The sequence below is a fragment of the Dama dama genome, chromosome 31, assembly GCF_033118175.1.
Source record: "Dama dama isolate Ldn47 chromosome 31, ASM3311817v1, whole genome shotgun sequence".
Lineage (NCBI taxonomy): Eukaryota > Metazoa > Chordata > Mammalia > Artiodactyla > Cervidae > Dama > Dama dama.
Window position 1 is genome coordinate 19,148,029 of NC_083711.1, and position 144,179 is coordinate 19,292,207.

General features: G+C 36.5%; 1 pseudogene; it reads left to right on the top strand.

Moving 5' to 3' along the window:
• Nucleotides 1-38,331: 38,331 nt before the first annotated feature.
• Nucleotides 38,332-77,650, top strand: LOC133049970 (ATP-binding cassette sub-family F member 2-like; annotated as a pseudogene).
• Nucleotides 77,651-144,179: the final 66,529 nt, after the last annotated feature.

Here is a 144,179-nt window from a genome sequence, read left to right on the forward strand (position 1 = left end):
TTGTTTAACTTATATGCAGAGTACATCATGAGAAATGCTGGGCTGGATGGAGCACAAGCTGGAATCAAGATTGCCAGGAGAAATATTAATTAACCTCAGGTATGCAGATGACATCATCTTATGGCAGAAAGCGAAGAAGAACTAAAGAGCCTCTTGATGAAAGTGAAAGAGAAGAGTGAAAAAGTTGGCTTAAAGCTCAACATTCAGAAAATTAAGGTCATGGCATCTGGTCCCATCACTTCATGGCAAGTAGATGGGAAAACAGTGGAAACAGTGGCTGACTTTATTTTTTGGGCTCCAAAATCACTGCAGATGGTGACTGCAGCCATGAACTTAAAAGATGCTTACTCTTTGGAAGAAGAGCTCTGACCAATCTAGAAAGCATATTAAAAAGCAGAAACATTACTTTGCCAACAAAGGTCTGTCTAGTTAAGGCTATGGTTTTTCCATTTTTCATGTATGGATGTGAGAGTTGGACTATAAAGAAAGCTGAGGGTTGAAGAATTGATGCTTTTGAACTGTGGTGTTGGAGAAGACTCTTGAGAGTCACTGCAATGAGATCCAACCATCCTAAAGGAAATCCAGTCCATCCTAAAGGAAATCAGTCCTGAATATTCATTGGAAGGACTGATATTGAAGCTGAAACTCCAATCTTTTGGTCACCTGATGCGAAGAATTGACTCATTTGAAATGACCCTGATGCTGGGAAAGATTGAAGGAGGAAAGAGCAGGGGAAAACAAAGAATGAGGTGGTTTGGTGTCATCACCGACTGAATGGACGTGAGTTTGAGTAAACTCTGGGAGTTGGTGATGGACAGGGAGGCCTGGCGTGCTGCAGTCTATGAGGTCGCAAAGAGTCGGATACGACTGAGAGATTGAACTGAACTTACTGTGTTTTCTGGTAAGAATTATATTCTAGGTAACTTTGCAAAATATTAGACCTTGCAGTCACAAGTACCATTTGTTTTTGTTGTTTTAATATGGTTAACCCATTATAGCACAGCGGGATTTAGTTATGGTTTCTCAAAACTATACATCATTTCCCTTGAACTTGATCTGTACACTGCTTAGCCCATTATCATGTGCAGAGTGCTTCTAAAGCCATTTTCAAACACTTGCACTCCTTCAACCACTCTGCCTTGCATTCTAAAGTGTAAAATTTGTGTTTGCAAGAACAATCTGAAGTATGAAAAGTATCAAAAACATCAGTGTACTAATATAAGCGTATATTCATCTATTTTATATGGAATTTAACTCCTGGAGCAAAGGCACGGTTTAGCTTAGAGGTTTTTCCATTTCATGACTGAAACACTTCAAAAATCTACTCTTTTGGAATATTACTTGCTATCATTTTATGGACTAAATGGAATGAGTTGATCTCAACATCCATGGTTTAAGTGTTCTCATCACAAGCTAGCAATGAGATCAGAGTAATTGACTCCTTAGAGATGAGTGCTTTGCAATGAGTTGTGTCTGTTTTCATACTCCCACAAAACTTGGATAGTGTCTTATTAACAGAACAAAGTTCAAAACACATTTTTCTGTAATGCAACTGTTGGATATAATCTTAATATGTAGGGGCTAGTGTGTCTTTAGCTTAGCATTAAAAAGTCTTGTGGTTATTGTTTCTTTCCTTTTTTTCAGTTATTGGTTTTTAATTTGTAAACCTTATAATGTTTTGATCATTTGGATTTATTGTTAGGACCACGGGTATCTCAGTAAAATAAAATATATTCTTGACTAGGTTTTTCTTTTGTGTGTGTTGTTATCTGACAACTCGCTGTGATTGGCTAATATAATGTAAGATTTATGAGAACACTGTTAATATTTAGTAAGATTCACTCTCAGTTCATTTTAACTATCGATATTCTAAAAAATAGTCCTCACAAGGTACATGGATATTCTCATTCTTATTAACATTTTAATATACTTAGCTAACAATTGAGAATTTTTTTCCTTCTTATTAGTGGGACTCATGCTGCTAAAAATGTTCATGATTTTAAAAAAAAGAAAGAAAAACAATGCTCATGAGGATTAAGTTTAAGAAACTCTGTGCTAAGTTCCAGCTTTCATGTCTCTTAATTATTTTGATAGTGTTTAAGATTATATTATTTAACTTAAAAATATTTAGCAGAAATCACAATCCTACTCATCTGTAATAAAAATTAGTCATATTGCTTGAGCTACTTATAATTAACTCCAAGACTTTGGGGGTGGGGCGGGAAGCAGCTGTGCCAGTTATTATTTACAAGTCTTCTCTCCCTTTTGTATCCACTCATGAAGCTGCAAATGCTTTTTAGTACCGTGTATGTGAAGTCAGTATTTAGGAAGATGACCTGGTAATACCAATAGTAATGGTTGAGCCTGTGATACTAACAGTATAAGTAGATAATAAAAATTCAGGGAGTTTTAAGTGCTACATAAAGTACACTCTAATCCTGGCATTTACATGACACATAAATAGTCTATTTCCTTTTAAATTACATCAAAGTTGTCACTCAGGTTTCATTAAGATTGATAATAACAAGAATAAACTGCAAAATCTCCCATTTTTATTATATATCTTTCTTTAAGTAAATCACATTCTTCAAGATTTGGTTTTTAGGATTCAATTTAGGGTACCATTGTAATGAAAGAAATAGAAGAATGTTAAAGCCCTGGGCCTGTTTAAGCAGAAGTTCCCTTTAAACAAAATCAATTTATTTTAACTTCTTATAACCACTCATAAACAGACTTGCACGTGATAATTGCACATTTCTGGAAGTAAAACACAACAGCATACAGCTCATGGCTTAGTGGAGAAGATAAACAAACCAAAAACTGAAATCAGACCTGATACTTGTCAAAATTTAAGGGAGAAAGATCCCTGTAACTGAGTCTCGATACCTAAATACATTTAAAAGAAAACAAAAAGTTATCTTTCAGTGACTTTCATATCCATTTCTATGAACCTATAAAGTTAACAGTCCTTTAACTTCTGTTTGTCTTTGCTAAAAATTATTCTAACCATATATGGTTGTAAAATGGTTTTAGAATTATAAATATGTGAATGAAAACAAATTGATAAATTTTTTAGATTGTCAAAGAGGTCAAACTCATTAATTATGATAGTTCTCTGTAATAGGCATTTCTTGCATGTTTATCCTTTCATCATTTTAATTCCTTGTATTTTTTTGTATATTTGAAAACTTAATTTGATTTGGAAGCAGATTGTATTTATTCCCTTTATTATTTTTATTATCATATACATATTTAAGAAAAAAATGAAGGAGCAAAAAGAATTTTGTGTGACATTGAGGGTTATGTCCACCCTTATTCAATTATATTCTCTTTCTCTCATTACTCTGAAAGGGAATAATTACAATCATGTGCTGAGGTTATATCATTCCAATGAATATCTTTGTTATTTCCTACATATACATTATTGTCAAATACTATGTAATTCTATTTTGTACATTTTAAACTATAAATTCATATGATTATCATTCTGCAACTGACTTTCTCATTTATCTTGTTTTATAGTACTCCAGTCCTAATCTGTTCTTCTAAGTTAGCATGTATTTATATTGTTTTCTACTTTCAATATTATGCAAAACTCTTAAATTATTATTAGTGGAATTACTTTGGATATATATGCAAATGCTTTTCGAGGTACATATCTAGGATTACCCTTACTGTGTTACAAAGTCAGCTATACATTCTAAATTATATGTGTGTTGTTTTATTTAGAATTCCAAGTGTATTTTCATTGTACTGCTGGTTGGGGTAACTAACATGCCAGATACCAAAGTATATTCCCTTTTTTTTTTTAAATGAAATCATAGATTTTTCTCTAAACACAGATTTGTTATTCCAGTAGTTTCCTAAGAAGCCTAGGCAATAATCTCAATTTTGATTTATTTAAATCATTGCTAATTATTTTATAAAATAATATGTATTTTAATTGTTTCATTTTACTTTATGCCATTGTTATAACTCTGTACCTATTTCTAAAAAGATAGATATTACTATGTAAAGCTAAAATATTTCTTAAAAAATATTTTATCCCTTCTAGTAGATATTCTGAGAATTATTTTTCCTAGTTTTCCAGAAGAATTTCATTGGTGTGGTGTGATTTACCACATTCTCTATTTAAAACAAATAAATTCAAAATTATAGAAACAGTATCATATTTGCATACCCCTGTAATGTTCTGCTACTTTTCTCCTTAATTGTTGGTCAATTGTCCTTATCCCACACTATTTTTCCTTTAACCAGCTATGTTAATCATATAAGACTGCAAGTTTTAACAGCAAGCTAACCTGCACAGGGACACTTTGAAACAATGACATATTTAAAAATCTGTAACTCTCCATATAGTATTATTCCAGAGCACTGTATAAGTCACTCTTAAAATTTTAATTACAGAACTACTTAATAAATACACACTTTCATCACAGAGAATAACTATTTTTCCAATGTGTAATCCCTGAGTTTTTCTCTAAGGAGGGTGACAAGTGGGAAAAGGAGGCACTATGTTCCTCAAGTGTAGTTCTGTTTAATAAAAGCAGGATATATATGCCAACAACATTTCTCAAATGTATAATGCTAGTGGTATTTTAGTTAATGATACACTTTTAACAACTCTGCCAACACAGGTTTTGGCAGTGTTAATTTTCTTGATGTTGAGAATTTCACCATCTTCAGTATCACTGTAAGTACTTGATTATAAAATTGGGGAAGACTATTTGAGCCTATGGATTAAATGCCATTTTAGTATCAGCTGCCACCATAAAAATATACTTACCATCATGAGATAATGTAAAGAGTATGCAATAGATCAAAAAAAAAATCTATAAATAAATGAAAGTCACTATTTTCAGAGAGAGAGGGATAAATTTAAATTTGAAGTTTCATTTAGATGTGAAAAAAATAAAAAAGAGCATTATTTACTACTCAGTTTTACAAAGATTATGTCATTAGTTTCTACAGTCGCTGACCAATAATGCACCTAGAGAAGACTTCAGATTGAAAAACTGGATGAAGCATTCTGTGCTTTAGGTAAACAGATCTGTTACATAATTAGATGTATATCTCAGGGAGAATTATAATGTGCTCAGATTCTTGCATCTTCCCCTACATGGAAAATGACTGAAGTCATTTTAACCTGACATATATATTCTTTGTGAAGAGCAGTAATCTTTTATCAAGAGTATATGCCTCACTGTGTGTATTCACTAGCTAAAAATCACATATAAACTGACTTCCCCTCTATCCCTTTAGAGCAGCTTCCTCAGAGCTAAGTGAGCAGCTGTTTCCCAGGCTATAGTCCTCAGCAAGATCCTGAATAAAACTTCAATTTACAGCTCTTATGCTGTGCATTTTTCAGGTTGACATAGATGTCTGTGGGATGCAAAAAATTATTATGACAACAAAATATAGGTAGAAGTTGAATAGAGTTTTGACTGAAAAACTACACAGAGAAATATCATTAGCTGGGAATCTGCACAGAAATAATGTCACATCAGGTGAGATATTACATTTGAAATAGTGCTATCAAGAAACTTTCTGCTTAGCAATTTCTGAGATTTTGCAGTGACTATTATATGGTGCTCCCCAACATAATTAATTATCCAAACTCTCTGGTAACAATTTAGCCATAGAAGAATTTGCATTTTAAGAAGAAAAATAATTGTATCCTATGAGTATACTTACTTCCCTCTCTTTCCTTCTGCATCCCTCATGTCCGTATTTCTTCCTGACTAGGTTTGAATTCTGGAAGGGCTTAATTTATACAAATAGATGTTAGATAATCATGTGCATAACTTAAATTTGACTTTATATTCTATGAATAAAGTTATTTTTAGCTGAAGAATACATAGTGGTCTACTGGGAAGATTTTTTCAGAAGAATCTGAAAAGTTTTCCAGTGAAAAATATTTTATTTTTGGCCTTCCTTCCAACATAAAATTAGAAATATTCAACTCTCAGGGTATAAAACATCCTAAACTGTTCTCTGAGATTATTTTATCTACCACAATTTCCTTGCTAGAGGAAATAATATATATTTTTTCCCTTCCTGAAAGTGAAAGATAATAAATTATATGCTGAATTTTGAAAAAGGATATTGTCACCTCCAATACTTAACTATATCAATAAAATACAAATTCAATAATTTACATAAATAAATAAAATTTTGTGTCTTTTAAATGAAGTAAGTTAATTTATATAGAAGCAATATTGGATTTAAACTATAATTAGCTTCAAAGGGAATATTTATAAGTATTAGAGCTTCTTAACATATTCTGTAAATCTCTTATCTCAAAGACACAGGAAATAGAAATGTTTACCAGCTTCTTCAGGAATTTTTTGAACCATATTTTAAAATACAATTTGGCTATGCTAACTTCATTGCTTACAGTTATTTTAAAATAAAATTCAAGCAAATTTTACTGACTCATTGAGCATTTGTTCTGATTAGAACTAAGTGGTGGAAAGAATTACCATGTTGTCTACTGGGAAATGTAAGTTTGTATTCTAACAGAAAGGGAGAAATAAAGCATGAGTGTAAAGATCTAGGAAAGTGGTCTTGGGATCAGAGTAGAAAGCTGGTTAAAGAATGGGGAGGTTTCCATGTTCAAGTGGATGTGACTTCTAACAAAATAATAACAAACAATAACATTCTCTAAAGGAATAGAATCATTTTATTTATTTAGGATATAATTGTTTCTCTAGTTTTAAGATTTTTCAAATTATAATCTCAGTGAGAGTTTTGCACTGGGAGGCTCCAAAACATGATGTCTGAAAATGAGGCACCATTCTGCTGAGTAAAAATAAAGTATCAGATCTTAAATTCTTTTTCTGTAAATTTCAATTCTTGTTGCCTTAATACAATAAGGACTATTTTGGGGGTTTTGTTTTGTTTTTGTTGTTGTTTTTAATTCATAAAAAGTCCAAAGTTGGTGTGGGGATCCTTCAGGCAACTGTCATCTACTACAGGGAAATTTAGAAATCCAACATAGAAAGGTTGCATCACACTGTAGGTACATTAGCAAGTGAAGGCTTTCCTGGACAATATATACAAAACATACACACACACACAGACACACCCGCTAGAGAATCTCACATCAGCAGTTTGGTTCTTCAGAATGAAAGTGATGAGTGTTACTTGCACTTGGAGCTGTTTGTCTAAAACCAGCTAAGTAATCCTTGCAGGCACAGGGAAGTCAGCATGTGAGACCGTGTGGTGTTAGAAGGAAGAGGAGACTTGGGTCTGGATGAGCTTTAGAGAGTGTCTGATACACTGAACATACAGTAAGGTCAGGCATATGGTTAAAAATAAAGACTCAATATCCAGCTGAGGTTATGATGCTCATCTAAGACTATAAGTTTAAGATTCTAAGACACCATGGCCTTTAGATTTTGCATCATGATAAAACAATAAGAAGTTCAAGAAAAAAAATACTGAAGAATAAATGTCATTCCCTTTCATAAATGAACATCATTTATGAAAGTAATGTTTCAGATGATTATGTAAATTCACCACACTCATACACTCATAAACTTATCTTTGTTGTTCAGTCCCACAGTCATGTCTGACTCTTTGCGACCCCATGGACTGGAGCACGCCAGGCTTCCCTGTCCTTCACCATATTCCAGAGCATGCTCAAACTCATGTCCATTGAGTGGGTGATGCCATCCAACCATCTCGTCCTCTGTCATCCCCTTCTCCTCCTGCCTTCAATCTTTCTCAGCATCAGGGTCTTTTCAAGTGAGTCAACTCTTTGCATCAGGTGGCCAGAGTATTGAAGCTTCAGCTTCAGCATCAGTCCTTCCAAGTGAGAACTACAAATGATACTAATAAAAAACTGATAGTAATAATAAAAGGTACTAATAAGATATAGTTGTTCAAAATAATGTAACAGAATGTCAAGGTTACTTATATACTCAGCATATTACTCTTTGTAAAATATGTAACATACTTTTTTTATTATAAAACTTATGATATGTAAAGATGTAAGCTATTTGTTGTCTCTGTCTCTCTGTTAGCATGACATTGGTGATACTGTATTTCTCTAAGTTCTCATGGAATCCATGCATTTCTCATGGATTCTTTTTTTTTTTTTTCATAAATTTCTTTTCCTTTGACACCCTCACTATACTGAATGTGGCCCTTTTCAGAATTTAAGCATATGTTTAACTTTTCTTATGCAATCTTTAAATTTGTGGTTACTTAGGACATTTGTCCTATTTTTGGCAGTGAAACTTCTGGAAGGGAACAACTACATTGCACTCCTCAATCCCTCATCTCACTTTCCCTTCTCAACCCTGATAATCTGATATTGCCCCACTGCCTCTCTGATCCTGCTGTTAGCCACTTAACCTGGAATGCAGTTAGACACTCCTTGGTTAGTCTAAAGAGGATATACTGTTCCTGGTTGCTATGTAGAGTTGTGGTCCTCTAAAACTCATTTGTTGAAGACCTAACCTCTACTATCTCAGAATGCAACCTCATTTGTAATAGGGTCATTATTTATGTCCCACTTACAAATAAGGTAATTTGTTTCATTAAATATGCTAAAGCCTTTGACTGTGGTTCACAAAAAACTGCAGGAAATTCTTAGAGATGGGAGTACTAGACTATTTTACCTGACTTTTGAGAAACATGTATGTAGGTCAAGAAGCAACAGTCAGAACTGGACATGTAACAACTGACTGGTTCAGAATCAGGAAAGGAGTATGACAAGGCTGTATATTGTCACCCTGTTTATTAAATTTATATGTAGAGTACACAGAAATGCTGGGATATGTTAGACCATAAGGAAGTCCGAGTGCCAAAGAACTGATGCTTTTGAACTGTGGTGCTGCAGAAGACTCTTGAGAGCTGCTTGGACTGCAAGGAGATCAAATCCGTCAATCCTAAAGGATATCAACCCTGAATATTCATCGGAAGTACGGATGCTAAAGCTGAAGCTCCAATAATTTTGGCACCTGATGAAAAGAGCTGATTCACTGTAAGACATACTGATGCTGAGAATGATTGAAGGCAAAAGGAGAAAGGGGCAGCGGAGGATGAGATGATTACATGGCATCACCAACTCAACGGATATGAATTTGAGAAAACCCTGGGAGATAGTGGTGGAGGGAGGAGCCCGGCATGCTTCAGTCCATGGGGTTGCTAAGAGTCAGACAGGACTTAATAACTGAGTAACAACAATAACAATGTTGTTTATGTAGCTTGTTAAGATGAGGTCAACTATTAGGACCCAATGTGACTTATATCTCTATAAAAAGGGGAAAATTAGACACAGATCCACACACATAGGGACTCTAAAGAAACAAGGGAGAAGGCGGCCATCTATACGCTAAGGGAAATGCCTTTAGCAGATCTTTTTCTCATGGCTTTCGGAAGGAACCGGCCCTCCAGACAGAACGCCTTGAGCTGGACTGCTAGCTTCCAAACTATGCAGTAATAAAAACCATTTATAAATAAATGGTTTTTATAAATAAATGGTTTTTATTATTGCATCACAACCACATCATTAGGTTGTGGTGCTTTTATTTTGCAGTCTTGATTTTATCCAACTTGTGTCATGTTTATTTATATCAAACCTGACCACTTCTTCTTGAATTCTCCCTTCATTTGTCTTCCATGATACTTTTCCTTCCTCTTCTTCCTTTTACAAATACCAAATCAGTAGTGTTTATTGGGGAATTGCACCATTCCTTTGGTTTTAAAAGCATATTTCAGGTAATGAAATGGGAATGCCAAACTATATATTTCCACCAATATCTGTGCCCTGAGTTATAAAAGCAGTGGATATTCTCATTTAACAAATCTGTAGACACTTCTGATTCCAAACTAAACCAATGCCTTCTCCTCTTGGATTCCTTATTCTTAGTTCCCTAAACTGCATATATTGGCATCACCTCCAAACACTTGAGTGTATGTAACACACCTGAGGACCTTCTTTCCCTCATTTTTAGGCCTGGTAACCCAATAAGCTTTTGATTCTGCTTCTTTCCTTCCATCCCTTCTCCTAATGTATAGGGAAGGATGCCATTATCACTCACATGATTTCTATACTTTCCCAAATGATCTGTCTATACTTTGATATAATCTCTTCTAATTCATCCTCCTCATGCATGCAGAGTACTATATACACTCTTCTCAAAATTGTTAGCATGTTGCCAGATTTGTTTTGTTATTCTCTCTCCTTCCTGGATCTCTCCCTACCCTCCCTCTCCATATATTCATATTATTTGTTATAACATATGTTAGCAGACTGCATACATCATGCACCATTATCCGTTAGTGCTTCACTGTATTTCTTAAGGAGGGTATTGTCTATAGTACAATTTTAAAATCCAGCAAATGTATGTTCAATTTAATATTAGCATCCAATCATCTGTAGTCATATTTTTCAATACATTATTCATCTCAATCATGTTCTTTATAGTACTTGTTTTTCACTTTACTGAATTTATAGGCTTACCTGGTAGCTCAGATGGTAAAGAATCTGCATATAACTCAGGAGATCCAGGCTCAGTCTCTGGGCAGGAAGATCCCCTGGAGAAGAGAATGGCTACCCACTCCCATATTCTTGCCTGGAGAATCCCATGGGCAGAGGAGCCTGGCAGGCTACTGTCCATGACATTGCAAAGAGTCGAACCTGACTGAACAACTAACATTTTCACTTCACGTTCATTTCTTACTGCATTTAGCTGTCATTCATTTGGGTTTAGTCACTAAGTTGTGTTCAACTCTTTGTGACCCCATGGACAGTAGCCCACCAGGCTCCTCTGTCCATGGAATTTTCCAGGCAAGAATACTGGAGTGGGTTGCCATTTCTTTCTCCAAGGTATCTTCTTAGTCTCTTATAATCTGGAAATTTTTTTCAACCTTTCTTTGACATGCATACTATTGACATTTTGAAAACTATACCCTAGTCATTTTATTGCTTTTTCTTAATTTTGGATTTTCTGAGATTTCTTATGATAAAATTCAGGTTAATTTTCCTAAAATACTACTGAAATGAAACTGTGTTCTTTTCAGAGTAATACATCCAGAGTATATGATTCCATCAGTCATATTATTTGTCATATTAATTATCATCATGTAGCTAAAGGGTTGTTTGGTTCCTCAGATCTGTAGTTATTGGATTGGCCAAAAAGCGTGTTTGGGTTTATCATCTTTCAAACAAACCCAAACATACTCTTTGGCCAACTCAATACTACTTTTTTAAAAATCCTTATAAGTAGCAATGTTAGGGGAGATTTTGGATAATAATATTCTAATACTAAATATACTTTGATTTCTATGTTGAATGTTCATTGATGATTTTTCCTGAATCATATTTTACTCATAAAGTTCAACATTTTAAATGGCATCTAAGACCTTGAAAGATTTATCTCTTCCTTATTTCCTCATTTCATTCTCTTGCCATCTCTCCTTCTATTTATTTATCTATATGGTTTTTGGAGACATTGGCTATATTTTGCCTACTACTTTAAGCTATTCACAATTTTTTTTATTATATATGTGTTTTTGTGTATGTATGTGAAATATATTCTACCACAGCTGATGTTCATTCATTCCATTATCCCCTCATCAAAAGCACAAGGGGTGTTTATAAGACACAAAATGTTCTTGTAGTTCATGTAAAGTCTCTTAATATACTAACTGGGAGAAATTCACTATTAAAACAACTCTACTATATTTATATTTCTTCATGTGCTGGTTATCTGTTTTCTGACTTAAGATAATAAAATCTTAATGACAGAGTATCTTCCACCTTCTGCTAAGTAGTCTTCCACACACAGCTTTTCTTCAAGGTCTGATGTATGTTCCTGGAATGCACATTTAATTGAATAATATAGTATAAAAATATAATTAAAGCTATAAATATGCAGGAGCAAAATAGACTAATATTTCACTGGGCCAATAAAATGAACCATTGCATGACATGCTGTATTATCTCAGCCAATACCTTGTCCCATTAACGATAATGGAGACTTGTCTGCCAATTTGAACTTCAACAATATTCAACATTATCTGTTAGTTCTTTTTACTCCCCATTATGGTGGCTGGAGTTTTTACTTGTTTATATTTTGGGCTGCAACTGAATCTATTTTTAGTTAAATTTCTAATCCTTTATAAATGTTAAAAAACTATTTTTAAACATATGTGGTGCTTTAATGTATAAGTATATTTATATTTAAATGTATAAGTAAATGTACATTTAAATATATGTGATAGATCAGTCCTGGGTGTTCACTGGAAAGACTGATGCTGGAGCTGAAACTCCAGTACTTTGGCCACCTCATGCGAAGAGTTGACTCATTGGAAAAGACCCTGATTATGGGAGGGATTGGGGGCAGAGGATGAGATGGATGGATGGCATCACCGACTCGAAGGGCATGAGTTTGAGTAAACTCCAGGAGTTGGTGATGGACAGGGAGGCCTGGCATGCTGCAATTCATGGGGTCACAAAGAGTCAGACACGACTGAGCGACTGAACTGAACTGCACTGATATATATTTATATAAGTATAATGCATACTATATACATATATATTTAAATGTATAAGTATGCTTAATGTATAAGTAAATTATATTTAAAGAAAACAGAACATTTATTTATTTAGTTGAGATTTCTGATTTTGACTACATAGAGAAAAAGTGAAACAATTTGTTTCTGAGCATAAAATATTGACAACTATTTTCTTTGATGGAAAACTGTCTGCAAAAATCAGGACAGACCAGCTCAGTGCTTCCAATTCTTATCAGATGTTCAGAGAGTTTGAGGTGCTGAAAGCACCTCAAGAGAGAAAAAGCCAATACAGAGCTTGAAAAGCAATTTGAACTTGTTCTGAAGCCATAGCTTGCAATCTGAAGTGTTTTAGTTGATAACTATTTTATATTCTGCCTTGCTCATATCTTGCTTTGTCAAAACTGCTGAAATTTTTGAAGTTTTTAGAAAACACATTCCCTATATTTTGCAAAAAGTATTTTGCAGTCAGCATTTAGTCAGAATTTACTACTCAAATCAAGTAACTCCCACTTAAAGGACACATAGGTAGAAGGAAAGATAACTATCTACTTCTCACTGAGGAAACCAAAGTTATGATGCACATTGTCTTGTTGCATAAGAACACTATGAACTGTTTCCACATCTAAAATCTGAAGGATGGAAATGTGCTTATAAACTTCTGATGTATACATTTACAAAGAGAAAAAACAGAGTACATCTTGATGAAAAAGTTACTCAATATTTATTGATTTTATCAATATTATGTATGTTGAACATTGGAAAATTATAAAAAACTATTTTCTATGATGCTTTGCAGACAAAATTGACTTGTATATTTTATTTTTAATTACATTTTATTTACTCCTTAGTGACTTGCTTTTTGTCAGTTAATATTATGTCTCGAAGGATTTTTGTTTTTCATCTGTCTACACATAGCTGCACATTATTTCATTAATGATGACTTTAAGGTTTTTTTTCCAATTACTTTATTAGTTGGAGGCTAATTACTTTACAATATTGTAGTGGTTTTAGCAATACATTGACATGAATCAGCCATGGATTTACATGTGTTCCCCATCCCGATCCCCCCTCCCACCTCCCTCCCCATCCCATCCCTCTGGGTCTTCCCAGTGCACCAGCCCTGAGCACTTGTCTCATGCATCCAACCTGGGCTGGTGGTCTGTTTCACCCTTGATAGTACACTTGTTTCGATGCTGTTCTCTCAGATCATCCCACCCTCACCTTATCCCATAGAGTCCAAAAGTCTGTTCTATACATCTGTGTCTACTAATGCATATATATGGAATTTAGAAAGACAGTAACAATTTTAAGGTTTTAATAAATTAATGGCCATATGTTTGGGCTTCCGAGGTGGCACAGCAGGAAAGAATGCACATACCAATTCAGGAGAGGCAGGAGACTCAAGTTCAATCCCTGGTTTTGGAAGATACCCTGGAGGAGGAAATGGTAACTCACGCCAGCACTCTTGCCTAGAAATCTGACAGGACAGAGGAGCCTGGCAGTCTATAGCCCATGGGGTTGCAAAGAATCAGACATGACTAAGCTACTGAGCACACATACATACTGTTTCCCCAATATGAACAACATTTATTTCTCACTTTTCAGAAGGCTGGGAAGTCTGATATCATGGAGCTAGCAGATTAGGTATCTGGTGAAGTAATGTTTCTGGGCTATAGAGTGCTGAATTCTGTGTCTTCACATGGTAAAAACAACAAGCTACCTATATGGGGCCTCTTTCATAAGGGCACTAATTCCTCATAACCTAAGCACTTCCAGAATGTCTTACTTCCTAAGATCATCATCTTGGACATTAAATTTTCAGCATATGAAATTTGGGGATACATAAACATTCATACTTTAGCATTTATAATTCTTATTTGAAACTTCTATTTACATTTTTGCTATTTTTATCAATAGGTTATAAGTCTTTCTTATAAATTATTTGTAGTTTTTCACATTAAAGAGTAAATTATGTTATCTATGGCATAAATATTTTTTCCTAGTGAGGCTTGAGTTTCTGAATGTTTTTCTGAAGAGGACGATATCTGATATATTAGGAAAACTATACTTTGAGACACCATCTTGTATGGCTCAGATGGTAAAGAATTTGCCTGCAATGCAGGTGACCCAGGTTCGATCCCTGGGTCAGGAAGATCCCCTGCAGAGGGAATGGAAACCCACTCCAGTATTCTTGCCTGGAGAATTCTATGGACGGAGAAGCCTGGCAGGCTACAGTCCATGGGGTCACAAAGAATTGGACAGGACTGAGCACCTAACACTTTTACTTTCACTTTGAGACATATAATTCTTACAGATGTCTTATTTACTGAAAACAAACTCAAATAATGCATATAGTGTACAGCATGTTAGAACATGTTAAACTGGGAAATATTCCATTGGGGCAGCTTTTCACAAATTTCCTCTTTCCTCATTCCATAAGATTTTGTCTCAAAGTTAGGTGTATTAGGTCTTAGTAAATTGCTGTCTTATAATTTTTCTTTGACTTTATTTTAATGCTCTCTTTTTATAGATAAATTGTTGGGACTCTGTTGTTGTTCAGTAGCTCATTAATGTCTGACTCTTTGCGACCCCATGGACTGCAACATTCCCCTGACATCTGTTCTTCGCCATCTTCTGGAGCTTGCTCAAACTCATGTCCATTGAGTCAGTGATGCCATCCACCCATCTCATTCTCTGTCGTCCCCTTCTCCTCCCACCTTCAATCTTTCCCAGCATCAGGGTCTTTTCCAATGAGTCAGCTCTTCACATCACGTGAACAAAGCATTGGAGCTTCAGAATCAGTCCTTCCAATGAATATTAAGGGTTCTATAATCTTATATTAAAAGTTGGACAGCTTTTCAGTTTTCATTTCTGTTACTAGTTTTCTATTGCTATACAGAAAATTACTACAATACTCTGGTCACCTGATGTGAATAGCTGACTCATTGGAAAAGGCCCTAATGCTTGGAAAGCTTGAGGGCAAGAGGAGAATGGGATTACAGAGAATGAGATGGTTGAATGGCATCACCAATTCAATAGACATGAGTTCGAGCAAACACTGGGAGACAATGAAGGACAGGGAAGCCTGGCATGCTACAGTCCATGTGGTCACAAAAAGACAAAACTTAGTGACTGAACAACAACAATGACAGCAAATTTGGTGGCTTAAAACAATACACACTTATCAACTCTGTAGACCAGGAATCTAAACACATGTTGCCTGAGTCCTCTTCTTAACATCTAACCAGGCTGAAATCAAGGGGTTGGCTAGGTCCACCTTCTTGTCTGAGGCACCTCTTTCTGAATAGCTAATTATTGGCAGAAAACTGAGGTAGTTAGCTGCTAGAAGCCATGAGCAATTACTTACAGCAAGGCTCCCTCCAAAATATGACATCTTGCTTCTATCAGAAGAAATTCTGCAGCTGCTTCCAACCTCTTCAACTTTTGTCATTTAATTACTTACCTGCTTAAGTCCGTCTCACACAAAATAATCTCTCTTTGATTAACTAAAAGTCAATTGCTCAGAGAACATATCTACATTTGCAAAAACCCTTCACCTTTGCGATATAACACAATAGTAACCTGTTTAAAAAAAAAAAAAAAAAAAAAGCCCCACCCACTCAAGGTGAGCAATTATATGAAAGAATGCAAACCAGAGGGTGGAATCTAGAATCTTGGGGCTGTCTTAGAATTCTGCTTACCTCAATTTAGAACATTACACAGAGCTTTAAAATCGGATTTTCTTTGCAAGGAGGGGAAGCTAGGTTTTTGGTTGGGGAAAATTTTTATCTTTCCATTTATTCCCCTCTGAGATTTTTTTTCAGATTTATCCCAGGCACTATTTCACAAATTTTGAATCTTCTTCTTATATGTCTTGCCCTACCCATTCCATCAGCTTCAGCAGCCTCTTGAGCTCAGCAAGGTGCCACATTTATTTCTCTGCTTCCAGTTCCAAAGAGTGTCCAGGAAGAATGCCAGGTTTATTGAGGAGCACCCTCGGAGTTCATCTCATGTCATTATTTTGCCAAAGGATACAGTCCAGCAAAGCTGTTCAATCACTAAAAATAGTTGCCTCATATGTTTTATCCAAATTTGCAGTTGACTTTTTCTTACCAAAATAAATCTGGTACAGATTTCTGTATCATGGCTAGATGAGGAATTCCCTATGGCAAATGTAGTCAGAGAAAAACAAATTTTAATTGAAATATTCGATGAGCTCTCTGAAGTGATATAAGTTGATATCATAATTGGAATGAAATATATTATTGATGACTGATTTTCCATGACTCTGAGGAGTCCTAAATCTTGTTTAGGGATTAGGAAAATTAATGGTATTTTAGAATCTCCCAACAGGTGGACATTAATTAGAATGATAATTTCCCGAAGGATTTAGGGGACTCTGTGCTTCCTCTGGTGTGAAAATAACAAGTGAATACATTTGGGTGAGAATCAAGTCATGGTGGTGGTGGTTTAGTTGTTAAGTCATGTCTGACTCTTGCAACTCCATTAACTAGACTGTAGCCTGCCAGATCCCCCTGTTCATGGGATTTTCCAAAGAAGAATACTGGAGTGGGTTGCCATTTCTTTCTCTAGGGGATCGTCCTGGTTCAGGAATAGAACCCAGGTCTCCTGCATTACAAGCAGATTCTCTAATAACTGAGCTACAAGGGAGACCCCATCAAGTCATGGGGAGAAGATTACACTTTCCACACGGTCTGTAGGGCTTCACTAGCCACTAACTGAGGACAAAAGAGGAGATGAACACTTGGTGGGCTGGCGTGCTGGTTAAGAATCTGATACAGAGACTTGAAGAATTAATCAAACATGGACTTGGAAGCAAACCACCTAAAATGAGAAAACATAATTTTTTATGTCCCACAATTCTTTATATTCAAGTTTTGTCTGGAACACCCATGAAATTCTGTTGAATATATACATAAAATATATCCACAAGTTCTTGCTTTCATTTGTTCAAAACTTCCCTTATTATTTATTTTTCTTTAACAACACCTGGAATTAGATTACAAGCTACTCTCTCCTTTGCATTGGGCTTCCAACTGAAATTATTTTAGTTCATATTCATTTACACTTTATCAACCATTGGAGACTCCTTTATAATTTTATTTCTTGTGAATTTATCTCAAAATGATGCAATCTATTGATATTTTCTACTGATTGAAGACAAAGCTTTAGGACAAATGGTCAGATGAATCCCCTAACAGCCAACAGGGGACACTTTTGCCATTATTTTCAGGGACATGTTTAGTTTCAAATACATGTGCATGTATGGTGTGTTGATACTTCTTGTCCTGAAGGAAAGAGTGTGCATCCAATATTAAATATACTTAAGAGTTGTGTTCTAGTATAAAAGTTTATGAAGATTTTAGCAGGAAAAAAGCTTTTTAGTGAAATTTGCATTAAAGGAAAGACATAAAATGGAAGAAAGCACAGTAACAGTTGAACTGGGGCCAGAGTGCTCAGAAACACCACAATCCTGATCCTAATAACTTCTGTCCCCTGTGATCTCAGAAAAGTTTGAAAAGCAGAAGAAGCATAGATAAGACAGTAGCCCAATCTTAGAAAGTGTGTTTTATAATCTTGATACAACCCTCCTCAACTGTGTGATCTTGGCAAACTGATGGACCTCTGTGGCATTTAATTTCTTCATTAGTCAAATAAATTAGTGGAAAAAATATATCAATAGAAGTTTCTGCATTAAAACCTAGCTATGACATTGATCAAAGGATGATCTACGTGTAATTAGTCCCCCAAAATAGAAATATTTATGACTTTCATGATTAATTAGTTTTTGTAATTGGAAATGATAAAATACCTAAAGGAAATACAGCCACAGTTCATTGTCAAGACACTGTAGAAACAATAAGACAATTCTTTCTATAGTGCAGAACAATTTAAATGTGCACATTGAACCCTATGACATTCTATAATCATAAAAATAAATGATTGGATTTATACAGGTAAATGGTCAATAACTATAATATATAAAAACTGAATTATTTCCCGAAAAAATTCCCAGTCTAAATTCATAATGGCCTATTACAGGAAAAAACATTTCAATCTTCATATGATCTATAATTTGACATTTAAACTCTAGGTCTTCTCTTTTTCTCAAGTTCATTATGAAGGGTTAAAATAATAACAAAATAAGCTAAAATCTACCACTATTAATGAACCATGACTTTTTATAAGAAGCAATGGATATGACTTCAGTCTAATTATATGATGCAGGAATAACTAGGAGACTCTCTTTGAATAAAAATGTTCAAAATGCCTCCTAGAAGACTGAAGGTGGCTGTAACCCTATTTTCGGTTTTGAAAGTTTGAAGACTTTTACATTTTTGAAACTATATATATATATATATATATATATATAGCTATAACTATCATTTATGTATCTATTATCTATATATACATCTAACTAACAAGCAATCTTTCTAAATTACTCTCTCCAGGGAGAAATAACTATATATTTTTTAGTGTCATTCTCATCATCATAGTAATGATGGGTTGCTCTAGCTAGAAATGTATCCCATTCTTAAGTGAATGGAATACACACTATTTTAAGAGGAACATAAAATCTTGATCTTTTAGACACTGTTGAAAAAAAAGGCAGTTGGAGAAAATGAGATGCACTAAAGTAGGAAAATATGGGACCCAGGAAATTGTCAACTGGCTGTCAGGGAACAAAACTAGGAGATTTAAGGATGCCTCAAACAAATCTCAGGTGTCTTATCCAATGCCTCCTCAGACTCAACTTGATATTTTCTCTTAATTTTCAAAATGATGAGGTTTTACACATTGCAAAAAAAAAAAAAAAATGTTTCTTTATCTTTTTTATTTGGTCCCATAAAACTCATATTCCTAGCCGTATTCATTCATTCAAACATACAAATATGTAGTGAGCACCATATAAGCCACACACTATTTTAGGTGATGCTGGCAGAGCAATGAGCAAAACCTATAAAGTTCCCTGCCTTTGTGGAATTTATGTTCTGGCACATTCTTAGGTATCATTGCTTAAGTATGGCTGCTGAATGGGACCCTTCTCTTAGGCTGAGGAAAGCAAATATGTCTCCTTTATCTTCTGTGCTTCATGCCTACTGCATCCCATTCAATTGTGATAGACTCAATTGCTCCATGCCTAGTGAAAATTCTGCCTATTTTAGATTATATTTATTTTCATTGTTTGAGACATACTAACTGTTTCCATTGACACTGAAAACCTATTTTGCGACATACTTCAGACTTGCAATATGCAATAGCTCTTGTTCTACAACATGGGGGCTGCATTTCTAAGTAAAGTTGTTTTGCCTTGCTGTTGCTGTTTTTCTTTTCCTTTTTTCAACCATCCTGAAAACAGTTTCCCTTTCTATTTTCTTTAATATGAAATAATACAACTGAACTCTGTTATGAAATATTTAAACAGAAATATATGACTTTTTCAAGACATGTGCCAAGAGGCTTCTGATACACATGGAGCTTCCTAATACACTACAAGTCACATCACTTAATAGGCCTTCAAAAATCACTTTTTTTTTTTTCCTTTCAAACATCATTTTAGTAAAAAGCTTGGTACTTAAATCCTAATTTAAACTGGATTAAATCATAAAATGTCCTTGTTTAGAAAATTCCTATTTGGAGCCCTGAAATACTCAGAGGTAAAGAGAGTCTCTCCAGTATTTAAGCTACAGACCACGCTGCAGCTACAGGGTGTATAAATATCCTGAAGTCTCTCAGCTTTGTGATGAGTTGGAAAGTTTTGGCAGCAAAGAAATACCTGTTTGCCAGCACTGAGGTCCTCTAGTGTGTGCCCTGCTCCTGATTTCTTGCCATATAGCCAATTCCCAGTTGCTGGGGTAATCATCAAGTACAATACAAGATCAAAAGAAGTATGTCCTTAGGTTGATATTTTTCCATTTTTCCACCCAGCAGCTAAATAAACATTCATCAATTTTCTCACAGTGGGCTGACTTCTAATTTTGAAGAAATGATTATAGAGACTTCTTTGAACCCACTAGAAAGGGAATATGTAGGTCCAGGTTACACAGTGATTAGTACTTTATGGAAACCCTTCTGAGATTTCTCCCAGAAAAAAAAAAAAAAGGAAGAAAAGAAAATACTACTAATGAACCCCACTGTGCTAGTCTGTCACTGGTGGTGTGAACACACACTACAGTTCTATGGCATTCCAGCAGTCTATGTGACCCTGAGTTTGATCTTAGGATGTCAATTAAATCATCCTTCATGTGTTCAAACTGATTGCTCAAAGCTTGTATTCATTCCTCTAAAAATAACCATCCAATATTAAGCATATGAGTAACAGTAATGAAGGGCCTTCCCTGGTGACTCAGTGGTAAAGAACCTGCCTGCCAGGGCGAGAGACATAGATTTGATCTTGGGTCGGGAAGATCCCCTGAAGAAGGAAATGGCAACCCACTCCGGTATTCTTGCCTGGGAAATCCCATGGACAGAAGAACCTGGTGGGCTGCAGTCCATGGGGTTGTAAAAGAATGGGATATGACTGAGTGACTAACCAACAATAGTAATGTAAGTTCTGCAGCATGTACACTCATTTATGAGCACATACAATATTTTAACATTTTTTCCATATACAATGAATTTAAGTAGTTCCAATATATAAAATAGTTTACTTATCTTCACATAGGGCCTTCAATATTTTTATCACTATATTTAAGTTATGAATTTTGTTGGTATATGTTTGCTTCTTCTGATAGATCCATCAGGCTTTCAAAGACATAAAATGTATCTTGGACATCTCTAACCCAAGAAAGCAACACCAATATACAGCTTATGGAAAATATTAATTAGTGTCTTTAAAAATCAGGAAAAATTAGTTACTAGATATACTTTGCATATAGGATGATCTATTTCCATTCTTACTAAGTTATGTGCTTATAATAATTTTTGCATTTTACTATTAATGCATTACTTATACCTATTTACTTTACCATGGTTTTATATTTTAAAACAAAGTGGCTTCTATTTTTTCGTGGTGATATTGCTGAGCCACAAAACCATTCACAAAAATATACATTAGATATATACAGTATTTTACATCCCTAAGATGAGCTGGGGCCCTGGTTCAAAAAAGGTTTTCCTCCCTAAAAATTGACTGTGGCTGTTGTATAAAAGTCAACTGAACACAATAATATGTGAGAGGCAATTACAGACTAATGTGTTCATTTGCATTTAGGAAGATCTGTTCTAATACCTAATGAGTGAACCAACCATTTTTCAATATCCGTTATCATTTCATATTTACAACTTCAAGTCTCAGTTCAATTCAATTCACTTGAGGCGTTCATTCCTATCCTACTCTTTGCAACCACATGGACTGCAGCACGCCAGGCTTCCCTGTCCATCACTGACCACTGACTCCCAGAGCTTGCTCAAACTCACGTCCATTGAGTCGGTGGTACCATGAGAAAATCTCATCCTCTGTCGTCCCCTTCTCCTCCTGCTTTCAATCACTCTCAGCATCAAGGTCTTTCCCAGTGAGTCAGTTCTTCATATCAGGTGGCCAAAGGATTGGAGTTTCAGCTTTAGAATCAGTCCTTCCAATGAAGCCCTTCCCTCATAGTCAGCAAAAGAGTCTGAAATGCAGTACTTGGATGCAGTCTCAAAAATGACAGAATGAACTCTGTTTATTTCCAAGGCAAATAATTCAATATCATAGTAATAAAAGTCTTTGACCCAACTAGTAATGCTGAAGAAGCTGAAGTTGATCAGTTCTAGGAAGACCTACAAGAACTTCTAGAACTAACACCAAAAAATATTTCTTTTTCCTTATACAGGATTGGAATGGAAAAGTAGGAAGTCAAGAGATACCTGGAGTAAAAGGCAAATTTGGCCTTCGAGGAACAAAATGAAGCATGAAAGTGGCTAACAAGATGTTTGCCAAGAGAAGGCACTGTTTATAGCAAAACCCTCTTCCAGCAGCACAAGAGAAGCCTCTACACATGGACATCACCAGATGGTCAAAACCAAAATCAGACTGATTATATTCTTTGCAGCCAAAGATGGAGAAGTCCTATAGAGTCAGCAAAAACAAGACCACAAGACTGGGAGCTGACAGTGGCTCAGATCATGAACTCCTTATTGACAAATTCAGACTTAAATTGAAAAAAGTAGGGAAAACAATTAGACCACTAGGTATGACCTAAACCAAATCCTTTAAGATTATACAGTGGAAGTAACAAATATATTCAAGGGATTATATTTGATAGACAAAGTGCCTGAAGAATGATGGACAGAGGTTCATGACATTGTATAGGAGGCAGAGAACAAGAGGACCCCAAAGAAAAAGAAATGTGAAAAGTTTAAATGGTTGTCTGCTGCTGCTGCATCGCTTCAGTTGTGTCCGACTCTGTGCAACCCCATAGATGGTAGCCCACCAGGCTCCACTGTCCCTGGGATTCTCCAGTCAAGAACACTGGAGTGGGTTGCCATTTCCTTCTCCAGTGGTTCTCTATGGAGGCCTTAAAAGTAGCTGGGAGTAGAAGAGAAGCTAAAGACAAAGGAGAAAAGGAGAGATAGACCCATCTGAATGCAGAGTTCCAAAGAATAACAAGGAGAAACAAGAAAGTCGTCCTCAGTGATCAATGAAAAGAAATAAAGGAAAACAACAGAATGGGAAAGACTAGAGATCTCTTCAAGCAAATTAGAGATACCAAGGAATCATATCATGCAAAGATGGGCACAATAAAGGACAGAAATGGTATGGACCTTACAGAAGCAGAAGATATTTAGAAGAGGAAGCAAGAATACAAAGAAGAACTTTACAAAAAAGATCTTCATGACCCAGATAACCACAATGGTCTGATCACTCACCTAGAGCCAGACATCTTGGTATGAGTAATCAAGTGGGCCTTAGGAAGCATCAGTACCAATAGAGTTAGTGGAGGTGATGGAATTCCAGTTGACCTATTTCAAATCCTAAAAGATAATGCTGTTACAGTGCTGCAATCAATAGGCAAGTAAATTGAGAAAGTCAACAGTGGTCACAGGTCTGAAAAAGGTCAGTTTTCATTCCAATCCCAAAGAAAGGCAATGCCAAAGGAAGTTCAAACTACCGCACAATTGCACTCATTCTCACACGCTAAGATGTAATGCTCAAAATTCTCCAAGTTAGCCTTCAGCAGTATGTGAACCATGAACTTCCAGATGCAAACTGGATTTAGAAAAGGCAAAGGAACCAGAGGTCAAATAGCCAACATCCGTTGGATCATTGAAATAGCAAGAGAGTTCCAAAAAATATCTACTTCTGCTTTATTGACTATGCCAAAGCTTTGATTGTGTGGATCACAACAATCTGTGGAAGATTCTTTGAGAGATGGGAATACTAGGTGACCTAACCTGCCTCCTGAGAAATCTCAGTGCAGGTCGAGAAACAACAGTTAGAACTGGACATGAAACAATAGTCAGGTTCCAAAAGAGGAAAGAATTAGCCTGCTTATTTCACTTATATGCAGTGTATATCATGCAAAATGCAGGGCTGGCTGAACCACAAGCTTGAAACAAGATTGTTGGGAGAAATATAAATAACCTCAGATATGTAGATGACACCACCCTTATGGCAGAAAGTGAAGAACTTAAGAGCTTCTTGATGAAAGTGAAAGAGGAGAGTGAAAAAGTTGGCTTAAAACTCAACATATATAGGACGAAGATCATGGCATCTGGTCCCATCACTCCATGGCAAATGGATGGGGAAACAGTGGAAACAGTGGCAGACTTTATTTGTTTGGCCTCCAAAATCACTGCAGATGGTGATTGCAGCCATGAAATAAAAAGTCATTTACTCCTTGAAGGAAAATTTTTGACCAACATAGACAGCATATTAAAAAGCAGAAACATTACTTTGCCGACAAAGGTCCATCTAGTCAAAGCTTTGGTTTTTCCAGTGGTCATGTATGGATGTGAGAGTTTGACTATAAAGAAAGCTGAGCTCAAAAGAATTGATGCTTTTGAACTGCAGTGTTGGAGAAAACTCTTGAGAGTCCCATGGACTGCAAGGAGATCCAACCAGTCCATCCTAACAGGAATCAGTCCTGAATATTCATTGGAAGGACTGATGTTGGAGCTGAAACTCCAGTAACTTGGCCACCTGGTGTGAAGAACTGACTCATTGGAAAAGCCCCTGATGCTGGGAAAGATTGAATGCAGGAGGAGAAGGGCATGACCAGGACGAGATGTTTGGATGTCATCACCAACTCAATGGACATGAGTTTGAGCAAGCTCTGGGAGTTACTGATGGATGGGGAAGCCTGGAGTGCTGCAGTTCATGTGGTCACAAAGAGTTGGACACAACTGAGTGACTGAACTGAACTTCCACTGAATAGTTAAGAGTGATTTCCTTTACGATTGACTGGTTTAATCTGCTTGCAGTCCAAGGGACTCTCAATAGTCTTCTCCAACACCATACTTCAAAAACATCAATTTTTCAATGATCAGTTTTCTTTATGGTCCAAATTTCACATCCATACATGATTATCAGAAAAACCATAGCTTTGACTAGACAGACCTTTGTTGGCAAAATAATGTCTCTGCTTTTTAATATGCTATCTAATTTGGTCATAGCTTTTGTTCCAAGGAGCAAGTGTCTTTTAATTTTATGGCTGCAGTTACCATCTACCATCATTTTGTGCTGAGTCTCTCAGTCACGTCCGACTCTTTGCAACCCCATAAACTGCCATATGCCAGGCTCCTCTGTCCATGGGGATTCTCCAGGCAAGTATACTAGAGTTGGTTGTCATGCCCTCCTCCAGGGCATCTTATCAACCCAGGGATTGAAGTCAGGTCTCCAGCATTGCAGGCAAATTCTTTATCAACTGAGCCACCAGGGAAGCAGCGATTTTGGAGACCAAGAAAATAAGTCTGTCACACTTTCCATTGTTTCCCCATCTATTTGCCATGAAGTGATGGGACTGGAAGATTGGAGAAATAGCTCCAGAAATAATGAAGAGATGGAGCCAAAGCAAAACAAGTGCATTTGTGGATGTGACTGGTGATGGATTTAAAGTCCGATGCTGTAAAAAATTATATTGTATAGGAACAATGAATGTTAGGCCCATGAATCAAGGTAAACTGGAAATGTTCAAACAGGAAATGGCAAGAATAATATCAACATTTTAGGAATCAGTATACTCAAATGGATCATCCTACATACAAAACTATTACACTGAAAGATCAACTCCCCAGGTCGGTAGGTGCCCAATATACAACCGGAGAAGAGTGGAGAAATAACTCCAGAAAGAATGAAGAGATGAGCAAAAACAGTGCAAAAACGATGTCCAGTTGTGGATGTAACTGGTGATGGAAGTAAAGTTCAATGCTGTAAAGAATAATATTGCATAGCAACCAGGAATGTTAGGCCCATGAATCAAGGTAAATTGGAAGTGGTCAAATAGGAGATGCAAGAGTGAACATTGACATTTTAGGAATCAGTGAAATAAAATGGACCAGACTGAGCACATTTAACACAGGTGACTATTGTATCTATTACTGTGGGCAAGAATCCCTTAGAAGAAATGGAATAGCCCTCACAGTAAACAAAAGAGTCTGAAATACAGTACTTGGATACAGTCTCAAAAATGACAGAATAATCTCTGTTAATTCCCAAGGTAAGCCATTCAGTATCACAGTAATCTAAGTCTATGCTCCAACCTCTAATGTCGAAGAAGCTGAAGTTGAATGATACCATGATGACCTACAAGAACTTCTAGAACTAACACCCAAAAAAGATGTCCTTTTCATGATAGGGGACAGGAATGCAAAAGTAAGGAGTCAAGAGATACCTAGAGTAACAGGCAAGTTTGGTCTTGGAGTACAAAATGAAGTGGGGGAAAGGCTAACAGAGCATTGCCAAGAGAACCCACAGGTAATAGCAAACAACCTCTTCACAACACAAGAGATTACTCTACACATGGACATCACCAGATGGTCAATACTGAAATCAGATTGATTATATTCTTTGCAGCTGAAGATTGAGAAGCTCTATACAGTCAGCAAAAACAAGGCCAGGAGCTGACTGTGGCTCAGATTATGAACTCCTTATTGCCAAATTCATACTTAAATTAAAGAAAGTAGGGAGAACCACTAGACCATTCATGTATGACCTAAATCAAATCCCATATGATTACATAGTGGAAGTGCCAAACAGATTCAAGGGATTAAATTTAATTGACAGAGTACCCAAAGAAACATGGATGGAGGTTTGTGATATTGTACAGGAGGCGGTGATGAAGATCATCCCCGAGAAAAACAAATGTAAAAAGCTAAAACTGTTGTCTGAGGCCTTAAAAGTAGCTGAGAAAAGAAGAGAAACTAAAGGCAGGGGAGAAAAGGAAAGATGTACTCATCTGAAATCAGAGTTCCAATTAATAGCAATGAGAAATGGAAAGCCTTCCTTAGTGATCAATGCAACAAAATAGAGGAAAACAGTAGAATAGGAAAGACTAGAGATCTCTTCAAGAATAGAGACATCAAAGGAACATTTCATGCAAAGATGGACACAAAAAAAGAAAGAAACTTTATGGATATAACAGAAGCAGAAGATTTTCAGAAGAGGTGGCAAGAACACAAAGAACTTTACAAAAATGACCTTCATGACCCTGAGGACCACGGTAGTTTGATCACTCACCTAGAGACACATATCCTGGAATGTGAAGTCAAGTGGGCCTTAGAAAGCATCAATACCAATAAAGCAAGTGGAGGTGATGGAATTCCAGCGGAGCTATTTCAAATCCTATTCCAGCTGAGCCATTTCAAATTCTAAAAGATGATGCTGTGAAAATGCTGCACTCAATAAGCCAGCAAATTTGGAAAACTCAACAGTGGCCACAGGACTGGAAAATATCAGTTTTCATCCCAATCTGAAAGAAAATAAATGCCAGAGAATGTTCAAACTACCGCACAACTACACTCATCTCACATGCTAGCAAGGAAATGGTCAAAATTCTCCAAGTCAGGCTTCAACAATATATGAACCATGAACTTCCAGATGTTCAAGTTGGGTTTAGAAAAGGCAGAGAGCCAGAGATCAAATTGTCAACATCCATTGGATCATAGAAAAAGTAAGAGAGTTCCAGGAAAGAAAAAAAATAAAATAAAATAAATAAATAAATATATATATATATATATATATATATATATATATATATATATATATATATATATATATATATATATATATATATATATATATATATATATATATATACTTCTGCTTTATTGACTACACCAAAGCATTTGACTGTGTGGATCACAACAAACTGTTGAAAATTCTTCAAGAGATGGGAATACCAGACCACTTTACCTGCCTCCTGAGAACTGTGTATGCAGGTCAGGAAGCAACATTTAGAACCAGACATGGAACAACAGACTTGTTCCAAATTGGGAAAGGAGTCCATCAAGGCTGTATATTTTCACCCTGCTTATTTAACTTACATGCGGAGTACATCATGCATTAACACTGGGCTGGATGAAGTACAAGCTGGAATCAAGATTGCCGTGAAAAATATAAATAACCTCAGATATGCAGATGACACCACCCTTATGGCAGAAAGCAAAGAGGAACTAAAGATGATGAAAGTGAGAGAGGAGAGTAAAAATAGCTGCCTTAAAATTCAACATCTACAATTCTATTCAATGAAAAAAGAAAAACTGGCATTCTTTTAAAAAATCTCCAAATAATTGTTGAATATATTTTCCTTGAAAAAACATTTAAAACAAGTTTGAGTATCCTTTAATTAGCACATTCTTTCTACACTCCCCAGCAACACCCATTATTTCTTAGGGAATAGTCCTTGTTCCTTATGTCTTTTTTATCTACTCACTGACGTGCAATCTCTTCCAGGCTTTTGTTTTAAATAACTACAATATGTGAATAAATCCAAATGCTTGTTTTCAACTGTGAACACCTATCCAAACTACAAACCTCTAAAAACAACTGCTTATTAATTATCACTAATTAGATGTCTAAAATTTTAGCTTACGCTTGTATGTGCTCGGTCCTGTTCGACTCCTCCAGGGGTCTGTAACCTACCAGACTCCTCGGTCCATGGAGTTTACCAGACAAAAATACTGGAGCAGGTTGTCATTTCCTACTGCAGGGGATCTTCCTGACCCAGAGATTGAACCTGAATCTCCTGTGTCCCCTGCATTGGCAGGCAGATTTGTTTGTTTGTTTGTTTGTTTAACCACTGAGCCACGTTCCATTGTCCTAAAACAAAACTACTATTCCTCTCTCAAAACCTACCTTCCCGCACATTCTTCCTCATTTTTATCAACGACATTTTTATTCTTCATTATTTAGTTCCATGAAAAAGTGATACTGTTAGTTGCTCTTTGCGACCCAAGGACTGTAGCCCACTAGGCTCTCTGTCTGTGGGATGCTCCAGGCAAGAATACTGTGGTCAGTAGCCAATCTCTTCTCCAGGTGATCTTCCTGACCCAGGGATCCAACCCAGATTTCCCACCTTACATGCAGACTCTTTACTGCCTGAGTCCCTAGGGAAGTCCATTCCGTCCCATATAGTACCATTTTTGTTGAATACTCATTTTCTTTGCAGCATGATATCCATTACTACTTTTGCATTAGAGCTACAGAATGTAATACATAATTATAGAAACAGCTTCATATGTTCAACAAATGCAGATCTTATTTTGCATTGTAATCTCATGACTGAGAAAAGCAGATTAAAATCAAGTTGACCTTTTCATTGTTTTTCTTAAATGTTTCCTAAATGAATGAATAAATAAATATGTTTGTATATATACAAACAGGGGTAATTATTCCTAAATATTACTTTTTAAAAATAGAAGTAAATATCTTTTAATTTGAAAGATCCTGTTAGTACTGTTTAATTTTTACTGATAAAAAATTCCTAATTGAGGAGTTCCCTGGTGGTTGAGTGGTTAGGATTCAGCTCATTGCTATGACCCAGGTTCAACCCCTGGTCTGAGAACTGAAATCCCACAAGCCATTTGGCGGGGGCGGGGGGGGGGGGGGGAATTAATTAAAAAAAAAAAAGACTTAATTAAAAACATTTTTTCCCCAAAAACTCCAAAGTTTATTTCATATGATTGCTGTTGAATTATGATAAGTATTTACTAATTATAACACTGATAGACTTAGGATTAAATATATAATGATCTTACAAATATATATTGTAGTTTATATGGAATTTTAGTGTCCAAAAATAGTTTGTAAATCCCTTAGAACATAGAAAAATTATATTAAATTTCACATATGTATTCTAAACAAATGCATTTTCATACTCTATTAAAATTTTAAACTTTTATTAGGTATTCAATAAGGTTAGTCTTTTCCCCCTGAAGTAAAATTATAAGATGGAACTTGGGAAAATTCTAAGGAGTCCATTTAGAATGACAACAGTTCTCCTAAGACCTGGCACTGTTTCTTGTGTTTGCTTTAGGCCAAAGACTTCCACTACAGATCCAGACATATTTTGGTGTTAGTTGATAGTCTAGACTTTTTTTCTAGGAATAATATGATAGACATATTCAATCTCAGTCTACACTTGGAAAATATACTCTATGATGAGCTTTAAAGAGCTTAAGTAGTCAGGCTGCTTGACTTTTAAACCCTGCTTAATTTTTTACCTGATATATAATCTTTAGCAAATTATTTAACTTTGTTATCTTTCATTATCTCATCTATAAAACTGAGATAATAAAAATAATTTATATAACAGAGTTACTGTGAGATTTAAATGAAGTAATATATGAAAGGCAGTGTAGAATAACCCAACATTTTATTAATGCTAAGGGAATGTCTGCAGTTATGGTTAAAGCCTAAAATATATACTCTGGACCTGGATATATTCTAACTTCCATTTTTGAAATCCCTTTCCTCTTTCTTGAGATCTAGTCTCCTCTCCCATTTTTTTCTTACTGATCCTCTCGATCCCAGTGTAAGCCAGAGTGTGGATCCTATATTCCTTCCCACTCAACAAAATGCTACTGGGTTATTAGCAGACAAACAAAATGACAGTTGTTAAGGATTTAAGATACAGCTTCTCCTAGTATTGATTTCATTTGAAGAGGAGAAGCAGCAGACTATTCTAGAAGGATTTGTTTGGATCAATTATCTATCAGTTATATAATCCAGAATTTTTTTCCTGTCAAGTGATTTCACAGAATTCACAAGTGGCATGTCAGGGAACTGCTTTATTACCTCTGTGAAGTTGCTTCACTTGGGCTTTCAGGCAATTCCTGTGGGTTCTAAATGTATTAGTTATCTATTTCCAAACACCTTCCTTTGTAGAAAAAAAAAATCATCTATTTTGCTTTCTATTTATTTTTATATGCTCAGTATATCTTTTGTTTTCCTTCTTTATATCTGACTTACAATATTTATTTTTTTACATCTCTTTGACTATTGTCTGCTAGAAGACACTATCATAATTTAATCACCTAGTGATTGGTCAATAATAATCACTTTATAAATCTTTAAATAATAAAATTTAACTCAGAAAATATCCTCATACAAATTTTTCTGACATATTCTACATTTATACAGGAACACTATTCATCCTTTTATTTTTACTTTGTGGTATAAAGAATAGCAGTATTTCCTAAGGCTGACAAGATACATAGACAATTATTATCTTTTCTAATAGAATAAAAGCTTATCATTAATTAACAGCTAATTGGCTATTTACCATGACACATTTCAAAGCATATCAGACTTTATAGATCTTTAGTTTGTGCATCTACTGCTCCATAGCACTGATTAGTATAATTTCTTCTCACTGTTCATGTCCTTACATAACAATGTGTGAAAACATCACATGTCTGAGAATGGAAATTTATAGGATAATATCCTGACATTATCTATTTCTCAAATATATTCCCACTAGCTTGTGCTGAAATGACATTGATACAAACAGGACCATAGCAGTGGTGAATGGTGAATGTTCCTAAAAGTGACCTTCCATGAGCCAAATCCTTTAAAATCCCCTGAGTGTAGATTTGGAGAAGGAGATGACAACCCACTCCAGTATTCTTGCCTGGAGAAGTCCATGGACAAAGGAGCCTGGCAGGCTATAGTCCATGGGGTCGCAAAAAGCTGAAAACCACTGAGAGACAATCACTCACTCACTGAGTGTAGATTAAACCTGGAACATCACCATGAAAGTGTTAGCTGTTCAGTTGTGTCCAATCCTTTTGCAACCCCATGGACCATAGCCCACCCAGGCTCTTCTGTCCCTAGGATTTCCCAGGCAAGAATACTGGAGTAGGTAGCCATTCCCTTCTTCAAGGGATCTTCCAGACCCAGGGATCAAACCTGCACCTCCTGAATTGCAAGTGAATTTCTTACTGTCTGAGCCACCAGGGAAACCCTAAAAAATCTGGAACATATTTCTAATCAATTAAAAAAAAAACTGATATAATGTCAGTACATAGCAGTGAGATGCTGCTGTGACAGGTATTTTAAATGAGGAGCAACTTTGTAACCAGAAAGTGAGCTAAGGCTGGAATAATTTTGATGAGCATGATACAGAAGTTATCAGCATATGAACACTGTTAGTCAAAATTCAGATATGAAAGTAGTGTCTTTTGGAGATTAGAAGGAGGTGAGAAGTATGTTATTAGAAACTGGATGAAGATATCCTTGTTATGTAGCTGCAGAAAATTTAATAAAATCCTTGTCTGCATTTATATTGAAAGCAGAATTTGTAAGAGATCGATTTGGTCGTATAGCTAAGGAGATTTCCAAAGAACACTGTGTATGGGGTTGTATTCCTTCTTGCTGTTTACAGTAAAACATGAGAAGTGAGAAATAAATAGAGGGAAGAACTGTTAAACAAAAAGCAACCAGGACTAGATGATTTTGATGTTTACCAGCCTCTTCGGTGCAGCAAAAGATGTTACAATTAAGATCAGGAAAGCATCTCTAGAGACACGACTGAGGGTAAGACTGTGACGGTATAACATTTTGCTTAAAGCTCAGAAAGGCTGTAAGGACAGAGTATCTGGACATACAAGTAGCCTCCAAAGAGGTTAAGGTGTGACCTACAGATCTCAGTCAAACCACAGAGTTTCCAGGAAGCTTAAGGACATTGTCCTCAACCATCTCAGTAATTTCTTGTTGCAGACTTACATTTATATTGGATATTAGATTCTAAAATTAACATTTCTTTTACTTTGTCCTGTCATAACTATGTAATTTCTCCAGTCCTGTCACCTCCATAGGAAGCTACGGTTGTATCTTTGGGCATTTTAGAAATAAGGTCATGGAAAAGAAAATGCAAAAAAAAAAAAAAGATACACAAGTACATCCCATGGTTGTAGATTATAGTCCAAAAACTTTATGCATTGACTCAAAAAGTAAAGAAAGAATAATGAAGAGATAGAAAGTAAAATCCAGGAAAAATTTAGAAACCATCTTTAAATTAATACACCTAGAGACTCAAATCAGTTTACTGTGGCTAAGTCACAGAAAGTCTCAGTCAAGAGAAGCTAATGATAGCTTACAGTGAATAATGCTGGATCTGTGATCTCCAAAGAAGATTTAGTTTAAGGATCAGGGACCAGGCTTGATCACTCAGGGTTTTTGTATGGCAGAAGATTTATTACAGTGAAAAAGGACAAAGAAAGCTTCTCACACAGACATCCAACATCCGAAGGGGGACTGAGAGGCCTTACATACTTTTACCAGACCCACTCCCACAATGCACATCTTAAATTAACAAGATTAGAACTATCAATAGAAAGGTCTTACCAGATCCACTTAAGATAACAAGATTAGTCAGAAGTTTCTTCTTAAGAAGAAGAAACATGTCCTTGAGCAAAATACATTGTTGTTATAATCCAACAAACTCTTGAGCAAGATGAGTTCTTTTGCTGTGTAATCATTAGCTCTGGGCTTAAAGAAATTCAGTCTTAAAGATAAGAACTAAGTGTTTCAGAAAAAAAAAAAAAAAATGTCTATGTGACTAAGACAAGGCAATGTAGAAAGAAACATTTGTCCTTTTCTCCTCCTTGAGGGCCCCAGACCCCTTATCAACCTAGCTAAGAATTAACTCTTTCACTGGGTCACTCGCTCAGTCACTCAGTCGTGTTTGACTCTTTGCGACCCCATGGACTGTAGCCTACTACGCTCCTCCGTCCATGGGATTTTCCAGGCAAGCGTACTGGAGTGGGTTGCCATTTCCTTCTCCACAGGATCTTCCTCACTCAGGGATTGAACCCGGGTCTCCCGCACTGTACGCAGACGCTTTGCCCATCTGAGCCACCAGGGAAGTCCATTCACTGGGATATAAAAATAGAGAAACAAGCACTTACATATTGAGCAAAGGGGCTGAAATAGTAGAACAAGTTGACAGATATAAACCAGAGTCAGTCTCAGATGTCCGTCTGCCATAATATTAATTGCTCAGTCCTGTCCCACTCTTTGCAACCCCATGGACTGTGGACTGTAGCACGCCAGGCTTCCCCATCCATTACCAACTTGTGGAGCTTGTTCAAACTCATGTCCATTGAGTCAGTGATGCCATCCACACATCTCATTCTCTGTCATCCCCTTCTCCTCCCACCTTCAATCTTTCTCAGCATCAGGGTCTTTTCCAATTAATCAGTTCTTTGCATCAGGTAGCCAAAGTATTGGAGCTTCAGCTTCAGCATCAGTCCTTCCAATGAATATTCAGGACTGATTTCCTTTAGGATGGACTGGTTGGATATCCTTGAGATCGAAGGGGCTCTCAAGAGTCTTCTCCAACACCACAGTTCAAAAACGTCAATTCTTCAGCACTCAGTCTTCTTTATAGTCCAACTCTCACATCCATACACGACTACTGAAAAAAAACATAACTTTGACTACATGAACCTTTGTTGGCAAAGTAATATCTCTGTTTTTTAATATGCTGTCTAGGTTGCTCATAGCTTTCCTTCCAAGGAATAAGTGTCTTTTATTTATTTATTTATTTTAATATTTTTATTTATTTTATTTTATTTTATTTTTTTCCATTTATTTTTATTAGTTCGAGGCTAATTACTCTACAATACTGTAGTAGGTTTTGTCATACATTGACATGAATCAGCCATGGATTTACATGTATTCCCCATCCCGATCCACCCTCCCACCTCCCTCTCTACCCAATCCCTCTGGGTCTTCCCAGTGCACCAGGCCTGAGCACTTGTCTCATGCATCCAACCTGGGCTGATGCCCATCAGTAGACGAATGGATAAGGAAGCTGTGGTACATATACACCATGGAATATTACTCAGCCATTAAAAATAATTCATTTGAATCAGTTCTAATGAGGTGGATGAAACTGGAGCCCATTATACAGAGTGAAGTAAGCCAGAAAGATAAAGAACATTACAGAAAGTGTCTTTTAATTTCATGGCTGCAGTCACCATCTGCAATGATTTTGGAGCTCAAAAAAATAAAGTCTGACATTGTTTCCACTGTCTCCCCATCTATTTCCCATGAGGTGATGGGGCCAGATGTCATGATCTTAGTTTTCTGAATGTTGAGATTTAAGCCAACTTTCTCACTCTCCTCTTTCACTTTCATCAAGAGGCTCTTTAGTTCTTCTTCACTTTCTGCCATAAGGTGGTGTCATCTGCATATCTAAAGTTAATTAATATTTCTCCTGGCAATCTTGATTCCAGCTTGTGCTTCATTCAGCCCAACATTTCTCAAGATGTACTCTGCATATAAATTAAATTAGCAGGGTGACAATATACAGCCTTGAGGTACTCCTTTCCTATTTGGAACCAGCCTGTTGTTCCATGTCCAGTTCTAACTGTTGCTTCCTGACCTGCATACAAGTTTCTCAAGAGGCAGGTCAGGTGGTCTGGTATGCCCATCTCTTCCAGAATTTTCCAGATTCTTGTGATCCACACAGTCAAAGGCTTTGGCATAGTCAATAAAGCAGAAATAGATGTGTTTTTTTTTTTTTTTTTTTTTTTTTTCTGGAACTCTCTTGCTTTTTCAATGATCCAGTGGATATTAGCAATTTGATCTCTGGTTCCTTTGCCTTTTCTAAAACCAGCTTGAACATCTGGCAGTTCACGGTTCACGTATTGCTGAAGCCTGGCTTGGAGAATTTTGAGCATTACTTTAATAGCGTGTTAGATAAGTGCAATTGTGTGGTAGTTTGAGCATTCTGTGGGATTGCCTTTCTTAGGTACTGGAACGAAAACTGACCTTTTCCAGTCCTGTGGTCACTGTTGAGTTTTCCAAATTTGCTGGATTATTAAGTGCAGCACTTTCACAGCATCATCTTTCAGGATTTGAAATAGCTCAACTGGAATTCCATCACCTCCACTAGCTTTGTTTGTAGTGATGCTTTCTGAGGCCCACCTGACTTCACATTCCAAGATGCCTGGCTCTAGGTGAGTGGTCACACCATCGTGATAGTCTGGGTCATGAAGATCTTTTTTGTACAGTTCTTCTGTGTATTCTTGCCACCTCTTAATATCTTCTTCTTCTGTTAGGTCCATACCATTTCTGTCCTTTATTGAGCCCCTCTTTGCATGAAATGTACCCTTGGTATCTTTAATTTTCTTGACGAGATCTCTAGTCTTTCCCATTCTATTGTTTTCCTCTATGTCTTTGCATTGATCATTGAGTAAGGCTTTCTTATCTCTCCTTACTATTCTTTGGAACTCTACATTCAAATGGGTATATCTTTCCTTTTCTCCTTTGCTTTTTGCTTCCTTTCTTTTCACAGTTATTTGTAAGGCCTCCACAGACAGCTGTTTTACTTTTTTGCATTTTTTTTTTTCCTGCTTGGGTGTGGTCTTGAGTCCTATCTCCTGTACAATGTCAGAAACCTCCATCGATAGTTCATCAGGCACTCTGTCTATCAGATCTATTCCCTTAAATCTATTTCTCACCTCCCCTATATAGTCATAAGGGATTTGATTTAGGTCATACCTGAATGGTTTAGTTGTTTTCTCCACTTTCTTCAATTTCAGTCTGAAGTTGGCAATAAGGAGTTCATGATCTGAGCCACAGTCAGCTCCCAGTCTTGTTTTTGCTGACTGTATAGAGCTTCTCCATATTTGGCTGCAAAAATATAAGCAGTCTGATTTCAGTGTCAACCATCTGGTGATGTCCATGTGTAAAGTCTTCTCTTGTGTTGTTGGAAGAGGGTGTTTACTATGACCAGTGCATTCTCTTGGCAGAACTCTATAAGCCTTTGCCCTGCTTCATTCCGTACTCCAAGGCCAAATTTGCCTGTTACTCCAGTTGTTTCTTGCCTTCCTACTTTTGCATTCCAGTCCCCTGTTATGAAAAGGACATCTTTTTTGGGTGTTAGTTCTAGAAGGTCTTGTAGGTCTTCATAGAACTGTTCAACTTCAGCTTCTTCAGTGTTACTGGTAGAGTCAGACTTGGACTACCATGATATTGAATGGTTTGCCTTGGAGATGAACAGAGATCATTCTGTCATTTTTGAGATTGCATTCAAGTATTACATTTCAGACTCTTTTGTTGACTATGATGTCTATTCCATTTCTTCTAAAGGAGTCCTGCCCACAAAGTAGATATAATGGTCATCTGAGTTAAATTCACCCATTCCAGTCCATCTTAGTTTGCTGATTCCTAGAATGTTGATGCTCACTCTTGTCATCGCCTGTTTGATCACTCCCAATTTGCCTTGATTAATGGACCTAACATTCCAGGTTCCTATGCAATATTGTTCTTTACAGCATCAAATTTTACATTCACCACCAGATACATCCACAACTAAGCACTGTTTTTGTTTTGGCCCACCCACTTTATTCTTTCTGGAGCTATTAGTAATTGCCCTCTCCCCTTCCACGGTAGCATTTTGGAAGCCTTCCAACCTGGGAGGCTTATCTTCTGGTGTGTCATATCTTTTTTGTTTTCATGCTGTTCATGGGGTTCTCCAGGCCAGAATACTGGAGTGGGTTGGCCATTTCCTCCTCCAGTGGACTAAGTTTTGTCAGAACACTTCACTAGGACCTGCCCATCTTGGGTGGTCTTGCATGGCATGGCTCATAGTTTCAATGAGTTGTGCATTTGTGCAAGTCTCTTCATGATGACACAGCTGTGATCCATGAAGGTATCTGTATCACCTAATCTGCTATCAATTCATTGTAATGTGTTTCATTTGTTACTGTATTTTGTAGTTCTGTATTTTTTTTTTAAACACTTCTTTGTTCCTTGTTAAAATTCTTACTCTGTTAACATATTCTTTTCCCTAATTCACTTGGTATTCTTATTACAAAAGCTTTTAATTCTTTATCTGCTGAATTGCTTATTTCTGTTTCATTGCTGGCTTTTTTTCCAGATTTTTTTTTCTTGTTCTTTAAATTGAAATGAATTCCTTTGTCTTCTCTTTTTTGCTTAACTCTTTTTTCTGTCCCTATGAAATTAGGCAAAACAGTTAACTCTTCTAGTCTTAAAGGGGTGTCCTTGTGTGGGGGCATCACTATACAGACTATGTATGTCATAGAGCTGGATCTGACTTGAGCATGAGGCAGATCCTTCCAGAGGTGGTGCTGGCAGCAATCAGTCTGGTAGGACATGGGGCTGCAAATAGAAGGCCTAGAGCCAGAAAGGTATGAGCTAGGGTTTCTCTTCTCGGTGGGTAACCCCTCTCTGTTGGGGGTGGAGTCAGGTCCCAAGTTGCTGGAGCAGAATCCTTGAGAGTCAGGTCCAAGTTGACTCCATTCCTTCCAAGTGCTGTTCTTTCTCCACCCAGCACCAGCACCTTCTCCCCAGAAGCAAGTATTGCTGGAATAAAAGGGGCTGACATGGGTTCTCAGCACGAATCTGGGTGTGGGCTGTGGCAGCCCCAATCCCAATCAGTGTTCCAGAACATTACTCATGTAATAATCACCAGTAATGGCTGCCCTAACCCAACCGAGTCAGCGGTCATTCTGGATCTGGGCTGGCACAGTATCTCACATCCGAGCACATTCCCTAACTATGGCAGCCCTCTCTTTAGCATGAAGTCATATCACAAGCAAACAGAACACAGCAGGGACTTGGTGCAGGCTGGGGTATGCTGGAGCAGTTGTGGAAAAGAGGCCAGGGTCCCAGGCAGTTTCAATTTTTTTCCTGCCTTATTTCAGAAATATGCAATGCATGCACGCTCTTCATGAACAGATTCTGGGTTTCCGACAGCCTTCTTGTTAGCCCACTGGTTTTCTAATGAGTTAAATGGACTCAATCTCCGGTGTCAGACCCCAGGGCTCTCGTGACCAATATGTGACTCAAACAGTTCACTCCCCAAGGAGAATCTCTACTTTTACAATCCCACCCCCTTCTGTGTCCCTTTCCAGGGAAACAGGCTTCAATCTGCTTGTTCCCCTTCCCTTCCTACTCAGTTATGTGTGGATCTTTCTTACAGCCTTGTTTGCCTAGCAGTTTTTCTGCCAGTCTCCAGTTAGTTTTCAGTGAGAATGACTCCACATGTAGATGTATTTTTGATGTATTTGTCAGGGTAGGTGAGTTCAGTGTCCTCTTCCTAAACCACCTTAATCTCTTCTTACAAACATAGTATTTTGATACATTAAGAATAACATCACGGTGTATCAACACAGATTGATTTGCATATATTGAAGAACTGAAAACAAAGCTATTGACAAAGGTTTAATCTCCCAAATAAATGAGCAGCTCATACAGTTCAATATCGGGAAAATAGAACAATCCAATCAAAAAAGTGGGCAGAAGATCTAAACAGACATTTTTCCAAAGAAGACATACAGATGGCCAAGAGGCACATGAAAAGATGCAAATCATCACTCAGTGTTAGAGGAATCAAAACTCCAATGAGATTTCACCTCCCACTAGCCCAGAGGGCCATCATCAAAAAATAAATAAATAAATAAAAAATCCACAAACAATAAGTGTTGGAGAGGGTGTGGAGAAAAGAGAACCCTCCTATACTGTTGGTGGGATGTAAACTGACAAAGCCCCTATGGAGAACAGTATGGGGGTTCCTTAAAAACAACAACAACAACAAAGCTAAAAATAATACTACCATATGATCTAGCAATCCCACTACTGGACATATACCATGAGAAAACCACAATTCAAAAAGACACATGTACTCCAGTGTTCCCTATGGCATTATTTTCAATAACCAGGGCATGGAAGCAACACAGATGTTCATGGGCAGGTGAATAGATAAAGAAGACATGGTACATAATATACATATGTATATTATATGTATAATATGATTATTAGTCATAAAAAGGAAAGAATTTTAGTTAGTTGTGAGGTAGATAAGCCTAGAGTCTGTTATGCAGAGTAAAGTAAGTCAGAGAAAAATTAATATATATTAATGCACTTATATGAAATCTAGAAAACTAGTACTGATGAACTTATTTGCAGGGTAGAACTGGAGACACAGACACAGAGAACAGACTTACAGACACAGCAGGGGAAGGAGAGGATGGGATGAATTGAGAAAATAGCATTGACATATAAACACTGTCAGTGTGAACTAGCTATCCAGAGGGATGCTTCTGAATGACACAGGGATCCCAGTCTGGCGCTGTGTGACAACCTAGAGGGGTAGGATGGGGGAGTGGGAGGGACGCTCAAGGAGGAAGAGATGTATATATCATTATGGCTGATTGTTGGACAGCAAAAACCAACACAGCACTGGAAAGCAATTATCCTCCAATTAAAAGATAAGTTAAATTCCAGGAATACTTTAGAAAAAAAAGAGCAACTATCATTGCATCTCATGATTGAGCTTTTGCCTCATGTTTGATAGTTAAGGAACCTAAAATTATCTTAGGCATGAATCAAAATAATTTTTCACATGTCTTTTTCTTGTTTTCTTTCTATATATGTGATTATATAGAAGCACATATAATTTATAAGGACTGCTTTTACTCCAGAGTGAGTAAAATATCATGTGTGTTTGTGAACATTAAATATAAAAGGAAAACAAATTATGAGCTTTGTTCTTTGGTAGAAGTTTTATGTAGTAAGAGTCATCTGCTTCATTACCTTTGATGTATATGAATACATAGTTTAATTAGTGCAAACTCAAAGTAAATAGCCAGCTCTTTATCAATATGAGAAAAAATTGTGCTTGGCTTTAGTCATTCAGTGATGATTAAATTAATAAGGCCAACTCTGTTCATGAAATAGTTGTGCTTTAAGTTAATAGAAAACCTTATTGCAAATAATTAAAATATTTTGAATTGAAAAAATGATTTATAAATTATTTTTAATACTTTAAAGACCAAAATAATTGCTATAAGTTGCAAAACAGGACATAAAACAGTATACTCTTAAATTTATATTTTGAATTCTGTGATGAACATAATGTCTTAAACTACTTTCTCATTAAAATAATAAAACTTGAAAATAAAATATACAAACAAATAAACTATTTTAAGACATTCTAAAATGGAAACAAACTTTTAAGGTCTGAACTCTAAATGGCAAAATAAATCTTATGAGGTTAGCCTTAGGTGATCTGACTTTCACCTTTAGATGTCCTGAGAAAATCTGGTCTTGATAAATATACCAAGTGAGGCTGAAAAATACCCTAGTACCCATGAGATAGATAGTCTGAAAAAGAACAAAAATATTTCTGAGACCTATAACAGCTGCATTTTTGGTGTAAGTGTATTTGACATAAAATCCATGCAAAAAAGGAAGAAAACAAAATTCAAGTTGGAAGGAGACACCATTTTAAAGGAAAAGCAAACATAGTTTCACACACACAAAAAAAAGTTACACAAGTGGATCTCAGAAAAACATTTTCCCTCAAATTAACAACACACAGCGATTTTATTTTATTTTTTTAATGAGCAAACAAAAACGTGCTCAAAGCAGATAATTTTTTTTTTTTTTTATTGTAGTGGTTTTTGTCATACATTGACATGAATCAGCCATGGATTTACATGTATTCCCCATCCCGATCTCCTCTCCCACCTCCCTCTCCACCCGATCGCTCTGGGTCTTCCCAGTGCACCAGACCCAAGCACTTCTCTCATGCATCCAACCTGGGCTGGTGATCTGTTTCACCCTAGATAATATACATGTTTCAATGCTGTTCTCTCGAATCATCCCACCCCCGCCTTTTCCCAAAGAGTCCAAAAGTCTGTTCTATACATCTGTGTCTCTTTTTCTGTTTTGCATATAGGGTTATTGTTACCATCTTTCTAAATTCGATATATATGTGTTAGTATACTGTATTGGTCTTTATCTTTCTGGCTTACTTCACTCTGTATAATGGGCTCCAGTTTCTTCCATCTCATTAGAACTGATTCAAATGAATTCTTTCTAATGGCTGAGTAATATTCCATGGTGTATATATACCACAGCTTCCTTATCCATTCATTTGCTGATGGGCATCTAGGTTGCTTCCATGTCCTGGCTATTATAAACAGTGCTGTGATGAACATTGGGGTGCACGTGTCTCTTTCAGATCTGGTTTCCTCGGTGTGTATGCCCAGAAGTGGGATTGCTATACTACCCAAAGCAATCTATAGATTCAATGCAATCCCTATCAAGCTACCAACGGTATTTTTCACACAACTAGAACAAATAATTTCACAATTTGTATGGAAATACAAAAAACCTCGAATAGCCAAAGTAATCTTGAGAAAGAAGAATGGAACTGGAGGAATCAACCTGCCTGACTTCAGACTATACTACAAAGCCACAGTCATCAAGACAGTATGGTACTGGCACAGAGACAGAAATATAGATCAATGGAACAGAATAGAAAGCCCAGAGATAAATCCATGAACCTATGGACAACTTATCTTCGACAAAGGAGGCAAGAATATACAATGGAAAAAAGACAACCTCTTTAACAAGTGGTGCTGGGAAAACTGGTCAACCACTTGTAAAAGAATGAAACTAGAACACTTTCTAACACCATACACAAAAATAAACTCAAAATGGATTAAAGATCTAAATGTAAGACCAGAAACTATAAAACTCCTAGAGGAGAACATAGGCAAAACACTTTCTGACATAAATCTCAGCAGGATCCTCTATAACCCACCTCCCAGAATATTGGAAACAAAAGCAAAATTAAACAAATGGGACCTAATGAAACTTAAAAGCTTTTGCACAACAGAGGAAACTATAAGCAAGATGAAAAGACAGCCCTCAGATTGGGAGAAAATAATAGCAAACAAAGCAACAGACAAAGGATTAATCTCAAAAATATACAAGCAACTCCTGCAGCTCAATTCCAGAAAAATAAATGACCCAATCAAAAAATGGGCTAAAGAACTAAACAGACATTTCTCCAAAGAAGACATACAGATGGCTAACAAACACATGAAAAGATGCTCAACATCACTCATTATCAGAGAAATGCAAATCAAAATCACAATGAGGTACCATTACACGCCAGTCAGGATGGCTGCAATCCAAAAGTCTACGAGCAATAAATGCTGGAGAGGGTGTGGAGAAAAGGGAACCCTCTTACTGTGTTGGTGGGAATGCAAACTAGTACAGCTGCTATGGCGAACAGTGTGGAGAGTTCTTAAAAAAATGGAAATAATTAAATTTAAAGCAACTTTGTTTTGATTATCCTTTCACATAATCTGTGAAAGCTACAGCAAATTCTTAATAATAAAACTGCAAATAAGTTTTCAAATAACTCACGTTTGTTATGTTTTTCAAAAAAGAAATAACTTTTATGCAGAAATAACAATGTATATAGGGAAATGAGTCACCATGAATGCAAGTAGGTATATATATATATTCACAATACAACATTTCAGATATAGGAATCATCAAATAATATGAAATAAATACAATATTTCAGGTATAGGAATTATGAAATAAATATTAAATTTGTTTAGAGAAATAATAGAGAATCAAAAATAAAAGTCAGGTGAAAGTGAAAGTCGCTCAGACGTGTCCTACTCTTTGTGAGCCCATAGACTGTAGCCTGCCAGCCTCCTCTGTCCGTGGAATTCTCTAGGACAGAACACTGGAGTGGATAGCCGTTTACTTCTCCAGGGGAACTTCTGAACACAGGGATTAAACCCAGGCCTCCCGCATCGCTGGCAGATTCTTTACCATAGAGCCGCTGGAAAAGTTAGTTACTAGAGTCTAAGAAGAATTACCCATTAAATGGCTCAAGACCCAAATAGAGCTCTTAAAAATGAAAAAAAAAAAAAAAAAATCCATAAGTGACTAAAATAGCATATTAAAAACAAATAAGAATCAGAGAACTAGAATATATTGGTGAAGAAATTATGTAGGGCAAAATATAGATAAAGGCAGGGAAATCATGAGGGATTAGGCAATGTTGAAACTAGAGCAAGAAAGTCTAACATCCGTCTATTCCAGAATTCTTAAAAGAAATGATATAGAGTCTAGGTAGGGTGATACTTAGAGAAACAATGGTTGTCTACCTCCTATAACATGTATAGATAATAAAATTTTGGGTTTTGAAGCCATGTAACAATAAAATAAATAGAAATCTTCATAATTAGAGTAAAATTGTAGTAAATCAAAGACAATAGAAAATTTAAAAGCACCCAAAGAATAAAGACATTATCTAAGATGGAAAACAAATGTAATGACAGAAACTTCACAACAAATACAGTACACATAGACAATAATAAAATGTCATCAAAATAATTAAAGAAATTAACTGTCCTCACAAAATTCTGGAGGTAATCAAATTATGTCTGATAAATGGAGAGAAAGACAAACTTTTTTAGAAAGGAAGACATGGCAAACATGTCTAATAAAACATTGCCTAATAAATAATTATTAAGTGAAAAATAAAAATGGTAATAATAATCTTGTGTAAGGAAAATAACATACCTAATGCACTGGAAGATGAGATTGGAAAAATGAAATAAACAGTTTTGAAGATTAGAATATGCTACATTTTAAAGTTCAAGTTTCATTCAAAGTATTAGAGAGGACAGCAGATGCAATGCTAACTCCTAAAGAAATAAGCACAGAGAGTAAAAAATTCCAAATAAGTCAATTTAAAAGCATAAGCACTCAAAAAGGAAGCTCAATTCAAAAGAAGGCAAGAAAGGAAGAAAATAAGGAAAAGATATAAAACTCTGTACACAAAGAAAGACAACATGGAATTTTGTATTTCCATTAATATAATAAAATATTAATTGACATATGTAAGATTAAAATCTTCATTGACAAAATGTGATACACTGTTTTTTTTAAATACAGAATAATTTAAAATATTGGGACATAAAGTAAAACATGGAGAAATGAACACTGAACAAATAACAATGAAAAACTAGCATAGCTATATTGTTTACAGAGATTTAAGGCAGAAACAGTTTGTAGTCATAAACTATATCACGATAAAATAATTAAATTCAGATGCAACCTGTAATTATTATATATGCATAATTATATGGTCCAAATAAGCAAGCCTCAAGTTGTCTGGAGTACAGATTTTCAGAAAAAAATTTTTAAAAAAATCAGGATATACACACTACTGAGATACTCACACAGATTTACTATAAGAAATTAGCTCATACAATTACAAAGGCTGGCAAGCCCCAAGAGCAACTGTCAGAAAGCTGGAGACCCAGAAGACACAGGAGAAATGATTATGTAGTTTCAGTTAGATAGCCTATAGGCTCAAGACCCAGGAAAAGGTGAAGCTGCAATTTGAATATGAAGGCGGAAAAGGGAAAAAAAAAAAAAAAAAAAAAACCCAACAACTTAAGGTCCCCAATTGATGGCATCACATATTAAGAGATTCTCTCCTGCTCTATCCTTTTGTTCTTTCCAGATCTTGAACTGATTGGATGGGGTTCAAACTCCTTTGGGAGGGCAATCTGCTTTACTCAATCTACTAATTCAAGTTTTAAGCTCGACCACAATCCCCCTCACAGATATACCCAAAATAATATTTAAACAGATATCTAGGCACCACATGGCCAGTCAAGCTACTGTGTAAAATGATCCATCTCACTCTCTATGATAGTTTAAAGAAAAGCAACTTGACTGGATGATCTTACTCAGTTAGGGAGAAAAATACTATAGACTGACTGGGTGGCTTAAATGACAGGCATTCATTTCTCACAATGCTGGAAGCTGGAAGTACATGGTCAATGCACTGGCAGATCTGGGATCCACTGAGAACCACCTTCTTTTTGTATCCTCATGTCTGATATGTACAGCAGAGAGAGAAGGAATGAAAGAGAGAGAAAGGCAGAGAGATTGATCTAGTTTCTTTGTTTTTTTTATAAGGTCACTAACTCCATTCATGAGCTTTTCTCCCTCATGTCCTTGTTACCTTGCAAAGGTTTCATCTCCAAATAACAGACCACTGGAAATTAAGTTTCAAATGTAAATTTGAGGTTGGGGAAGGAGAGGAGATACAGCATTCAGCACACATCAAAATATAAACATAAAAAATGTATAGTAAAACTTTATGGGGTTGATGGCAAAATGGATAGACCGCTTGAAATGAAGTGTAGATAAACAACATAAAACAACAAATACGTATCTATTTATAGTTCTATATGCAACTCACTCCCATGTTCTTGCCTGGAGAATTCCATGGACAGAGGAGCCTGGCTGGCTACAGTTCATGCCGGCACAGAGTCAGACAGGGTTGAGCAAGTAACACACACATACACACACGCACAAACACTTTACACATAATTATGATTATATATGGGCTTCCCAGGTGGTGCTAATGGTAAAGAACATGCCTGCCAATGCAAGAGACAAAAGAGATGTGGGTTGAATCACTGGCTTTGGGAAGATCCCCTGGAGGAAGTCATGGCAACCCACTCCAGTATTTTTGCCTGGAGAATCTCCATGGAGAGAGAAGCCTGGAAGACTACAATCCAAAGGGTTGCAAAGAGTCAGACACAACTGAAGCGACTTAGCATGCACACCCATGATTATATATATTTATAATTATAGATAAGTTTATACAATTAATCATCTGGTAGAGATAACAATTAAAATAAATGAAAAGATACATATTTTCCAGTAATTGACATTGCAGCAGTTGAATAACCATTTGGACTGCAATTAAACTATATAGTTTTTCATAAATTAATATAAAATGTAAAGATGGATTAAATATTTGCACTTAAGAAATAAATATACCATGGGATTAGAATAAAAAGGCTATATGAGGATAAAAAAATCCTTCATAAGTATATTAATGTCTGAAATCATAGAATGTTGGGTCAACAGATCAATAAAAAATTTTAATGTGTTATTATTGTATGTTATGTATGTATGTAGTGTGTAATTATTGTTCAGTTCAGTTCAGTTCAGTCGCTCAGTCATGTCCGACTGTTTGCAACCCCATGAACCACAGTACGCCAGGCCTCCCTGTCCATCACCAACTCCCAGAGTCCACCCAAACGCATGTCCATTGAATCAGTGATGCCATCCAACCATTTCATCATCTGTTATCTCCTTCTCCTGCCCTCAATCTTTTTTAGCATCAGGGTCTTTTCAAATGAGTCAGCTCTTCACATTAGGTGGCCAAAGTATTGGAGTTTCAGCTTCAACATCAGTCCTTCCAATGAACACCCAGGACTTATCTCCTTTAAGATGGGCAGGTTGGATCCCCTTGCAGTCCAAGGGACTCTCAAGAGTCTTCTGCAACACCACAGTTCAAAAGCATCAATTCTTCAGTGCTCAGCTTTCTTCACAGTCCAACTCTCACATCCATACACGACCACTGGAAAAACCATAGGCTTAACTAGAAAGACCTTTGTTGGCAAAGTAATGTCTCTGCTTTTTAACATGCTGTCTATGTTGGTCATAACTTTCCTTCCACGGAGTAAGCGTCTTATAATTTCATGGCTGCAATCACCATCTGCAGTGATTTTGGAGCCCCCCAATATAAAGTCTGATACTGTTCCCACTGTTTCCCCATCTATTTGCCATGAATTGATGGGCCCAGATGCCATGATCTTAGTTTTCTGAATGTTGAACTTTAAGCCATCTTTTTCACTCTCCTCTTTCATTTTCATCAAGAGGCTTTTTAGTTCTTCACTTTCTGCCATAAGGGTGGTTTCATCTGCATATCTGAGGTTATTGATATTTCTCCCAGCAATCTTGATTCCAGCTTGTGCTTCATCCAGCTCAGCATTTCTCATCAGGCACTCTGCATATAAGTTAAATAAGCAGGGTAACAATATACAGCCTTGACATACTCATTTTCCTATTTGGAACCAGTCTGTTGTTCCATGTCCAGTTCTAACTGTTGTTTCCTGAGATGCATACAGATTTCTCACGAGGCAGGTCAGAAGGTCTGGTATTCCCATCTCTTTCAAAATTTTCCACAGTTTATTGTGACCCACACAGTCAAAGGCTTTGGCATAGTCAATAAAGCAGAAATAGGTGTTTTTCTGGAACTCTCTTGCTTTTTTGATGATCCAGCGGATATTGGCAATTTGATCTCTGGTTCCTCTGCCTTTTCTAAAACCATCTTGAACATCTGGAAGTTCACGGTTCACATATAAGGAGCAGAGGATGTGTTTTGCTGGAGCAGCTGTGAAGAGATACCCCACGTCCAGGGTGAGAGAAACCCAAGTAACGTGGTAGGCTCTGAGAGAGGGCATCAGAGGGCAGACAGACTGAAACCACAATCACAGACAACTAGCCAATCTGATCACAAGATCACAGCCTTGTCTAACTCAATGAAACTAAGCCATGCTGTGTGGGGCCACCCAAGATGGACTGATCATGGTGGAGAGGTCTGACAGCATGTGGTCCACTGGAGAAGGGAAAGGCAAACTACTTCATTATTCTTGCCTTGAGAACCCCATGAACAGTATAATTATTGTACAAGCAATAATTATAAAATATTTTTAAAAGAATATTTGTTACATATACATGAATCAGTGAAAAGTGAAAGTAAAAGCCATTCAGTCATGCCCAACTCATTACTACCCATTCCATCACCAGAATACGAGAGTGGGTAGCCTTTCCCTTCTCCAGCAGATCTTCCTGACCCAGGAATTGAACCAGAGTCTTCTGCATAGAAGGCTGATTCTTCACTAACAGAGCTATCAGGGAAGCCCATGATGAATTAGTAACATGCTACTTATAGTAAGAGTTCTAATAAAATACAGTAAAAAAAATAACCCAAATAAGAAAGCAATCTTGATTAAAAAAAATAGGCTGAATTTTGACACCTCACCAAAAAAAGATAGATAGTAAATACACACTTGAAAAACTGCTCCTCACCATATGTCATCAAGGGAAGTATAAATGAAAACAGCAAGGAGATTCTACCGCACACTCAGAATGGCTAGTATCCAAAACACTGACAACACAAATTGCTGGTGAAGATGTGGAGTAACAGGAAGAGTCGTTTTTGAGAGTAGGTCTGGCTGTTTCTTACAAAAGTAAACAATTCTTACCTAGAGATCAAGCAATCTTGCTCCTTGGTATTTACCCAGAGGGGATGACAACTTATGTCTATTCAAAACTTTCACATGGATGTTGTTAATAGCTTACTCAAAATTGCTGAAATTTGGAAACAATGACGATGTCCTTCAGTAAATGCATGAGTACATGGTGCTTCTTCCAGAAAATGCTATATAATTGTTTGAGCTATCAAACTACGAAAAGACATGGAGGAACCAGAAATGCATATTACTAAGTGAAAATAGCCAATCTGAAAAGGCTGCAAGCTGTGTGGTTTCAACTATATATCATTCTGTGAAAGGGAAAACTAGAAACAGTGAACAGATTGGTGGCTGCCAGAAGGTGGGAAAGAGGGAAGAATGTATAAGCAGAGCACAGAGGATTTTAAGGTATTGAAAATACTGCTTGGAAACATATGATGGATACATGCCATTATACATTTGTCCAGATCCATAGAAGGCACAACACCGGTAGTAAATCCTAAAGTGAGCTGTGGATTTGGGGTGATTATGATGTATCAATATGGATTCATCAATTCTAGCAAAAGAATCGGTGTGGTAGGAAATGCTGACAATGGGGAGGTTATGGATGTATGGAGGCAGGGGAGTATATGCTCCCGGAATGTTCCTCTCAATTTTGTCATAAACCTAAAACTACACTTAAAAAATGAACCCCTTAAGTTAAAACAAACAACAAAAACCCATATAAGAGTGGAATGGCAATCAATTCACAACAGGAAAAAAAAAAATTCATAGCTCAGATAAACTTTAAAAATCAAAGTGTAAAAGTGATTTGAAAAACAAAGTTACTTCCACAATTTTAATGGGAGTGTAAATTGAAATACTTTTCTAAGAGAAATGTAACTCCATGCGTCAGTGTGTCATTAGATACGAAAACCCACCTTCTAATGTATATGTGTGTATGAATGCGTGTGTGTGTGTGTGTGTGTGTGCTGTATTAGTTGCTCAGTCGTGTCTGACTCTGAGACCCCCATGGACTGTAACTTGCCAGGCTCCTCTGTTCATGGGATTCTTCAGGCAAGAATATGGGAATGAATTTCCATTTTCTACTCCAGGGGATATTTCTGACCCAGGAATGGAACCCACTTTTCCTGCATTGCAGGCAAATTTTTTTTTACCATCTGAGCCAGCAAAGAAGACCATTTCTATGCTTTATAAATTAATTATAGACAGGCATATGCAGGAGCATTTATATCAACAGGCTTATAAACTACTTCTGCAAACTGAGGAAAGACATAATAAGAAATTAGAATATTACTTCTGCAGAAAATCATTTACACTGTCTCAACTTTCAACAAATTGAACAAGATTATAATAGATCAGCTCTTTTTAATAATTGAAAATTAAAGACTTTATAATGATGCAGTAATGTGCTTTAGTTAAGTTAATCATGACCTACTCTCTTATCTATAATGTAGAGTCATCATGTGTCTCTCGTAATGGTGAGCACTAAGTATGGCCTACACGGATCTATGTGTTTTCAACTCTGCAGTTCTCTCAGCTGCACATTATATGATCTTTCATCTCATTCCCAAACCTGTCATTCTTTTCTGCCCTAAAGTACTCTTAAATCTTAATCTTTTTCCTGATTCTGGAGCTTAGCATTTCTGTTTCCTTTGCCAAAAAATTATTTACCTCCTTTTTTCTCTGACTAAATCTTCTTGATCTTCTAAAAATGTTCAAATGTTCAACTATAATGAATGGTTATAGCAGCTTCTCCTAATGCAGATATATTTAATTAGTTATTAAAATCTCTGGTACTTGAAATACTCATTATATATTCAGATATAATTGGATAATGAAAGACATTTGTTTCACATTATATATTTATAGCAGTTAGAGTTCAACTCCTAATGTCAAGGACCACAGAAACTACTTATGCGTAACTTGAAACATAATTTAATACAGAAGAAATTCATAATAGGATGTCTTGCAGAATAGTCTGGTCAGCCTTTCTTAGAAACCTAAAAAAAAAAAATATTATATCATTTGGAGCTATCTCGTACTGCTTTTGAATATAATATCTTGCCCCAAATCTACATGGACTTAGAAATTTACTTAATGTCATTGAGTCACTATCCTCACCTACAGTAGAAGAACATTGGGCCCCTAGATTGAGACATCTTTAACTAAAACAGAATATCTCCTTTTGTGTCTAAGGTGGGTGGATGTAGTGAAGGTTAGCCTACCTAACTTACCTTTAGCTATAATTAAAAATATTTATATATTTTTCTGATTTATTTCATTATACAAGCTTGTTTGAATCCCATTAACTTTTTATGAGATTCCAAAGAATCCCATAAAGTTAAGAATTTATAAATTCTTAACTGTATTTCATTAATACTTCCATGGTTTATTCTTTAAGAAATATATTTGAGATTTCAGTATTTTATCACAAACCATAAAGCCTGTCTTTAGGGGTAGATGCAAAGACTAGTGACTTATCTTTGAATCCCAGAGTGAAAGGGTCCATGGAGGTTTGGATATGCAGTTTGCCTGGGATCTGGGTTTAGAGATCACAGCTTTCAGGTGGTTTAACTATTGTAGCAGTTCCCTGGGGCTGAATTAACAAAGCACCACAAACTGGGTGGATTACACAATTCAGTTCTGGAGTCTGGAAGACTGACACCGAGATGTTATTAAATTTGGTTCTGATCCATACTGCTCTCCTAATTTCCAACAGCTCCAGGCCTTCCTTGATTTTGTAGATAGCATTCTCCCTGTGTCTTTAAATCTTCTTCCCTCTATGTCTTTTTCTATATTTCTCTTCTTAAGAGGAGGCCAGTAATACTGGATTAGGGTATAATAACCTTATCTTGAATTGCTCGTTTGCAAACACTCTTTTGCCAAGTAAGGTCACATTTACAAGTACTGAGGATTAGGATCTCAATGTCTTTGGGAGTATACAGTCATCGTCTTCTTCTTTCTTTTTTACTTTATTTTTTAATTGAAAGATAACTACTTTACAATATTGTGATGATTTCTGCCATACATCAACATGAATCAGCCATAGGCACAGCACAACAGCTTTGGGTTTCCTGTGTCATACAGAAAATTCCAGTGGCTATCTACTTTACATATGGTAATAGATATGTTTCAATGCTACTCTCCCAAATCATCTCTCCTTCTTTCTCCCTCATTGTGCACAAAAGTCTGTTCTCTATGTCCGTATCTCAGTTTTTGCCCTGCAAATAGGTTCATCAATACTGTCTTTCTAGATTCCATATATATATGTTGATACACAATATTTGTCTGTCTCTTTCTGACTTACTTCACTTTGTATGATAGGCTCTTGGCTCATTCACCTCATCTGAATTGACTTAAATGTGTTCCTTCTTACAGCTGAGCAATATTCCATTGTGTATATGTAGCACATCTTCTTTATCCATTCATCTGTAGATGGACATCTAGGTTGCTTCCATGTCCTAGTAATTGTATTATATTGCTGCAATGAACATTGCACACACATATCTTTTTCAGTTATAGTTTGGCAAGACACAATTTTAATTTTAATAGCTATTCATTGCAAGGATTTTGATAATAATTTAATGTTTCTGAAAAAAAAAATTAAAAATGGTACTAACCCATGACATGCTGTTTAAAGGAAACTTCAATTACATAGTTAGTTATATACTCTAAAGTGATGCTGCTGTAGCTGAGTCGCCCAGTCGTGTCTGACCCTTTGTGACTCATGGACGGCAGCACACCAGGCCTCCTGTCCCTCACCATCTCCCGGAGTTTGCCCAAGTCCATGTTCACTGGACTGGTGATGCTGTCCAGCCCTCTCATCCTCTGACGCCTTCTTCTGCTCTCAGTCTTCCCCAGCAGCAGCAACTTTTCCACTGAGTCATCTGTTTGCACCAGATGACCAAAATACTGGAGCTTCAGCTTCAGCGTCAGTCCTTCCGGTGAGTATTCAGGGTTGATCTCCCTTAAGATTGACTAGTTTCATCTCCTTGCTGCCTGAGGGACTTTCATAAGTCTTCTCCAGCACCACAGTTTGAAGGAATCAATTGTTTGGTGGTCTGCCTTCTTCATGGTCCAGCTCTCACATCCACACATGACCACCGGCAAGACCACAGCCTTGACTATACAGACCTTTGTCGGCAGAGTAATGTCTCTGCTTTTCAACCCACTGTCTAGGTTTGTCATCACTCTAAAGTAATAGGCAGTGCTAAAATGCTAATTAGAGAAATGAAGTCTAATTTCATTTGTTTAAAATGTAGTTAGGATCTAGAATTTAATTGCTTGAAAACCAGAATTGCATAATCATAGGATACAGTCTTTTTTTTCTCTTAAACTTATAATTAAAAAACAAAACAAAAATCTATGTTAACCCATTAAGACGAGCCTCCAAATATTTCATTGTAATGAAATCACATAAAATCGTGTTCTACAACTGGTTACCATTGAGGAGCATGAATCACAAAAGCACGTCCATAAAACTGAAGAAGTGCCAGAAACATCTGGTACTCACTATCAGAGAACACAAGTAACTGAAACTTGAAGCAACAACATTATGGAGAGAAAATGAATAAATTGCAGGGGGGCAAAATTATGCTACTTTTATATTGGGGATTTTTTTTTTCCCCCTAAATCTCATGAAAAGGCATTAAGCCCTTGCAGAAACTCTGAGCTTGAGATATTGTTTTGAGAGAGGCAAAATTTTGTTTTCAAAAGTAATAATGCATCCAGTATGCGAGAAGCAGAAATCCTGGAGAAAAATGACAAAGAGAAGTGATCCAAAAATTCTGAGTGCTTTAGTACTGTAGATTTCCAGTAAATCCTAACAAACACAGAAGCAAGAGGCCAAGAAATCAATCAGAAAGAAATTGCTAAGTAATTTAAAAAGCCTAGGAACTTTCAATAGTCTTATGTTGCAGAGGAGACACAATTGTACTACAGGATAAGAGAGGAGAGAAGAGAGCAATAAACACCACATGAATTCACTTGCCACTTCTAAAGAGTTATGTCCTAAAATAAAATGTGTACCAGATAAAGATAAGCTTTACAACACAAGCTCAAAAAAATCTAGGTTGCTTATTGAGACATGGTAATATGCCCTTACTCTAACTACTGGCATGAAGCAAGTTAATTCTTCCCTAAAGGAAAACACAATTATCTAGAGCTGTTTAAATTTTTCATGTTGAGTGTAACACGCAATAGAATATTCCCAGTATTAACATGAGACAAAAATCCAAAGATGAAAAACCGAGAGAAAATTTACAAATAAAACCGATCCACAGATATACAGACAATTCAGACAGACATAGAATTGATAACAAATCTGATTAGTATATTTAAACATGTTCAAAACAATAGCCTGGTTAGAAATTACACAAAGGAGACTTAAAGCTGTATCAGCTACCTTATCATTTTAGGTGAGTCTGCTACCAGACCAGCAGAGACTAGGAATTAGCACATGGACAGGGATAATCTGCCCTAACCACTATGTGTAGGAAGGTCACCTTTTATGTAATGGGGGTGGAGAGAAATAGATTGATGTTCATTGATGGGATTTGTGGTTTTCCATGACTAGCATTATCAGTAAATGAGTGAGTACCACAAATAAAGTCTAATGAAAATATGAGGGAGTATCAGATATGAAGTTCTGTGCCAACCAAGATGGCTAGCCAATTTTGATCAGCAGAAATGTTAACTAAATGGGAGATGTAACTACAATTACACTGGATGGTAGAAAATGGGCATTCTGATTATCAATTATGGTGTCAGGACAAACTGCAGCAATAGGAACTGAATTTGTCACATTAACCCTCTTTTGATAATTTTTCCAGGAATTATAATTAAAAATTATAATTTAAAAAAAAAAAACAGGAGAAGCAATGGAATCTGTATGATCAAAAGAGTTAACTATGTTGGATGCAAACACTCACCAGTTTCCTTTGCCATTTGACATTGCCATTTTCCAATTTCAGTCATTGTTGAATAAATAAATTTGTAGCTCTCTTCATAATTCCTAGAATATTTTCTTTATGGTAAAGTATGTATTCCTTAGCTTCCTTGTGATATTAGTTGGAAGTCAGTTTCAACTAAAGTCACATTTTTCTTAAATTAGTTACTCTGACCTTTTTGTTTTGTTTTTTTTTTTTTTCTGAAAGAATCTTCTCTTCCAAAATTGTAAGGCTCAACTGCTAAAAAATCTGACAGAAAACCACTTCCCAACTTGTTCCACTATCCCCAGGATAAACTTAACACAAAACTCTAATGAGGACTTTAAGTAAAAGAATGTTATAAGCTAACTTCTCTCAAGAATATAGGTAAAAACATATTCTAAACAAAAGTCAATCAAATTTACTAACATCTGGTAGTTCAGACGGTAAAAAATTTGCCTGCAATGCAAGAGGCAGGGATTTGATCCTAGAAGATCCTCTGGAGAAGTTAATGACTACTCACTCCAATATTCTTGTCTGGAGAATTCCATGGACAGAGGAGCCTGGCAGGCATACAGTCCATGGGGTTCAGCGTCGGACACAAAGGAGCAACTAACACTTTCATTTTCAAACACATCATACCTCACAAGCTGGATTTACTTTAGAAATTTAAGAAAGATTTAGCATTCAGAAACAATAAATGCATATCTCTACATCAGTGGAAAAAATAAGACAAATGTGATATTCTCAATAACTAGAGTAAATAATAAATTTCTTAATCTATGAAATACATCAAGTGGACCCCTCCCACATATTAATTTATGGCGTTTTATCTCAAGATAGAAGAAAAACAAGCTTAGGTGTAAAACATTACTTCTATTCAACAATTTCTGTTAATATTCCTAGTCACTGAAATAAGAAAACAGAAAGTAGTAAGATTTAGAAATGGCAAAATAAAATTGTAAATGGCAATAACAATATATCCATCCAAAAAAATCAAAAGCATCTTCAGATATTAAAATGACTCATATTTTCATTATAAATATATAATCTATGAGACAGTATAATTTCATATTGCTATTCTAATGATATGCTTAGCTTAGTGTATGATTAGTTATCCATGAGAAATCAGAAGAAATTGAATTTATTTTAAAATCTTTTATCATATTACACAAAATCCACACATATCAATCAATTTTCTTGATTATATTCTTCCTGTATCCACTAACTCATTTTTTCATTAGTAAGAATCATTTTACCTGTAAATGTTAGGGCATATTCTCAGTTATGTATTTAAAGTGTAAAATACGCAGACTGAGGGGCTTGTGTGACAATACACTTAACCATAAATTGGGTCATACTTTACTAATTTGTTTTTTTCAGAGAGTTGGACAAACAGTTGTTTTCTGCAGTAAACATGCTGATTTAATTTAGTGGCCTTTTGAGTACAGACCCACATCTCATTTTATTGCTCTGATAAAATGTCAGCAAAAATGTATGCATTCTTTAATTGCCTCTAGAGAAAGTCAACCTAAAACAGAAAACAGCAACCATTATGATAAAAAGCATATGTTTCAAGTATCTTGGGTATAATAATATGTATCTGCTGAGGAGACAATTTGTATTGAATATTCTAATGTCTAAGAGTAAGTAATAATAGATCTCTAGGTAAATATTTCAAATGATTTATTTTTTAAAGGCTTGTTCAGTGAATTATTTCATCTACTGACACCAATGGTTCTTCTCTGTGAGGCTAACTTAGTATGTCACGGAAGAGTTTATCCTGTAATTTACAGCAATATTTTTAAGAGCTAGGACTTGGATAAAAGAAAATGTAATACTTAGCTTCTTACTTTTGACAGTGTACTGATAAAGCTGTGCATAGGCAGAACTGTCCTGTGAATGAAACAAATAATTATAAAAAGAATAATTTTTAAAGTGAAGTGAAATTCTCTCAGTCGTGTCCAACTCTGCTACCCCATGGACTATACAGTCCATGGAATTCTCCAGGGCAGAATGCTGGAGTGGGCTGCTGTTCCTTTCTCCAGAGGCTCTTCTCAACCCAGGGATGGAACCCAGGTCTCCTGCATTGCAGGAGGATTCTTTACCAGCTGAGTTACCCAGAAAGCCCCAAATTTTTTTTTTTTTTTTTGAAAAAGAAAGCCCCAAATTTTTAAAGCTCTTAGTTAATTGATGTGAGAATTAAAGCCTAATAGGTATTTCAAAAATAAAATAAATCAATACTATTAAAATGTTAATTAATATATCTTACAGTGAAGATTTAGATGGAGACATGTGAATCATTTTATAGCCACCACTAAAATGTGAATTTTCAATTACAGAGACCAAAGTTCTACAGCTAAACAAACACACAGGAGTGTAAAATTTTTATTAGGATATATCAGTGTTGATGTTTTATCTCTATGATGTAGACTTAACTTATATACAGCATTCTCTGCATAATGAATTAATTTCTTATAATTTTGAACTTCCCTATCAGTAATTAATTTTTAAAAATTTTTTTTTATTAGTTGGAGGCTAATTACTTCACAACATTTCAGTGGGTTTTGTCATACATTGATATGAATCAGCCATAGATTTACACGTATTCCCCATCCCGATCCCCCCTCCCACCTCCCTCTCTACCCGATTCCTCTGGGTCTTCCCAGTGCACCAGGCCTGAGCACTTGTCTCATGCATCCCACTTGGGCTGGTGATCTGTTTCACCCTAGATAATATACATGCTGTTCTTTCAAAACATCCCACCCTCATCTTCTCCCACAGAGTCCAAAAGTCTGTTCTGTATTTCTGTGTCTCTTTTTCTGTTTTGCATATAGGGTTATCATTACCATCTTTCTAAATTCCATGTATATGTGTTAGTATGCTGTAATGTTCTTTATCTTTCTGGCTTACTTCACTCTGTATAAGGGGCTCCAGTTTCATCCATCTCATTAGAACTGGTTCAAATGAATTCTTTTTAACGGCTGAGTAGTATTCCATGATGTATATGTACCACAGCTTCCTTATCCATTCGTCTGCTGATGGACATCTAGGTTGCTTCCATGTCCTGGCTATTATAAACAGTGCTGCGATGAACACTGGGGTGCACGTGTCTCTTTCAGATCTGGTTTCCTCAGTGTATATGCCCCAGAAGTGGGATTGCTGGGTGATATGGCAGTTCTATTTCCAGTTTTTTAACAAATCTCCACACTGTTTTCCATAGAGGCTGTACTAGTTTGCATTCCCACCAACAGTGTAAGAGGGTTCCCTTTTCTCCACACCCTCTCCAGCATTTATTGCTTGTAGGCTTTTGGATAGCAGCCATCCTGACTGGCGTGTAATGGTACCTCATTGTGGTTTTGATTTGCATTTCTCTGATAATGAGTGATGTTGAGCATCTTTTCATGTGTTTGTTAGCCATCTGTATGTCTTCTTTGGAGAAATGTCTGTTTAGTTCTTTGGCCCATTTTTTGATTGGGTCATTTATTTTTCTGGAATTGAGCTGCAGGAATTGCTTGTATATTTTTGAGATTAATCTTTTGTCATTTTTCATTTGCTATTAGTTTCTCCCAATCTGAGGGCTGTCTTTTCACCTTATTTATAGTTTCCTTTGTAGTGCAAAAGCTTTTAAGTTTCATTAGGTCCCATTTGTTTAGTGTTGCTTTTATTTCCAATATTCTGGGAGGGGGGTCATAGAGGATCTTGCTGTGATTTATGTCGGAGAGTGTTTTGCCTATGTTCTCCTCTAAGAGTTTTATAGTTTCTGGTCTTACATTTAGATCTTTAATCCATTTTGAGTTTATTTTTGTGTATGGTGTTAGAAAGTGTTCTAGTTTCATTCTTTTACAAGTGGTTGACCAGTTTTCCCAGCACCACTTGTTAAAGAGGTTGTCTTTTCCATTGTATATCCTTGCCTCCTTTGTCAAAGATAAGGTGTCCATAGGTTCGTGGATTTATCTCTGGGTTTTCTATTCTGTTCCATTGATCTATATTTCTGTCTTTGTGCCAGTACCATACTGTCTTGATGACTGTGGCTTTGTAGTATAGTCTGAAGTCAGGCAGGTTGATTCCTCCAGTTCCATTCTTCTTTCTCAAGATTACTTTGGCTATTCGAGGTTTTTTGTATTTCCATACAAATTGTGAAATTCTTTGGTCTAGTTCTGTGAAAAATACCGTTGGTAGCTTGATAGGGATTGCATTGAATCTATAGACTGCTTTGGGTAGAATAGCCATTTTGACAATATTAATTCTTCCAATCCATGAACACAGTATGTTTCTCCATCTGTTTGTGTCCTCTTTGATTTCTTTCATCAGTGTTTTATAGTTTTCTATGTATAGGTCTTTTGTTTCTTTAGGTAGATATACTCTTAAGTATTTTATTCTTTTTGTTGCAATGGTGAATGGTATTGTTTCCTTAATTTCTCTTTCTGTTTTTTCATTGTTAGTATATAGGAATGCAAGGGATTTCTGTGTGTTAATTTTATATCCTGCAACTTTACTATATTCATTGATTAGCTACACTCATTTATGATTAAAACTCTCCCAAAAGCAGGAATAGAAGGAACATACCTCAACATAATAAAAGCTATATATGACAAACCCACAGCAAGCATCACCCTCAATGGTGAAAAATTGAAAGCATTTCCCGTGAAATCAGGAAAAAGACAAGGGTGCCCACTCTCACCACTACTATTCAACATAGTGTTGGAAGTTCTGGCCACAGCAATCAGAGCAGAAAAAGAAGTAAAAGGAATCCAGACAGGAAAAGAAGAAGTGAAACTCTCACTGTTTGCAGATGACATGATCCTCTACCTAGAAAACCCTAAAGACTCTACCAGAAAATTACTAGAGCTAGTAATTAATTTTAAACAGAAAATTGTCATGAGAAAATCCAAAACTATAGATTAAGGATATTTTTTAAAAATTATATTTAGAGAAACCACAAACCAGTGGGGGGAAAGTAATCATAAGAGTTAAGAAGTTTTCAAATGTACAAATGGGAAACAAAGATCACAGCAAAAACAACAAACACTTGATAATTGAAACGTGGCCTTCAAACACAACTAAGGATATACCTTAGCATATTGCACTGAATATTAAATGTTTTAAAAGAGAAAACAGAGATAGAAAATAAAGAGGCCTAATCCAGAACACTTTTACATCTGAAGTATTAAAGCTACTTTGAATTCTTTCAGTCAAAAAAGTTCACATTTCCGAAAATAAAATTGAATATGTTTTATCAACAATTTTGTTTTATCATTTAAAAAAACTATTATGTTTCTTATTATTTTAGGTGAAATTTCAGAAGGCATATATGAATTCAAAGTACTATTTAAAGTTCAGTACAGTTCAGTCACTGAGTTTCAGAAGGCATATAGGAATTCAAAGTACTATTTAAAGTTCAGTACAGTTCAGTCGCTGAGTCGTGTCCAACTCTTTGCAACCCCATGGACTGCAGCACACCAGGCTTCCCTGTCCAACACCAACTGCTGGAGCTTGCCCAAACTTATGTCCACCGAGTTGGTGATGCCATCCAACCATCTTATTCTCTGTTGTCCCCTTCTCCTCTTGCCTGTAGTCTTTTCCAGCATCAGGGTCTTTTCCAAGGAGTCAGTTCTTCCCATCAGGTGGCCAGGTATTGGAGTTTCAGCTTCAGCATCAGTCCTTCCAATGAACACCCAGGACTGATCTCCTTTAGGATGGACTGGTTTGATTTCCTTGCAGTACAAGGGACTCAAGAGTCTTCTCCAACACCACAGTTCAAAAGCATCAATTTTTTGGTGCTCAGCTTTCTTTATAGTCCAACTCTCACATCCATACATGACTATTGGAAAAACCATAGCTTTGACTAGACAGATCTTTGTTGGCAAAGTCATGTCTCTGCTTTTTAATATGCTGTCTAGGTTGGTCATAGTTTTACTTTCAAGGAGCAAGCATCTTTTAATGTCATGGCCACAGTCATCTTCTGCAGTGATTTTGGAGCCCGATAAAAGAAAGTCTGTCACTGTGTCCATTGTTTCCCCATCTATTTGCCAGGAATTGATGGGACCAGATGCCATGATCTTAGTTTTCTAGATGTTGAGTTTTAAACCAGCTTCTTCACACTCCAATTTCACTTTCATCAAGAGGCCCTTTAGTTCTTTTTCACTTTCTGCCAAAAGGGTGGTGTTATCTACATATCTGAGGTTATTGAAATTTCTCCCCACAGTCTTGATTCCATGTTGTACTTCATCCAGCCCAGGATTTCACTTGATGTACTCTACATATAATTTAAATGAACAAGGTGACAGAATATAGCTGTGCTGTACCCCATTCCCTGTTTGGAATCAGTCCATTATTCGATGTCCAATTCTAACTGTTGCTCTTGACCTGCATACAGATTTCTCAGGAAGCAGGTAAAGTGGTCTGGTATTCTCATCACTTGAAGAATTTTCCACATTTTGTTGTGATTCACAGAGTCCAAGGCTTTGGAATAGTCAATAAAGAAAAAATAGATGTTTTTTCTGGAACTCTCTTGCTTTTTTGATGATCCATTGGATGTTGGCAATTTGATCTCTGGTTCCTATGCCTTTTCTAAATCCAGCTTGAACATCTGGAAGTTCACGGTTCATGTACTGTTGAAGCCTGGCTTGGAGAATGTTGAGCATTATTTTACAGGTGTGTGAGATGAATGCAATTGTGCTGTAGTTTGCACCTTCTTTGGCACTGCCTTTCTTTGGGATTGGAATGAAAACTGACATTTTCCAGTCTCGTGGCCACTGCTGAGTTTTCCAAATTTGCTGGCATATTGAGTAAAGCACTTTCACAGCATCATCTTTTAGGATTTGAAATAGCTCAACTGGAATTCCATCACTTCCACAAGCTTTGTCCATAGTAATGCTTCCTAAGGCCCACTTGACTTCACACCCCAGGATTTCGGGCTCAGGGACAGTGGTCACACCATCGTAATTATCTGGGTCCTAAAGAATTTTTTTTGTATAGTTCTTCTGTGTATTTTTGCCACCTCTTCTTAATATTCTCTGTTTCTGTAAGGTCTATACCATTTTTGTCCTTTATTTGTGCCCATCTTTACATGAAATGTTCCCTTGATATCTCTAATTTTCTTGAAGAGATCTCTATTCTTTCCTATTCTATTGTTTTCCTCTATTTCTTTTCATAGATCACTGAGGAGGGCTTTCTTACTTCTCCTTACTATTATTTGGAACACTTCTCTTCTACTCTCAGCTATTTATAAGGCCTCCACAGACAACCATTTTGCCTTTTTGCATTTCTTTTTCTTGGGGATGATCTTGATCACTGCTTCCTATACAATGCCATGCATCTCTTGCCCATAGTTCTTCAGGCAGTCTGTCTATCAAATCTAATCCCTTGAACCTAAGGAACTTGATTTTGGTCATACCTGAATGATCTAGTAGTTTTTCTTGCTTTCTTCAATTTAAATCTGAATTTGGCAATGAGGAGTTCATGATATGAGCCACAGTTAGCTCCTGGTCTTCTTTTGTTTGTTTTTTTACTGACTGTATAGAGCTTCTCCATCTTTGGCTGCAAAAAATATAATCAATCTGATTTCGGTATTGCCCATCTGGTGACATTCAGGTGTAGTGTCTTCTATTGTGTTGTTGGGAGAGGGTATTTGTTATGACCAGTGTGTTCTCTTGGCAAAATTCTGTTAGCCTTTACCCTGCTTGATTTTGTACTCCAAGGTTAAATTTGCCTGTTATTTCAGGTATCTCTTGACTTCCTACTTTTGCATTCCAGTCACCTGTGATGAAAAATGACATTTTTGGGGGGGGGGGGTGTTATTTCTAGAAGGTCTTCTAGATCTTCACAGAATCATTCAATTTTAGCTTCTTCAGCATTAGTGGTTGGGACATAGACTTGGATTACTGTGATATTGAATGGTTTGCCTTGGAAACGAACATAGATCATTCTGTCATTTTTGAGATTGCACCCAAGTACTGCATTTCAGACTCTTTTGTTGACTAGGAGGGCTATTCTATTTCTTCTAAGAGATTCTTGCCCATAGTACTAGATTTAATGGCCATCTGAATTAAATTCGCCCTTTCTGGTCCATTTTGTTCACTGATTCTTAAAATATTGATGTTCACTGTTACCATCTCCTATTTGACCACTTCCAATTTACCTTGATTTATGGACCTACCATTTTCGGTTCCTATGCAATGTTGTTCTTTACAGCACTGGACTTCCATCCCTAGTCACATCCACAACTGGGCATTGTTTTGCTTTGCCTCTGCCTCTTTCTTTAGGGAGTTATTTCTCCACCCTACTCCAGAAGCTTATTGGATACCTACCAACCTGGGGAGTTCATCTTTCAATGTCCTATCTTTTTGCCTTTTCATACTGTTCATGGGGTTCTCAAGGCAAGAATACTGAAGTGGTTTGCATTTCCTTCTCCAGGAAACCACATTTTGTCAGGTTACTATTTAATCTGTTAAAATGTAAGCTTTCAAAATTCCTTATTGAGAACATTCTCATCTACTTAGTGTTGTGTGGTTCACTTCAAAGTTAGTAGATTACAGTAGAAACCATATTTTTAATTCATGCTTTTGACAGTCAGCAATCAAGCTGACTAATTCTTCAGAACTCAGCAGGTCATATTCATAACTTCATAATGATAATTGTCAGTGAGATAATAGACAGAAATACAACTATTTATCTACTAGAATCTGGAGCCTATCATTATCCATAAATACCTGTTCAGTGTTTGTGTTTTTAAGTGAATATTGCAGCCATATTTAGCTGAAGTAATTAATCTTTACCAGTTTTCATGAAACAACATAGTTTAACTCACTTTATTTCTAAAATTAGTCAAAATAAAAAGTACTTTTTAATATTAACACTAAAATTAATTTTAAAAGAAATGAGACTGATTAATAGTTAAAAGTCAATCTACATCCAGTAAGGCATGTTCAATTACTTTGATATTCATGACCCATAACATAATAAAAGGTAGTTTTTCAATTTCCTGCCTAGTTGCAAAATTATGCTAAATAAATAAAACTGGTTCTGACAGTTTTAGCTAACTGTTTGGCCAAACGAACCTACTCTTACTCAGATATGGTCTTCATCATGGAAAAATTATTTTTCTCTTTTATATTAAGAAGCAAATAATAATCAGGAAACAATTACTTTTTTTTTTTCATTAAAATAAATGAAAGTTTCATTTCAGTTCAGTCACTCAATTGTGTCCAACTCTGTGACTGAAGCATGCCAGGTCTCCCTGTCCATCACCAACTCCTCTAGCTTGCCCAAACTCATGTTTCAATTGATTGAATAGAAAAAAACAAACAAACAAAAAAAAAACTAGTATTATTCCTCCGCTTTCCAAATATTCACCTCATATGTATAACCTCAAAGAAAAAAATATAATTTCTGTAGCAAAGAAAATCCAATCTAACTAATGAAGGAACACCAACTCTTAAATTTTAATTTGGTTATAAAAGTAATCATCCAAACTCTTTAAAAGCTGTTATCCCTATTACAAGCATGCATTTATTTCCCATATATGGTTAATTATGTCCACTCTCTTTTAACACTATAATTTTGAAAATGAAGCACAAGTTGAGAAAAAAATACATTTGGTATATAAGATTATATAGCTTGCATTTTTTATTTTATTTAATAAACAACAGCATTCATCTAAAAAATTTTATTTGCTCTACATTGGTAATAAGTGTCATAAATAATTCCTCTCTGCTGAACCAAGATGTATATTTATAGTACTAAACTAAGAAATACCCTAAAATAAAACATCAAAAAGATTATGATAATAAAGCAGGTGAAGAAAGTAATGAATTTAAATGTTTTGCCATTAATTGTAATTCTTCATCCTAAATATCAAAATGCTATAGCTAAATAGTGAATTTGGTTTACTTGTTTTCCAAAGTGTCACCATATTTGCCATTCAATAATCCCATAAAATACAATGTGAATGAAAGGATGTTCATGACAACCTAATGGTATAGACAGTAAGCCTCTACAGATCAATGTGTTAGCAATTTTTGTTGTTTTTCATTTAGTTCCTCTAGTAAGGGTAGATAATAAAAGCACCTGGAGCACTACTTTGCTCCTTTATTCACCATAAGTTCCTTTTCTGCTATTTCCATTATTTTGCCTATGGGGGACTGTAGTTCAGTTACTCATATTCCTCCACTGAAATGTGTACAACACTGTTTTATCTGACCATAACTACTTGCAATCGCAAAGAATATGTCATTTTTGGTGATAATGGGATCACAGGCTATCGATGATGGGGCAGATACTGTTGATAACCATTCCAAACATACTTCTGCATTTCTCTGCTGCATTTCTGTCTGTCAATTATTTTCTCAATTATTTTCCCATTTTCAGTTTCATTGATTTCTGCTCTGATATGTTAATGACTTATCTTAGCTTACTTTCAGTTTATTCTGCTCTTCTTATTCTAGATTCTTGAGGTAGAAAATTAGGTTATTACTGAGATCTTTCTCCTTCTTTTCTAATGTAAGTCTTTAGTGCTATTAAGTTCCCTCTTTGCACAACTTGAGGTGTTGCTTACATATTTTAATGCATATATTTCTGCAGTCTCAAGATTTGGGGATGACGAGATTTTCCTCATTGTTGCTTGTTCACCTATTTGAGGTGGAGGGGAAGCACTTCTTCCGGTAGGCATTAATTATCAATAGGTTAGGATCCCCCTTGCATGTTTCCTTCTCCAGTCACTTCAGGGTCTCAGTACAGAAATGGAAGTTTCTGACCCCAAAGAGAAAAAAGTGCTCCTCTCTTGGCTTTTGTTAGCAGAGTTTGTGATTGATTGCCCTTACCAATGAATCCAGACTTGCTGAATCTTGGCAGAGAGAATCCTGACACCTTCCTGGGTGTCTTCCACTGCTAATTTGAGACAAAAATGCCGAAATGGAGGGTATATGGAACTTCAGATATTCTCCCACTTTGATTCTCCTCCAGTAGTATATTCTCACACCAGTCTTTCTTCCTCTTACCACCTGTCAGCATCCTTCTTTGCTTGTCTCCCACATTATTTAAGAGTATTATATAGTTTAAAGAGTGAGAGAGAGGTGGAAGAAACTGGCCTACACCATATTGTCCAGACCAGAAGTCCCTTTTAATTCTTTCTGAAGTTTCAAGGCCTTTCCTATATATCATTTTGAGAACTTCCTTTAACTATTTTTTAAGATTGTGGCTCAGATGGTAAAGCGTCTGCCCACAGTGCGGGAGACCTGGATTCGATCCCCGGGTTGGGAAGATCCCCTAGAGAAGGAAATAGCAACCCACTCCAGTACTCTTGCCTAGAAAACTCCATGGATGGAGGACCCTGGTGGGCTACAGTCCATGGGGTCACAAAGAGCCGGACACGACTGAGCGACTTCACTTACTAGCAGCATATTCTCTTGTTTTTTTTTGTCTGAGAATGTCTTTATATGCCTTTGATTCCTGAAGATATTTTAGATAGATATAGACTTTGCAGTTGGCAATACTTTTCTTCTAAAACTTGAAAAATGCTGTGCCATTTTCTTCAGACTTCCATGTTTTCATATAAGAAATCTATTGTTATTCAATATGGTTGTTCCCTTTAAAACAGAGTGTCATGTGACTTTAGGTTATTTCCATAGTTTTTGACTTAATTTTCAGAATTCTAATTATTATGTATTTTGGTGTGGATTTGTTTAGGTCTCCTATTTTGCTCGGTGTCTTGATCATATAGTTTTATAGCTTTCATCAAATTGGGAAAGTTTTATGTCATTATGTCTTTGACTATTTTTTAAATTTTACTTTCTCCTCTTCCTCTCAGTTTCCGTGTTATAAAAAATGAGCTATTCTGCTTTTGCCCCACTGTTCCCTCAAACTGTTATTTCAGTCAGCTTTTCTCTATTGTTCAGATTGTGCTTAGTCAATCAGACATGTCTAACTCTCTGAGACCCAATGGACTGTAGCCCACCAGCTTCCTCTGTCCCTGGGGATTGTTCAGATTAGGTAAACTCTATTAAACTGTCCTAAAATTTATTACTTCTATCCTTCGTCATCTCAACCCTCCTATTGACTTCATCAAGCAACTTTGTTTTTCTTGTACTCTTCAGTTTTATAATTTCTATTTGGCACTTTTAATGTACATTTCTTTATTGAGTTTTTTTTATTTGCCTGAGAATTTTTAATTGCATGTTGAAATTTTTTTTTATAACTGATATATAATTCCAACATCAAGTTCATCTCCTTGTTAGTTTCTGTTTATGATTTTTTTCTCATTCAATATATGATTTTCTTCATTTTTGGTATGAAGAGTAAGTTTTATTTGTATTCTGGGAATATAAATTCCATTTAAAAATTGTGGAATCTATTTTTAAAGCTGGCTGTACCCCTGTTGAGGCATACCACTATAGCTGCCTAGGTGTTTATGTTCAACTTCCCATTGGGCTCCACCGACACCATCCTGGAAAATGTGGGTCACTGACCCATACCATCTTCCTCCTCCAACTTGGAGAGTGTGAGTATCTCTCCACTGGCCTCACAGAGTTAAGAGAAAGGAGAATTGGATGACAGACAGATACTACCTTAATGTGCATGGTAGAGTTCTAGCTTAGTACCTCATGTTTTCTGCTGACATAGAGGGCTAGGGAAACAAGTGCAAGCAAGTCCTACTGTGCAAACACCTTAGTCTGTCTCCTTCACTGCAGGTGGATGGTGGGCCTGCCACTGGGCTTTGCTACTCTGTAATGGAAGGCACTGAAGTGTCCAGGAGTCCCAACTCACAAGGCCTCACTGAGTATCATTGCTACTTCATAGGTGTTGAGATTTATCTATTCTACTGGGCCACACTGACCCCAGGGACGTGTGAAAAGTAGAATTCTGATTAGTTTGGATTCTCATTGCCTTGACCAGTCTCCTTGACATTAGGTGATGATGGTAGATGAGGAGTAAGTATGAATGGTCACTAGCTCATCTCAGCACTGCCTTTATTAAATTTCCTTGCTGCAGGGGGGGAGTTGAGGCACAGCGTGGCAGCAGACCTCATGGATACTACCTTGGTTGGGAAACTGGAGTACCAGCAACTGCCTCAAGATTGAAGACAGAACATAAGCTTTTCCCTCACATCAACACTACCTCAGTAGAAGAATTAGAACACTACCTATTTCATGGACAGAGAAAACAAGATCAACTCCCTGATAAGACTCCAACAACACTGCCAAGTGGGGCAGTCAGAGAGTTGCTGTCTGATTCTACACAGCATGGCACAGGATGGGGTGGAGGTCCAGATACCCAATTAATTGTTTGGAACTCACAGTATGGGGTTACAGGTGATGGATGAAGGAGTATGGACAGTTACATATAGTAAGAAATGAGCCCTCCCAAACATGTCCATGTCCTAATATCTAGAATCTTTAAATATGTTACGTGGAAAACAGAATTTTTCTGATGTAATTAAGGTTATGGGCCTTCAGTGGAAAGATTAGATTAAACAGATGGGTCCAATGTGATCACATAAGCCCTTAAAAATAGAGAATTTTTCGGGCTAAGGTGAGTCAGATGTAGTAGAAGAAGATGAAAAAATGCTATAGATGGGAACCTCACATCTATTCCAGTTGAGAAAAGAATTTGATTCACAATTGCTGAACCTGAGATATAGAGGCATACATTTAAGGGCCAGAAAGAAATGTCTAGAGATGTCTCTGAAGCTCTCAATCATTTTTCTTTTGATAAAAGTAAGACTCAAATATTTTCTAATTTTAAAACTGTATCAGTCTCCTTTAATCATAGAGTCTTGAGTTCTTCTTAGGGTCTCCTGCATTGGCACACAGATATTTTACCACTGTGCCACCTGGGAAGCTCTAATATCAACCCATCTTTAAGTCCACAAATAATTCCTACTGTCAGCTAATATTTCCTGTTGAACTGCTGTCATGAATTTTACATTTGTTTTATTTTCCAAGTCCAGAGGTTCCTTTTTGTTTGTTTAAATAAAATTTCCAACTCTTTATTTAATGAAACATTGTTCTCATTCTTTCATTTTTCAGAGAAAAAATAGTTGCACTGTTTATTTTTAACAAATGTTCTCAGGAAAAGATTGCTCACACAGAGAAAGTTCTGTATCAAGTCATATACATATAAGGCTTACACTAAGGATTTCTGGGGGAATTGTCAGAGATGTCAAATAATTACTGTTCTCTAAGAATTTTGCTTTAGAGGCTTACTAGTGCTGTTTTGTACCTTCCAGTGGCTGCTAGGCTGTTGGTTTACACTGCAGTTGTGGGACTGTTGATTTTTATAGTTTCTGCAGAGTTGGGTAGAGAGAGTTGGGAATAAGGCAAGTTAAAGTGTCACTGTTGTTGTTTAGTTGCTAAGTCCTATCTGACTCTTTGTGACTCCATGGACTGCAGCATGCCAGGCTCCGCTGTCCTCCATTATCCCTCGGTTGCTCAAATTCATGTCGAGTCGGTGATGTTTTCTAACAATTTCTTCCTCTGCCATCCCCTTCTCCTTTTGTCATCATTATTTCTCAATATCAGGGTCTTTTCCAATGAGTTGGCTCTTTGCATCAAGTGGCTAGATAAAATGCCACACGGATCACCAATCCAGCCATTTTTCTTGAATAAAAACTGCCCAGGTTGTTGTAAGCCACTAGTTAATTTTCAGAATTCTGGAGTTGAGTTTTGATAAATATGTAGTGTTTTTGTTGCTTTTATAAAAGAATTTTTGGTGGTCCTTACTCCATCTTCCTTGCCCACCTTTCCGTTCAGTGCAGCACATATATTAGATTGTCTTTCCTAACTTAGCCATTTTTAAGTAGTGAAGTATTTTCACATTGCTGTGCAACAGGTTTCTAGAACTTTTCATCCAGCAAAAATGAAACTCTGTACCCACTAAATAACAACTTTTCTTTTCTCTTTCCCCCAACCACCTGGGAAACACCATTCTATTTTCTGTATCTATGTGTATATTTATAGTAAACAGTGTCAGTAATATGAGGTGATAGCTCCTTGTGGTTTTTATGAGTGTTGTTGAGAATTTTTTTATATGCTTCTTGGCCACTTGTAGATCATTTTTGGAGAATTGTCTATGCAAGTCCTTTGCTTAGTTTTTATTTGATGCATTTTTGTTTTTGTTGAGTTACAGGCATTCATTATATATTCTGGATATTAAAACTTTGCCAGATCTATAATTTACATCTTCTTCCCATTCTGATGGATGTTTTTTCACTCTGTTGATTCTCTCCTTTGATATGCACAAAAATCCCATTTCTCTATTTTTGCTTTTTCTGTTTATGCTTTTGGTATCATTTCCATGAAGTCATTGTCAAATTCAATGATGTGAAATTTTTGGCTTATGTTTCCTTCTAATAATTATATAATTTCAGGTTTCATGTTCAGCTCTTCAGTCCCCTTTGAATTAGTTTATAGGTGATTTTGAGTCCAACTTCATTCTTTCACCTGTGAATATGCAATTCTCCCATCACCATTTGTTAGAAGAAATTATCATTTCCTATTGAGAAGGCTAGTCAATGATCATCTGACCATCTATATAAGGATTATCTTATTCTTTTTGATGCTACTGAAAATTAACTTCTTTTTCTTAATTTTCTTTTTGGATTGTTCATTTTTAGTGTGTAAAAAGGAAACTGATTTTTATGCTGAATTTTCATTTTTGCTGAACTTGTTTATTAGTTCTAAGATTTTTTTTTTTTTAATCTTTAGGGTTTTCTACATAAGGACCATATCATCTTAAAAAAGAGGTAATTTTACTTCTTTCTTCTTAAGTTTTTTAAATTTATTATTCTTACCTATTTTCTCTAGCTAGGTCTTCCAGTACTAGGTTGGGTAGAAGTGGTCAGAGATGGCATCCCTGTCTTGTTCTTTCTTGATCTGAGAAGAAAAGTTTTCATTTTAAGCCACTGAATATGATGTTAGTTGCTGTCTCTTCATATACACTGCTTACTTTGTTGAGGAAGTTTCATCGTATGCTTGGCTGTTAAGTGTTTTTATCATGAAAGGATGTAGAATTTTGTCAAATATTTTTTTCTGTATTTCTGTATCAATTGAGATGACCACATAATTTTTTACCTCACCCTATTAGTGTGGAGCAGGGCATTCACTGATTTTCATATGTTGAAAAATCCTTGCATTTTAGGAAAAAAATCCCACTTACTCATGGTACAAAATCTTTTAAATGCTCTGTTGACTTCAGTCTGCCAATATTTCCTTGAGTTTTTATATTAATACTAATTAGGGATGTTGATTTGTAGTTTTATTTTTGTATGATATACTTGTCTGGATTTGGTGTCATGGTAACACTGGCCTTATAGAATTAGACTGAAAATGTTTACTTCTCTTCAACTTTTTCAAAGAGTTTGAGAAGAATTGTTATATTTCTTTAATTGATAGAATTCACCAATAAAGCACTTGGTCCTGGGCTTTTCTCTATTGAATGGTTTTTGATTACTGGTTCAACATCTTTACAAGTTACAGGTCTACTCAGATATTCTATTTCTTCATAATTGAGTCTTGGTAGGTTGTGAGTTTTTAGAAATATATCCATTTAGTTTTTTTACTTTATTGCCTCACAGTTGGTCACAGTATCATGCTATACAACTCTTTACTGCTGTCATTGGCTGTAATTTCTCATCTTTAATTTCTGATTTTAGTTATTTGAGTATTCCTTCATCAATTTTTCTTTCTTTCTTTTTTTTTTTTTTTTGCTCCTCTGAGTTGATGATGTGAAATTGCTGCACTCAATATGTCAACAAATTTGGAAAACTCAGCAGTGGCCAACAGGACTGGAAAAGGTCAATTGTTACTCCAATCTCAAAGAAAGGAAATGACAAAGAATGCTCGAACTACCGCACAATTGCACTCATCTCACATGTTAGCAAAGTAATGCTCAAAATTCCACAAGGCAGGCTTCAGCAATGTGTGAACCGTGAACTTCCAGATGTTTAAGCTGGTTTTAGAAAAGGCAGAGGAATCAGATCAAATTCCAACATCCACTGGATCATCGAAAAAGCAAGAGAGTTCCAGAAAAATATCTATTACTGCTTTATTGACTATGCTAAAGACTTTGACTGTGTGGATGACAATAAACTGTGGAAAATTCTGAAAGAGATGGGCATACCAGACCACCTGACCTGCTTCTTGAGAAATCTGTATGCAGGATAGGAAGCAACAGTTAGAACTGGACATGGATCAACAGACTGGTTCCAAATAGGAAAAGAAGTATCTCAAGGCTGTATACTGTCACCCTGCTTATTTAACTTATATGCAGAATACATCATGAGAAACACTGGGCTGGAGTAAGGACAACCTGGAATCAAGATTGCCGGGAGAAATATCAATAACCTCAGATATGCAGATGACACCACCCTTATGGCAGAAAGTGACGAGGAACTAAAGAGCCTCTTGATGAGGGTGAAAGAGGAGAGTGAAAAAGTTGGCTTAAAGCTCAACATTCAGAAAATTAAGATCATGGCATCTGGTCCCATCACCTCATGGCAAATAGATGGAGAAACAGTGGGAACAGTGGCTGACTTTAATTTGGGGGACTCCAAAATCACTACAGATGGTGATTGCAGCCATGAAATTAAAAGATGCTTACTCCTTGGAAGGAAAGTTATGACGAACCTAGACAGCATTTTAAAAAGCAGAGACATTACTTTGTCAACAAACGTCTGTCTAGTCAAGGCCTGATTATTCCAGTAGTCATGTATGGATGTGAGAGTTGTACTGTGAAGAAAGCTGAGAGACAAAAAATTGACGCTTTGATCTGTGGTGTTGGAGAAGACTCTTGAGAGTCCCTTGGACTGCAAGGAGATCCAACCAGTTCATCCTAAAGGTGATCAGTCCTGGGTGTTCATTGGAAGGACTGATGCTGAAGCTGAAACTTCAATAGTTTGGCCACCTGATGCAAAGAGCTGACTCATTTGAAAAGATCCTGATGCTGGGAAAGATTGAGGGCAGGAGAAGGGGACAAAAGAGGATGAGATCGTTGGATGGAATCACCAACTTGTTGGACATGGGTTTGGGTAGACTCTGGGAGTTGGTGACGGACAGGGAGGCCTGGTGTGCTGTGGTTCATGGGGTTGCAGAGTTGGACATGACTGAGCAACTGAACTGAACAGAGTTGATAATTTCAAATAACTTGTCTTGAAGTTTGCTACCTTTGAGCAAATTTAGTGATTTTTTTCAACTCACTTATTATATTTTGAGGCACCAAAATTTCTATTTGGTTCTCTTTTTATATTGATAGTTTAACTTTATTGATATTCTCATTTTGTTTATGCAACATTTTCTTGATTTCGTTTAGTCGCCTAAAAAAAAAAAATCTGTGCCCTCATTTAACATCATTAAGGCAGTATTTTTAGTTTCTTTGTTCAGTAATTTAGAGATACATATTCTGTAGATCAGTCTGTGGAGATTTAGTTTAGTTGTTTCATGTTTCCCTCTTTGTGCACATATGATTTATGATATCGGGGTGGGGGGGGGGGGGGGAAGAGGCTCCTTTCCTAGTCTTTACAAACCATCTTTTTTCAGCTTAAGTCTCTTCACCAATCAGCCCAGCTAGAGGTTTCAGGATCTATGAAGACTTTTCTGGCCATGTGTCTTCCCTGAGTGTGAACATCTATTTTTATTCTAGCATGTATAGCTACTTTTAACTATCTTAATTTCCCTGTTCATTTCAGTTCCGTTCAGTTCAGTCCCTCAGTCATGTGCAGTTCTTTGCAACCCCATGGACTGCAGTACTGTCAGGCCTCCCTGTCCATCACCAATTCCTGGAACTTACTCAAACTCTTGTCCATTGAGTCCATGATGCCATCCAATCATCTCATCCTCTGTTGTCCCCTTCTCCTTCTGCCTTCAATCTTTCCCAGCATCAGGGTCTTTCCAAATGAGTAAGTTCTTCCCATCAGGTGGCCAAAGTACTGGAGTTTCAGCTTCAGCATCAGTCCTTCCAATGAATATTCAGGACTGATTTCCTTTAGGATGGACTGGTCAGATCTCCTTGCAGTCCAAGGGACTCTCAAGAGTCTTCTCCAACACCACAGTTCAAAACACCAATTCTTTTGTGCTCAGCTTTCTTTATAGTCCAACTCTCACATTCATATGTGACTATTGGAAAAACCATACTTTGACTAGATGGACTTTTGTTAGCAAAGCAATGTCTCTGCTTTTAAATATATTGTCTAGGTTGGTCATAACTTTTCTTCCAAGGAGCAAACATCTTTTAATTTAATGGAGCAGCCAACACCTTTGGTGATTTTGAATTCCGCCCCCCCCCGCCAAAAAAAAAAAGTATCTCACTGTTTCCACTGTTTCCCCATCCATTTGCCATGAATTGATGGGACCAGATGCCATGATCTTAGTTTTCTGAATGTTGAGTTTTAAACCAACTTTTTCACTCTCCTCTTTCACTTTCATCAAGAGGCCCTTTAGTTCTTTTTCACTTTCTGCCAAAAGGGTGGTGTCATCTGCATATCTGAGGTTACTGATATTTCTCCCAGCAATCTTGTTTCCACCTTGTGTTTCATCCAGTTCAGCATTTCTTATGTTGTACTGTGCATATGAGTTAAATAAGCAAGGTGACAATATACAGCCTTGATGTACTCCTTTTCCGATTTGGAACCAGTCTGTTGTTGCATTTCCAGTTCTAACTGTTGCTTCTTGACCTGCATACAGATTTTCTCAGGAGGCAGATCAGGTGGTCTGATATTCCCACCTCTTTCAGAATTTTCCACAGTTTGTTGTGATCCACACAGTCAAAGGCTTTAGCATAGTCAATAAAGCAGGAGTAGATGTTTTCTTGGAACTCTTGCTTTTTCAATGTTCTGACGGATGTTGGAATTTTGATATCTGGTTCCTCTGCCTTTTCTAAATCCAGCTTGAACATCTGGAAGTTCACGGTTTATATACTGCTGAAGCCTGGCTTGGAGTATTTTGAGCATTACTCTGTTAGCTTGAGATGACTGCAATTGTGCAGTAGTTTGAGCATCCTTTGGCATTGCCTTTCTTTGGGATTGGAATGAAAACTGACCTTTCCAGTCCTGTGGCCACTGTTCAGTTTCCAAATTTGCTGGCATATTGAGTGCAGCACTTTCACAGTATCACCTCTTAGGACTTGAAATAACTCAACTGGAATTCCGTCACCTCCACTAGCTTTGTTTGTAGTGATGCTTCCTAAGGCCCACTTGACTTTGCATTCCAGGATGTCTGGCTCTTGGTGAGTGATCACACCATCGGGATTATCTGGATCATGAAGATTGTTTTTGCATAGTTCTTTTGTGTATTTTTGCCTCCTCTTCTTAATATCTTCTGCTTCTCTTAGGTCCATACCATTTCTTTCCTTTATTGTGCTCATCTTTGCCTAAAAATTTCCCTTGGTATCTTTAATTTTCTTGAGGAGATCTCTAGTCTTTCCCATTCTATTATTTCCCTCTATTTCTTTGCATTCATCACTGAGGAAGACTTCCTTATTTTTCCTTGCTATTCTTTGGAACTCTGCATTTAAATGGGTATATCTTTCCCTTTTTCCGTTCCCTTTCACTTTTCTTCTTTTCATGGTTATTTGCAAGGTCTCCTTAGATAACCATTTTGACGTTTTACATTTCCTCTTTTGGGAATGGTCTTGATCCCTGCCTCCTGTACAATGGCACAAGCCTCCGTCTGTAGTTCTTCAGGCATTCTCTCTATCAGATCTAATCCCTTGAATTTGCCTATTACTTCATGGCAAATAGATGGTGAAGAAGTGGACACATTGGCAGATTTTATTTTCTTGGGTTCCAAAATCACTGTGACCATGACTGCAGCCATGAAATTAAAAGATACTTGCTCCTTAACCTAGACAGCATGTTAAAAAACAGAGACATCACTTTGCCAACATATGTCTGTATAGTCAAAGGTATGGTTTTTCCAGAAGTCATGTATGGATGTGAGAGTTGAACCACAAAGAAAGTTGAGCACCAAAGAACTGGTGCTTTTGATCTGTGGTGCTGGACAATACTCTTTAGAGTCCATTGAACAGCAAGGAGATCAAACTTGTCCATCTTAAAGGAAATCAGTCCTGAATATGCACTGGAAGACTGATGCTGAAGGTGAAGCTCCAATGCTTTAGCCACCTGATGCAAAGAGCTAACTTATTGGAAAAGACCATGATTCTGAAAAAGACTGATGGATGGAGAAGAACTGGGCAATAGAGGATAAGATGGTTGGATGGTACCACTGACTCAATGGACATGAGTTTTAACGAACTCAGGGGGATAGTGAAGGACAGAGGAGCCTGGCATGCTGCAGTCCATAGGGTTGCAAAGAGTTGATCACAACTTAGCTGCTGAACAACAAAATGCTCACCCTCAGTAGCACTTGGCTTCCATTTCTATTGAGTTACTATGCCTAAATTTTTTTGCTCCCTACACTGCCTCCCTGTAGAGCTTCATACTCCCTGCTGCTCTAATGCCCCATGTTACAGGTCTTCGACCTCTAATCCAAATTACATCACTCGTTCCCCAAGCAATCCAACTCAAGTGATACATACAATAACCAGCCCTTTGTGTGGACACAAAACATTAGATAAAGTTTCCACTTTTTCCAGGAGCCAGTAACTGGGAGGTTTCCTTCCAATTGTGTTGTACTACACTGCGCCGGGGGATTGGCAAAGATGAACACATGCAAAATACAAAACAAAGAAAAAAAAAAAAACTCTTTATAGTCAAATTCCTTCTTAATTATTCAGTGCTTCATGCTGCTCCTGGATGAGCCCAACTACCAGGACCTCAATGACTGTGTGTGTTTAAGAAGAACAAAAGGCTTTTAAGCACATCTAGGTCCTCATTTCCCATTCTCAGGACTTTCTGAATGGTGTCTGTATCAACGTCATTAACATTTGCGACAAGAAACTAATCTTGTCGGGTAATTGTGATCAGTATGTGAGGACATGACCAGAGGTGAAAGAGAATCAGATGAGGAGGTTTCACAGGAGCGGAATCAGATTGCATACATGAAGAGCTACACTGTTAGGTCCAGTCATGGCAATGCCAAGCTGATCCAGCAGACCCACAGCAAGGAGAAGACACTACAGAAAATGATGACATCAGGACTGACAGAGAGAGCTGTGAGTGACAAGACACTGTTATTTTATTTCTCACCATGTGGAATGATCCACCACCCATTATCATGGTGCAAAATGTCACTTCAAATAAACGAAAGACAGGACTTGCATCTACAACAATCTAAAATTATGTATCAATCTCGAACCATGAATGACTTTGACAGGGCTCAATGGAACAGAAACATCAACTCTTCTGAAGTTGATCACTAGAGAGCTATTAATTGCAGACAGAATGACCTGAAAGCACTCTCATGTCAAGAGAGTACATTACCATCAGCATTTGCAAGAGCAGGTGGACTTAGATCTTTTGCCTTTGGAGTGCATGATGTATACTACACAGAGAGCAAGGTGAAGGAAGGAAGGAAGAAGATGATTGTGCAACTGTTCTCATTGGGAAACAGCAGGTCATCCCAGTCCAGAACCTGTCTGATGGCAGAAGTCTTGAGGGTGTCTGGCCTGGCAGAACCCCCACATGCTCTTCTTGGATGAACCTGGATATTGAGACCAGCAGTGCCCTAGAAGATGGCATCAGTGATTTTGAGGGTTGTGTGATGCTGCTCAGTCATGGTTTCAAACTCCTTCAACAAGTTGCACAAGAATTGCAGGTCTGTGAGAAGTAGACAGTCACCAAGTGGCCTGGAGACATCACGGTCTACAAGAAGAACCTCAAGTCCAAGCTGGTGGGCAAGGAGCCCCAACTCACAAGGAGGACTCACAACATGTGAGACTTTGCTGGCCCACTAGGCCAGGCCCCTGGGTTGTATTCCTGTATTGCTGAAATTTTTCCCCAGCCCCTTCCCTGCCAACATTAGCCTTAGCTCCACTCTGATCTTATCTACAGCTGGACAGTACCTGTCCATTTCCTGTCCTTCCAGATACTTCTGTCCATGTCTAGACTTGGCTGGCTGTTTCTGCCAGCTCTTAGCTGATTCTGACTGTGATATAATTATTTAATGGTGTAACTTTTAAACATGCATGGCATCTACAAAGCATCCCAAGGAAAAAAAAAAATATTAAAAAAAAAATAAGAGAAAAAATCCAATCAGAAAATGCTTGATAAGGTGCTTTGGTATTCAAAAGCTTATCATCCAACATATGAGATATAAAATTTTAGTTAACAAATATACCTTCAAATATATTTTCTAAATGGGAGATTTGCTCTTCCAATTAAAATTTCACATTGAGTATACTTTTTAAAATTAATTCTTTAAAACATTTTTTAATTTTATAAATTTAAAATATAAATATATTTTATATAAATTTTAAACTTTTAATAAAGAATCATGTCTTTATTGTAAACCTATTTTAGTTATAACTGTGCATATGACAATGCTAAAATAACATCCAGGAAATCAATAAGCTATTTACTTGTCTTTTCATTTTAAACTTTTTAAAGTCTAAATTTATACCTACATGATTTACTATATTCTATGTTGATGGAGTTAACAAAACCCTTGTATGTTTGTAAAATCCAAAGAATCTACCTGCCAATGCAAGAGACTCAGGAGATGTCGGTTTGATTCCTGGGTCTGGAAGATCCCCTGGAGGAGGAAATGGCAACCCATCCAAGTATTCTTAGCTGGAAAATTCCATGGACAAAGGAGCCTGGAAGGCACTGTCAGACATGACTGAGCATGCACACATGCATAATTTTATACAACTTTTCAAATATATTTTGAAATTACATACTTTCTTTATAAAAGAGCAGATATACGATCTACCTTATTAATTACTAATTTTAGAATAGCATATGTTGGTGCTAAAAATAGCATTCTAAATTATGTAACAGTTCCCTGGGTTTGGAATGTCCCCTGGAGAAGGGAACAGCTACACTCTCCAGTGTTCTGGCTTGGAGAATTCTATGGACTGTATAGTTCATGGGGTTGCAAAGAGTCAGACACCACTGAGTGACCTTCACTTTTCTATTCCCCTCATTTTGCAAATGGCAAAATTTGGTGCTCATGCTTATCTCTGTTAGTGGAAGGAACAGGGGTACAAGAGTTGGAAGATGAGTATAGAAATGAACTTAGAGCTAAAACCTGACTTTCATTGAGGTGAATACCATCAGCACTTCCAATTAGAAAGCAAAGATCTGTGAGAAAGATCAGAAACATAGTTTGTTTTTTTGTTTTATTTTTCTTTCTGTCAAACAACATTTCAAACCATTGGGGTATAATTTTGTTTTTCAAACTACTGGAATAGCTTACATTGCTCTGAGTTCAGTATGAGAACAGCCAAGATACCAACTGGACTCAGAACAAGCAAAGACCAAGCCCACATTAAAACTGCCCTATATTTATTACACTCTTAGTTAAGCATCTTACCAATAAAATTATAATGAAAGTATCCTGACAAATAATCATAAAGTAATTGAGAAATGAGAAACATTTAGTCTGGATAACTCCATTAACAGATTGGTAGAAAATCTGGTGGGCTTGAAATAAAGAAGAGAACTGAGGACAAATAACTACATTTACTTTGTTTTGAAAGTTTAAACTATAGGAGAGATGTATTTTCTAGTTACCAGCATTTCATGTTTTTCCCATTACACTCTAACTTAGTATTAGGTAAGGAATATTGCCATGTTTATATAATTCCATCATTGTTTCTCAGATTGAAATACTGAATTGAGACATCATAATGGAAAAACTAAACTTTGCCTCCTGGTGCTCATGATGATTTATCTCTCATTTATGATACAATACATTCTTCTTCTCAATCCATCTTTCCAAGAACATTTTATGAAAATGTTGGTTAGATAAATATTCAAGATTTATGTTATGAGTATGTAAATGTTATTCAAAAATGCAACCACACAGCAAAATATGGTTATTTATTTCCATGAAAAATGCTTATTTTCTTGGTGCTAATAATTATCTTGCTTCATTTGCTTAATTTTATGTCTCTATCATAATTTCTATTCTAAACTCACTGACTATCTCACACTCCTCTGCTGTGTTGAGATACATCAGTTCAGGTCATTTGCTCAGTCATATTCAACTCTTTGTGACCCCAGGGACTGCAGAATGTCAAGCTTTCCTGTCCATCACCAACTCCCAGAGCTTGTCTAAACTCATATCCATCAAGTTGGTGATGCCATCCAACCATCTTATCCTCTGTTGTCCCCTTCTCCCCCTGCCTTCAATCTTTCCCAACATCTGAGTGTTTTCCAGAGTCAGTTCTTCATGTCAGGTGGCCAAAGAATTAGAGCTTCAGCTTCAGCATCAGTCCTTCCAATGAATATTCAGAACTGATTTCCTTTAGGATTGATGGGTTTGATCTCCTTGCAGTCCAAGGGGCTCTCAAGAGTCTTCTCCAACACCACAGCTCAAAGTATCAATTCTTTCGTGCTCAGCTTTCTTTATGGTCCAACTCTCACATCCATACATTACTACTGGAAAAACCATAGCTTTGACTAGATGGACCTTTGTCAGCAAAGTAATGTATCTGTTTTTTAATATTCTGTCTAGATTTCCCATAGATTTTCTTCCAAGGAGCAAGCATCTTTTAATTTCATGGCTACAGTCACCATCTGAAAATAATGTATAAAATTTACCTCCCTAATAAAACATCTCACAAGTCATATAAGCTACTTCAGTTCTAATGGATTATTTCACATATCCTATATACAATTGTCATCCTAATTGCCCTGTCCTGGGAATTCCGTTTATCTCTTTATTCTGTTTATTTAAATTTATCTCTGTTTCTTTGTTTACTTATTTATTTATTTTTTTTGTCATGGCATTTTAACATTTATTTAGTATATGTTTGACTTCCTGGGTGGCTCAGATGGTAAAGAATTTGCTTGCAATGCAGGAGACCTGGGTTCAACCCCTGGGTCAGGAAGATCCCCTGGAGGAGGGCATGGCAACCCACTCCAGTATTCTTGCCTGAAGAATCCCATGGACAGAGGAGCCTGGTGGGCTTCAGTCTATGGGGTCGCCCAGAGTCAGACATAACTGGGTGACTAACACAACAGCACAGCAGCAATACACATTATAAATTGTCTATTTAATATACAGAGAGAATGGCCTATGTTGTATTAATACAATTTCTCTATTATGTGTACAACACATTTTATATTAGACTAATAGTTTATATTATTTCTGTTAAATACACATACACAACAAAATAGTCCGTTATGTATTTTCCTCTAAAAATCATTTCCAAATGCATGCTTTACTTAATATTTAACCTATATATCACCTTGGGCATACACATCATCCAATAATCTCCTAAAGAAACTGTCTCAAAGTTACTCTTGTGAAAGTTTATATGTCTTAAAATGTTTTTATTCTACCCTCACAGCTGATTGGTAGCTTGGGCAGAGGATCATAGTTTCAAATAATGAAGTCTCTTAGAACGAAGGAATTGAGAATTTGACCCTGCTCCAGACACTGCAAACTGACCCGTTAGTGCTTTAAAAGGTAATACAACATTTACTCTGCTTTCTTAAATGACCTATTTGACTGGAATATAGAACACGATGCAAGATGAAACAAAGGAGCTGTCACTGAGATCAGCTAGTAGGTTGTTTTTATAATCCAAGAGAGAGAGGGTAGTGTCCCTAGACTAAAGTAAGTAAGAACACTGTTGGAAATCTAGGCATCAATTTTAAACTGGCTGAAGTAAAGCAATGAAGAATTTTGTTTTTTTCAATTAGTTGGAGGCTAATTGCTTTACAGTATTGTAGTGGTTTTTGCCGTACACTGACATGAATCAGCCATGGATTGACATGTGTTCCCCATCCTGATCCCTGCTCCAACCTCCCTCCCCATCCCATCCCTCTGGTACATATACACAATGGAATATTACTCAGCCATTAAAAAGAATATATTTGAATCAGTTCTAATGAGATGGATGAAACTGGAGCCCATTATACAGAGTGAAGTAAGCCAGAAAGATAAACACCAATATAATATACTAGCACATATATATGGCATTTAGAAAGAATAAATATTTTATCTGTATAGGATCTATTTTAACAATCACGGACCAGTGAAAAAAGTTTGGAGCTTGCTCTGCTTGTGGGGCACATTTGCATTTAAATAAAGATAATTTTTAAAACTTCATTGCAACAAATGTAGTTATAGTGGGTTTACACTGTAGCTGACTTTGGTTTTGCGAATTTCCAAAGGGTCAGAAAATTCCTGGCGACTACCCAGTTCTCCAAAAACCTGAATTACCCACTTCTCTGTAGCACAGTGTGAAAGTGTCAGTCGCTCAGTCACATCCAACCCTTTGTGACTCCATGAACTGTAGCCCGTCAGCCTCCTCTGTCCATGGGATTCTCCAGGCAAGAATACCAGAGCTGGTTGCCTAAATTCATTTCAGTGTAGCACTTACCCTTAGGATTAATAAACAGCAAGTTGAAAAACAGTTTTGTGTTATAGGTATGGCAACTAAGTTCCTTTTCACAAGTGATCGATGTATCAGTATAAGTTGGTGATTGGAAAAATGTGTTGCAAACCATTCTAATGAGAATTGCCTATGGTGTTGGTTAAAAAACAGGGAGCTTTAATCTCCACCCCTGAAAGTATATATTAATATAGTCTGATGGTTGAGCCCAGGGATCTGCATTTTAGAAAAAGCTCTCCGGGAGTGTTATGTACTGTAAATTTTGAGAACCACTGGGACTGTTTTGTAAGAAGCTAATACTTTCATTTGGAATAATTCAGGTTGATTTTGAAGTTAGATACAGAGATAATACACAATGAAACTGCATTGCTAATGAATGATCATTTCAATTTGATATTTGGGAGGCTAACCTTTTGGCATGAATCTACAAATGAATATTACAGATGTTGTATAGTTTTAATGACGTGGAATTAATATCCTAGAAGCCTAACAAATCCGGACTAACCTGAGAATTACTGAGGTGAAACAATAAAATCATCAAAAAATACCACTGTCTAAGATCAACACAAGTTACTGCCAGGACATAATTAGATTATGAAACGCTACATTCTCTTTCAAAAGCAGAAAATGCATTTGAAGAATTACTTCATGACACCTTCCAATTTATAGTTAGTGTTCACAGCTATTTTAAAAACTCTGCATCATTTATCGTTATTGTGCAGAAATTCTGGCATGACTTAAGGAGAGGTATTGCCTTCAGATAATACAGATGTTTGTATCAGGGAGTTAATAAACAAACCATTAATAAGTAATCCAGCAATATAATGAAATGATCACCTAACAAAAGTGACACAGTGTATTGCTTGCTGTAGCAAGTAATTAAAATGAAGCAAGTTTGTTACATTTAGGATAATAAAAGGAAATAACTACAAGCAGCTGAGAGGGCTTTTTGTTTGTAAAAGGAGAAGCTTTCTGGTTGTGGTTTTCATCTGCATTACAATGTTTTCCTCCTTTGTGACCTTTTGACATCCTGCACTTTTAAAATGCATCATTTTTAAATGTTTCACTTGGGTAGTGGAGCAATGGTGCCTTTCAATTATTCTGCAATGATGTTTGCATTTTTCTTGTATGATTATATTTAATTATTCTCTTATAGATTGATAATTAACCACATGATTTGGCAGAAGTAAAGCTTCCTTCAACCTCAAGCCAATAAAATGGAGCTGTTGTTTATACAGAATTAAATATGTACTAAAGACTAGGCTAAGGGCTTTGTCCCTGGATCATATTTCACTTTCGTTAGAATTAGCTTGTGCAGGAAGAAAAGTGAGGGTACAGAATTCAGTAAACCATTTAAGATCATTCAGTACCTTTCTTTTTTTTTTCTTTTTCCTTTCCTTATTTCATACTTATTTCATTTCCTTATTTCATCCTTATTTCATGGTCTTCCTATTGGCACTGGAAAGGGAAGATTTTCCACTCCCAAACAGTATTTTCTCCTTCATTTAATGAAAGATATAAGCCATAAACATTGCAGGCTGAAAAAGGGAAAGTTGGCAGTCTGGCAAAGAAGTCTTAACTTCTAGTGGAACTGAAAGGAAAGCTGGAGACAAGTTCAATGTCAAGAATCTGGGTTGTTTTTCCTGGTCCCTTGAGTCAAACAGTGTGACTTCCTCATTTGCTTCCATTTCTAATTCTGAGAACTCCAGATATACCCAAGATCAAAAATAAAGTAAAATAAAATAAAGACAGAAAAAAAAAAACACACATTCCAAAATCAAATAAATGATTTTTTGATTATCTGGGTCACTGGTCCCCTCCACTAACATGTATAATCAAGAGCTGATGATGACACATATGATAAGTAATTCTCTGATGAAAACTTTGATACTTAATTTCTTATAGGAGTTTAGTTTTTGCTTTTACACGTTTTAGTTCCAACAAGGCTATTCCTGAAGAATGCCCTGTTTAGTCCTTTGGGTTTTAGAATGTCATTTGAAATACTTGTAGACATTTAAGAAAAAGGAAAATGAAGTCATGTTTCAGAGGAGAAAAAAGGAATCCAACCAGGAGCAACAGCTTAATCCAGACTGGACAGCAGAATGCATGAACTCTGGCTGTTGAAATAACAAGTTAGCAATCATAAACTAGACTCCCACCAAAACGAAGATTTCACTCATCCCCCAGCCCCTCACTATACTCTTTTCTCTTTCATACAGCTTTTATAATGCACTTGTCAAACTAGTTAAATTCACATTTGTATGCTGACCATGAACTGTTTAGGCTTCCAAGATGGTCAAAATGAACTGCTTTGAAGCTAGTAATCTGCTGAATTAGTTGCCTTCTTTCATGGTATTCCAGAACAAACAGATCCCCTTTAAAGAAGTCTCTACTCTTGTTTCAAGTGGTTCAAATCTGTTATTCTTACATAAAGATGTTAGAGTTCTTCCAAGACAGGTTCAAAGAGAAATTTAGGAATAAAATGTTAAGTAGATTAAAAGGACTTTTAGTATAATGATCATATCACTGAGTAAAAGATGAGGTTAAAATTGGCCATCACTTTGCTGTGTAACCAGTTATGTGTTTTTCCTTAACTTGCATAGAAAGTCTCAAGTTAGGAATGTCATCACCGGGACAAATGTCAGAGTAGTAATATTCAGTGAGTGCTTAGTCTAACACATGGGTCGGGAAGATCCCCTGCAGAAGGAAATGGCAACCCACTCTACTACTCTTGCCTGGAAAATCCCATGGACAGAGGAGCCTGCTAGGCTACTGTCCATGGGGTCACAAAGAGTTGGACATGACTGAGCGACTTCACTTTTCTTTACTGTCTGAGCCACAGGGAAGCCTGCTGTGGTACAGTGCAGAAAAATCCAAACAAACTTTAAGATGGACCTACACATTTGACTTGCTTATTCTCTAAAGACCATCTTTTTTATTTTATTTATTTACTTTTCTTTTTATTTTTTTAATATGTCCCTAAATGTTTCAGCATAATAATGTATTATCTATCATATTTATAATAATGATTAAGAGGAACTAGTAAGATAAGTCACATAACGTGCTTGGGACATAGTAAAATCAAAATAAAAGCTATGCATATTATACCCCATAACACATACTATTTGACATGCACCAAATATTTTTGTAACAATGGAAATAATGTGTATGAATCACATCCTAATGCCTTCACATAGCAGTCACAAGTAAATACTGTCATTCTGTATACATAAATCACCAATGATTATCTGTGCCTATGAGTGAGGTGCAAAACTGGAATCCAATGAACCTAATAGTTGTGATATTTTGTAGAATATATTGAAATATTTACCTTTGAAAGGAAAGAGAGAAACTATATTTGCTTTATTCATATAAACATATAATGCTATAGTCATCTTTAAAACTGAATTAGCTTATTCTCATATATGCAAAAATACTCTACAATTTATGACACCACATGAAGATCTTTATTTACAAACATCTAGCCATATGCACTGCAAATAACAAGATTATGGTTGAACAATTTGTTCTCAAGGAGTCATAATTTCTTGAAAGTTCTGTTAACCTTTCCAAGCCACTAGGGTATCATTCAGTATAATGAGTGCTAGTTTCCTAAGTGGTATCCCAGTGACCCAAAAGATTTCTCCCAATTTCTAAAAGTGTTTCTTAGTCTCTGTGGTACAGTTTACACAGTGGGAAAATATGGTTCATTATCTCACAAACATACATTACAGGCAAGGAACTTAATATTTCCAACAACATTTTTATGCTTAATTTAAAGTGGGTAACAATAAAAAGAGTGTTTCTAAAAATAAAGTGAAAGTCACAAGCAGAAAGTCAACTATTATGATCCAATATTTTCTCTTTTACTGAATTTTGTTAAAAAAATTAATCTACAAGCCAATTTTAGGATTCCTTTTAAGATGTAAATGAGTATCAGAAGGGAGGGGCTATCTCAGGCTAATTTCCTTAGCACACTCAGAATGATGATTTTCATCTTCTCCTATTGCTCTCCAAGGCCCTTTTCTGGTTCTACAAACTGATGTTTTGCTCTTTTCAAGCTTGAATGGCAATTGGAACATATTTTTTTAGCTCAATGAATTTGTATCTAGGCAAGTTCCTAATTGCCTTACATAAACAGTTTCTTCAATTTTTCTATAAAAAATGTTCTTATACAAATCACTGCCTCTACAAAGAATAAAATTTAGATTTCTCTGAATGATAAGAAAAATGAGTAATGGAATGAATATGATATTACATACAATATATTCCCATAACACTGCAGACATATTATCCTTGTTTCTCCCTTCTGCATCATAAATATGAGCACACAATTTAAGAAAGAGAGGAAATCACTTATTTCTATTTCTCATTCCTAATCTGAGGTCAGAAATCCTTTTCCTAGTTATGATCATGTCTGAAACCACTACTTTAGAGATGGAAGGTTAGTTATTATGTTGAGAATTTCAACTTAAAGTGTGGGATATTTCCACAAAGAGTATATTAATGGATGATGAAGCAGGAATGTGTTGGACTTTGTGAAAAATGAGTGGGATAGTGGTGGGCAGAGGTTTCTCTTTTTACTGAAGTCCCATAAGCATTTATCTTTTTACAAATTTATGTAGACAATTTTGGTTTCAGAATCAAATTCATTATGACCTATTTTCATCTTAGTTATATCAAAAGAAAAATATGAATTCTACTACAAGGAATAAGGTAGTATATTCCCAACTTTAATACACCTGCAGAAATCACATGGATCATCTTATCAAAGTGTAGATTCTGAGTTTGGTATGTTTTGAGTAGGGCCTCAGATTCTGTTTCTAAGAAGCTGTTAGGGAATGCTACTATGCCTGATAAATGGACCACATTTTGCGTAGCAAGAGAATAGAAAATAGAGTCATTCTTTTTTTAACATCATTAGATTTTCAGAGATGCCTGAGGAGTTACATGATTAATGCCTACATATCAGTGTAGTTCTTTAGTTTAACTGAAAACCAAAGAATAACCTAGTACAGAGAAAAGATTATAGAATGGTAATTCCGATATTGTAGTAACTACCATTTTATTCTGTGAATTTTTAGATTTATGACATAGGTTACAAGAATGCATATATCAGACACAATATAGAAATTTTGGGAAGAAAGTAGTTTGAGTATGGAGACAATGCGAGTATATGGAGGTTTACAACTGTCTGAATACTTATTGAGGAAAAGGGCATAGTTGTTACTATGTAAGAATGAATGGGCTGATGTTCATTGTTCTCATGCAATTCCACAAAAAGTAGGAAAGTTTATTTATTAACATGATATGAAACTAGATATAATTTGCATTGATAGGTTTGACCCTATAACCATATCTATGTGCAATAAATGTTACTTTAGAATAAATGTTTGTTGAATTGAATAGTTGATACTTCCTACACAGTTACAACACAAATGTTTTAATAAATAAAATATTAATAGCCAGCTATTTCATTTGTTATATGATTAATACAGGTATAATATGTATTTCATTTATTATACAACTGATACAGGTATAAGTTGCAAATACCACGGTATGACCAAATCACAACTGAATATATTCTATTTGAATAAAATAATCATTCTTTCTATACCAAAATTTGAGCGAGTAATAATACATTTATCTTAGGAACAGAAACTACTTTCTCTATACATTTAAGTTACTTTTCATAGCAATATTACATTTGAAGAAATTTCTGATTATTTGGAATATAATAAGCTTAAGATCTTTGCAAGAAATCTGAGTAGATTATAAATTTGCTAAAGAGCTTTTTCAAAAAGAATGCTTTCCATCACACAGTATGTAATCAGTATTTCTTTTGCATTTGAAAGGAAAGGTAAATAGTTATTATTTCAGCGCAAGTACTATAAATAGGGAATTTGGTAGTAAGAGGAACATTTGTTACCTAGGGTAAAAATAATACATATATGAAATGTGTGTGGATGTTACATGTAAGTTTATAGAACAAAAATCAGAAAACAAATGGTGAACCTGGGATTGGAAATAATAAAAATATAACAAACATGATTTAAAAAAAAAAACACTTTACTATAATTTACCGTAAATAGTAAAACACTCAGCAATGTTGCAGTAGCAAAAATAGAAGAAAGAAAAAAAAATAAGTAGTTCAGCTCAAGGATAGTTTATTTCTCACTCTTCGGTGATCTTCACACATTAATATAAGCCTTCTACATGCAGAGAAAGGGCATTAAATCTGTCTTATTCACCGGAGATGTCACTGATTCCTTAGTCCCACTGATTCCTTATTAAACACACACATGTCTTCCTTACAGGAAGTAAAGTCCTCTCTTATCAGTGACTGGTCTGCAGCCATTCTCGAATGCCACTGGGAAGATAGTTATTGAAGGTCTCCTACTTTTAGGTCTGGAGGAGGGGTTCCTGACAAGATCTGACAGTTCTGTCAGAAATCCTTATTGTCCTGGTTCCTGTGTTGTTCTGCTCTGGGATCATTTATAGTTTGTTATTTCTAGTCTATATATCAGATGGGTAATGGGAAAGGCACCCTCCTGTAGTCTGCCAGACTTCTCAGTTCTACAGGAAAAAGCTTAGGGACCTTTTTTTTTTTTATTTTTATTCGTTCGTTTTTTTTTTTTTTCCTTAAAATCTCAAAGAGTTAAAGTTTTTTGTCCATTATCTTAGAATTTTTGTCAGCAAAATTTCCTGAAAATTTTAGTTTCCTTCTCATCTATATTCCACATGCTAATTACCACACCCAAAGTTCTTTTGAGACATATTTCTAAATACTGCTTTTGTTGGTTGCTGTTTGTCAATTAATCCCGAAGCCGTGTCTGACTCTTTGTGACCCCATGGACTACAGCCAGACAGCCTCCTCTGTCCATGGGATTTTCCAGGCAAGAATGCTGGAGTGGGTTGCCATTTTCTTCTCCAGGGGATCTTCCTAGATCAAGGATCAATCTCACGTCTCCTGCTTTGCAGGCAGATTCTTTACTATCTGAGCCACTAGCAAAGCCCATATACCAGTTGATTTTTCCAACTCTGTTAGTAGTTGAATATTTCACAGGTTTTGCTTGCAACAGTTTTTAGCTTATTGTATGATACTTGTGCTCCTAGAAAAGAGTTTGTGTTGAAGAACTCCCCTTACCTTTCTGTGTCATAGGAAAGAAAGCCTTGCTGCAAAGAACACCCTTCCCCTTTGTGACTCAGGATAAGACTCATGGTAACTCCCACCATACACACACACGTTGTTTACTCATGCAAAAGGCAGACAGAATCTACAAATCCCATTCTTTGCCTTATGAAAGATAGACAGTGGAACTTGTTTGTCATCACGTCAGTCAACACAAAGTGCTTGTTAATGGACTAAACCAAACTTTAGTGAAGTTTCTGTCTTCATAGGATCCTGAACATTGACTCACCCTTAGCCAGAAGGAGCAGACAGCCTATCCTTAGGACTTTTTTTGAAAATTTGAGAATCTACTGAACCCAAAGAAAAGCATTTCCTCATTTATTTTGCTCCCACACTTGGTTCTTTTTACCCTTGTTTACTCCTCCTGATAAAAGGAAAGCCCAGTTCTGTCCTACTTTCAAGGTGTTTGCAGATCTCCTAGGTGGAATGTTCTAAGAGTCCCCCTTCCAACCACTGCAGTAGCCCCTTTCCTGCCTCTTGCGATAAACTTTTCAAATAAAGTCTGAAATTGTTTCCATTTGAACACTTACAAATTGACTAGTCATATTTTAGAGACTGTCACTTTCTTCTGAGACCTTGATAAATGGAAGCCACAGCTATGCCTACACTCCATTAACATGTTTCTAACTTCCTCCCCTAGAGCTACAAGTTCAGTAGACATAAAATTTCCCTTCCAGATGATTTCAGACTATAATTTCCCACATGTTTTGGTTCTTCTAAGATGAACCTCCACCTCTTTATGCTTAGATAAACAGCTTCCTTAGGTTTCCCTAGTGGCTCAGATGGTAAAGAATCCTGGTTCGACCCCTGGGTCAGGAAGATCCCCTGGAGAAGGGAATGGCTACCCACTCCAGTATTCTTGCCCGGAGAATTCCATGGACAGAGGACGCTGCCTGGCTACAGTCCATGGGGTCACAAAGAGTCGGACACGACTAAGTGGCTAACACACACAACTTTCCTTACTTTTCCAACCCAGCCACTAAGCCAGGACCATACAATTAAGCTTATCTTTGTGTTTATTTGCTAAGTTTTTGGCAGCATTTCATTAAAGGTCTGGTTTCTATTTTTGTCAGCATAACATTAGACATGCTATAGAGTTGACACAAGAATTAGAAAATTAAATCTTTTAGTGCTTGTTCATTCAAAGTTTGCTAAAGGCAAATAAATGGCTCTGCTCCATCTTCAAGTGCCTCTAGGGGAATGACTCCTCATCCAGGAACATACATACATCACCTCAATTCATAGTCTACACCAGTCAGGGTCAGTTACATGATACCACCAAACTACAGAAAGAACTAGAAGTATGGCTGAGTATGAATATTTGGGGCAACTGTTAATGACTCTCTCTGCTGTGTGGCAGAAAGGACAAGAGTCATAAGATCTATGTCACAAAATCACCTTGAAACTAATTTAAGATCAATTTAGTTCCCCTTGATGATATAATACCAATTCAATTGACTTATGCATACCCTGCCCAAGAAAAGGTTTTGTTAGAGTGGTGGAGTCCAGTAAGACTTAAACACTTATTCCCAGAAGTTCAATTCCACTTTCAAACAACATGTTTATAATCAACATTTTTTCACCAGTTATTCCAATTTTATTCTCTGTAGCATTCCTAACAGTAATTGAAAGAAAGTTCCTGGAATACATACAACTCCTAAAAGCGAGTAAACACTTCCAACCCCTATGGATTATTATATCCCATTGCTGATGCAAACAAATTATTTATTAAATAACCATATGACCATCAATACCATCAATTTCTGTATTTGTTATTGTATCAATTCTAGCTTAACCCTGGTTTTATCTATATGAATTCCTCTTCCCATATTCTAAAACACTAATCAGTATAAACCTAGGTGTACTATATATACTAGCACACTCCCCAGGTGGCGCTAATGGTAAAGAATCCGCCCACCAATGCAGTAGACATAAGAGATGTGGGTTCGATCCCTCGGTCAGGAAGATCCCATGCAGGAGGACACAGCAACTCACTCCAGCATTCTTGCCTGGAGAAACCCATGGACAGAGGAGCCTGGTGGGCTACAGTCCATGGGGTCACAGAGTCCGCCACGAGTGAAGCGACTTAACACATATATACTATCTATATCAAGCCTGGCTGTTTACTCCATCTTCTGAGCTGAATGAGCTTCAAATTTAAAAGATGTACTAATAGAACTCCATGGGCAGTAGCCAAGACAATCTCATATGAAGTGACATTAGCAGTTATTCTCTTATCAGTCCTACAAATAAATGGATCATTTACACTTTCAGTCGGAGAAGGAAATGGCAACCTATTCCAGTACTCTTGCTTGGAAAACCCCATGGACGGAGGAGCCTGGTAGGCTACAGTCCATGGGGTAGCAAAGAGTCGGACACGACTGAGCAACTTCACTTTACACTTTCAGTACTAATTATTACCCAGGAACACCTATGATTAACTTTCCCACTCTGACCCCTAGCCATAATATGAGTTATCTCTATTCTCACAGAAATCATTTGGTTTGACAGAAAGTGATTGGAATATGTATGCACAGAATACATAGCAGACTCATTCATGGTGTTCTTAGCAGAGAATGCCAACACCATCGTAAGAAACTTTTATTATTTCTAGGAGCACTTCATAATTCTTACATATATGAAGTATACAGAGACAATCTCATCATTAAAACACTTCTTCTAATAATCTCCTTTCTAAGAATTCTAACACCCTACCCTTGATTTTGATATGATCAAGTTACAGATCTTTTATGGAAAAAAAAAAATTACCACTAACACTAGCTTTATGTATGTGACATGTTTAACTATCCTTCATCATATCAGGCATCCCTTCACACACATAAGAAATATGTCTGACAAAAGAGTTACTTTGATAGGGTAAATAATAGCAGTTTAAACTCTCTTATTTTTAGAATTTATAGGAATTGAATAGTGAATTCAAAATCCTTCATGCCACTACATTACACCACACTCTATAGCACAGTTACTAAATAAGTTATCAGGCCCATACTCTAAAAATTTTAGTTATATCTTTTCCATACTAATAATTCTATTGATTTTACTATCATTCTACTATTATCTCAGGACAATAATTAAACCTACAGGCCCATACTGGTCATTAACCTGAATCAAATTTGAAATAAAATACCAGCTATGGGCCCCATTCTAATAAAACAATTTAACCCACAAGCTATAGAAGCATCCACTAAATATTTTTTAACACAAGCCACTGCATCAGTACTACCAATAATGGTGATATAATTACTAATTTAACATATTCCAATCAATGAACAATTAAAAAAAAACATTTAATACAACAGTATTCACCATCATAACAATAGCCCTCATCATAAAATTAAGGCTTTCCCTATTTCACATGTAAATGTCTGAAGTTACACAAGGCATTCTGCTAGCAGCAAGCCTATTTCTATTAACTTATAATTTGAAATGTTAGGGACATTTCATATTAATGGACACACACTGCCTTTCACAAATAATAACAAAACATATGTTACATGAATTATTTTCCATTTTGAAACACAAACCCTCTGAAACTAAGGGTAGCCTCTGCATAAAGCACAGTTATAACCTATGGTTGAATCCCCATTAAAATCCATCTTGAAGTCCAATCACTATTACTGCCTTTCTTTGTGGGACCAAGGGACTAATATGTATTGCCACAAAGATCCCATATTAGTAAAGACTGCAAAGCCTGCAATGATCTTGTGAAGAAAATTATACATGGAGCTGAAGCTAAAAATGTGGAACCAACTTTTCTGAGGTGGAATCAATCTTCTTGCACAAAATCAAAGTGGTTCATATATACTGCTTCCAAACTAAGAAGCATTTCACTTTGCCTCTGGTGTTACATGTTATTTTCAAGCAAAGTATATGTTGTTCTGTACGTGCAGATGAACAAAGCAAACATTGTTAAAGTCAAGTTTAAGCCAATTCGTGAAAAAGGAGAGCATTGGTATATTGTGACATCATAATAAAAAATCGAACTATATAAATGATTAATGTCTTGTGATTTAAAAATAAAACGATAAAATTGTATGATAAAGTTTTAAACAAGCATAGATTTTGTTTACTCAACACTAAACAAATAGCATGTTAGCAAGTATATTTAGTTTCTATTTCTCCATCTTAATATTCTGAGTGAATATTATAAAGTCATCAATCAGACTTTATGTTCTTCCAGATTAAAAAGCTGAAAAAGAAAGACACAGTCTCTGCTTCATTTGTTCCTTATTCTGAAAACTTCACATTTCCAAGCTTCCCCCCTCCCAAGTCCCTACCCTCTTCTAAACTGGATCTGTCTTGATCTGAGGCCTCACTACCTCAGACACTATATTTCAACCACACACATCATGTTGTGAACAGCTCTTAACCTTGTCGGCCTGAGTAACTTTCTGTAATATGCAAAATGTTTCCATGTTTCAGATCCACTTTGTTTAATAATACCTCTTCTTCAATTCACCTTCTTAAAACAAGTCCACAGTTTCTAATCCCATAATCTCTAATCTGCATAATAGTCAACTCAACAGTTATGCCTCTGGGACCAAAGATGTGATAGAGTTTCACATTTCTCTCTGACTAAAATGGTTCTATTTCCAGTTAGCACTTTAACACTACTTAATACTTTGGCCATCTGAGGCAGAGAGCCAACTCAATGGAAAAGACCCTGATGCTCAGAAAAATTGAGGGCAAGAGGAGAAGGGGGAGGCAGAAGATGAGCTGACTGGATGGCATTATCAACTCAATGAGCCTGAATTTGAGCAAGCTCTGGGAGATATTGAAGGACAGGGAACGTGGGTGTGTTGCAGTTCCTAGAGTTGGAAAAAGTCGGGCATGATTTATCAACTGAACAAAACAATTTTAAAAAAATGTTTTTAACTCTCATTTTCTATCTTCCCATAGAATGTCAACTCCATGGGTGCAATATTTTTTTTTAAATATATTCTGATATAACCTTAGTTATTAGAAAAGTCTATTACATACTGGGGAGTCAAGACCTGCATATATATATATATATATATATATATATATATATATATATATATATCTTCAGATCCTTAAAAAGTACCTGCTATATAGTATTTACTTTATATTTACTGATCCAGTGAGTTAGTTAAGTCAATCTGTCTTAAAGAAACACATATTTAAAATAACATCTACTAATACAAGATCAACAGACTGGTTCCAAACAAGAAAAGGAGTACGTCAAGGCTATATATTGTCACCCTGCTTATTTAACTTATATGCAGATTACATCATGAGAAATGCTGGGCAGGATGAAGCACAAGCTGGAATCAAGATTCCCAGGAGAAATATCAATAATCTCAGATATGCAGATGACACAAATCTTATGGCAGAAAGTGAAGAAGAACTAAAGGGCCTCATGATGAAAGTCAAAGAGGAGAGTGAAAAAGTTGGCTTAAAGCTCAACATTCAGAAAACTAAGATCATGGCATCTGGTTCCATCACTTCATGGGAGATAGATGGGGAAACAGTGGAAACAGTGTCAGACTTTATTTTGGGGGGCTCCAAAATCAGTGCAGATGGTGATTGCAGCCATGAAATTAAAAGATGTTTTCTCCTTGGAAGGAAAGTTATGACCAACCTAGACAGCATATTAAAAAGCAAAGACATTACTTTGTTAATAAAGGTCCATCTAGTAAAGGCTATGGTTTTTCCATTTTTCATATATGGATGTGAGAGTGGACTATAAAGAAAGCTGACTACAGAATAATTGCTGCTTTTGAACTGCGGTGTTGGAGAAGACTCTTGATAGTCCCTTGGACTGAAAGGAGATCCAACCAGTCCATCCTAAAGGTGATCAGTCCTGGGTATTCATTGGAAGGACTTATGTTGAAGCTGAAACTCCAGTATTTCGGCCACCTGAGGCAAAGAGATGATTCACTGGAAAAGACCCTGATTCTGGGAAAGATTGAAGGCAGGAGGAGAAAGGGATGACAGAGGATGAGATGGTTGGATGGCATGACCGACTCAATGGACATGAGTTTGGGTAAACTCCAGGAGTTGGTGATGGACAGGGAGACCTGGCGTGCTGCAGTTCATGGGGTCACAAAAAGTTGGACACGACTGAGCTGAACTGAACTGAATACAAGATCATCCAAAATAATAACCATTTTGGTTGCTGGTTGCTTTATTTAAATTCACTTACCTCAATTTTACAACAACAATAAAAGGGAGACAGTACCAACGTCCAAGGAGCAGCAGCTGCGTGGGAGCAGGAGGGCCAAGAGGAGCTACTCCACATTCAAGGTCAGGGGGGCAGCCGTGAGGAGATACCCCTTGTCCAAGGTAAGGAGCAGTGGCTGCGCTTTGCTAGAGCAGCCATAAAGTGATACCCCACATCCAAGTTAAGAGAAACCCAAGTAAGATGGTAGGCGTTGCGAGAGGGCATCATAGGGCAAACACACTAAAACCATAATCACAGAAAACTAGCCAATCTGATCACAGGACCACAGCCTTCTCTAACTCAATGAAACTAAGCCATGCCGTGTGGGGCCACCCAAGACGGATGGGGCATGGTGGAAAGGTCTGACAGAATGTGGTCCACTGGAGAAGGGAATGGCAAACCACTTCAGGATTCTTGCCTTGAGAACCCCATGAACAGTATGAGAAGGCAAAATGATAGGATACTGAAAGTGGAACCCAGGTTGGCAGGTGCCCAATATGTTACTAGAGATTGGTGGAGAAATAACTCCAGAAAGAATGAAGGGATGGAGCCAAAGCAAAAACAATATCCAGTGGTGCATGTGACTGGTGATAGAAGCAAGGTCCGGTGCTGTAAAGAGCAATATTGCATAGGAACCTGGAATGTTAGGTCCATGAATCAAGGCAAATTGGAAGTGGTCAAACAGGAGATAGCAAGGGTGAATGGCGACATTCTAGGACTCAGCAAACTAAAATGGACTGGAATGGGTGAACTTAACTCAGATGACCATTACATCTACTACTGTGGGCAGGAATCCCATAGAAGAAATGGAGTAGCCATCATAGTCAATAAGAGTCCGAAATGCAGTACTTGGATGCAATCTCAAAAACAAGAGAATGAGCTCTGTTCTTTTCCAAGGCAAACCATTCAATATCATGGTAATCCAAGTCTATGCCCCAACCAGTAACACTGAAGAAGTTGAAGTTGAACGGTTCTATGAGGATCTACAAGATCTTTCAGAATTAACACCTGAAAAAGATGTCCTTTTCATTATAGAGGACTGGAATGCAAAAGTAGGAAGTCAGGAAACACCTGGAGTAACAGGCAAATTTGGCCTTGGAGTACGGGATGAAGCAGGGCAAAGGCTAATAGAGTTTTTCCAAGAGAACAAACTGGTAATAGCAAACACCCTCTTCCAACAACACAAGAGAAGACTCTACACATGGACGTCACCAGATGGTCAACACCAAAATCAGATTGATTATTTTCTTTGCAGAAAAAGACAGAGAAGCTCTATACAGTCAGCAAAAACAAGACCGGGAACTGATTGTGGCTCAGATCATGAACTCCTTATTGTCAAATTCAGACTTAAATTGAAGAAAGTAGGGAAAACCACTAGACCATTCAGGTATGACCTAAATCAAATCCCTTATGATTATACAATGGAAGTGAGAAATAGATTTAAGGGACCAGATCTGATAGACAGAGTGCCTGATGAACTATGGACGGAGGTTCATGACATTGTACAGGAGACAGGGATCAAGAACATTCCCATGGAAAAGAAATGCAAAAGGGCAAAATGGTTGTCTGAGGAGGCCTTACAAATAGCTGTGAAAAGAAGAGAAGTGAAAAGCAAAGGAGAAAAGGAAAGATATTCCCATTTGAATGCAGAGTTCTAAAGAACAGCCAGGAGAGATAAGAAAGCCTTCCTCAGTAATGAATGCAGAGAAATAGAGGAAAACAACAGAATGAGAAAAATTAGAGATCTCTTCAAGAAAATTAGAGATACCAAGGGAACATTTCATGCAAAGATGGTTTCAATAAAGGACAGAAATGGTATGGACCTTACAGATGCAGAAGATATTAAGAAGAGGAGGCAAGAATACACAGAAGGACTGTACAAAAGATCTTCATGACCCAGATAATCACGATGGTGTGATCACTCACCTAGAGCTAAATATCCTGGAATGTGAAGTCAAGTGGGCCTTAGAAAGCATCACTATGAACAAAGTTAGTGGAAGTGACAGAATTCCAGTTGAGCTATTTCAAATTCTGAAAGATGATGCTGTGAAAGTGCTGCACTCAATATGCCAGCAAATTTGCAAAACTCAGCAGTGGCCACAGGACTGGAAAAGGTCAGTTTTCATTCCAATACCAAAGAAAGGCAATCCCAAAGAATGCTCAAAGTTCCGTACAATTGCACTCATCTCACACGCTAGTAAGGTAATGCTCAAAATTCTCCAAGCCAGGCTTCAGCAATACGTGAACTGTGAAATTCCAGATGTTCAATCTGGTTTTAGAAAAGTCAGAGGAACCAGAAATCAAATTGCCAACATCTACTGGATCATCAAAAAGCAAGAGTTCCAGAAAAACATCTATTTTGGCTTTATTGACTATGCCAAAGCCTTCAACTGTGTGGATCACAATAAACTGTGGAAAATTCTGAAAGAAATGGGAATACCAGACCACCTGACTTGTCTCTTGAGGAACCTGTATGCAGGTCAGGAAGCAACAGTTAGAACTGGACATGGAACAACAGACTGGTTTCAAATAGGAAAATGAGTATGTCAAGGCTGTATATGGTCACCCTGATTATTTAACTTACATGCAGATTACATCATAAGAAATGCTGGGCTGGATGAAGCACAAGCTGGAATCAAGATTGCCGAGAGAGATATCAATAACCTTAGATATGCAGATGACACCACCCTTATGGCAGGAAGCGAAGAAAAACTAAAAAGCCTCTTCATGAAAGTGAAGGAGGAGGGTGAAAAAGTTGGCTTAAAGCTCAACATTCAGAAAACTAAGATCATGGCATCTGGTCCCATCACATCATGTCAAATAGATGGGGAAACAGTGGAAACAGTTTCCAGACTTTATTTTTCTGGGCTCCAAAATCACTGCAGATGGTGATTGCAGCCATGAAATTAAAAGATGCTTACTCTTTGGAAGAAAAGCTATTACCAACCTAGACAGCATATTAAAAAACCTGAGACATTACTTTGCCAACAAAGGTCCGTCTGGTCAAGGTTATGGTTTTTCCAGTGGTCATGTATGGATGTGAGAGTTGGACAGTGAAGAAAACTGAGCGCTGAAAAATTGATGCTTTTGAACTGTGGTGTTGGAGAAGACTCTTGAGAGTCCCTCGGATTGCAAGGAGAGTCAACCAGTCCATCCCAAAGGAGATCAGTCCTGGGTGTTCATTGGAAGGACTGATGTGGAAGCTGAAACTCCAATACTTTGGCCACCTCATGTGAAGAGTTAACTCATTGGAAAAGACCCTGATGCTGGGAAGTATTGGGGGCAGGAGGAGAAGGGGACGACAGAGGATGAGATGTCTGGATGGCATCACTGACTCGATGGACACGAATTTGAGTAAGCTCCGGGAGTTGGTGATGGACAGGGAGGCCTGGCGTGCTGTGATTCATGGGGTCGCAGAGAGTCGGACACGACTGAGCGACTGAACTGAACTGAACTGATTACTGTCTGTGCTCTATAAATGTGAGAACCAAAGTTAAGGGAGATAAAGTGATGTAGCCACTGGCACAGACTGAGAAAGTAACTGCATTCTCATGTTAAATATGGTAGAGATAGATGATATTGATGGTAGAGAAAAAAAAAAATATAAACAGATACATACATACATAGACCATATAAGCATACATTGTCAGTACAGAAATATAAAGACACTTTGTTAAATGACAAATAGCACAATTTTTAGTTAAGATATAAAATTTATCAGATATTGTCATACAGAAGAAACTAGTAAGACTCAGAATTTTTGTTGGTGTTACGTTTACAATCGTCTGAAAACATAAGGTAAATAAAAGAGCAATACTGATTTATATTATAATTCTAAAGGATAAATGGTCCTTTACAATTAGGATCATTTAATTTCATGATGGTTCTGATGGTAAAAAGTCTGCCGGCAATGTAGGAGACCCGAGTTCAATCCCTGGGTCGGGAAGCTCCCCTGGAGAAGCAAATGACAATCCACTCCAATGTTCTTGCCTGGAAAATCTCAATGACAGAGGAACCTGGCGAGCTACTGTCCATGGAGTCACAAAGAGACAGACACAACTGAGCAACTACACTGCCACTACTTCTACAACTAATGAAATACTATAGATGAGGAATCCAAGCTAATAGAAAAAGGGAAGCCAAGAGCTGTGAGGGTCTGAGATGCTTCTTTCCATGCAAGCTGATAAGTAGGCTGACCTCACTTTCTTGGATGCTTAGAGAAGAAAAGAAACTTGGTTTAGAGAATAAGTACAGCAGATTACTCACAGAGTGTCAGTAGTCAGAGTGTCATTATTTTTCTGCACTTCTTCCCTGAAATCCTGTATTCCACACATGACTCAAAAAGGGCTTGATAACATCTGCACACTCACTGTGTTGTGGCAGAGAAGAACAATACAGAACTGGAGCAACAGGACCTTTTATAATGGGCAGGGAGCATGGCTATAGTTTGCTGCAGTGGGAGAGAATATTTTTAATGTACTGAACCATAAGCAGACCAGACCTTGGGAAGCAACACTATCTCTACCTTCCAAGCCTAGAAGCAAACCTGATACTTGGGAGACACCATCTCTGTATTTCAAAGGGTTTGCTCTACAAACACTCTTGCAAGATAGTTCAGAAAAAAAAAAAAAAGGCGGTCAATGTCTTGTTTCCAAGATTTATAGACATGTGAGAAATACAATAGAGGACTGAATACAGAGAGAAGTACCTGATTGCTTATATACTTTGTTTTTACTATCATCTCTCTCATTATTCTGTCTATATCATGGCAGACAGAATCAACAAAAGACATTAAGTTTTGTTCAGCACTGCAATGAAAGGAGAAATAAGTCAGCCCAGGAACAGATCTTCTCTAGTTCCCCTTAACTCCCACTTTCAATATCATATTTTTCAGGTAAAGGTTATATGATAGTTCCAATCAGTAGTGTATTACAAGTCATACCACATTATAAGAGCCAATTATTAAAAGTTCAGTGATTACAGAGAACCAATGTTAAATATGGCCATGACTAGAAATGAAATTATATACATTCATAATTATTGTTATATTTAAAAGGCAATAAATACCATGCTTTTAGTATATATATATGTATATATATATATATATATACACATATATATATACATATACATATATATATTATATATATAATACATATATAATAATATGGTCACATTCACAGGTTTCTTGTGTTGGAATTTCAATGTATCTTTTAGAGGGTATATTTCAGCCCATAATGGGATGGGAAATACAGTACTATGCCATTATATACTACTTATATACTATATATTATACTACATATATATATATATAAAATATTCACAGGTTCCATGTAGGTATATATAGGCATACATGTATATACCTACTATATCTCCATGGTGGAAATACCATGGACATATATATACAGTAGTGTGCCAGGAGATGGTGAAGGACAAGGAAGGCTGGCATGCTGCAGTCCATGGGGTCGCAAAGAGTCGGACACGACTGAGTGACTGAACAACAAGGGGGCAAGGTGAAAGAGGAAGAGACTGATCACCTTAGAGGATTTAAAAAATTCAACATCCCTGGGCCTCAATCTAGACTTATCAAATCAGAATTAGGGACTCAGAGTGGCATGAATTAAAATATGTCAAAGATCCGCCAGGTGATTATGATGAATATACAGAACCGCTAAGTACTCAGATCAATGCTCTTTACATTTGTTTCCTTAGATGATTTCACACTTCTAAATTTCCCCTGCTGATTCTTTCTTTGCTCCAATGCCTCTGGGGAGGATGACATAGCCTCCATCTACTGGCGGTGATCCCATGCTATGTGTGTAGCCAAAAGGGCTGATATTTCTCTAATGTTCTCGGTTTCCTAGTTTAGTTCTGCAGCTGGTATTCACAAGGCCAACTATTACTGCCTTTATTCAAAGAGTCAGTTTGATAAGGCTGAAAACCAAACAGAAGCATTCTACCTGCCTCTATTTCCAAGCAGGCCTGTACATGTTTTGTTTGTTTCCTTGTATTTTAAGGACATGATTAAAACATGTTTGTACGTCAGATATCTTTCATCGAGCTTTCCACTTGACTTTCTTAACCTGCTTTCTGTAACATTATCAATTATACATTAGCTAGTAGTACTCAGTATTAGCAGACTGACTCCATTTTAACATATATTGCCAAATTTGCCTTAGCATTTAACCACACATATGGTGTTCATGATGAAATCACACCAAAAAAGGCCAGTATTATAGCCATTAAAATAAAACTGGCTATTTCATTAATGTAATCACTTGACAAATGGAAGTTGATTGCATATTTGAAGCATACTATATACTCATCTCTGAAAATATTTGATAGCTTTATAGCTTTAGTTTGCTTCTTTAGGACTTCAATATATAATCATAGTATGGGGCAAAGCATTCAGTGATAATCTTCAGATCTTTATTACCTGTGAAAATTAAAGGCTTAACGATCTGTTTCTGTCATGCTGGCTGGTTGGTGATATCATACTCACTTAACTTGGTCATCCATCCGACACTGTGCTGACTCTGCACATCAGACACTAATGAACACCCTCATCTGCAGGGGCCTCATTTGTACTGCGATGTGGGCACAGATGGGACCAAGTTGTTCTCAAATGAATCTATAAACTGTGAAAATGGTATATTATGCACAGTTATCTCTATTATTTGAGATTTAGGAAAACAAAAGTACTGTAATACATTGCGATATATGGTAGAGCTTTTGAAAGGAGGGGCAGTTTTAAAATAACACAAACAAAAATACTGAACAAAGCAACAAATATTAAGGGACACTAAATCATCAGGTCTCTAGATTGTGTGAGCCACTGATGTACAACCTTGCCTGGTTATATACCATCTGGCTCAAGCTACTGAGTGTGATTCTGCACCATGATTAACATACAGTAAATGATGAAGGCTGTAATTCAAGAAGTGCATCTGGTGTTGTTTATGGAAACCTCAACCACGCTGTCCAAATGAGGGCTGATTCTGGGGAAAGATTGAAGGCAGAGGGAGAAGGGGGCAACAGAGGATGAGATGGTTAGATAGGCCATCATTGACTCAACGGACGTGAATTGGAGCAAACTCCAGAAGACAGTGGAGGACAGAGGAGTCTGGCGTGCTGCAGTCCATGGGGTCACAAATGATCAGACATAATTTAGGGACTGAACAACAACAAAACTTATATACTGAATTCCAAATGCCCAATACTTCAAAATGTGACCTTATTTGGAGATAGGGTCTTTACAAACATTATCAAGTGTGTCCCTATAAAAAGGGGAACTTCGGCAAGAGACATGAATATGGGGATAATGCTATGTGAAGAGACTCAGGGAAAAACGGCCTTGCACAAGCAAAGGAGAGAAGCCTGGAACTGATCTATCCCCCCACAGTCCTCAGAAGGACTCAACCTTTAATTTCAGATTATGACCCCTAAAAGTCAGAGACAATATATTTCTGTTTTTTAAGCCACCCGGTTTGTGGTCATTTTTTATGGCAGCTTTTGTAAACTAATACCATCTCTTCTTAAATGATTCTGCTTTCTTGATGAAAGTATTTGGACAAGAACTGGCACCTGCCCCATGCTGGGACCCATACAGTTTCACTTTCCTAAGCATAGTGGTTGGGATTGGGTGAATGGCCTAAATAAAAGGCCAGTTAGAGTCTTTTCATGGAGATATTTAAATTGGAATGCACAGAATAATAGTCTTTACTCTCAGATGGAAAAGATGAGTTTAGGAATTGCTGGTTGCCCTTGCTTGTCTCCATGGAGAAAACCAATCAATAGAAATAGAAAAATGGATGTGACATGTGGAGAGGAATAAAGACAAAAAGCAGAAAAAGGCAAGGATCACTGGTTGCAGCTCTCAAGTATACAGCCATCCAGACTTCCTTGAATACATGGGGCATTACAAGGAAGTTGTTTTCTGTTTTCTATTGCTGATTACTCTGATATTGTGCAAATGTCTTAAACTGAATCTAAATTCTCATCACTAAAATGACATTGATATTAGTTACCTTTTGGTAACATCAAAAGGTCAAGTTAATCCTTTGTAAAGTTTCTGGCACATAATACATACTAAATTCAATAAATGCCTTTAATATTAAATTTATCAGTGTCTGAACAAAAATAATAATTGGTCAATAATCATGGTGCACCCTAAGACCAGAGGTCTTATTTATTAGAATCTTGACTTATTTTTATACCATAACCTCAGGACAAATATATTTCTCACCATTCCCTTGTTACTTCGTCTGTCTGCCATGTCTAAGTCCTATTCAGTAGATGTGTTCTCACTTGATTCTATCTAGGCTTCTCCCTGCCCAAGGTTAAGTTCTTGCTGCCTTCAGCATTCATCCAAGTCCCTAATGCTTGTATTCTTTTTCACAGCGCCCTGTTTTATTTCTGCTTGTTTGTGAGCCACAAAATAACTGGCACTGTCAAAACATATGACTGCTAACAGAAAAGTCATTAACAAAATCACCTGAATTGAAACCTCACTTTGCTGAGTTTTTGGCTGACTTATAAGCACATTCACCCTATGACAAGAGGAAAAATAAACGTGATGGCAGTAGGTTAGGAACTAATTTACTTATTTTTCATAAAAGTATCTGTTTAAGTGAGTTCAGGTACAGAAATAAAAAAGAATTGGTTGATTATAGATCACCCTAAGTTGTTCTAGAATCTGTTTTTAAAATGTTGCTATGTTATCTACATATTATTCCTATAAGAGAGTTTCTTAATATAGCTTCTAAGCTAATCCCATGTTCAGTCTCCATACAGGTCATTTTGGCTTGTATATATGACTTTTCATATTCATGTTTCACATGAGCTAAACTTATAATTTTTTACACATCAGCTCCTTAGCCATAACCTTTCATAGATGTTTATTTTAAGAGCTGACAGAAATGAATCATTAAATTAAATGTAAATTCACTTTAGGATGAAAAAGTAAGCTAATAAAATAAGTTCCAAGGACAAATTTGAAAGTATTCCTTTTTGAAAAGAAATCCTTCATGTTGACATTATCAGTAGGAGTGATTTTATTAAGGGTACTGATAAGCTTTGACAAGATGCAAAAGGATGCATGTCATATTGATGTTTACAAATGTTGAATCTGTAATGTCATAAAAGCAATAAAATTAAACATTACCAACCTTGGTAACTATTAAAAATAAAGAGTACATTGAATAAGAATGAACAATGAAATAAATATTATAGACAAATAAGCACTACTTTATAAGGATAATCAAATCTTGGTAGAGGAGTATAAAGTTCTGTAGGGACATACAGAGGTAGCTAATTGAGTCCTCAAGGGTAAATCACACATTTTATCCTCTAGAATAAACCCAAAGATTATACCTTATAAACCTCTAAAATATACTCACCCACATCTATATCCATACCCCACATAATACAAATGTGCTCATACACACACAAGTCAAAAACAGAGTTCAAATCTACACACTAAGAAAGCATATACAAATAATATCCTACTTGGGGAATTAGAAAATACCTAAACATATTGAGGGTTGGCTCTTTTAGCAGGATATAGATAAAGAATATAAATAAAACAAGTTTGGCAGGAATGACTTATAAGATCCCTAATTTTCTTTTTCAGGAGAAAAATAAAATTCCTCCAGACTCTAAGGAAATGAGGAATGCACTTAAAGACACAAACACCTACACACAATCCACACACACCTATTTTTAACCTTTCTATATCTCTTATTTTTCCATCTTGAAGCATCTAAAAGTGACAAACAATGACAGAGCTGCAAAGATATTAATTCTCCCTGTCATCTCAATCTAAGATACTTCCTCCCTTAATCTAAATTAATGAATTGCTCAATCTAAATTAATGAATCAGAGGTTGAAAATTGGCCCAGAAAACAAACATTCCAGTGTCAGAAATTAAGTAGCAAAGACATAGAGTCTAAATTAAAATATGTGGGCCAGATGTACAGAAAGAGCTATAGATAGATGAACACATATGTGGGGTTTGGAAATGTCAGAGCAAGGACAAACTTTAGAAAATATCCAATGATAACAACAATAATCAAAGAAGGTTGAAAACATGTTTTAAATGTTCCAGAATGGATGTCCTGAATGGATCATGGGCAAAATAAATAAAATAAATACCAGCTGAGAAAAGAAGAGAAGTAAAAGGCAAAGGAGGAAAAAAAAAAAAGATATACCTCTGATGCAGAGTTCCAAAGAATAGCAAGGAGAGCTAATAGAGCCTTCCTAAGTGAACTATGCAAAGAAATGGAGGGAAAGAATAGAATGGGAAAGACTATAGATCTCAAAAATTAGAGATATCAAGGGACCATTTCATGCAAATAGGGGCACAATAAAGGACAGAAACACTATGGACCTAACAGAAGCAGAATATTAAGAAAAGGCGGTAAAAAGACACAGAAGAACTGTACAAAAAAAGATCTTCATGACCCAGATAACCACGATGGTGTGATCACACATCTGGAGGCAGACATTCTCAAATGTGAAGTCAAGTGGGTCTTAGAAAGCATCACTATGAACAAAGCTAGTGGAGGTGATGGAATTTCAGCTGAACTATTTCAAACTTTAAAATGATCCTGTCAAAGTGCTGGATCCAATATGTCAGAAAATCTGGAAAACCGAGCAGTAGCCACAGGACTCGAAAAGGTCAGTTTTCACTCCAATTCCAAAGGAAAGCACTGCCAAAGGATGTCCAAATTGCTGCACATTTGCAGTCATTTCACATGATGCTAGCAAAGTAATGCTCAAAATTCAAGCTAGGCTTCAACAGTATATCAACCGAGAACTTCCAGTTGTTCAAACTGGATTTAGAAAAGGCACAGAAACCTCAGATCAAATTGCCAACATCTGTTGGACAATAGAAAAAGCAGAGAATTCCAGAAAAATATCTACTTCTGCTTCATTGACTATACTAAAGACTTTGGCTGTGTGGATCACAACAGATTGTGGAAAATTCTGAAAGAGCTGGAATACCAAAACACTTTACCTGCCTCCTGAGAAATCTGTATGCAGGTCAAGAAGTAACAGTCAGAACTGGACATGGAACAACAGACTGGTTCCAAACTGGGAAAAGATTACATCAAAGCTGTATATTGTCACCCTGCTTATTTAACCTATGTGCAGAGTACATCATGAGAAATGTCGGGCTGGATGAAGCACAAGCTGGAATCAAGATTGCCAGGAGAAATATCAATAACCTCAGATATGCAGATGACACCTCCCTTATGACAGAAAGTGAAGAGGAACTAAAGAGTCTCTTGATGAAAGTGAAAGAGGAGAATGAAAAAGCAGGCTTAAAACTCAACATTCACAAACGAAGATCATGGTATCTGGTCCCATCGCTTCATGGCAAAGAGATGGGGAAGCAATGGAAACCGTGCCAGACTTTATTTTCTTGGGCTCCAAAATCACTGCAGATGATGACTGCAGCCATGAAATTAAAAGAGACTTGTTCCTTGGAAGAAAAGTCTGACAAACCTAGACAGCATATTAAAAAGCCAAGACATTACATTGCTGACAAAGATCTGTGTAGTCAAAGCTATGGTTTTTCCAGTAGTCATGTATCAATGTGAAAGTGAAAGTAAGTCAGTCGTGTCTGACTCTTTGTGACTCCATGGACTATACAGTCCATGACATTCTCCAGGCCAGAATACTGAAGTGGTTAGCCTTTCCCTTCTCCAGGGGATCTTCCCAACCCAGGGATAGAACCCAGGTCTCCCACATTGTAGGCAAATTCCTTACCAGCTGACCTCCAAGGGAAGCCCATGGATGTGAGTTTGACCATAAAGAAGGCTGAGTGCTGAAGAACTGATGCTTTTGAACTGTGGTGTTGGGAAAGACTCTTGAGAGTCTCTTGGACTGCAAGGAGATCAAACCTGTCAATCCTAAAGGAAATCAATCCTGAGTATTCATTGAAAGGACTGATGCTAAAGCTGCCTCTCCAATACTTTGGTCATCTGATACAAAGAGCTGACTTATTAGAAAAGACTCTGATGCTGGGAAAGACTGAAGGCAGGAAGAAAAGGAGATAAGATGGTTGTACGGCATCACTGATTTAATGAACATGAGTTTGAGCAAGCTCAAGGAAATACTGAAGAACAGGGAAGCCTGCTGTGCTGCAGTCCATGTTGTCTCAAATAGTTTGACACAAATGAGTGATTGAACAATAACAACAAAACAAATATTAAGGCGTACTTGTTGGTGATAATCAAAACCTCCTTATTGGCACCCTAAAATTAGAAGTCCTGATTAAAATATTATGTTGTTTAAGTATATCATGGGTCATATAAACATTTTTAAAAATTGAAATTAGCAAGTGAAAATTAGTACAATTCATATAAATGTTTTAAGTATATAAAATAAAGACTGACATAATAATAGAAATTGTAAGAATAACAGCAGAAACATAAAAACTAGATAAAAGGACAAAATGGGACTTTTAAGCATAAATGACAATATATGAAATGAAAATTTACAGGGTTTTGGGGGCAAGTACTATAATGATGGGTCCACCAAAATTAAAAATAATAATAATAATAAGATATCTACATGTTAATCTGCAGAATCTGTGAATGTTTGATTACACAGATATTGGGAATTGAGATTTCAGATAAAGAATTAAGTTCCCAATAAAAGACCTTTAAATAGAGAAATAATCCTGGATTATCCAAGGGTTCCTACTGTAATCATGAGGATACTTGAAATCAAGAGACAAAAGAGAAGTCTTAAGTGATCCAATATGAAGGCTCAAATTGACTTTTCTGGCTTTGAAGTTGGAGGAAGAGGACCATGAGCCAAGAAATGGGGTAGCCTCTGAAAACTGGAAAAGAACACAGAAATCACATCTCCCTTGAAACTCTGGAAAGAAATGCAGCCCCGTAGACAGCTTGATTGAAGCCCACTGAGATGTGTATCATATTCCTGACCCATAGATCTGTAAGATAACAAATTCAAGTTGTTTTAAGTCACCCAGCCTGTGATAATTTGTAAAAACAGAAATATCAATCAATATGTATCCTGGAATTTCGAGAATTGAAATTAATAGGTAAGTTTTAACAAAGTATTACAGCAAATGTTTTAAGGACTTATGAGAGAAAAAAAGACATAATAATAGCAAATATGGGGAATCTTGGTGAAATAATGGAAATGATAACAGAGAACCAAAATGGAAACCTTCGAATTGAAAAGGACAGTATCTGAAATGAAAATTTTACTTACTAGACTTAGCAACAGACTGTATAAATATACAGCCATAGAAAATATCAGTGAATCTGAAGAAATGTCAGTAGAGCATTTAACTGAAAGAATGATGACTGCTGGACATGATAGACATGTGGTTAATGTAAAAGTGGGGTTTCTATGGTAGGGAGGATCTACTCATGACTGTATTCTTCTTTCCTTGTATGTGCTTTCCATTCACCATTGAAGAATTGAATTTATTAGAGGACATAAAATGTAATGTTTTTGGACTTTGCCAAGATTTAAAAGGCCTGGCATGTTCTACTCTTTTTTTTTTCCTTAGAACCCAGCCACCATGCACTGAGAAGTCCAAGCTCTATGGCAAGACCATGTTCATCCCTCAGGTAAACTGCTTCAGATGAGTTCCTAGTCAAAGAGACACAAACTTCCAACCAACTGAATGATCTGTTTTGGCCACATAAGCTCAGACTAGTAAACATACCTGCAGCCACAGTTGACATGTATTGCAGAAATCTCTACCTGAGTTCTTTGTATTTCCATACAAATTGTGAAATTATTTGTTCTAGTTCTGTGAAAGTAATCTTGAGAAGGAAGAATGGAACTGGAGGAATCAACCTGCCTGACTTCAGACTATACTACAAAGCCACAGTCATCAAGACAGTATGGTACTGGCACAAAGACAGAAATATAGATCAATGGAACAGAGTAGAAAGCCCAGAGATAAATCGACGAACCTACGGACAACTTATCTTTGACAAAGGAGGCAAGGATATACAATGGAAAAAAGACAACCTCTTTAACAAGTGGTGCTGGAAAAACTGGTCAACCACTCGTAAAAGAATGAAACTAGAACACTTTCTAACACCATACACAAAAATAAACTCAAAATGGATTAAAGATCTAAATGTAAGACCAGAAACTATAAAACTCTTAGAGGAGAACATAGGCAAAACACTCTCTGACATAAATCACAGCAGGGTCCTCTATGATCCACCTCCCAGAATATTGGAAATAAAATAAAAAATAAACAAATGGGACCTAATGAAACTTAAAAGTTTTTGCACTACAAAGGAAACTATAAGCAAGGTGAAAAGACAGCCCTCAGATTGGGAGAAAATAATAGCAAATGAAGAAACAGACAAAGGATTAATCTCAAAAATATACAAGCAACTCCTGCAGCTCAATTCCAGAAAAATAAATGACCCAATCAAAAAATGGGCCAAAGAACTAAACAGACATTTCTCCAAAGAAGACATACAGATGGTTAACAAACACATGAAAAGATGCTCAACATCACTCATTATCAGAGAAATGCAAATCAAAACCACAATGAGGTACCATTACACGCCAGTCAGGATGGCTGCAATCCAAAAGTCTACGAGCAATAAATGCTGGAGAGGATGTGGAGAAAAGGGAACCCTCTTACACTGTTGGTGGGAATGCAAACTAGTACAGCCACTATGGAGAACAGTGTGGAGATTTGTTAAAAAACTGGAAATAGAACTGCCATATGACCCAGCAATCCCACTTCTGGGCATATACACCGAGGAAACCAGATCTGAAACAGACACATGCACCCCAGTATTCATCGCAGCACTGTTTATAATAGCCAGGACATGGAAGCAACCTAGATGCCCATCAGCAGATGAATGGATAAGGAAGCTGTAGTACAGATACACCATGGAATATTATTCAGCCATTGAAAAGAATTCATTTGAATCAGTTCTAATGAGATGGATGAAACTGGAGCCCATTATACAGAGTGAAGTAAGCCAGAAAGATAAAGACCAATACAGTATACTAACTCATATATATGGAATTTAGAAAGATGGTGATGATAACCTTATATGCAAAACAGAAAAAGAGACACAGATGTATAGAACAGACTTTTGGACTCTGTGGGAGAAGGTGAGGGTGGGATGTTTTGAGAGAACAGCATCGAAACATGTATATTATCTAGGGTGAAACAGATCACCAGCCCAGGTTGGATGCATGAGACAAGTGCTCAGGCCTGGTGCACTGGGAAGCCCCAGAGGGATCGGGTGGAGAGGGAGGTGGGAAGGGGGATCGGGATGGGGAATACATGTAAATCCATGCCTGATTCATGTCAATGTATGACAAAAACCACTACAATATTGTAAAGTAATTAGCCTCCAACTAATAAAAATAAATGGAAAAAAAAACCAAAAAAACAATAAAAGAAGAAAAACAAAACAAAACAAAACACTATTTGTGAAGTCTTCCAGAGTCAGTGTCTATGTTTTAAATAACCCCAGCTCTACACTCTGACTCTAATAATTACTTCGTACTACTTAACTTTTCTAGGCAGTTCAATGCCACAGAAGGTACAATTTCAGCACTGGATACCCAATCTCATGAGCTGACTTCTCCAAAGCTGTTGAAGCATATACAGTGACTAATCATGTGTTCTTGAACTTTTCCTTTCTATGGGTCATATCTGATAACATCACAGCACACTGTAGCGGTATTATTCAAATGAAGTTAAAGAAGCTTCATTCATGTCTCCAAATCCTAAATATTCTACAATCCAATAGCAATAGTGTCAGGTACCATGCCAGATATTGCTTTCAATAAAATCCCTTGGTCATTCAGTAGACTTGCTGTCATTTCTTCCGCACAAACTCTCTTAACAGGACATATATCTTTGGGCTAATAGAGAGCATAGTTCAGTTCACTGTATTTTTAAGGCTGGTAGTTGAACCAAACAAAAGTGTCAGCTTGAAAATTGCCTGACATGAGAAATACATTAATACAAAGGACAATCTATCTTTTGAGCTTGAGAAGATCAGATGGTCCCAAAGACATGGGGAAATAGTTTTAATCATCTGAACTCTATGTGTTCAACTCTGTTTTATGGGATCTCTTTTTACCAGAGAAAGCAGTGGTCACCGTGGTCATGACCTGTCTGTGTGCCAACCATGAGTCAAAAGCAATATCATGCCTCACTACTCGTTTATTTCATATCAGGAAATATATCTATATATTTTCTCTATATCAGGAGAAAGCTAAAGAAAAATAACAACTGAACAAGACTGAAAAGAAAACAAGACAAAAAACTCCTGACTAGGCAATATGGCAAAAAGTAGAAAGAAATTCACTAGAGCTCACTGATCATACTTAGAAATCTAAGTAATAGGTTTGTGAATACGAGTGAAAATGGGAAGAATGCCAAACTTCATGTGAAGAGCTGTACAAAAAAACAGTGGCACAAGGAAGCACAAGTCTCTTGGTTAGTGAGAGAAATGGAACTTGAGCAGGAGAGCCTCCACCTTTAAGATACTCATGTTCTTCAGTGACCTTTCTAGATGTCATTTTATCCAAATATTTCAGAAGCTTTAAATATATCCAAGAAATGTTTCCAAGGAAACGGTTATGTGTACACAATTTTGTTGACAAAATACAGCAGCAATTCTTTTGAGAATAAAAAAATTGAGAAATAAAGAAACAAAACAACATTTCCAAAATATAAAGACGGTTGTTATCTCCTTAGCTCATGAAAATCAGCTCTACAAACCTTATTTTAAATGTGATGCTTGATATGAGCATGTATTCAAATCTAATGTTACTTTGAAAGTGCACTTAGGAAAGTATTTAACCCGTCTGGTGCCTCAGTTTCCTTCTCTGGGAAAAGAGAATAAATACTAATACAACCTAATATTATTGCAAGGATTCAATAGGAAGCACTTAGTGAATTTATTATCCAAAGCCTATTTCTATGAAAGTGCGTTTACAATATATCAGTGCTTTTGAAACCTTTTTTGGCTTGTACCAATGATAAGAAGTACATATTATATTGTATTTCCAATACACAAACATGTAAACACACACAAATATGTGCAGTTTCACACACCTGTAACACACAAATGAACTCTCAGATCACTTACTCTGTGTAGAGCGCCTGATTTTTTAATTGCCTGCTGCGCAATGTTATATTGCACTATGCTATTTTTGCCACAGTCAGCTATCATATTTTCATTTTAAAATTCTTGCCCTAGAATAACTAGATCAATTTCATAATTGGCTAAAGTTTCCCTGGAATGTTGTTATAAATATTGTGGTTGTTTAGTTGGTAAGTTGTGTCCTACTCTCTTGCAACCCCATGGACTGCAACCTGCCAGGCTCCTCTGTCCATGGGTTTCCCCAGGCAAGAATACTGGAATGGGTGGCCATCTCTTTCTCTCTTAGATCTACATGACCCCTAAATAAGGTGATCATTTACTACTAGTCTAGCTAATCATTTAATATCTAATCTATCAAATCCACCTGTTTATTCTCTGATATTTGGTTGTTTATTAATTGTATTTCTGTCTCCTTTCAATAGAATTGAGATTAATGGAGTCAAGAAGTTGCTTCTTCAGTAACTTGAACAGTTGTTTTAGAAGATATTCTAAAATATTTTTAGTTAAGGGAGAAATTAAAATATTATGACCCTAGGAAAAGATTAATTAAAGTTATATAGATTGCCACAAAATGGAAATGCTATACTTATGTGAAATTATTTAAAGATATGTAAATAGAAAGAAAGTAGATATCTTGGTTAAGAATTCCATAAATATATATTATATGTGTGTGTGTGTGTGTGTAAATATGTTTTATTTTGTTTTTCTCATGTGGCTCAGTGGTAAAGAATCCACCTTCCAAAAAGAAGACTCATGTTCAATCCCTGGGTTGGGAAGATCACCTGGAGAAAGAAATGGTAACCCACTCCAGTATTCTGGCCTGGGAAATCCCACAAGCAGAGGAGCCTGGTGCACCATAGTACACGGAGTCTCAAAAGAATCAGGCACAACTTAGCAACAAAACAATAATATATATGCATAGAAAGAGACAGACAGAGAGACAGAGAGAGAGATTGTTGTTATTCAGTCACTAAGCCATTTCCGACTCCATGATCCCAGGAACTGCAGAACGCCAGGCTTCCCTGTCCTTTACTATCTCCCTGAATTTTCTCAAACTCATGTCCATCGAGTCAGTGATATCATCCAACAGTCTCATTCTCTGTTGCCCCCTTCTTCTCCTGCCCTCAATCTTTCCCAGCATAGGGTCTTTTCAAATGAGTTGGCTCTTTGCATCAGATGGCCAAAGTACTAGAGCTTCAGCTTCAACAACAGTCCTTCCAATGAATATTCAGGGTTGAGTTCCTTTGGGATTGACTGCTTTGATCTCCTTGCTGTCCAAGGGACTCTCAAGAGAAGTCTCTAGCACCACAGTTCAAAAGCATCACTTCTTCGGCTATCAGCCTTCTTTATGGAGAAGGGAATCGCAAACTATTCCAGTATTCTTGCTTTGAGAATCCCATGAACAGTATGAAAAGACAGATATTTATGTGAAAAAGCATGTCCTGGAGATATGTTGATGCTGTAGAATGTTGAGAATATTTTAAGGCTAGATATTTTTAAGACTAAAAACAATTCAAGAAACTATGAAGAAAAAACATATATTTGATTTTCATTAACTGTTTAAATCATAACACACTGGGAAATATATGCTTAATATAATGATCCTCTGAAAATATTCCTAAGGAAGTTGGATATCTTCCTGTTTGTACTCAGTTTTGCTACATATTTATTCTTTTTTTTAAATTTGGTATCATGCTAGTTTATGTAAAAACATAATCAAATATGTAATTACCTAGTCAAAAGTGCTGGTGGCTACTGAAAGTGAGAATATTAATATACCCATCCTAATTTAGATATTATGTAGCTTCTAATGCATAATTTTCCAGTTCATTTACATTACGTACCACTATATTAAATTACTGTGGATGCGTGGCCTTGTCAGAACTCTTTATAAAATGTGACAGCAGACTAGTAGCTGACTATATATACACAGTGAATGAAACTCAGTGAACTGTCAGTGTAACTTGATATTAGTTGGGATATTTAAATTGAATTTGTAATTTCTTTCGAATAGGATGTCTTATAATCCACTATGTTAAAATTGCTGGAATAAATGCTTGGAAAATTTTAAATGTACTGCATGTTAACAGCAGAACTATACCACAGCAATTTCATTAGCAGTATTTTTTCATGTATTCTTTGAATATTTTTATTTTAAGATAAAGTTAAAATTGGATAAAATGAAACTCTGGTTTAAGAAATAATAAAATTAAAATATATATATTGATTGCTAATATTAAGAAACATTTCCTTTGAGTCTCAGAGAGTGGGTATTCATGACAATCACAAACAATATCCATCAATGGGCATGTTCATCTTTATTGGAAATTAAAAATAAATAAATAAATAAATAAATACGTACATGAATATACCGATTACACTCCCATTAGCGGTAGGATGAAGACTTTCACTGTCTCACACACTTAGACACTTAGTAAGTAAGCTCCAATACTTTGGCCAACTGATGAAAAAAGCCAACTCAATGGAAAAGACCCTGATGCTGGGAAAGACTGAGGGCAGGAAGAGAAAAGGGTGATAGAGGATGAGATGGTTGGATGGCATCACTGACTTAGTGAACATGAGTTTAAATGGGCAGACTCCAGGAGAGAGTGGAGGTCAGGGAAGCCTGGCGTGCTGCAACCCATGGGGTCACAAAGAGTCGGATGTGACTGAGCAACTCAACAATGACAACACAATTTAATTTTTATCAAGTTGTTGAATGCTCTATTGTATTTTATGGATTTAAAGTTCTCTCTAATATTCGTAAGATCGAGCTTTTTTACAGAAGTTTCTAGTTTATTTGCATTTTTTCTTCTGTGAAAAAAATGTTGATGTTTTCAGCCACTTCCATTTGATAACCATTTTTATTGACTCATAGATAGTGCTTATATATTTGGGATAAAAATTCTTGGTTGGTTATGGGTATTATTCTGGCAAAGGATGGCCCATATTTTCACTCTAATTTTTTTTAAAAAATAATATTTTATATTGAGTAAGTCAATCCTATAAATTATGTGGGCTTCCCTGGTGACTGAGATGGTAAAGAATTTGCCTGCAATGCAGGAGACCCAGGTTCCATTCCTTGGTTGGTCAGGAAGATCTAGAGATAGAAATGACTACCCACTCCAGTATTCTTGCCTGGAAACTCCCATGGACAGAGGAGCCTAGTGAGATACAGTCCATGGGGTCACAAAGAGTTGGACATGACTAAGAGACTAACACTTTCTATAAATTATTTCCATATTTTTTTATTATTTGTCATCTATGACTTCCTAAAGTATAGTACGTATACTGTGGAGTATAAGTATTCATTTATTTTGCTTTAAGAATTTGCCTTTTACATCAACTTCTCTATCCAATTTTTTTTTTTTCAGATCATGAGTGAAGGTTGGAATTTTATTTTCCCCCATATGAACAATTGTTTCATAAGTAACTATTGAATAATCATTTTCTTACTGTAGAGCTATACTTACTACACATTCTTATTTTTTAAATATATTTTATTCCATTTACTTATAATTTTATTTTTTAGAGCTAAAGAATAGTTGATTAAAATATTGCATTAATTTTAGGTGTACAGCAAAGTGATTCAGTTATACTCTTATATATTTAGTTATGTCATCTTTTCAGATTCTTTTCCTTAAAAGTTATTACAAAATATTGAGTATAATTCCTTCTGCTATACCGTAGGTCCTTATTGGTTGTCTATTTTACATATAGTAATGTGTATACAATAATCTCAAACTCCTAATTTATCCCTCCCTGCTCCTTCCCCCTTTGGTAACCCCCTAAGGATTATCATACGAAGTGAAGTAAGCCAGACAGAGAAAGCAAGTATCATATGATATCACTTGTATATAGATATTTAAAAAAATGATACAAATGAACTTATAAACAAAACAGAAATAGACTCACAGATATATAATACACATTCTTAACCTCTAAAATTTAACATTATAACCTAAAATATGGTAAAGAAACCCTTCTTTTTTTTTCTCCAAAACAATCTTGGCTATTTTCATCCCCCTAGGTCAATAATTCTCAGTTTGCTCACAGTGGAATGTTTGTTGTTGTCACCAGGCATGTTTGATTGACATGAAAGATAACTTGAGGACACACACCAGAGATGCTGCTAAATATCCAACAATGCACAGAATGGCATCCCACAATAAAGGCTAAACTGGCTTCAAATGTCAGTAGTACCAAAGTTGAGACCCCCTGCTCTAAATGAATATTAGAATAAGTGTGCCAGGTGATATAACTAAGTTGCAAATTTGATTCCAATGCTACTAAAAATTTTGGAGATATTTTCACCCTTCCCTTGATGATAAATATTTCTATCTCTAAGCTAGTATATGTGTCTAAGTCCTTAGGCATATAACTCTAGATCTTAAAATGTTGAGACCGGTGTCCAACTTTTCATTAAATATTCATCAGTACTAGCCAGACAATTTTTATCAGATTCTTCCTATGGCCTATTATTAAAAAAAGAAAATCTAAAAGTTATTAACTTAAATTACAATAGATACATGAATTTTTAGAGGGTGCACTTGAAGTTTATACTTACTTTTAAACACCAATCTTTATACATGACTTTATAAATTCTAATAACTTACCTGCATATTAAAAAGCAGAGACATTGTTTTGTCAACAAAGGTTTGTCTAGTCAAGACTATGGTTTTTCCAGTAGTCATGTATGAGTTGGACTCACATGTAGTCATGTGAGAGTTGGACTACAAAGAAAGCTGAGTACAGAATAATTGCTGCTTTTGAACTGTGGTGTTGGAGAAGACTCTTGAGAGTCCCTTGGACTGCAAGGAGATCCAACCAGTCCATCCTGAAGGAGATCAGTCCTGGGTGTTCATTGGAAGGACTGATGTTAAAGCTGAAACTCCAATACTTTAGCCACCTGATGCGAAGAACTGACTCATTTGAAAAGACCCTGATTCTGGGGAAGATTGAAGGCAGGAGAAGGGGATGACAGAGCATGAGATGGTTGGATGGCATCACTGACTCAATGGATGTGAGTTTGGGTAAACTCCTGGAATTGATGATGGACAGGGAGACCTGGCGTGCTGCGGTTCATGGGGTCACAAAGAGTCGGACACAACTGAGCGACTAAACTGAACTGAACTGATAGTCTATCAAATTTTCTGCAAGTTTTTTGTCATTTCCACATCTGCAAGTTTATTTTTTTTCACCTTCATATTGTTATAGATATTTTCACTATGTAGATTTTCTTAATGAAAGTGGTAAACGCTGAAATCTTTTTTTTTCCCATTTTAAAGATATGCTTTACACAATTCATGTTTAATCATGGTGCCAACTGTTTAATACCTGCTTGTACTAAGATTAAAAATGTCTCCACCATTTAATTTGAAAGATGTTTTAAACATTAAAATAATTTTGAAATGTACATATTTTCTCTATTTATTGAAATAATTTTAATATGTCAAGGTGAGAATTCCATGTTCATTTTGCTAATGCTAGCCATTTAGTTTACTCAAGGGATGAATGAAGACTTTTCATAATGGTTTTTTTTTTTCATTTATTTTTATTAATTGGAGGCTAATTACTTTACAATATTGTAGTGGTTTTTGCCATACATTGACATGAATCAGCCATGGATTTACATGTGTTCCCCATCCTGATACCCCCTCCCACCTCCCTCCCCATCACATCCCTCTGGTAATATATTTATGTCTTGTTCAGTAACTTATGATATGACTACTTTTGCTAAAATAACGTGTATTTTTTTCAATCTATTTAAGTTGCTTTAGTATTAAGATTATGTATGCCTTATAAAATGAGATGAATGCCCAGTTTTTCTGTTAACTGAGATCATTTCTGTAATATTAGAACTCTGATTATTTAATATATAGTAGAATATTCCTGTGATGCATTCTATACCATATCACTAGCGTAGAGCTTTTTTTAAAATTTCTACTTAGATTGCATTTGTGATATTGAGACCATTCAGGTACTCTATTTCTTCTTGAGTCAATCTTTATGATATGTTTATTTTTAAGAGTATATTCATTTTCTCTAAGCTTCCATATTTATCAGAATAGGCTTATTCACAGTAGCATTCACATGTTGATTCCTATCATGTAGCTATAAATGTATGGATGTGAATGTGTGTGTTTTATCTTCTATCCAGTGTCACATTTAGATTATTTTGCTTTCTCTTTCTTTATAATTTGGTTTATTTTCCAATCATAGCCTCACATTAGATATACTAAAATTATATATGTTTATAGAAATAAAGGCAGTTCAGTTGAGGAAGGCATGGCAAACCACTCCTGTATTCTTGCCTGGAGAATCCCCAAGAACAGAGAACCTGGTGGGCTACAGTCCATGGAGTTGCAAAGAGTCGGACTTGACTGAGCAGCTAAACACAGCACAGCAGTTCAGTTAGGTGGCCTTTTGAGAATTTCAACTGTCAAAAGGAAATGCACAAAACACTAAAATAAGGCATGGGATGTTTTGTCAGAATAAATAGCACATGAATATTATTTTGTTCAAAGTATCTACTGCACTAGAAAGCCATTTAATCATAGTAAGACATTTTCTTTAAGAATAAAATGGGAATAACAGGATCTGACCAACTTAGCTCATGGGATCAGCAAAGAAAGTGCAATGAACAGTGATATTGTAAAAGAATATACAGGTATTACTAAAGTACCATAAAAGTACTAAATATTTTCAAAACACACAAAGGTAATGTCATCTTATAGTATATTTTCATGACTAGATGCCACAAAAGGTAAGAAATAGAAGGAAATAATTTGAGCACTTAGGGTGAAATTCAAAGAGAAAGAGAAAGAATAATATAGATTTGAAAAGTTAAAGACAATTATCCAACATTAATCTTGGCATTGAAAGGTTAGCAATGTTTAGATATTTCATTTCTAATGTCCTAACACAAGATCTGGCACATATTCAGTGCTCAGAAATTAATTTATTAATTGCTTTCAGGAAAATGAAATGTTTTCATCAGAAGCAGGTCAATAAAAATATGTTCTATCTTTATGAGATAAAATAAGGAAATTGTCCTCATTGTCACAAAAACTGTATTAGAGAGTAACAGGGATAAAGTGAGAATTAAATAGAATGCAATTAACCTTGACAATAAGGCTGAGGTCTTGGAGCTGATTTCTGCAGTTTTAGGTTTCTTTAATTTCTTTTTTCTACATGTAAACTTCTTGTTTTCTATTTCCAACCTGAAATCTAAGTACTAGATATATTTCCAAATTTGAAAAGACATAATTGTAGAATAACATCATGCTGATTTAAGAAAGAACAAGTTGTTAGCCATATTGTTTTTCTGGTGTCTGTAATACTTCCATACTCTCCCCCATCCCAGGCAGAAAAAGTATTTTCTGGGATCCAGGATTGCAAAGTAGAGAAACAGAACAGTGTCCAGTGTCCTTGATTTTCATGGGCAGAAGTGTATTTAAGGTATACGAAGATTCAAACTGGAAAAAAAAAAAAATGCTAAAGTGAGTTGGCACTCAGAGCAAAGTGAATGCTTTGTAGTTGTTGTTTAGTCTCTAAGTCATGTCTGACTCTATGACCCCCTGGACTGTAGCCCACCAGATTCCTCTGTCCATGGGGTTTCCCAAGCTAGAAAACTGATGTGGGTTGTCATTTCCTTCTCCAGGGGATCTTCCCTATCCCAGGGAATCAAACCTGCTTCTCCTGCATGCATCTCCTGCACTGCAGGGAGATTCTTTACTGCTAGCTACCAGGGATGCCCTAAATGACTGCGTAAGGGTATTTAAACAGAAGAACTGATCAAAATTAATCAACATTCCTGACTTCAATCTATACTACAAAGCTACAGTCATCAAGACAGTATGGTTCTGGCACAAAAACAGAAATATAGACCAATGGAACAAGACAGAAAGCCCAGAAATAAATCCTCACACCTATGGGTACCTAATCTTTGACAAAGGAGGAAAAAATATACAATGGAGAAAAGAGTCTCTTCAACAAGTGATGCTGGGAAAACTGTTCAACTATGTGTAAAGAAATGACATTAGAACACTTCCTAACACCTACACAAAAATAAATTCAAAATGGATTAAAGATGTAAATGTAAGGCCAGAAACTATAAAACTCTTAGAAGAAGGCATAGGCAGAACACTCTGAAATAAACCACAGCAACATCCTCTGCAACCCATCTCACAGAATAATGGAAATAAAAACAAAAATAAACAAATGGGACCTAATTAAATGTAAAAGCTTTTGCACAATGAAGGAAACTATAAGCAAGGTGAAGAGACTACCCTCAGAATAGTAGAAATTAATAGCAAATAAAACAACTGATAAATAATCTCCAAAATATATAAGCAACTTGTGCAGTACAATACCAAAAAAAAAAAAAAAAAAAAAATCAAAATGTGGACAGGAAGCTTAAACAACCATTTCTTCAAGAAGACATACAGATGACTAATGAACACATTGAAAGATGCTCAACATCACTCATTATTAGAGAAATGAAAATCAAAACTACAATGTGGCAGCATTTCACACCAGTCAAAACTGCCATCATCAAAAAGTCTAGAAACAATAAATGCTGGAGAGGTTGTAGAGAAAAGGAACCCTCTTACACTGTTGGTGGGAAGGCAAATTGATACAGTCACTATGGAGAACAGTATGGAGATTCCTTTTAAAAAACTAGGAATAAAGGGATTATAACAACCATCAATCCCACGACTAGGCATATACCCTGAGGAAGCCAGAATTGAAAAACACTTCTGTACCACGATGTTCATTGCAACACTATTTGCAATAGCTAGGACATGGAAACAACTTAGATGTCCATCGACAGATGAATGGATAAGGAAGCTCTGGTACATATACACAATGGAATATTAGTCACCAATAAAAAGGAACATACTTGTGTCAGTTCTAATGAAGTGGATGAACCTAGAAGTTATTATACAGAGTGAAGTACATCAAAAAGAGAAAGACAAATATCATACATTAACACAGATACATGGAATCTAGAAAGATAGCATCGACAATCCTACTTGCAGGGCAATAAAGGAGACACAGACATTTTGGACATGGTGTGGGAAGGAGACAGGGGGATGATATAAGGGAATAGCATTAGATCATAGGCATTATCATGTGGAAAACAGATAGCCAGTGGGAGTCTGACATATGATTCAGGGAACCTAAAGCCAGTGCTCTGTTACAGCCTAGGGGTATGGGAAGGGAAGGGATATGGGAAAGGGTGTTTGGGAGGGAGGGGGAACACATATACCAAATGCTGATTCATGTTGATATATGGCAAAATCTATAACAATATTGTAAAGTAATTATCCTCTAACTAAAAGAAAAAATAAAATATATAAAACTATGATTGATAGAGATATGCAGAAAGAAAAAAAATTAAGAATCAAAGGATGTTTAATGTTAACCTAGAAATAAAATCCTTCAGGATGAAAAGGATTCACTGTGAAACACAAGATTGGAAGTAAAATATATGGTAGGCTAGGCATATGTCCAATTCCTTTACTGTTTTCTATTAAAATTCTTAGTTTATTTATTTTTCAAATTTCCCCTAATCAGTGCAGCACAATCTTTAGGGATTATACAGCTTGAAGGTTCTTTTGGAAAATGTGTCAGATTTTTGTTTTCATACTAGGAAAACAGATTGACCAAAGCTTAACTCAGAATTCTGTGAGTATTACTTAGTCTGGATCAATTCAGTTCAGTTCAATTACTTAGTAGTTCAGTCACTTAGCAGTGTATGACTGTTTGTAACATCATGGACTGCAGCGCACCAGGCTTCCCTGTCCATCACCAACTCCCAGAGCTTGCTCAAACTCCTATTCATAGAGTCGGTGATGCCATCCAACCATCTCATCCTCTGTCATTTCCTTCTCCTCCTGCGTTAAATCTTTCCTAGCATCAGAGTCTTTCCCAACGAGTCAGTTCTTCGCATCAGGTGGCCAAAGTATTGGAGCTTTAGCTTCAGCATCAGTCCTTCCAATGAATATTCAGGATTGATTTCTTTTAGGATGGACTGGCTGGATCTCCCTGCAGTCCAAGGGACTCTCAAGAGTCTTCTCCAACACCACAGTTCAAAAGCATCAATTTGTCAGCACTCATCTTTCCTTATAGACCAACTCTCACATCCATACATGACTACTGGAAAAACCGTAGCTTTGACTACACCTACCATTGCCGGCTTAGTAATGTCTCAGCTTTTTAATATGCTTTATAGATTGGTCATAGCTTTTCTTACAAAGAGCAAGTGTCTTTTAATTTCATGGCTGCAGTCACTATCTACAGTAACTTCGGAGTCCAAGAAAAGAAAGTCTGTCACTGTGTCCATTGTTTCCCCATCTATTTGTCATGAAGTAATGGAACCCGATCAGGCCTAGGTGTTCATTGGTAGGACTGATTTTGGCCACCTGATATGAAGAGATGACTCATTTGAAAAGACCCTGATGCTGGGAAAGATTGAGGGCAGGAGGAGAAGGGGACAACAGAGGTTGAGATGGTTGGATAGAATCACTGACTCAATGGACATGGGTTTGGGTGGACTCTGGGAGTTGGTGATGGACAGGGAAGCCTGGTGTGCTGTGGTTCATGGGGTCGCAAAGAGTCAGACACAACTGAGCAATTGAACTGAACTGAACTGATGGGACCGGATGCCATGATTTTAGTTTTTTGAATGTTGAGCTTTAAGCCAGCTTTTTCACTGTCCTCTTTCACTTTCATCAAGAGGCCTTTTAGTTCCTCTTCATTTTTCCCCATAATCACGTTGTCATCTGCATATCTGAGGTTATTGATATTTCTCCTGGCAATCTTGCTTCCAGCTTGTGCTTTGTCCAGCCCGGCATTTCTCATGATGTACTCTGCATAAAGCTTAAATAAGCAGGGTGATAATATACCACCTTGATGTAATCCATTCCCAATTTGGAACCAGTTTGTTGTTCCATGTTCAATTCTAACTGTTGCTTCTTGAGCTGCATGCAGATTTCTCAGGAGGCAGGTAAGGTTGTCTGGTATTCCCATATCTTGAAGAATCTTCCATGGTGTAGTCAAAGGCTTTGGTATACTCAATAAAGCAGAAGCAGTTGTTGAACTGTGGTGTCAAAAAAGACTCTTGAGAGTCCCTTGGGCTACAAGGAGGTCAAACCAATCAATCCTAAAGGAAATCAATTTTGAATATTCATTAGAAGGACTGATACTAAAGCTGAAGCTCCCATATTTTGGCCAAGACCCTGATGCTGGGAAAGATTGACGGCAGGAGGAGAAGGGGATGACTGAGGATGAGAGGATTGGATGGCATCACCAACTTGATGCACATGAGTTTCAGAGAGCTCCAGGAGTTGATAATGGACAATGAAGCCTGGAGTGCTGCATTTCATGGGGTTGCAAAGAGTCAGAAACAACTTAGTGACTGAAATGAACTAAGATGTTTTTCTGGAACTCTCTTAATTTTTTGATGATCCAGTGGATGTTGGCAATTTGATCTCTGATTCCTCTGCCTTTTCTAAATCCAGCTTGAACATCTGGAAGTTTTCAGTTCACATACTGTTGAAACCTAGCTTGGAGAACTTTGACCATTATTTTGCTAGCATGTAAGATGAATGCAACTGTGCAGTAGTTTGAACATTCTTTGGCATTGCCCTTCTTTGGGATTGGAATGAAAACTGAACTTTTCCAGGCCTGTGGCCACTGCTGAGTTTTCCAAATTTACTGGCATATTGAGTGCAGCACTTTCACAGCATCATCTTTTAGGACTTGAAATAGCTCAGCTGGAATTTCATCACCTCCACTAGCTTTGTTGATAGTGATGTTTCCTAAGGCCCACTTGACTTCGGACTCCAGGATGTCTGGCTCTGGGTGAGTGATCACACCATCATGGTTATTTGGATCATGAAGATCTTTATTGTATAGTTCTGTGTAATCTTGCCACCTTTTCTTAATAACTTATGCTTCTGTTAGGTCCACACCATTTCTGTCCTTTATTGTGCCCATCTTTGCATGAAGTGTTCCCCTTGTATCTCTAATTTTCTTGAAGAGATCTCTCGTCTTTCCCATTCTATTGTTTTCCTCTATTTCTTTCCATTGATCACTGAGGAAGGCTTTCTTACCTCTCCTTGCTATTCCTTGGAATTCTGCATTCAGATGAGTATATCTTTCCTTTTCTCCTCTGTCTTTAATTTCTCTTCCTTTCTCAGCCATTTGTAAGGGCTCCTCTGACAACTTTTCCTTGGGGATGGTCTCAATCACTGCCTCCTGTACAATGTCATGAACCTCTGTCCATAGTTCTTCAGGCACTTTGTCTGGTACTCAGTGGATAATCAGTAATCTTGATTTTCTCTTCCATATCCTTTTTAATTTTGTGGATAAACTTCAGTTTTAATCACCTTATTATAACATGTTTACCACACTACAGTACATAGAGCTTTGGCTCAAACTTTCTAAAGAAAATAAAACTACAGATAATGTCCTTTATAATTTCAAGACTAAAAATCTGTAAATTATGGTTATAATAGCCAAAAAAGGCACAAAATTATGTGCAAGTTAAATGAATAGGAAATGAATAAATAAACATATTTCTGAGTAAAGTACATATGCAAAAGCAATTTATATGTATGCATGAATATCCTCAGTTTCTGAATGCTAATTCATACCACACAGCATAATTATACAATCAAAGAAGCATATTTGACTATATATCAAACAAATATCCTGCCCAAGGAAATAGAAAACCATTAACCTAAGAGAAAGATTCAATAATGCTGACATCATCCATCTGATTTAAAATGCTTCATTCTACTACAGATACTACAGAATAATCCTAAGTGCTAACGCCTACTTATTTAAAGTGTCCATTTAAAAATATATATTCACTATCATAAAATATATTGAAGTGCAAAAAAAATATGTCAATAAATTGTCTAAACATTGATAGTAAGTCTGATTTTGGATAGCACCACATTTCTGTTCCCAAGTAACAAGAAGATAATGAAATTTATCCAATGATGTAAGATGAGAGAGAGGAGTAGACCATTATCCTTTCTCCCAAAGACACTTTGAAGTTTCATTATACAGACACAGCAGTCTTCCAAAAATATGAGCTAAAAGAGATCAGCTACTGTTGAACTATTTCAATGACTGCTGCCAGAGATGTTTTATCAAGGGCACAAACAAAATATTCTACTACTCACAGTCTATGTATACATGGTAGAAAAATCCTAATTAAATGGCATATTTGTTAATCAATAAACAATATTGATATATACTACTTGATGTATTTTATTTTACATTTAATAGAAGATTTTAAAATAGAAATACAGCTGTAGACAATAGCTGTCACTATCCCCAATGAGAGTAAGTTCAAGACCCACCACACAACAGAGACTTGCAGAAAGGTTCTTTGATACAGACATCCAAAATATGTGGGAATTTTTAGGTAAAGAAAGAATACATGAAGATTCTGGAGGCACTTATGATCCTTATGATCCTTTACCAAAGGAAGATAAGTCTTAGTACAAGCTGATGGCTAAATATAAAAGAATACTTGCCAACATTCTCTTTACTGATGGAGCAATTATATTGAGTTCTCAAATCCCCTACAACAGAAGGTTTTCTGTTGCCACTTGTTACTAAAATTAGGAAAATCTTATCGGGATTTCAAGTAACTTCCTTTATAATGTAGATGTAAAGAAGGCAAGTTACATCTTCTGGGACTCTCTCAACTGTTTTGAAAATCTACCAACATGTCTTGCTGTCCATGTAATAATTCTAGTATCTTCCTGAATATTTTCTCCTAAAATGGCTCAACAGAAGATGCGTCACCCAGGAATAGTTTCCAGGGGTTGCATGTCCCTGACATGTCCAGGTTTTAAGTTTTTTTCTTTAATCTTTTTGCAAATTATTATTCTTTTCTACATAGGTTAGCAAACTATTTTCTGCAAGAAAAAAGATGACTATCTGTTTTTGTAAAATAAAACTTTATTGGAATTTCAGCATGCCCACTCATTTAATCTGTTGCTGTTACTGGCCTACAACCTTGAGTACTGAGTCCCCTGCAGGGACCGGACTATGTGCATGTGTGCTTGGTCGCTAAGTCCTGCTTACGTAACCCTATGCAATGCCATGGGCTGTATAGCCCACCGGGCTCCATTGTCCATGGAATTCTCCAGGCCAGAATACGGAGTGGGCTGTCATTTCCTTCTCCAGGGGTCTTCCTAACCCAGGGATCAAACCTGTGTCTCCTGACTCTCCTGCATTGTCAGGTGGATTCTTTACCACTGCACCACGTAGGAAGCCTATAAGGCTCATAAAACCTAAAATATGTACTATATGGACATTTACAGAAAAGGTTTGTTGACCCCTGCTCTAACAAATGAAAGAAAAAAAAAAAAAAAGTACTGCCCCAAGTTTATTAGTTAATCTGTAACCATATTGTTGATGGAGAACAAAAATGGGAATTCCTATAATGCAAAGAAATACAAAGAGATAATATTGCAAGTGACTTGTCTAAGAACAAACTTTAAAGTAATCAGGATTTCTATGAATAGTGAAATCCTTTTCCTCAATGCAACTATTTCTTCCTATCATATTCTATCAATTACAGAAATATAATCTTACCAATCTTCATGTTATTAGAGAGTATATGACCAACAAACTACATTATTTTTAGTAAAGTACAATAAAAATTGACCAGAAAAATGTCAGTCAATATTTTTCCTCTGAAAATTTCTGTTCCAAGTTCCCTTAGATGAGTGTCACTCACAGCATCGGGAAGTGAAAAGACTAAAATCCCTTAACAGATTTCACACATACATTATTAACGTTAGAAGTGGAAAGCTCATGCAATGAAGAGAAAGTAAGATGTTCTGATCTTTAAGTATCAGCATTCATCATTTTTTCCTCCTATAGAATTAAAATTTCATAAAATTAAGATTCAACACTTTATGAATTATACATTTAAACTAATTCTAATGCTCCCTACAGCAATTTATTATGACAGTTTCTCAGAATTTTCACACTTTAAAAGTCCCCTAAAGCTTAATCATTTCAATAACTCATTTAAAGGTATTGTGTATATTTAGTTCACTGAAAGCCTATCCAATTCATAAAGAAAAAAATAATCTCTGAATGTATAATGCAGTACTTTCACATTTAGCCATCTGTGCACAATATGAATCATCTATTTTAATATTTTCAAAAGCATTTTATAAACCATAGCTTATATTTATCATTCTGTCTTTGACAAATAGCTATGTGAGCAAGGAATAGCCCCAGCAATTAGTGTAGATATTCATGTGAAATTTTTCAAGTATCATTTCAATATTGTAATATGATGAATTTCTTTATTCCCTTTCTTACTTTTATAAGATAAATTTTTCATTTCATATTCCATGAATATAAACCTCAAACATGTTTCTATGGGAATTATAAACAATCTAAAATGATGCAATTGCTTCATTCCTAACAAGACTCCTAAATTGCTAAGATAAATGAGAGGTTATATGGATCAAACATAATTTCCTTACTTATTTTAACTTACCAATTCAAAATAATTTGTAGAGTATTTTATTCTCTTCCCTATCATTTATAACCCATCAAATAAAATGTTTTCTTTATTTCTACTCTTCCAAGTTTTGTTAACAATATTACTGCCATCACAAAGAATGACATTTTAAAGGGATTAGAGAAAATGCTAAAAGAAAACAAGATGTTAATCATCAAATAGGAAGGAAATTTAAAAAAATGAATATATGTATATGTATAGCTGATTCACTTTGCTGAATAGCAGAAACTGAACTCAACATTATAAAGCATCTATACTCCAATAAAAAAAATTACTTGGAGGGTAATAATGGCTTTACAAAGTTGATTTCTGCTATACAACAATGCAAATCAGCCATAAATATGTATAACTCCCCACCCCCACTACACCTCTCCTAGTTGTCAGGGTACTGAGCTGAGTTCCCTGTGTATTGCAGCAGCTTCCCAATGTGCTTGGTCACTCAGTCGTGTCTGACTCTTTGTGACCCCATGGACTGTAGCCCGTCAGGCTGCCCTGTCAAATATAGTGGACTGGGTTGCCATGCCCTCCTCCAGGGGATCTTCCCAATCCAGGGATCAAACCCACGTTGCAGGCAAACTCTTTACTGTCTGAGCCACCAGTGACTATGTCCCATTAGGTATCTGTTTTACAACTGGTCGTGTATATATGTCAAGGCTACTTTCTCAGTTTGTCCCACTGTCTCCTTCCCTCTGTGTCCACAAGTGTGTTCTCTAAGTTCGAGTCTCTACTCCTGCCATGTAAATAGACTTATCAGCACCGTTTTCGTAGATTCCATATATATGCATTCACGTCCAATACTTGTTTTTCTGACTCATTTTATTCTGTATAACAGATTTATTCACTTCATTTCAACTGATTCACATTTGTCCCTCTTTATGGCTGAGCAATATTCCATTGTGTACGCACCACAACTTCTTAATCCATTCATCTGTCGATGAACATCTAGGTTGCTTCTATGTCCTTGTTAATGTGAATAGTGATGCAATGAGCACTGAGGTTGTTGTTGTTGAGTACTAAGTAATGTCTGACTCTTTTGTGACCCCATGGACTGTAGCCTGCTAGGCTCCTTTGTCCATGGGATTCTCCAGGCAAGAATACTGAAATAGGTCGCCATTTCCTTTTCCCAGGGATCATCCCAACCCAAGGATCAAACCCACGTCTCCTGCATTGGCAGGTGGATTCTTTTCCACTGAGCCACCAGGAAGACTGAACATTGAGGTGCATGTGTCTTTTTGAAATATAGTTTTCTCAGGGCATAAGCCCAGTAGTGGGATTGCTGGATCATGTGGTAGTTTTATTCGTAGTTTTTAAATAAATCTCCACGCTATTCTCCTTAGAGGCTCTGGCAATTTACATTTTTTACCAACAGTGCAAGAAGGTTCCCTTTTCTCCATATCTGTTCAAGCATTTATTGTTTCTGACTTTTGATGATGGCCATTCTGACCGGTGTGAGGCGATACCTCATTGTCACTTTGATTGTCATTTCTAAAGTAGTGAGTGATGTTTAGGATCTTTTCACGTGTTTATTAGCTATCTATATGTCTTCTTTGGAGAAATGTCTGCTTAGGTCTTTTGCCCATTTTTTGATTAGGTTGTTTGTTTTTCTGATACTGAGTTGCATGAGCTGCTTGTATATTTTGGAGATTAATCCTTTGTCAGTTGCTTAGTTTCCTTTTTTTTTTTTTTAATCACTGCATCCAAAATCCATACCACCTTCTGATAACCAGATAAAACCAGCATTTACTGTGTCATAAAATATTCATTATTAAAAGGGTTAGTATTAATTTACCACTACATACTGGAAATGTCTTACATGTCTTAATATATATTTAAACATTTCACTTTTATGAAATGAGTATTGTTAGTAAAAGAAAATGAAATGATATATAGCAAAAAAAATAATATATCTAGCAACATGGATCATTATAGACAATGCCTAGATTTATATTTAGTTATTTTTCCACAAATATCAGAAATAATAGAAACACACACACATGGATACATGATATCTTTTATGTAATATATTAATATTCATACACATATAAGTATGTGGGAATAATATTAATGTATGTAACATAATATGTTAACATCTTATTCAAGCATAATTTTTAGAAAACTTGGAATTACATCACATTACACACCTGGAAGGAATCTAGCAAAGTATTTATCCAAAGTTCTTTTTTGCTTCTGGATAAAAAAGCGAATACATGAGAGTCAAAGTCACTCATCTGTTGACAGTTATATTGTTCCTGACTGAGCTGGAGTTAGAAACACAAGTTTTAATTCCAGTGAATTAGATACAAATGATCAGACCAGTGACATATCCAGAAAAGGGAAATAAACTAAAATTTAAGTCAAAAGACCATGGCTCATGTTCCACTTTGGTCGCAGCATGTCTGTGACTTTGGGAATTAGATCATCTAATTTGTTATGAATTTCAGTACTTTTTATTCCACAAAATAGAAGCCATAAGTATTCCTTCAGTATTGTAAAGAACTTATATAATGTGAAATAGGTTTAAGATTCCCTAGCCTATTGAGCAACATTATTTTTTTATAATTTTTATTGGAGTATAGCTGCTTTAAAATATTGTGTTAGTTTCTATTATACAGCAAAGTGAATCAGCTATATGTGTGTGTGTATGTGTGTGTGTGGGTGTGGGTGTGGGTGTATATACACTCCTCTCGTTTTTGGATTTCCTTCCCATTGAGGTCACCAGAGAGCACTGAATAGAATTCCCTGTGGTATACAGTAGGTCCTCATTGGTTATCTATTTTATCAATTCAATTCAGTCTCTCAGTTGTGTTTGACTCTCTGCAATCCCATGGACTGTAGCACACCAGGCTTCCCTGTCCATCACCAACTCCCGGGGCTTGCTCAAACTCATCTATTGAGTACATATTATCAATAGTGTGTGTGTGTGTGTGTGTGTGTGTGTGTGTGTATATATATTTACACATATATATATATGTATATACATAAATGTATATATGTATATACATAAATATATATATTTATCAATTTCAATCTCCGATTCATGCCACTCCCCACTTTCCCCCTTTGGTATCCACATGCTTGTTCTCTACATCTGTGTTTCTATTCCTGCTTTGTAAATAAAATCATCTATACCAATTTGCTCAGATTCCACATATATGCATTAATACATGATTTTTTTTTGTCTTTCTGACTTATTTCACTCTGTATGACAGTCTGTAGGTCCATCCACATCTCTACGAATGACCCAATTTTGTTCCTTTTTATGGCTGAGTAGTATTCTATATTATGTATGTGTGTGTGTGTGTGTGTGTGTGTGTGTATCTGGGCTTCCCACATGGCTCTAGTGGTAAAGAACCCCCCTGCCAATGCAGGAGACCTAAGAGACACAGGTTCACTCCCTGGTTCAGGAAGGTTCCCTTGAGGAGGGCATGGCAACCCACTCCAGTATTCTTGCCTGGAGAATCCCATGGAGGGAGGAGCCTGGAAGGCTACAGTCCACAGGGTTGCAAAGAATAGGACATGATAACACAGACAGACAGACAGACAGACACACACACACACATGTTCCACAGTTTCATGGAAGATGGCAGATAACACAAGACTCCTGAGTATATAGATACCCACATCTTCTTCATCCACTCCTCTGTTGATAAACATTTAGTTTGTTTCCATGTCCTGGCTATTATAAACAACTGCTACAAGAAGAAACATTAAGTTCCATAAACATTCTTTCTCATTGTGGATGTTCCTAATAGACAGCTGCAAATATAGAATAACTGTCAAATGTCTCATTTAATTCAATATATTTTTATTTCTAACAGTTCAAACAGTAGTATAATATGTGACACATGTGTGATAAAAATAATGGAATAAAATGTACAAGAAAGAAAAAGTAAGCTTAAAATTCTTTTTATGGGTTGGAAAGGCTGAGTGATGTAATCAACAATCTGAGCATTTAGATATGTGTGATCCTTGACTTACTTGGTGGCTTAGTCAATAAGTCGTGTTTGACTCTTATGACTTTATGGACTGTAGACTGCCAGGCTCCTCTGTTCATGGGTGATTTACTTACTCACTTCTTTTTTAGGGTCTAGGCTGATACCATGATTCAAAGTGAAACAAAACAAAACAAACTTCTGTGGCTTAAAATGGCATCATCTATGTTTATCGGTTTCTAAAATCTTTTTTAAATAGTCTTACCAAAAAAAAATCTAGTAGACAGTACCTGGTACTGTCAGATGAAAAAGAATACTGCCTGCATCTTTTGTGGTCCAGGCCTCAGCCAGCCTGCTCTCACATGAATGCCTACCGTAGTACTGCCCAGTGTCAGAAGACAACCAGGAGCACTGCTCATAACCGAATGTGTGAAACTCTCCCCTCTTGGTGCTACACACAGTTGCTTTTTCCCTATGAACTTGCGTCAATGCCATTTACTTCCTTTGGAGCGAAAAATGAGCTACTGTACTAAAGTACAAAGAAAACAATGAGAAAATGGTTGTCCTAGTCGAAATGTTTTTAAAAAATCATTTCCTCCTAAAATAAAAAAAACAAAATTGAAAAATCAAGCTAAATAAACTTGTGGTATCAGACAGTCAATAGCAGAAACAGCTGCAGCAAATATGATAATAAGAAAACTTAATTGAAACAGATGTTTTAAAATGTGCAACTAAATGGTATACAAATGTTGATGTAAAGTAAATTTTAAATAAAATAGAATTGATTGGAAGCATAATTAAAACCCAAAAGAAACAAAAATAGTCTTGATGAAAACTAAATTAGAATGATAAACAATAATTGGCTTTGCCTAGACAACAAAGTATTAAATATTGGAGGAGAATTACTTTTTATGTTAATTAACTTCAGTGCTACTTAGGCAAACATGTATCCAAAAAGCTCAGTAATGATAAACTTTAGAGAGAACTGAATTTCCAAAATATGTGCCCTGTCAACGTTTTAAAACACAGTCCAATAAACTCTGAAATATAAAATCTAAAAATGTATTTAAAAGTTAAGTGTTAAACTAATTGCACAAAAAGATTTATATTTATCACATGTGCCTAAATTTTCTCCTCATTCTGGTCTGCAAGTTGTGAAAAATGTTGAAGAATCTGAGATTTCACCCCTACTTTCAAGCCAACAAGACAGGATGCCACAGTTTCATGGAAGATGGCAGATTACACAAGACTCCTGAAACAGAGAAAAGGATTGCATGAGCATGGTTCAACATGTAATACAAAATTACACAAGAATAATTCTGTCAACTCTGCTTGTCCCAGCTTCCACAAGGGTCACATGGATGGGCTTAGATGTATGACTCTAGCTACACACAAAATGGGTCCATTGTATTTAGGGAACCTAAAATACTTTATAATAGATAGTAAGCAAATATGCTCTTTGTTCAGGAGATAGACACTATCTCTTTTACAATTTTTTTTTTTTTGCTATGCAGTCATCTTTTAAAAGACAATCTATCACAAAAGGCAACTGATGCTTTTCTTTGCAAAGTGTTTAGAAATGTGTTCTCCTAATAAAGGCAATTTTCACTCTAGAACCAGATCCAGTCCCCAAAGTTGGGAAAACCATAGTGGTTTCCTGAGAAGGAGGTCCATTTCTTTTTTGTCTGACTTTACTCTCATTTTTACCTTGGCAATACTTCTTAATTTCAGTTAAATATAGTAACTTCTGTCAAGTCACAAGTGTTCCACATATTCATGCCTTCTGTCATGGTCATATAAAGGAATATTATTGAGACAAACAGCACAAACTGTCTCTAATTTGGAGCAGAACAAGAATTCTAGAGACAGTAGAGGCAGTTGATAAAGGCTGTTGAAAGACTTCTACCATAATCAAATACAGATATTTAAGACTGGCCAAATGTGAGACCCATGTGTATTACACATCTCATAAAAGCCAAGGGTTTCTGGTATATAAAAGTTGTTCCTGTACAAATTTTTATATTACCTATTTTTTTCTTTGAATTTGGTATAATCAAGTATATCTAGATTTTCCTCCAAAATATAATTTGTTCTTATGTATTTAGCTTTATAAGGGGCTTCAATGGTGACTCAGTGGTAAAGAATCTGCCTGCAATACCGGAGACACAGGATATACGGGTTCAGTCCCTGGGTTGGTAAGATCCCCTGGAGTAGAAAAAGGCAAATTCCTTCCATTCTTAACTGGAAAATTTCATGGTCAATAGAGCCTGGCAGGTTATAGTCTATGGGGCTGCAAAGAGATACATATGACTGAACACACACACACACACACACACATTTTACCTTTATAGAAAGCTATTCTAGGTTTTTTTTTTTTTTTTTTCACTCAAAGGTCAGAATGAACACGGTGCTGAGGAGTTGGACTCTTCCAAAGGCTCATTCACTCACAAGACTGTTGGTTGACGCTATCAGCCAGAACTCAGCTGGGGCTGCTGGTGAGAACGCCTGCCTTCCTCAAGGTGTGCTGTTCTATCAGGTGTGTTGTGCTATGAGTCCCGCCATTTTAGGACGATGAGAAATGAGACCCGTGAATTCCAAGAGTGCGAGTTGAATCCTGTGCTTCACACACTGCAAAATAATTCACTATTCAGAGGCAATGTTCTGTTGTGTAAAACTAAAGTGACCCAGACAGTTCATAAACCATGAATGGTGGCTTTGGAAAGATTTTGGGTTGGCCAAAAAGTCTGTTCAAGTTTGTCTGTAAGATGTCATGGAAAAATCCGGATGAACTTTTGACCAACACAATATTTACAGGAGATAAAAGAAAAATCCACAATAAATATTATTTTCCAGTGAGTACAAAGTACTATGCCTTCCATAAATGAAACGCAATCAATCTGCCATCAAGTACATAACTGGCTTCAATGGGAAATAGTGTCATCTTAAGGCTCAGTACTGATGTCTGCTACAGGCAGGCTTTTCACTGAGTAGGTTACAGTCAGATAACATTTTATGAATTCAAGTCCATGTTTCTGATCCTACTCACTGTCTCCATCTTTACCACCGTGACACATTGTAAATGAGTCTACTGATTAAGAATACACGATGATGTAGAGAAAGGCTGATATCAACAGAAAAGATCATCTTTACTACTTGATGATAATCTACTTTCCTTAGGTTAGTCCTCCTTGAGCATTCATATAGGACACATAAATATTTTCCAGAACTCTCTTAATTTTCCATTTATGTTCCTTCCATGTCACTATACTTCTATCCAAGCTGCTAGCTACAGTGCTCATAAACAAGTGCAGACCTACACTTATCTCTTGCTCTTTTTTAAGTAAAAGATAACAACAAAGAGCACTGTTAGAATTGTTAGAACATTCACAGCGTGTACACACACACACACACACACACACACACACACACACACATGTAAGTGTTTTTGTGTTCCTTGATTTTTTTACTATGGCGTCATTTCATAAACACACACACACACACACACACACACATAACCCTTGAATAACATGGATTCGAACTATGCAATCCACTTATATATGGCTTTTTTTTCCACTAAAAACATATTACAGAACAGTATGTATGAATTGTTGACTCCACATGCAGAACAGTAGATGTAGCAGGCCAACTACTAAGTTTCATGTAGATTCTTGATTGTGTGAAAGGTTAGCACCTTTAACCTTATGTTGACCTTGTGTTGTTCAAGGGTCAACTGTATAGATGTATTTGCACTTGTGTGTGTGTGTGTATTATATACTTATTGCCAAGGAATATGTGAGTTTTCATATAACACCAAAGCTCAATTTGGAAGAGCAGCTGCAATTTGGAGTCACCATCAGCTTTTGCTTATGAAAATGCACTGCCATTCTCCAATACCATTCTGTGTCCTACAGAAGACAATTACATGGGTTGAAATGTGATGTTAGCAATCAATAACCTTCCATCTTTCAGGCTTTTGATGGTGAAAACTGGTAGTGGCTATAATCTCCAGAAATCCTTAAAGAATGTGATATTGCTTTTAGTATATTATATGCTGCTGCTGCTGCAAGGTTGCTTCAGTTGTGTCCAACTCTGTGCGACCCTAGAGATGGCAGCCCATCAAGGCTCCCCCATCCCTGGGATTCTCCAGACAAGAACACTGGAGTGGGTTGCCATTTCCTTCTCCAATGCATGAAAGTGAAAAGTGAAAGTGAAGTCGCTCAGTCGTGTCCGACTCTTAGCGACCCCATGGACTGCAGCCTACCAGGCTCCTCTGTCCATGGCAGTTTCCAGGCAAGAGTGCTGGAGTGGGGTGCCATTGCCTTCTCCAAGTATACTATGTGGGTCAGCAGAAATAAGTCTAATGGCTGCCTGTTGGCCTTACTACTGTAAACTCCCTCACTTCATGGATCAGTAGATGAATATGAATATTCTGACAGTTGTTGAATATATATGTTAAAGATATACAGTTTGAAATTGGGGAGTTAATCACAGGGTGGGTTTCAGGACTTACTATACCAAACAGAACCCAAAACCCTATTTGTAATTGTTTCTGTTGTTGTTCAATCACTGTCATGTCTGATTCTTTGCAACACCATGGACTCCAGCACTCCAGGCTTCTCTGTCCTTTATTACTTCCCAAAGTTTGCTCAAATTCATGTCCATCAAGTTGATGATGCTATCTAACCATCTCATCCTCTGTCGCCCACTTCTTCTTTTGCCTTCAGTCTTTCCCAGCATTGGGATCTTTTTCCAGTGAGTCGGCTCTTCTTTACATCAGGTGGTCAAAGTATTGGAGCTTCAGCTTCAGAATCAGTCTTTCTAATGATTATTTAGGGTTGATTTTCTTTAGGATTGACTGGTTTGATCACCTCACAATCCAAGGGACTCTCAAGAGTCTTCTCCAACACCACAGTTTGAAAGCATCAGTTCTTCAGTGCTCAGCCTTCTTTATGGTCTAACTCTCATATCCATATATGACTAGGCAGAACCACAGCTTTGACTACACAGATCTTTGTCAGCAAATTGACATCTTTGCTTTGTAATACACTGTCTAGGTTTGTCATAGCTTTCCTCCCAAGGAGCAAACATCTTTTAATTTAATGGCTGAAGTCACTGCCTGCAGTGCTTTGGTAGCTGAAGAAAAGAAAATCTGTCACCGCTTCTACTTTTTGCCCTTCTATTTGCCATGAATAACGGGAATGGATGCCACAATCTTAGTTTTTGAATGCTAAGTTTCTTTTTTTTTTCTTTTTCTTAAATTTATTTATTTTTTAATTGAAGGATAATTGCTTTACAGAATTTTGTTGTTTTCTGCCAAACCTCAACATGAATCAGCCATAGGTATATATATGCCTCCTCCCTCTCAAGTATCCCTCCCATATGAATGCTGAGTTCTAAGCCAGCTGTTTCACTCTCCTCATTCATCATCATCAGAAGGCTCTTTAGTTCCTTTTCACTTTCTTCCATTAGAGTAGTATCATCTGTATATCTGAGGTTGCTGATATTTCTCCAAGCAATCCCGATTCCAGCTTGTAATTCCTCAAGCTAAGCTTTTCACATAATGTACTCTGTATATAAGTTAAATAAGCAAAGTGACAATATACAGTCTTGTCATATTCCCTCCCAATTTTGAACTAGTCAGTTGTTCCATGTAAGGTTCTAACCGTTGCAACTTGACCCACATACAGTTTCTCAGAAGACTGACAAGGTAGTGGTAATCATCATCTTAATTACATAAACCCATATTCTTCCTGGGGATACAGGAAAGACTGCCAATTCAGGATCAGTTGCCAGTTTAACCAACCAAATTCTAGTTGTGCTCCTTTCTCCAGTACAAATAAATACCCAAGGACTACTTTGGGAAAAGTCAAGAGGAAGATACATATTACAATTTGGAGGTGGGGTAGGGACATGGAGTTCTTCCTCAAGCTTACTGAGCTTTCTCTTGAAAACCACAATCATAGAAAAATAATCAACCTGATCACATGGACCACAACCTGGTCTAACTCAATGAAACCATGAGCCATGCCGTGTAGGGCCACACAAGACAGACTGGTCATAGTGGAGTTCTGAACAAATGTGGTCCACTGGAGAAGGGAATGGAAAACCACTTCAAAATTCTTGCCTTGAGAACCCCATGAACAGTATGAAAAAGCAAAAAGATATGGCACTGAAAGATAAACTCCCCAGGTTGGTAGGTGCCCAACATGCTACTGGAGAAGAGTGGAGAAATGACTCCAGAAAGAATGAAGGGATGGACCCAAAGCGAAAACAATGCCCAGTTGTCGATGTGACTGGTGATGGAAGTAAAGGCAAATGCTATAAAGAAAAATATTTGCATAGGAACCTGGAATGTTAAGTCCATGAATCAAGGTAAATTGGAAGTGATCAAACAGGAGATGGCAAGAGTGAACATAGACATTTTAAGAATCAGTGAACAAAATGGACCAGAACGGGTGAATTTAATACAGATGACTAATATATCTATTACTGTGGGCAGGAATCCCTGAGAAGACATGGAGTAGCTCTCATAGTCAACAAAAGACTTGGGTGCAATCTCAAAAACAACAGAATGATCTCTGTTCATTTCCAGGGAGATCATTCGATATCACAGTAATCCAAGTCTATGACCTAACCAGTAATGCTGAAGAACATGAAGTTGAATGGTTCTATGAAGACCTACAAGGCCTTCTAGAACACTCAAAAAAGATGTACTTTCATCACAGGGGACTGGAATACAAAAATAGTAAGTCAAGAGCTACCTGGAGTAACAGACAAATTTGGTCTTGGAGTACAAAACAAAGCAAGTCAAAGGCTAACAGAGTTTTGGCAAGAGAACACACTGGTCATAGCAAACACACTCTTCCAACAACAAAGAGAAGACTCTACACATGGACATCACCAGACGGCCAACACCGAAATCAGATTGATTATATTCTTTGCAGCCAAAGATGGAGAAGCTCTATATAGTCAGCAAAAACAAGAATGGTAGCTGACTATGGCTCAGATCTTGAAATCCTTATTGCAAAATTCAGACTTAAATTGAAGAAAGTAGGGAAAGCAATTAGACCATTCAGGTATGGCCTAAATCAAATCCCTTGCAATTACACAGTGGAAGTTACAAATATATTGCAAGGAAGTAGTTCTGATATACACAATGCCTAAAGGAATAGGAAGGGAGGTTCATGACATTGTATAGGATATCGTGATCAAAACCATCTCCAAGTAAAAGAAATGAAAAATGGCAAAATGGTTGTCTGAGGAGGCCTTACAAATATCTGAAAAAAGAAGAGAAAGTAAAGGCAAAGAAAAAAAAAAAAGAAAATATATACCCAGCTGAATTCAGAGTTCCAAAGAATAGGAAGGAGAGGTAAGAAAGCCTTCCTCAGTGATCATTGGAAAGAAATAGAGGAAAACAATAGAATGGGAAAGACTAGAGATCTCTTCAAGAAAATTAGAGATACCAAGGGAACATTTCATGCAAAAATGGGCAGAGCAGAAGAGAGTATAGAAATGCTATGGACCTAACAGAAGAAGAAGATATTCAGAAGAGGTGGCAAGAACATATAGAACTATTTTTTAAAAATCTTCATGACCCAGATAACCACGATGGTGTGATCACTCACCTAGAGCCAGACATCCTGGAATGTGAAGTCAAGTGGACTTTAGGAAGCATCACTATGAACAAAGCTAGTGGAGGTGATGGAATTCCAGTTGAACTATTTCAAATACTAAAAGATAATGCTGTGAAAGTGTTGCACTCAATATGCCAGCAAATTTGGAAAACTCAGCAGTGGTCACACGACTAAAAAATGTCAGTTTCACTCCAATCAAAAAAAAAAAAAAAAAAAAAACAAAGAATGCTCAAATACACAATTGCACCTATTGCACATGCTAGACAAGTAATGCTCAAAATTCTTCAAGCCAGGTTTCAACAATACATGAACCATGAACTTTCACTTGTTCAAACAGGATTTAGAAAAGTCTGAGGAACCAGAGATCAAATTGCTAACATTTGTTGGATCATAGAAAAAGCAAGAGAGTTCCAGAAAAATCACCTACTTCTGCTTTATTGACTATGCCAAAGCCTTTGACTGTGTGGATCACAACAAACTGGGGAAAATTCTTAAAGAGATGGAAATATCAGGCCAGCTTACCTCCCTCCTGAGAAATCTGAGAGCAGGTCAAGCATCAACAGTTAATACTAGACCTGGAATTACAATTCAGTTCTGTTTAGTTCAGTCACTCAGTCGTGTCCGACTCTTTGCAACCCCATGAACCACAGCACGCCAGGTCTCCCTGTCCATCACCAATTCCCAGAGTCCACCCAAACCAATGTCCAACGAGTCAATGATGCCATACAGCCATCTCATCCTCTGTCATCCCCTTCTCCTCCTGCCTTCAGTCTTTCCCAGGATCAGGGTCTTTTCAAATGAGTCAGCTTTTCACATCAGGTGCCCAAGTATTGGAGTTTCAGCTTCAACATTAGTCCTTCCAATGAACACTCAAGACTGATCTCCTTTAGGATGGACTGGTTGGATCTCCTTGGAGTCCAAGGGACTCTTAGAGTCTTCTACAACACCACAGTTCAAAAACATCAATTCTTCAGCACTCAGCTTTCTTTATAGTCCAACGCTCACATCCATACATGACTACTGAAAAAACCATAGCCTTGACTAGATGGACCTTTGTTGACAAAGTAATGTAACGTCTCTGCTTTTTTCATATGCTGCCTAGGTTGGTCATAACTTTTCTTCCAAGGTGTAAGCGTCTTTTTATTTCATGGCTGCAGTCACCATGTGCAGTGATTTTGGAACCCAGAAAAATAAAGTCAGCCACTGTCTCCACTGTTTCTCCATCTATTTGCCATGAATGATGGGACCGGATGCCATCATCTTAGTTTTCTGAACGTTGTGCTTTAAGCCAACTTTTTTCTCTCTTTTACTTTCATCAAGAGGCTCTTCAGTTCTTCCTCACTTTCTGCCATAAGAGTGGTGTCATCTTCATATTTGAGGTTATTCTGTAATCCAGAATGCTGCTGCTGCTACTAAGTCACTTCAGTCGTGTCAGACTCTGTGCGACCCCATAGACGGCAGCCCACCAGGCTCCTCTGTCCCTGGGATTCTCCAGGAAGGAACACTGGAGTGGGTTGTCATTTCCTTCTCCAGTGCATGCATACATGCAAAGTTGCTTCAGTCATGTCCGACTCTGTGTGACCCCATGGACAGCAGGCCATCAGGTTTCTCTGTCCACGGGATTCTCCAGGCAAGAAAACTGGAGTGGGTTGCCATTTCCTTCTCCAAATACAGAATGCACTTATAAATGTATTTGAAATTAACAAAATAAAGCATTTATGGAAATGGCGGATAAAAATTTTCAGGCGACTTCACAGGTCCCTCTGCCTAAAAGGAAATCATGGCGGCCAATATTGAAAAATATTGTTGAAAATTCTGTTATCACTCACTCACAGAAGACACAACATCACTAATCTGACAACTGACTGTCAAGATATTGTCAAGACTTGCCAAGACTGCCAAGATATTAGGCAGAGTTAAGACTGTTTTAAGAAAAACTAGGAATCTCATTTAATACTTTTGCTTGAGGATAAGCATAAGGGAAATCAAGAACTAAGGACACTTAGTTGGAAATGAATCTTCTTAGTCTCAGAGAAAAAGAATTTGTGTTTGTTCCATTATTTGATTTTTGTCTTACTGTATGAGTAAATCCAAGCAAAGCAAAGTCACTGACAATCCAAAAAGGTAAAGGAAAATCTTTAAAGGATATTTCAGGATATGAACTTTAAAGTAGAATATGAATCAGAATTTATAAATAATAACACTGGGTTACATTTGTAAATAGTTAAGATGATATAGACCATTAAACTAAATTGCTATATACAATTTTAAAAAACATAAATCAAAAAATCCTAAAGTTTGTTGTTTTTATTTAAGTATGTTCTCTTTAATATTGTTCTCAATATGGTGATAGTAAAATACTAAATACTATTTGCAATTTCAAGAGTTTAACTGAAAATTCTGGTTAGTCAAGTGACATTTTTCAGTTAGCCAACATTACAAACAAAGCAAAATTATTGATATAGAAAAAAGCAATAGTTAAGATGGGAATAAACTTAATGTTCTAAGCTTTACATGCTCATTTCAGTAAAATATTTTGTAAAATATTTTGTGATGTTGATCTTCAGAATTTACATAATTTGTAACCTTGTTAGTTAGAGAATGGACACAGATAGTGAAAATCAATACATACATTTATACAAAAAGCACATGTGTACAAAATATTTCCATTTGGAATATTTGTTCTCTTTTAGTATTCAAAAAAGTTCCAGCTGTGACAGCTGGTTGAGCAAGAATCACTTTTCTTACTTTGAATCAATACTGCTTCTTCTTTGTTTCCATACTGTGTTTATGATAAACAATATATATTATGGTATTTGGCAGAATATATATTCATATTTATTATGTTTCTACATGAAAAAACAAATTCAATTTTAATGAAATATATTCAACGATCACATGCTGAATGACAGGTTTCTGCTAAAATGAGATCCAGTAACAGGATGAGATACTGGCTCCCACTTGAAACAACCAAAAAAAGAAAAATGTACTGTAAAAGCAGTAAACATAAGCCAGTAAAGGACAGCGATTTCTGAGAGATGAGAAACAAACAATATTGTCCTACAATTGACACATATTATTTCCATAAGAGGGATTCCTGGCTACAGGACAGGGAGTGGGAATCTAGGAAGAGCCTGGAAAACTGTTAGGAAAATTAGGCTGATAAATTATGGAGACTGAAGCGACTGGACTCTGTAGGAAAGAGTACCAGAGAGTAGAGGGTGTCCTTGAATATTTAACCGAGTACTGCCCTGCTCATGAATTTGAGGAAATCATCTCGGGCCTCAGAAGGAACCACCTCAACAAATTAGATGTAATAGTGCCCTGGTGTACACAGACCTAGAACACCACCAGCCAGAATGGAAAAATTCAAGCCATTGAGTCTCGGGTAAGAGTACAGAGAAGGATCTTACACAACAATGGTACATATTTAATCCTAGTTTGGCACAGACTGCACTTACCTAACAGAACTCAAAAGCAAAGTCCCAAAGAATGAAAGTGTTTTAAAGTAAATTAACTGTATTTCAATTTCAAGAATATTTATGGAAATAAATAACATGTGGCATACAACATGGAAAATTTTAAAACCTATGTTACCCTGTAAAAAATTACTAGTCATGCAAAGAAGCAGGAGACTATGTCATGTCCCATATAAGTGAGAGATATCAACTGATAGAAAATGATGCAGAACTGATACAAAATTAGAAGACACTTGTAACTGTTGTTATAACAGCATTGTTTGTGTTCCAAAAGCTAGTAACACAGAAAATATTTTTTGAATAAAACATAAAATTGAACTTCTAAAGTTAATAACCACAAAGCACCAAATGGAATTAATTACATTTAGGAATTTCAGGTAAAAATAATGAAAATGAATAATGAATTAAAAATAAGTAAACTAGAAAGATATACTGTACAACAGGTAATGTAGTCAATATTTTATAATCGCTATGAATGGAGTATAGTCTTTAAAAATATGAATCACTATGTTGTGCACCTCAATACTATATAGTATTACAAATCAACCATACCTCAATTAAAAAAAAAGAAAGAAACCCGAAAATATCAATATAAATTATACAAAATGAAATGTGGGGAAAAATACTATTTGGAAATTAACAAAGTATCAGTAAGCTACAGAATAACTTCAAGTGGCTCAAAACAAATGGAAATAGAGCTCCTTAAAACAAGAGGAGACAAAGTTATGGA